Genomic DNA, 143,654 nt, shown 5'->3' with positions numbered 1-143,654 from the left:
CATCCCCAATGCACTTGGCGGCACCCATGTATCTGTACACAAGGAGCCTAACAAAGGAAGAATTAATAGTAACATGGGTCAGTGGCTGAAGTGCAGTTATTACAATCGCCGAGTCATTCTAGAGATAGGACAGATATTTAGGAAACTCTTCCAGAAAGATCTTACCCAGTGTAAACATGGGGGCACATTTACTTACCCGGTCCTGTTACAATTCCCGAAGTGCGTTGTCCGACGAGGATGAAGTCCGGCGCGATTCACTAAGATCGTGTGCCCGATATCCCGCGCTCACTCCGAATCAGTCGGGTTGTCCACCGGCCATGCCCCCTGATTTGTGTCACATAAAAATCCACTGTTAAATGCGCCTCAAATCGGACATAGTCGGGAAACCCGACGGAAATGAGGTGTGCGGTCCCTTAGTAAATGTGCCCCACGGTGTTCATTGTACGTGAGAAAAGCACTGATCCGGGTAAAAGATTCTCCTTCCTCTTAGTTGGAGACACATTCAATCAGATAACAAAGTTGTTCGCAGTGAAGGAGCCAAGACCATGAGCTACAGGATAATAAATCTGTGCCCCTGGTAAGGTGGATGCTCAAGTGATTATCCCTTCCAATAGAACGGCCTATTCATGGCGGTAATGAGAGTGACAAGTGCCGGTGGGTTTCATTTAGAAGACTTTACCCACAGAATGAGATCTCTGGGCCAAAAATCTCAAGATGTAAAATGCGAAGCCTTGAGGCCACGCCAAGCTCAGGAGATGGGGATCAGAAGGACAAGCAAGCTCCACGACTCAAGGAGAACCGGGCAATCACGTTATTATTCTACTATATATTAATTCCCTGGTTTGTACAATTTAAGCTAAAACATTCTAGTTCTTTTTGGCTCGTGATTTTAGCTTAGACTATATTGTGGTACATGACCTTAATGTATTTGGAGCACCGTAAGAACAGATGAACATCAGAAATGTCAAACCACATTCATGACAGGGTTTAGAAGATGGTAGATTTGTTTTTTGTTGGTCTCGTTTCGGCAATAAGAAGTGTCAGGAAACTTGAAGTGCATGAAAATTGTCAGGATCCAAAAGCTGAGCCTAAATCGAGCTACAAAAAAAAAAGGCATGAGTGTCAGAAAAGAAGCTAAATTGTGCTGGCGACATATAATAAATATGGCGCACATGGCGCAATGCCAAACAAAATCAAGAGTTATTTGTACAGGGACCTGGGCTTCACAGTGATAGCTCATTGTGGCCAGTTTTAATGGATCGGTTCCAAACGAGCCGGCACTAAGAGCCCGCTCTTTCAGAAGAACAGGAAGAGTCGGCTCTGCCCTGAAAGCTGACGGCTCACTTAGACCTGCCCCGATTCAGACAGCCTTACCCTGATTCAGTAACCACGCCCCCTTTAGCCAAAAATTTCGGACTAAAAGTGGAGTGGCAGTGAGTGGGTGGCAGCCTGGAAACAATTCCCTATGTAATTACATAGGGAGCTGTTTAGGAGCCAGAACAGCCGCTCTTTATAGTGAGTGGATCCTAATGATCCAGCTCACTATAAAGAGCCGGATTTCCCATCACTAATCACCAGTCAGAAGATACCAGTGCAAAGCACAAGGGGATAAGCAGAGAACAGTCAATGACAGCCAGGGTTCAGGGCAGACAGCAAACAGTCAAATTACAAGGTATACAGTCCAGGGTCACAGCAGATCCTCGATCAGGGTCAAGTGAAGGCAAGGCCATCATTGAAAACAGAATACAGAATCCCCGAGCCGAGTCGTAGAACACATGTCAGGAATGAAGGAATCAGATTACAGCAGATACTTACAGCTTTGCAGAGGACTAACAAGCTTGGAAAGTCCCATTGATAGAAGATGACTCTTATCACCGGTGGAGCACATGGATGAAATCTAAGAATTCTGGGACGAGCCATGTGGCAGGAGTCGGAGGACAGCGGGACACTGGTGGCTGTGTCCACCAGAGAAGGTGTTATGCCAGCAGGCACAGGCCACCAATGCTACAGTCATTGGGGCACATTTACTAAGGGTCCGCGGACAGCATTTTCGTCGGGTTTCCCGACTTTTTCCATTTTGCGCTGCATTTATCTGGGGTTTTTGGCGCACGCAATCGTGCCGACTTTCATGCGACAAAAATCGGGGTGCGTGGCTGTCGGACAACCTGACTGATTCGGACTAAGCGCGTTATTTAACTTTCAAAATTGGGTCGCACCGAGAAGAAGATGGTGAACTTCGGGGACCTGAGCGGGGAAGTGACACATGCAGGAAATTGGATGCACGATCTTAGTGAATCGCGGCAGCTCCGAATCCTCGTCGGACAACGCACCTCGGGGATCACGACGGGACGGGTAAGTAAATGTGCCCCAGTGTGTATTTGTGATTATTGGATCCTAAAGCAAGAGATTGGCTTTAAAGTCACGCACCTAAGGTAGTCTTCTGCTGAATTTTTGGAAGATGTTATTTGGATTTTGGACCTTCTAAAGACGTGAACTGGTAAAATCAGCTCCGGACCTGCATTAGGAGTTTTGCGTTCCACCATAGGAGCATACAACCAATAGGAAAAACGCTGACTGACCCCATGGGCTCATAATGGAGTCCTTTGGGTTTGTTATGGTAAAAAATAGCACCACATGCTGCAATATTTTCTCTGGCGACTGTGATGGAATCTGTAACAGAGGCTTCATGAAGCATGTGAAAAACGTCTAAACCGGTATTAGTGAAGGACCTTCTCATGTTGACGTCTCCTTGACTGTTTTCTATTATTTTAGGTCAGTTTGCTGTCATGTCTGGCTCCGGGGCCACATTAGCGTATTATGGGGCTGGACCAGACAGAGAAGCGAGTGTGAGGCCATTGTTGGGACTCGAGAAAATGTCAGCCAAACAGCGTCAAACAGTGGTTCTTGTTCACACAAGTACAACACATCTCTTTGCTTTTCTTCTCGTGTTCAGGTCTCTTTTTTTTTTTTTTCGACATGAAATGAAAATATGGGCAATTTGAGAAGGAGGTTTTTCCTAGATGGCCAAGAAAATCATTTATATTGGCTTCATAAATCAGAGTTGTGTTCATCTAAAACACACAGGCAGCCATTTGGAAGATATTTCCCATGATGTATAGTGGCCCAGTGTGCTATACTCCCCTCCCCGGTGCGGCCTCGTTGCCAGTCACAGCCGGATTGAATGCACCATACCCACAGATTTCACAACTTCATTCTTATGAAATTTGTATGGCCACCATAATGAATGGCTGATGGTAATTAATTATTCAGATATACTGTTATTTGCCTGTGGATGAATGAGCTGTCAGAGCCCCGGGGCCCATCCCCCTCTTCTTCTATCCTTGCCGAATTCTATAACTGTTTATACTTTGGCTTCATTTAGATATTAAAACAAATGCAGAATTACTAGAAGGAACAGTCGGGATCTTGTGTGTTACAACCAAAGCTATTTGCTCGGTAAAGGTAGGTCCAGCCACAAGCCCTGCTAACATTATGGCTGTTATCTCTATGTTTTACCTCGTTATTATACTGTACAGTAGCACAAGAACTTCCGGGGGAAATGGACAAATCGTCTGGAGGAAGGTTCTTCAGAACTGATATTTTGAAGGTGATTTAGGAACTTCATATGTAGACAGGTAACAGAGACGTATCTCACTATAAATCTTCATGCACAATGAATGCCTGGTGTGCCTCGTATGGGGCATCGCTAGACCTACAAGTAATCCTTAATTTGGGATCTTTGACCCGTGCCAGAAAGTAGGTCCTGAATTCAACTCTATTCCCATCCTCAGCATGCAGATAGAGTTGAACACAATGGTGGAGCAGGAAACTATCAGCTTCCCGCTGCTATAGGGGAACAAATATACCGTAAGTAGGTGGGCACTAAGGGGGGGATTATGGTAGTTTTTTTATTTTTTTTAACTTGGGTATGGGGTTAGTAAGAGTCTTGGCTTAAGAGACATAATCCTGCTGCTGGCTTCTTCCCTAATCCAGGGAGCACAGAGCTGACATGAATGGATATAGGTACAAAAATGAAAAGAATTGAAGTGTTGGAGCCACGCTGGAGAGATCCTTGGATCGAGACTTGTATAAAATCTTCATTTTTATTTAATGCTCAAAACAACACATTTCGGGAGAAGAATTCTCTTTTTGTCAGATCACAGTTTTTTTTATGGCATCAAAAATTACCAAAACTGTGACTTGATACAAATTACTTACTGAGAAATGTATTAGAAATATTACAAATGAAATATTACTATAAGGAAAGGTAGGGTGAATGTTAGAAGGGACAACCAAAAATGGACCACCCCTTTCAGTGCCACAGTAAACATGAGGTTGTAGCTCATCACACAAGCCACCGAGTCTATGGACACTCTCTTAAATTGGTCAGGGGTACCTTGCGGACAGGGGGATAGCTCAACCAAAATTTTAATAAGTCAGCTCATGCCTAGTAGGACTCTAGTTTGGCAAGTTATCCATCTCAAATCACCTCACTCCACCTTCAACTAGGAGCTGCCATACACCCATACCTATAAGACCTATGTCTTTTCTGATGGGGTGTCTCATGGAAGGCTCCATTGGGGTGTCTCATGGAAGGAAGACCACTTCAGGTCTGATCGTATAAGAATGAGCATTTCGACAACACGGAGGAAAAAGATGACATTACCCCCATCAGGTAACACAAGAACAGGAGCAGTGGTATTATGCCTGCTTCGCACTCCTCCACAAGAACCTGAACCCACTTGAGTCCCTGAATTCAATGGCAGAAGAGTAACATCTCCTGTTAGGGTGCATTGAGCCCTCTTTGGTGTCCATAAAAGAGATGAATTCCCGAGGATTGCCCCATCCGCAGAGTTTGTAGGAAGGTCTGAGAGACGCATTGACAGGCATCTTTTCTCCAGCTTTTTAAGAACTTCATCTCTCTGACTTACTGACTTGTACTTGTTGTACCGGAAGTCTGTCCTCTTACACATTTTGAGTGCTGCTTCTGCCCGTATCCCCGCATGAGGTCCACCAGTCATTGGATTCATAGGGTTTAGCATATACAGAGTATCAAGGCCATAACCGCTATTCTTCCTGACCACAGGAATCCATTCTTGCCGTCTGGACACCTTGGGTTATGTTTAAAGGAACAACCTACCCCGCTTTCTTAGGTCTCTCTGCTTTGGCCTTCCACATGAGGCTCTGCCCTGGGGACCCGTGGCTCCTCTTCTGCTTCCCCCTTTTTTGACTCTGTAACCTACTTAGACCTATGATGTCACAATCTCTCTGTCTCAACTCTCCACTGCTCACTCCTTCTCTAGCACTCCTCGCAACCACTAAATGGAAGCCCAGAAGAAGACGCTAGAACCGGGGCAGAATTCCTTTTATAAACTATGGGATTCTCCCTCTAGAAAGTTCTGGGCAGCCAGCCAAAAGAATAGCCTGCTTACCATCAGGTGACGTTAACAGTAAACAAAAATAGTAAATACTAAAATAATACATATATAATATATATATATATATAATAGTAAATATGTAAAAGAAAATATGTAAATTTACAGATATTACATGTAGATACAGGCCTGTAGATGGCAGTGATGTTATCCCTCTCAGGCAAGGATACCTAAGAAAGCTGGGTTAACCCAGAGGAAAAGACAGTGGTAGGGTGATCAGGCCTTCAACATCAAAACCACAGGGATTACCTGGGCAGAAATGAGTAGGGATCCCACATACATCTTTTTTTTTTACTTCTTTGGATACCGACCTACTTTCTGTATACATTTTCTTTAAGCAGACTACTCCGTGTGCAAATCAAAGCTCTCACTCCAATATTGATAGTATTATCTGAATGGCAGATATGTGATTAATATTATAATTATCATTGAGCTATATGGTGGTGTCATACTTACTACTATGTCCATAAGAGGATCTTCTAGTGGAATCTATATTCTGTATACTCTGTGTAGGTCTAGAAAAAGCCCTTGACAAATGTCTGCAGCCGAGGTTTCATGTTCTTTGTACTTCTCCGTATGCTGCTGACAGCAGGAGATGGCACGTCGGAGCACGCTAGCCGTTTAAGGATCCTGAGGATTTGGATATTATTATATTGTGTTATGCGCAGCATAAAATCCCATTTTTAGGATAGAATTATATTTATTTTTCTGATGTTCATAAAACTCTTTAGGAGGTAACGTTGTAAAAAATGGGGGGAGGGGGAGGGGGGGATATACATTCCCCTATGGATTTTTCCTCCATTTCAGAACTGATGGCCCAGTCCTCAGGGTTTCTAGTCAAACCAGAATTGGGAAAATCAAGTTCTCAGCCTTTGTGACCATTCACTGGCACCTGAGTTAGGGGCTCCTAGAGGGGGGAATATAACCCTTTAGGTTTTTTCTAATGTCAGAGAAGGGTGAGAAGAACTACCAATAAAGCTGTGAATGAAAAGTGATAAAACTGGGGCCACTGCTTAGGAAAATTGGAAGCTGCCAATGGTGTATGACCTTGGCGTATGACCTAGTGCTATCTGACAGTAGTATAATGGTTTGGGTGGTAACCTTAGGGTCATCTTACAGGATGGACATGGTAAAATCCTATCTATGCTCCACTGTGCGACAATCTTAAAGCTAGTGAACGCCAATGCCAATTTTGAAACATGGCCGTCAACTTCCCATACTCTGAGGGTGTTAAAGCCCAAGTGGCCGGCACTGGGTGAAACTGTTACCTTTTCAACCCTTATGACTCCCCGGAATATGGTGGTGACCTATAATTGTCTTTTCTACACAATAAGGCTCTGCAAAAAGTACATGAATCCCTAGAAAAAGTTCAAACCTCAGGAGAGACCTTAAGGGTGCATTCACACACGGTATGCCCACCCCGCTCTATCTTTTTGCGGTGTACGGCGGGGATCGTGGCACACATGTGTGGCACTATACCGCCGCCGGGCCGCCATTGCTGTCTATGGGGATGTATATGCATGTACGTCCGCATGAACGGCCATGTGAATGAGCCCTAAGGTGGTATTTTTCCTGCATTAATGTGCTGCAGAAATAGTTTTCCTGAATAACTCATCCATCTTCATTATGTTGACAACCCATGCAATGAAAAAGTCCTCAGCGGGCATGAGAAATCTCAGGAACCTCCTCATGATCTAGACTTATGGAGTCAACAGATTCTCATCAAAAGAATCAGTGATAATACAAGTTCAAGAATGTCCACTGATCCCTGACATGGGAAATACATACACCACCACAGCATACTGGGCAGGGGGGCGAAGACCGAAAGTTCTGGAAACATTTGAATGACTCTTTGAAAGATCACCTTCACTGTAGAAAATAGTCGATCAGGACTAGACAAACTGAGGCTTAGTATAGTTTGGGAAAAGTAGGTTCCTCAAAAGACTTCCTTGACCTGTTCAAGATGTTGTTAAAGATATCTACCTATGAATACCTAAGGACCAAGAACCATATCATAGGTGCTGCTGTGACCCATGTCTTGGGTGGCTGGTGCCCCCGTGTGCCCCCGTGTAGCGGCACCCCACAAGTCTTACCTCTCCTCTCTACAGCGGCGTCTACTGGGGCACACACGTGCCGGCTCTGTGAGATATTGAGTGCCAGCTCCCCGCTAATTGGCCCTGGGAGGCCGCTGTCCTATTAAATAGCTTGCCTCTTTCTGTAACCCCTGCTGGATCTTTGTGCCTCATAGGGGTTCATTTACTAAGGGTCCACCATCCGCACTATCGTCGGATTAGAAAGGGGTTTTGGCACATGCGATCCGAATTTGACGCATCGGGGCCAGCTTTGACGCGACACAAATTGGGGAGCGGGCCGTCGGACGATCCGATGGATTCGGACTGCGCGTGGGATTTAACAGAGCAATTAGTGTCGCAAGCCACGCACTTACATGCACGGGGAGGAAGATGGTGAACCTTGACGGACCTGATCAGAAAGCGACACATCCAGGAACTCGGGCGCGCGATCTTCATGAATCGCGGCAAATGTGGATTCCAGCGGACAACACTATGTCCCCGACTCCGTTCCTGTGCCGCCTGTCCTGACCTTCTGTCTGTCCACGACTCTGATTCTTTCTGCCGACTCTGTACCTCGCCTTGGCCACTACCACAAGCAAAGTCGTGTCTGTGGAGCGGCCTGGTGGTATCATGCCGCAGCAAGTCCAACCCCCTTTTTGGGGGAGTCTGGTGAATACTGGGTACCACTTAGACTCCACTCCCATGTTTTGACTTACGCCATTGCTGGCGGTGGTTCGGTGGGTCTACCACCTCCAACCCTGACAACCCATACTTCATGTAACATTATTGCTATGAGAAAGGGGTCCATCAATGAAGGTTTCCTGCATTAAGTGAATGTGCCTTGATATCCAAGTGATGGTGTGCTAGACAGGTAGGTGACCTTTTCCACAAGCCCTGCGCCCATTCTAGTGGTCAAACACATTATAAATCTACGTTTTTCTGGTGAAATTCAACAACAAATTTTTGTCATCTTCTGGATAAGGTCGGCCAGGACTACTTTTTGGGGGTCATTTACTAAGGGCCCGATTCGCGTTTTCCCGACGTGTTACCCGAATATTTCCAATTTGTGCCAATTTTCCCTGAATTGCCCCGGGATTTTGGCCCAAGCGATCGGATTGTGGCGCATCGGCGCTGGCATGCACCAGCCATAGAAATCGGTGGGAAATCGGGGGGGGCGTGGTCGAACAAAAACCCAACGGATTCGGAAAAACCGCCGCATTTAAAAGAAAAAATTGGTCGCACGCGGCATACTTACATGCACCAGGAAGAGATCAGTGAACCCCGGGGCACCTCGGCGGACCTCGGCGCAGCAGCGACACCTGGTGGACATTGGGCGCAGGACCTTCATGAATCGCTGGAAGACCCAAATGCTCGTCGGAGAAGCCGCCGCTGGAATGCGAATGGACCGGGTAAGTAAATGTGCCCCATTGTGTCTGATCCATGAGCCGTTATCCCTTAAAAGAACATTCCTTGTGAAAGATCATTCATCCTCATCATGTGAGAGATTGTAATAGGGATATGGACTGAGACATGTATGGCTACATCTAATGTGTAGGCAGGGACAGTGTGTGCAGCCACGACCGGGCCCGTTGGAAGGGAAAGGCCTGTGGCTGTCACATATCCGTGCCAGCTGTTGGCCCCTGGAGTAGCGCATAAGCCAGATGCAAGACACCGAGCCGGTTCACTGCTAGAGCTAACCAGCTGCTGGGGAGCTCCGGGCCTCTTTGCCAGTGCCGATGGAGGAACAGGGAGTAATATGCTCCCTGTTCTGCCGCTATGCAGGAGACCGCTCTCAGCACCGGTGGCACAATGACGTCATCACATCAGCACGGTAGCCAGCAGAAGAGGAGAGCCACTCGTTGGGACGCATCGGGGAAAGGAGGTGAGTATAATTTTTTTTTACATTTTTAAACTTGCAATGAGCTGGGGCATAATGAGAGAAAGATAAATGACCAGGGGGCATAATGAAAAAGGGTATAATGACCATGGGGGGATAATAACCTAGAGGCATAATGAAAAGGGGTACAATGACCAGGGAGCATAATCACTGTTGGGCATAATGGCCGCGGGATATAATAACCAAGAGGCATGATAAAAAGGGGTATGATGACCAAGGGACATAACAACTGGGGGTAGAATGACAAGGGGCATAATTACTAACGGGGCAGAATGAGAAGGGGTAGAATAACCAGAGGTCAGAATGAGAAGGTGGCAAATTGACCTGGGGACATAATGAAAAGGGGTATAATGACCCCAGGGCAGAATGACAAGGGGCATAATTACTGGGGGGCAGAATGAAAAGGGGTAGAATAACCAGTCGTCAGAATGAAAAGAGGCATTATAACTGGGGAACAGAATGACAAGGGGCATAATTATTGTGGGGCAGAAAAGGGGTAGAATGGCGAGGGGGCATAATAAAAAGGGGCATAATGACCAGGAAGCATAATGACCGGGGGCATAATGAAAAGGGGCATAATAACTGGGGGCATAATGAGCAGGGGGCAAAATGAAAAGGGACATAATGACCAGGGGGCATAATGAAAAAGGGGATAATGACCAGGGGGTAGAGTGACTGGGGGCAGAATGAAAAGAGGCATAATTACTGGGGGACGAATGAAAAGGGGTAGAATAAGTGGAGTCAGAATAAGAAAGTGGCTTAATGACCAAGGGTCATAATAAAAAAGGGGCATAAAGACCCTGGGGTAGAAACACTAGGCCCATAATTACTGGGGGGGCAGAATGAAAAGGGGTAGCATGTCCACAGGGCATAATGACCAGGGGCAGAATGACAAGGGGCATATTTACTGTGGGAAGAATTACAAGGGGCATAATTACTGGGGGGCAATTGAAAAGAGGTTGAATTACCAGGGGCAGAATGAATAGAGGCATAATGACCAAAGGGCATAATGACAGGGGGCAGAATGAAAATGGGATGATTTGTGGGGGACAGAATTAAAAGGGGTAGAATGGCCAGGGACAGAATGATAAAGGGCAGAGGGTATAATGAGAGGGGGGGGGGCAGAATAAGATGGGGATATAATGAGAGGGGGCAAAATAACTGAGGACATAAGGGGAAAAATAGAGGGCATAAATAAAGACTGGGAGTAAATACGGAGCATTAATTAAGAATTAAGACAAAAGAAGGAATTTTTAAACCCCTTAACAGCTTGTGATGTATTAGTATGTCACAAGTGGGTTAAGGGAGTAAGGAAAGCCGGGGGTTTGCTGCACGTTGCAGAAAACAACCACAGGCAACACCCGCGTGTTTACACCTGTTTCACCGCATTTGAAATGGTTTTCCCTGCGTCCCTGGACACAGCATGGAATATGAAACGCTGTCAAGATAAAAACTGGAAACACAAAAAAGTCGTTATGGGGTTAAGAATGTGGGCAATTAAAAAGTGCGCTTACTAAGAAAGGAGGCAATAACAATGGGATGAGATGGAAGTGAGAAGTAAATAATTCCAACCCAATAAAATGAATGGTGAAAGGAGGATCCTAACCTGATGGGGGAAATAGATAAGTGGCCATTTAGCTTAAAAGGTAGGTGGGCACTAAAGTAACAAGAGGGCAATGGGTGCAGGGCTGGCCCCAGCACTGGGTATACCTGGGCAAGTGCTAGGCCCAGAGCTGCTGGGGGGCCCACATAAGGCTGTACATAAGGAATCTGTGGGGTGAGGGGCTGTATCTAATGAATCCATATAGGGAGAGGGGAGCTTTTTTATAAAATAACCATGAGGGGGCTGTTTGGTATAATAAACTAGGGAGTATTTTGGGGAAGAGGAGACTGTTTTAATTTTCTGAATTTTTAATGCCGCTGCTGGAGTTCACTGCAAAGGGGGGAGCTGTCGCCCAGGGGCCTACTGAAACCTGAAGCGGACCCTGACTGGGTGCACTGGATGTATGCAGCGTGGCTAAACGAACATGGCATAATTATTCTGTAGGGGGCATATAGGGGTATGATAGGGGTGACCCCCTCTGTGGTGCACAGTTCACAGAGATGAGTTGTGGCTGGAAGACGCCTTGAAGATCTGACTGAAATGGACAAAGACCATGAAGGTCCCAGCGGTAGGTCAGTGCATTTAGTTGTATCCTCGGCAACGAGCGGCTATCATGTTACTGTATTTGCTGTATACTGGTCTCTGGATATACTGCAGGTATTTGCTGGTGCTAATAGTAAGTCGTTTTATAGGAGCAGCCATGGTGTAGAGGTATTATTTGGGCCTTATCATTGGTAAATTGTCAATACCCTTAATCTATTTGAGGTGATCCTAAGCATAGTACTGGGGTAATATTTGTTCCTGTCACTGGATACATCTGATTATTGATGGTAGTTTTTTGTATTATTTTTGTTAAATTACTGGTGGTCAAAGTTAAGGGGGGTCCATTACGCCACAATGGGGCAGATTTACTTACCCGATCCATTCGCGATCCAGCGGCGTATTCTCTGCAGTGGATTCGGGTCTCCTGGCGATTCACTAATGCAGTTCCTCCGACGTCCACCAGGTGTCGCTGCTGCGCTGAAGTTCCTCGGAATGCACTGAACTTCACCAAGCCAGGCCCGGGTGAAGGTAAGTGCGTGTCCAGCGACACTTTTTTTTTAAATGCAGCGGTTTTTCCGAATCCGACAGATTTCCGTACGGCCACGCCCCACCGATTTCTGTCGCGTGCATGCTGGCGCCAATGCGCCACAATCCGATCGCGTGCGCCAAAATCCCGGGGCATTACAGGGGAAATCGGCATGTAACTGCATTGTCCGTGTATAACGCGCTATACGGGGAGTCACTAAGATCGTGCGCCCGATATCCTGCATGTGTCGCTTCCCCGCTCAGGTCCCTGGAGTTCACCTTCTTCTTCCTGGTGCATGTAAGTGCATTGTCCGTGTATAATGTGCTGTGCGGGGAGTCACTAAGATCGTGCGCCCGATATCCTGCATGTGTCGCTTCCCCGCTCAGGTCCCTGGAGTTCACCTTCTTCTTCCTGGTGCATGTAAGTGCATTGGTTGCGACACAATTTGAATATTAAATCCCACGCTCAGTCCGAATCAGTCGCATCGCCCAGCGGCCACGCCCCCCATTTCTGTCGCATGAAATCCTCATGCCGCACAATCCTCATGCAATCCCTGAAATGTGGAAATGCGCTCCGCGGACCCATAGTAAATAAGCCCCAATGTCTGTGCTCGTCTCCTAAGTGTCTCCTACACTGGAGGTACAGGGTGGAGAGATTAGGATGCAGACATTCCTTGGGGGGTCTGGCGCTCACACTTGGGGGATAGGAGATATTTGTTTAACCCTTTTTCTCACTGGGAAAAAAAAATCACAATGAAGACATTAACGTTGCAAAGTAAACAATAGATTGTGAGATCTTATCGGGATAAAGAAGAACACATGGAGGATGTAGACCAATCCAGTTAATGATTCATGTCTTAGTATTTGCATATATTTGCATTCATATGTTACTGATCCCACCCCAGGAGCATTCATGGATCTTGCAGAAGAGTAAGATCAAACGCTGGTGGATAACCTGATAATAAGCCTGGGGGTCTCCAGCACAGTGGGGATCGGACCCTCTGTCTCCACCATCATTGTTTGTCAGTAGGTTACGACTGGTGAATACGACGGCGAGAGCAGCGGCTGCTCCCACCCAAAGACAAATATTACACTGTGCGAGACAAAGTAGCTATTGTGGGCCGGGAATCGGTCAGCAAGAACCTATGCTCTATTTTAATCGTTAACCCACGCACCGCTGCGCTTCCCTCTTATTTGGATTTGGGTTTTTTCCGAAGAGATTAACCGTTTCAAGACCATTTCGGACTAAGGAAAATTTTATTCATTTATACATAACGTAGAAATAATTATGATAGGAATTGTGCACATGATGAACGATTGACACATTACATTCTATTCTTTCCTCTCTTAAGGATTATTCCTTTACTTATTTGTTTTTTACGTTTATTTATATATTTATTTCTACGCAAAATAAGAATATCCCCCATCGCTAAAGCAGCCTGTGATGTCATCTTATATGACGCCTTTATCTCCCCCGCACTGGTCAGTTATAGAAGCAACAAAAGGGTCCTGGGGTACCCTTCATCAGGGAGAGTGACTTGTCCTGGGGTACCCTTCATCAGGGAGAGTGACTTGTCCTGGGGTACCCTTCCTCAGGGAGAGTGACTTGTCCTGGGGTACCCTTCCTCAGGCAGAGTGACTTGTCCTGGGGTACCCTTCCTCAGGCAGAGTGACTTGTCCTGGGGTACCCTTCCTCAGGCAGAGTGGCTTGTCCTGGGGTACCCTTCCTCAGGCTGAGTGACTTGTCCTGGGGTACCCTTCCTCAGGCAGAGTGACTTGTCCTGGGGTACCCTTCCTCAGGGAGAGTGACTTGTCCTGGGGTACCCTTCCTCAGGCAGAGTGACTTGTCCTGGGGTACCCTTCCTCAGGCAGAGTGACTTGTCCTGGGGTACCCTTCCTCAGGCAGAGTGACTTGTCCTGGGGTACCCTTCCTCAGGCAGAGTGACTTGTCCTGGGGTACCCTTCCTCAGGGAGAGTGACTTGTCCTGGGGTACCCTTCCTCAGGCAGAGTGACTTGTCCTGGGGTATCCTTCCTCAGGCAGAGTGACTTGTCCTGGGGTACCCTTCCTCAGGGAGAGTGACTTGTCCTGGGGTACCCTTCCTCAGGCAAAGTGACTTGTCCTGGGGTACCCTTCCTCAGGGAGAGTGGCTTGTCCTGGGGTACCCTTCCTCAGGCAGAGTGACTTGTCCTGGGGTACCCTTCCTCAGGGAGAGTGACTTGTCCTGGGGTACCCTTCCTCAGGGAGAGTGACTTGTCCTGGGGTACCCTTCCTCAGGCAGAGTGACTTGTCCTGGAGTACCCTTCCTCAGGGAGAGTGACTTGTCCTGGGGTACCCTTCCTCAGGCAGAGTGACTTGTCCTGGGGTACCCTTCCTCAGGGAGAGTGGCTTGTCCTGGGGTACCCTTCCTCCGGCAGAGTGACTTGTCCTGGGGTACCCTTCATCAGGCAGAGTGACTTGTCCTGGGGTATCCTTCCTCAGGCAGAGTGACTTGTCCTGGGGTACCCTTCCTCAGGCACAGTGACTTGTCCTGGGGTACCCTTCCTCAGGCAGAGTGACTTGTCCTGGGGTACCCTTCCTCAGGCAGAGTGACTTGTCCTGGGGTACCCTTCCTCAGGGAGAGTGACTTGTCCTGGGGTACCCTTCCTCAGGCAGAGTGACTTGTCCTGGGGTACCCTTCCTCAGGCAGAGTGACTTGTCCTGGGGTATCCTTCCTCAGGGAGAGTGACTTGTCCTGGGGTACCCTTCCTCAGGGAGAGTGACTTGTCCTGGGGTACCCTTCCTCAGGCAGAGTGACTTGTCCTGGGGTACCCTTCCTCAGGCAGAGTGACTTGTCCTGGGGTACCCTTCCTCAGGGAGAGTGACTTGTCCTGGGGTACCCTTCCTCAGGCAGAGTGACTTGTCCTGGGGTATCCTTCCTCAGGCAGAGTGACTTGTCCTGGGGGTACCCTTCCTCAGAAAGATCGACTGGGTTACCCCTCCTGAGACAGAGCAACTTGTCTTGGGGTACCCCTCCTCAGGAAAAGTGACTAACCTCGGTGTACCCTTCCTCAGACAGAGTGACTAGTTTCAAGGTACTCTTCCTCAGGTAGAGTAACTAATCCCAGAATACCCTTTTTTTAGGAAGACCGACTAGCCACGGGTACCCTTCTTCAGGCACAGCAACTAGAGAGAATAGTCCCTGGGTAGCTTTCCTCTGGCAGAGTGTTTAGTACTGAGTGAGCTTTCTTCAGGAAGTGTAAAAAACATGTTGGTGGTATTTAAGTAACATGGACTAAAAAAACGAATACTCCCGGGATACTCCTCAGGAAGAGCGACTAATCCCAGAATTAATCCCACAGAGATTTTTTTGTAAACTTAAAAGCATCTTCCTTTATTTCAAAAAAGATAAAAACAGAAGGGATCCATGAAAAAACACTGACACGTTTCGAATCGTAAGAATCTTTACGATTCAAAACGTGTCAGACTTTTTACTCCTGATTACTCTTCCTCAGACAGGATGACTAGTTCAGTGGTACCTTCCTCAAGCGAAAGCTGCTAGTCCCTTGCGTCCCCTTCCACAGGCAGCGCTACCAGCCCCCTGGTACTTTTCCTCAGGCAGAGCTACTAGACCCCTGGAACCCTTCCTCAGCCAGACCTACTAGCCCATGGGTACCCTTCCTTAGACAGAGCTACTAGCCCCAAGATACCCTTCCTCTGGCAGAATGACTAGTCCTGGGTACCCTTCTTCAGACATATCTACTAGCCCTAGGATACCCTTCCTCAGGCAGAACTACTAGTCCCTGAGTACCATTCTTCAAGGAGAGTGAATAGCCCTAGATTTTTCTTCTTCAGGCACAGCTACTAGCCCCCAGGATAACTTTCCTCAGACAGAGCTACTAGCCCCAGGGTACCCTTCTTCAGGCAGAGTGACTAGTCCCAGGGTACCCTTCTTCAGGCAGAGTGACGGGCCCCAGGGTACCTTTCTTCAGGCAGAGTTACTAGCCCCAGGGTACCTTTCTTCAGGCAGAGTTACTAGCCCCATGGTACCTTCTTCAGACAGAGTGACTAGTCCCAGGATACCTTCTTCAGGCAGAGTGACTAGTGCCAGGATACCTTTCTTCAGGCAGAGTTACTAGCCCCAGGGTACCTTTCTTCAGGCAGAGTGACTAGTCCCATGGTACCCTTCTTCAGGCAGTGTTACTAGCCCCAGGGTACCCTTCTTCACTCAGAGTGACTAGTCTCATGGTACCCTTCTTCAGGCAGAGTGACTAGCCCCAGGATACCCTTCTTCAGGCAGTGTTACTAGCCCCAGGGTACATTTCTTCAGGCAGATTGACTAGTCCCAGGATACCCTTCTTCAGGCAGAGTGACTGGCCCCAGGATACCCTTCTTCAGGCAGAGTGACTGGCCCCAGGATACCCTTCTTCAGGCAGAGTGACTGGCCCCAGGATACCCTTCTTCAGGCAGTGTTACTAGCCCCCGGGTACCCTTCTTCAGGCAGAGCTACTAGCCCCGGGTACCCTTCCTCAAGTCAAACATTTAATGAATGACTGTAATGGCACTGAATGGTGATATGCGTTTGGGATGGGGAGATGGGGGGGTCCTGTGAGGTCACAATTACCTATAGAACCTCATGAACACAGCTAATTTTGACATGAAATAAGCCTCCAGACGCTGTCTAGCAAGCGCTCATATTCTCTGGCACATATCGTCTATTTCAACAAGAAAATCGTTTTCACACGTCCCTCTCTGCAGGAAACAATTTGTCCGGCAGCTTCTAGTAAAAGAACTGACTTGTCCTATAGGCGTCCATGGCTGGTTGGTTTCTATCCGTAATGTAAACATCCAGTTTGGGACAGAGGAGGGACGGGGGAGTTGTGTGGTCGGCTTTTGTTCCTGCTGTTCCTTCCTGCCATGCATCACAGGCATCAAGTATTCAGATCATGAAATAAAAGTCCTTCAGTGTATGAAATAAATGCCCCGGCCCAGAGCTTATTGCCCTCACTGAAAAATTATAATAATATAAAGTATATGGCTGCTCAGATAGTATAGGACAAATGGCTTATTCTTAAAGGGGTTGGCCACTTCACCTCATGTTTTGTGTAATGTGTGTGTAAGTATAGGGGGGACCTGCCAGGACTTTAATCTTATATTCATAAATATTATCATAAGGTCCTGGCAGGGCAATTGTTAACCCCTTAACGACTTGGCCTTTTTTAGTTTTTTCACTTCCATTTTTCACTCCCCACCTTCAAAAATCTATAACTTTTTTATTTTTCCACATAAAGAGCTCTGTTATGGCTTATTTTCTGCGTAACAAATTGCACTTCGTAGTGACGGTATTTAATGTTCCATGGCGCGTACTGGGAAGCGGGAAAAAAATTCCAAATACAGTGAAAATGGTGAAAAAACACATTTGCGACGTTTTCTTGTGGGCTTGGATTTTACAGCTTTCACTGTGTGCCCCAAATGACAGGTCTACTTTATTCTTTGGGTTGCTACGATCACAGGGATACCACATTTGTACATTTATAATGTTTTCATACATTTAAAAAAATTAAAACCTCCTGTACAAAAAATTTTTTTTTGATTTTGTCATCTTCTGGCGCTAATAACTTTTTCATACTTTGGTGTACGGAGCTGTGGGTGGTGTCATTTTTTGCGACTTTTGATGGCGTTTTCATTGCTATCATTGTTAGGAATGTGCTACCTTTTGATCACTTTTTATTAATTTTTTTATATTTTCCAAAATGGCAAAAAAATGTCATTTTTGACTTTGGACGCTATTTTCCGTTACGGGGTTAAACGCAGTGAAAAACCGTTATTATATTTTGATAGATCGGACATTTTCGGACGCGGTGATACCTAATGTGTTTATGATTTTTACTGTTTATTGATATTAATATCAGTTCTAGGGAAAGGGGGGTGATTTGAATTTTTAGGTTTTTTTAATATAATTTTTTTTTTTTAAACTTTTTTTTACTTTTACTTTAACTATTTTTCAGACTCCCTAGGGTACTTTAACCCTAGGTTGTCTGATCGATCCTACCATATACTGCCATACTGCAATATGGCAGTATATGGGGATTTTACTCCTCATTCATTACAATGTGCTCATAGCACATTGTAATGAATAGGTTAAAACGAGACAGCTTCGGGCCTTCGTGAGGCCCGATGCTGTCATGGCAACGGATCACCGCTCCCCGTGACGTCATCGGGGAGCGAAGATCCGCGCCAAGATGGCGGCGCCCATGCGGCGCCATCTTTTTGAAGCCTCCGGCAGCATTGCCGGAGGTGATCGAGGTGAAAGCACCCGCGATCGGTGCTAGCACCGATCGCGGGTGTTACCGGTAAGCCTTTGCTGCAATATGCAGCAAAGACTTACCGGCTATGGAGAGGGCTCGGCCCGCGAGCCCTCTCCATGCACCGGGACCCGGCGCGCGCCGTACTAGTACGGCGCGCGTCGGGAAGGGGTTAAAGGACAGATAAGATCACATGACCCTCCATCTACATCCATTTTATGGACAGGAATGTCCGGCTGATGAGGTAAACGACAGGAGGTTTCAAGAAAGCGAAACAGAACTAGTAATAGATGTATTGGTAAATTATCTAATATCCTGCCCCCAACACAGTACAAAGAACATGAGGTAAAGTGGCCAACCCCATTAAAGGAAATCTAACATTTATTTTCATGCATTATGAAGCAAACATATATTCAGAATGCTGTAGCTACACTGATGCAGAAACATATCTTGTTTAATCCCTGTGCCGAGTGGTTTTAAAGAAAAAACAATTATAAAATTATGATAACGAGTCTCTGTCGCTCCTGTGCCTGGGCTCGGTGCTTTTCCTTTTACATTAGTAATGCACTGCACCAGAGGATGATGTAATCACTGTGTTGCGCCTGACAGGCAGAAGTAATCAATCCCTGCACCTTAACCCAGCTGTTGAGAATGAGTCATCCAGCTCAGGTTGATTAGTCCTGTCTGAACAGTTCAGAAAGCTCCTTGGAATGTGTTTATCAATCCAGCTTTCCCAAGGTCCTGAATGTTATAACTGTTTTTTCAGCAAACAAATGATTGCTTCATAATGTATCAAATCAAATGGTAGATTTCCTTTAAAGGGAACCTGTCAGCACATTTGCACATATACAGCCACTGACAGGTTCCTATAGAGCTCTAATAACTGACTGACCCTCTTCTTTTAGCTAAAATTTGTTTCGCTTACATCCACAGAAATCACCTTTTATCTTATATTCCCTGGCATCAGAGGGGGCATGTCCTGCTCGGCCGGCCCCTCCCATCTAATCCTCCCCATGCCTTATGCCTCCTTACTGGTCACAGTTCATGTCATGTGACCAGAGTGACATCATCTCGGGTCCTTTAGCCTCGTAATAATAGCAAACTGTACCCCATGCATGTATCTGACCACATGAAGTCACAGCAGCCTCCATGGACTTCTACTCCTCTCCATCCTCCTTGGAGGCTGCTGTGATTTCATGGCATCACATACATGGTGTACAGTAGTGGTGTGTCTTTCGCATGAATGACTGGAGTCGGCTCCTCTCAGTGAGCCAAGGGCTCATGTAACCCTGCCCCAAACTGGCTCACCTCATCCCCTTTAACCTGATACAATCTGGTTAAAAGTGGAGTGGTGTGGGGTGATTGACTGGCCTGCGGCTCCCTATTATATATTTAATAGGGAGTTGTTCAGGAGCCAGAAGAGTCTTAGTGAGCGGAGCCTAAAAATCCAGCTCCCTAAGAAGAGCCGGAATTCCCATCACTAGTCTACAGTTTGCTATTATTAGAAGGCTGAAGGACCTGCGATGATGTCACATGTCATGAATGTAACACAAGGCAGTGTGTAAAAAGATTGACACAATGAGGCACATTTACTTACCCGGTCTTGTTGCGGTCCCCGATGTGAGTTGTTCGACGATCATGCACTCCGGCGCGATTCACCAAGATCGTGCGCCCGAGTTCCTGCATGTGTCGCTTCCCCGCTCAGGTCCCCGGAGTTCACCTTCTTCTTCCTGGTGCATGTAAGCGCATTGTCTTGCAAAACAATTTAAATGTTAAATCCCGCGCTCAGTCTGAATTAGTCGGATCGTCCGACGGCCCACCCCCTGTCACATGAAATCTGGCGTGATTGCGCCACAATACCCTTTTAAATGCGGCACAAAACGGTATTCGCCAGAACATCCAACTTTTGTGCGGTCCGCGGACCCTTAGTAAATGAGCCCCACTATTTCCCTTCTGTACATAGAGCTTTATATGTCTGTAGTTGAATATCAGCAAACGGTTCCTAAGTACAAGGAGGCAGAGCAGTGATTTGAAGAGACACAGAGCTGTCAGTCAGAATAATGGGGCGTGGCTTACTGCCAGCCTGAGAGAGAGAAGAGTCACAAAGACCAAACATGAGTCACAAATAGTGATGGGAATTACGTAGCTTCTTAGTGATCTGACTCATTAGACTCCGCTCACTAAGAAGACCCGGCTCTTCTGGCTCCTCAACGGCTCCCTATTACATATATAATAAGGAGCAGCAGGCCAGTCAGTCACCCCACTCCACTTTTAACCCGATTGTATCGGGTTAAAGGGAGCATGGTGCGCCTGTCAGGGGGCAGGGTTCAGTGAGTCACCGGCTCACTGAGGAGAGCTGGTTCCCGACGTTCACGAACAAGAGCCGACTCTTACAGCCATCTCTTTCGCGAATGACACATCACTAGTCACCAAAGCTAATTTGCATAACATAAAAACAGCTGTAATTAAGGTACAGAGCACCGCTGGCAGCTAATTTTAGGTGATATGAGGAGGACTTGTAACACTTTATCAGCAGGCATTGTTACACAGGGTGGCCAAAAATCTGGTGACAGGTCCTCTTTGAGTTCCTCTCTGTCAGGTAACTACCTTGTACTTTACTAATGGAATGGATTCCAGTCTAAAAGTTTCAATATTTGATGATATTGGGTTTAGTTTAGCCTCACCAAAACCTCCTACTACACAACTTACAGTCAGATCTAACTTGACAAAGGTCAGGAAGACCGAAACGTCGTAATTTTGATCTGTTTCTTGTGAAAAATCCTCACTGATTTGTTGCTTTATGGTGAAGGCTTTATCATGTGAAAAAGTTGTTGAAAAATTAAAAAGAGAAAAAAAAAAAAAAGAGAAATAAGAATATAGACTCTTGGTTGAGTCGGCACCGAAGTGGCCCACCCACCATCCCTCCCTGTGTTGTGTGTTTTTGTTTTACTATGTTAATTCATGTTGTTTTTCTTGTTTATCTCTAACTTGCAGCTGGTGGAAAGTGAAAGATGTGATGGAGAATGCTCGGTTGGCCGACTTGCCAGTTGGGAGTACAGTTGGCTTACAGTGGCCAGCAAGAGATTGAATATATGGTGCAAAGGAGAGGTCAGAGCCCAGCACAACCCGAGACAGATTTGGGAAGGGTCAGAGAGTATGTAAGGGGGGAATTGTCATCTTTTTAGACATAATATGGATTATTCTAATCTGAACTGATACGTTTCTACCTCGCATGTTCCCATCATATGTGTACATCGCCTCTGTGTACCTTTGTGTTGATTTTGTTCATCTTTGTATACTGTTTAGTGGATTGTATTGGAGAACATCACAACCAACCATAGCTAGGAGGACCGCCACTCTTATTAGGCCATGCTCACTACTCCTCCCTCTGTAATAACAGATAAATTAGAAGAGAAGTGAGAAAAGGAGGGGAATCCGAGGGACATGGTGAGACATGGGAAAAAGGTTTCAGCCAACATTACTGTAGAAATCGGGGAGATAATTTCCTTTACCGGATGACATATCTGCTGAGTGATACAGATGTGTGACTGTGAGGTCACCATTTCTGGCTATATACGTGTTCAAAGAAATATTTATTCATTTCAATAGTTCATTTATGGCTCCGATGACCGAAGTTGTTGGAATCACTTACAGTGACCAACCAGAGGTCTACAAGTATCTCTACAATGGGACATATAGGGGGTCATTTACTAACGGCCCGATTCGCGTTTTCCCGACGTGTTACCCAAATATTTCCGATTTGCGCCGATTGTACCTGAATTGCCCCGGGATTTTGGCGCACGCGATCGGATTGTGGCGCATCGGCGCTGGCATGCGCGCGACGGAAATCGGGGGGCGTGGCCGAACGAAAACCCGACGTATTCGGAAAAAACGCCGCATTTAAGAACGGAAAATGTGTCGCTCGGGACGCGCTTACCTGCACTCAGCCGGCATCGGTGAATTCCGGCGCGTTCAGATGCTTTTCAGCGCAGCAGCGCCACCTGGTGGACGGCGGAGGAACTACCTTATTAAATCCCGGCCGGAGCCGAATCCAGCGCAGAGAACGCGCCGCTGGATCGCAAATGGACCGGGTAAGTAAATCTGCCCCATATTCTTGTCTTGGGTATGAATGTGACAGTGGGATACAGAGTCAGCGCTGGTGATGGTTATACTGGTACCTAACAGAGTAACATCTGCCCAGGACATGAGCAGAGAGGAGGCCTTTTACCTGCTGCCAAGGCCAAAGGCCGAGTGTAATGGGACTGCAGAGGTCAAGCTCCCCGAGACCTATAGGAACTACCCAGTATGCGTGTGTGTGGGCCAAGAAGACAACCAGGGAGCTGGTCTGTGGGTGAGCCATAAGCCGGGTCTTTGCCAGCTCCTCCTGCCAGTCGAGAAGGTACAAATTTTACCAAGTAATCTTATGTGGCAAAGTTGGAGTTGTAAAAAAGAACTGCAGTGTCCGTGCCAAGCTCAAGTGAAGTGAAGTTTCTGTTATGTTGCAATTCAACGTTCTCAGTTCTCGAGGTCTGACCCTCACAGGAAGAACCTAAGAGTGTGAACAATTTCTCTCCAGTAGGCCCTTTTCCGCAATTATCTCCTGGATATAGGTACGATAGTGACCTCAGAAGAACAGAGCAAGGAGTAATTCTCCAAAAATAGGAAGAACCTTTCTTACTAGTAATTTGGAAGAGCTGCGGAACGTTGCCTGATTAGCATATTACAATCCTATACTACTGATTGCTCAGGAACAGTGAAGTTTAGGGTAAAAATTCCATCTGCGCTAGAATCAGTGGAGCCGAGGATCCAAAGAGGTGGAGAAAGTTCCTCTTTAAACTTTTCATGTTTGTAATAAATGTCATCCTGAAAGGAGCAATGAAGTGAATGCAATGTAACGCAATAGCGGCATGACAAGGGGTTAAATTGGAGCTATCTAAGGGGTTAGGTGAAGGTCAGAGATGGGAGGGGGAGATGTTTACAGTAAGTCTGGATCAGTCACGTACAGGGGAGGGTTTGGGAATATTTGTAAATATACTGACACAGGTAGTGTCAGTCTGTCACTGGAATCTGGGGAGAAAAGAACAATTTTTTCTCACCTGCAGCTATGGCTGATGTTCAGGATATTATGAGGCGAGTTCAAGCAGCGATCCAGCAGCATGGGCCAGGGTGGATCGAGCAGAACCTGGCGGGGGTTACAGCGGTTCCGGCGGCGCCAGTGGCCGGTGAGGAGCCGCTACGGAGGAGCAAAAGATCTCGCCCTCCCAACAGGCTGAGTCCGGAGGTATCTCCCCGTCCCCCGCGTCGCCGTAGGAGCCCCAGCAGGGACCCTCCGTCCTCCTCCTCGAGACGGGCCTCCTGGGCTGGAGGGAGGACGCCGAGGAATCCAGCAGTGCGGCAGGGGACAGGGACACGGGGGGCCCAGCCAATACCTCCCCCCCCCCCCCCCCCCCGGCGGCATGATCGTGGCACCCAGGAGACGGCCGGCTTCCCTGCTGATGACCCGAGCAGCAGCCGTGCTCAGCGCAGCGGATCGAGATTTGGTGGAGAAGAGGCTCCCGTGGTCCAGAGTAAGGTGAGAGCGATATCGCCCTCGGTACCAGCCGATGGGCAGGGCCGGCAGACAGGGAGCAGGAGTCTCGGGAACCCTGCCGGGGTCACCGGAAGTGGGGCTCCGGCGGCCATCTTGGGAGAGGCAACAAGCGATGGAACTTCCGGTTTCGGGGGCGGGTACCGGAAGTCCCACCCCTAGGTCCATCGATGATGACGCGGACGCCGAGTCCGACAGCGGAGCAGAGGAGGCCTGAGCTCCAGCTCCTGTACAACAACAGAGCAACAGCAGAAGGGGAGAGCGGCGATCTGGAGCGGATCGCTGGGGCGGCGACCGGCAACAGGAGGCGGGCCAGCTTCAGGCGGCCCTGTGCGCCGAGAACCAGGAGCAGGAATGGCCATGCCGATGCACGCTACGCCCGCAGCCGCAGGAGCGGCTGCGCGGTCAGGTGAGGTCACCACCGGTGCATCCACAGGATCTACCTCACAGGCATCTTATCTCTGATTTATATGAGGGTGTACTTATCTCACACACTGTACATATCACTGATATATATGAGGGTGTAGTTACCTCATACACTGTACATACCACTGATATATATGAGGGTGTAGTTACCTCATACATTGTACATATCACTGATATATATGAGGATGTAGTTACCTCATACACTGTACATATCACGGATATATATGAGGGTGTAGTTACCTCATACACTGTACATATCACTGGTATATATGAGGATGTATTTACCTCATACTCTGTACATATCACTGGTATATATGAGGGTGTAGTTACCTCATACACTGTACATATAACTGATATATATGAGGGTCTAGTTACCTCATACACTGTACATATCACTGATATATATGAGGGTGTAGTTACCTCATACACTGTACATATCACTGATATATATGAGGGTGTAGTTACCTCATACACTGTACATATCACTGATTATATATGAGGATGTAGTTACCTCACACACTGTACATATCACTTATATATATGAGGATGTAGTTACCTCATACACTGTACATATCACTGATTATATAGGAGGATGTAGTTACCTCATACGCTGTACATATTACTGATATATATGAGGATGTAGTTACCTCATACACTGTACATATCACTGATATATATGAGGATGTAGTTACCTCATACACTGTACATATCACTGATATATATGGGGATGTAGTTACCTCATACACTGTACATATCACTGGTATATATGAGGATGTAGTTACCTCATACTCTGTACATATCACTGGTATATATGAGGGTGTAGTTACCTCATACGCTGTACATATTACTGGTATATATGAGAAGGGAAGTTACCTCATACACTGTACATATCACTGATATATATGAGGAGGTAGTTACCTCATACACTGTACATATCACTGATATATATGAGGATGTATTTACTTCATACACTGTACATATCACTGGTATATATGAGGATGTATTTACCTCATACACTGTACATATCACTGGTATATATGAGGATGTATTTACCTCATACATTGTACATATCACTGATATATATGAGGGTGTAGTTACCCCATACACTGTACATATCACTGATATATATGAGGATGTAGTTACCTCATACATTGTACATATCACTGATATATATGAGGGTGTAGTTACCTCATACACTGTACATATCACTGATGTATATGAGGATGTAGTTACCTCATACACTGTACATATCACTGATATATATGAGGGTGTAGTTACCTCATGCACTGTACATATCACTGATGTGTATGAGGAGGTGGTTGCCTCATACACTGTACATGTCACTGATATATATGAGGGTGTAGTTACCTCATACACTGTACATATAACTGATATATATGAGGGTCTAGTTACCTCATACACTGTACATATCACTGGTATATATGAGGATGTAGTTACCTCATACACTGTACATATCACTGATATATATGAGGATGTAGTTACCTCATACACTGTAAATATCACTGATATATATGAGGGTGTAGTTACCTCATACACTGTACATATCACTGATGTATATGAGGATGTAGTTACCTCATACACTGTACATATCACTGATATATATGAGGATGTAGTTACCTCATGCACTGTACATATGACTGATGTATATGAGGATGTAGTTACCTCATACACTGTACATATCGCTGATGTATATGAGGATGTAGTTACCTCATACACTGTACATATCACTGATGTATATGAGGATGTATTTACCTCATACACTGTACATATCACTGATGTATATGAAGATGTAGTTACCTCATACCCTGTACATATCACTGGTATATATGAGGGTGTAGTTACCTCACACACTGTACATATCACTGATATATATGAGGATGCATTTACCTCATACACTGTACATATCACTGGTATATAGGAGGATGTAGTTACCTCACACGCTGTACATATCACTGATTTATATGAGGATGTAGTTACCTCATACATTGTACATATCACTGATATATATGAGGGGTAGGTACCTCCTACACTGTACATATCACTGATTTATATGAGGGTGTACTTACCTCACACACTTTACATATCACTGATAGATATGAGGGTGTACTTACCTCATACACTGTACATATCACTGATATATATGAGGATGTAGTTACCTCACACACTTTACAGATCACTGATAGATATGAGGGTGTACTTACCTCACACACTTCTTCAGGAGTCCAGTCCTTTTAGATAGAGACTGAGGGCAGATGTCCGCCATTACTCTGCTTGTCTGCCCAGAGAGAGCACATGTACAGGATCAAAGATGGAGGCTGCACTATTACTAGTTTCTTATAAGCTCGGTTCTCTATAGTCTTGGTGCCTTACACCGTCCTGCGAGTTACTGACCATGATAGGTGCGGGTCCCCCACATTCCTGGTCTATAGGGCCCAGCATTGACCTGTACAGAGTAATTGTAGTGGCTGGATATAAGGAGTTTAGCTATCTGAATAAAACCTCCATGTCACTGATATACAAACGGATTCTATAGTAGCCCATCCCAGGTCATTGCTTTATAACCACCACATGCTGCATTCAGATGCTTATGTGCCTGGATCAGTGTACATGGCTAGCCTTTGGTTGTGGCTTCTATATTATGGACTGTCCATGTAGACCTTATGTGCACTCATATATATATATACTCTAGATTACATGAGTGGTACATGGTACAATACTGAGGGGGCTACATACCACCTCAGACTATAATGGTGAATTAGCATTGTAATATTATATTACATTTATCCCCATGAAATGGCTGGAGAATTAGCCAGACACATGGTCAGTGTTACTGCTGCACCTAATTCTGTAAGATAAATGGATCCTATATATCCAGGCCCTTGGTACATTTATATAATATCTTATGGGTGGTTGATTTTAATGTCTCCAATGGTTGGTTTGGGGTCACATCTTCTTTAGCCACTTAGCTAGGAGGTTAGCGGCTATGTGGAGCTTGGGATGTGGCTCTCGCACGCTGTGCGCGTAATTATGGTTTATGGGAGACGAGTTTTTCACACCTGGTTACACCACTAGCTTGGAGGTTGGCGGCTAGTGGATTATATGTGGAGACATATATACACTTCTTTAAGGGGCGGTCCCTGAGAAGATGGTTCTGGTTCGGTTATCCACACCTAGTTACGCCACTAGCTAAGAGGATAGCGGCTGGTTGATCACTAGGGTGTTGGTTTGGTAAGCAGTGCGTGCATTGTATATCACCACTTGCCAGAGGTTGCGGCTTGTGGATATGGAAGGTGTGGTTTCACTACACGCTGAGCGTGTTTTTTGAGCAAAGTTACATTTCTTTAGTATTATACCGGGTTAAGTTGGTTGTCGGCTCAGTCAGTGAGGAGTTTAAATAGAGCAAGGATTAAGGTTAACAAAACAATAGGGCGGTTTATAGCACGAAAGGGGGCATTGTGATAAGGCACCCGGAGTGGGAAGAAGGGCAAGGGGTGAGGATGGGGTACACCTGACAGATGTGGGCCTGGATGTATGGTTACTGGCTATACAGGAAGGAGCGGAGAAGGCGTTGAGGATGTTGCGGGACAGCCGTGTGTGAGGTCATCCCACACGGTGTCGTGGCGGATTTAGGAGGGGTTCTCGGGGGCAAAAAGGAGGTGTTGAGACGGGGGAGCTGGCAACACGGGGGGTGTCCAGTCCCCCGAATAGTTGTTTAACAGAGATATGGTGAATTCCTGGGAGCAAGGATCTCAGGAGGTGGGGAAGTCTCCATTTTGGGTCCCTGGTCAGGCGCATATACGGCTGGGGACAAGTGAGACTTCGTGACAACGGATTTGATGGCAATTTAGATGCCCCCCGGAACCCCTTTGCTAGCTGAGTTTAATGTAAATTGTAATGTTATGCAATGTTATTGATTAATGATGATGTTTTGTTATAATAAATGCGGCCGCTGTGGCCTTGACACCCAACAACTGTGTACGCCCATTAATGAGTGAAGGGGGGCATGGGGTTGGGTTTTCACAGCGGTAATTTTAAGTCCCAAAGTCAAGGAGCAATGAAGTGAATGCAATGTAACGCAATAGCGGCATGACAAGGGGTTAAATTGGAGCTATCTAAGGGGTTAGGTGAAGGTCAGAGATGGGAGGGGGAGATGTTTACAGTAAGTCTGGATCAGTCACATACATGGGAGGGTTTGGGAATATTTGTAAATATACTGACACAGGTAGTGTCAGTCTGTCACTGGAATCTGGGGAGAAAAGAACAATTTTTCCCGCCCACCCGCCCCCTTTGTAAAAATTGGGGATGCAGATGGGGGGCCAAAACTAATGTCGCAGCGGCGGATTTAGGAGGGGTTCTCGGGGGCAAAAAGGAGGTGTTGAGACGGGGGAGCTGGCAACACGGGGGGTGTCCAGTCCCCCGAATAGTTGTTTAACAGAGATATGGTGAATTCCTGGGAGCAAGGATCTCAGGAGGTGGGGAAGTCTCCATTTTGGGTCCCTGGTCAGGCGCATATACGGCTGGGGACAAGTGAGACTTCGTGACAACGGATTTGATGGCAATTTAGATGCCCCCCGGAACCCCTTTGCTAGCTGAGTTTAATGTAAATTGTAATGTTATGCAATGTTATTGATTAATGATGATGTTTTGTTATAATAAATGCGGCCGCTGTGGCCTTGACACCCAACAACTGTGTACGCCCATTAATGAGTGAAGGGGGGCATGGGGTTGGGTTTTCACAGCGGTAATTTTAAGTCCCAAAGTCATGTTTAGGATCACAGAGGTCATAAATCTGATGGGAATTAGTGGTGCGCACCAATGCAACTAAAGGGGGTATAACAGGGCCCTGAAAATGACGGGAAGGTGCACATGTCCTGCAGAAGGACACCAGTACTATACATGATGGGACCAGGAGCTTCAGGTTTCATCTCTGGTCGTGTGTGTACATTCCTACTTAGTCTATCCAGGAGTCATGAGGTTATGAAAACAGTCACCCCGCAGTGTGTTATGGGAGGTCTTCTCTACGGCTATGGGGGAGCTGAGATCCGAGAAGCGTTGCATTGTATTGGTTGTTTATATTGATAGATTCAATCTCTTCTGTTGAAATAAATAATGGAGAAATGACAACAAAACACAAGTTCTTCAGAGTTCACGGTGAAGGCCCCCAACAATAGCTGGTTGTCCTGGAGCAGAGTCTCGGGAGCCAGGCACTACTGCACCATCCTTGTTAGACTTCTCCATCCTGCTGGGTTATGTTTCAGAGACAACAGAAGAACAGAGAACTGAGAAAGGCATTTATGTAATCCCGGGGAACATTCCTCTCCTTCAGACCTTCTATCCAGGTGGCAAACCCACAAATACATACAAATACAGACGCTTGTCCAGAGGCCGTCTAGCATGGTGCCAAAAGCCAAGTACATCTACCAGGGGAATATGTGTCAGGAAAGACTAGGTCCTAAATCTGTGATAAATCTACCCCTCTCCGAGTTAATGAGAAGGCCTCATGGAGAGACAGGGAAATGCATATATACAACTGTATTAACAGGTCACCAGGTTTAGTACAGGGTCATTCCGGCACCTACAATAACCGTTGGGAAAGATTTTTTTTTGAGGGTAGAATTACACAGTGTCCCCAGTCTCCTCAAGGCATGCACTATATGGAGTATAATCCATGAATATCCAGATATTGCATGGACAACTTGTTCAAACCATAGACAATGGAATATTTACTGATGGCTTTAGGGGTCCCTCTCTACATAGAGGGTAACCACTGAAGAGGACTGAAATTGGGGGAGATACAAAGTTGACTTTACACACAACCCCTAAAAAATGTTGCCTGAAAATATAGTTTTAACTGGTGATACTTACATCCATTGGAGATCTGGAATTATGTCGCTATTATGGATGGACATCTGTTGATGTTTCCACTGGACAGCCATAGACCTCATGAAGGCTGCTCCACCCAGTTCCGCATATAACATTAGATAACGGTGGTGAGTCCCGGGCACAGCTGCACATTTGCATCTTGTAGGGTTGTAGGAGATAAGGAACCACATTTACTAAGGGTTCGCGGATCGCATTTCCGTCGGGTTTCCCGACTATTTCCGTTTTGCGCTGCATTTAACAGGGGTTTTTGTCGCACACGATCGGATTTTGGCGCAATCGCACTTACATGCACCGGGAAGAAGAAGGTGAACTCCAGCGGACCTGAGCGGGGAAGCGACACATGCAGGATATCGGGCGCACGATCTTACTGACTCCCCGCACATCGCATTATACACGGACAATGCACTTACATGCACCAGGAAGAAGAAGGTGAACTCCAGCGGACCTGAGTGGGGAAGCGACACATGCAGGATATCGGGCGCACGATCTTGTTGAATCGCGGTAGACTTCATCCTCGTTGGGGAACGCACCCCGGGATCACGCAGGGACCGTGTAAGTAAATGTCCCCCATTATATATAAGAATAATGATGCACAGAGGACATGTACCCATCTTATCATGATGAAGAACATCTTTTATAACAACATATGTTGCTCAGGGAAATGTCTTACCACTAGAACCTCCAGCAATCATGAAAACATGATACCAAAAGTCTTTCCAGTGATTAAAGTGTCAGTTCCCGTGTGGCTATAAGTGCACTGGATCCCCACCGACATGTCCACCACCAGTTTTACTTCCAAATAGTTATTGATGGCCATTACAGCCGGCGGTTACATCCTTGCCATTGCTGTGCTATATGTCACCTCAGGTTATGGGACAATCAATTCAGAGTGTGAAGCGAGTCCAGTGGAGAGACAAGTCTCCAAGCTACAAGCATGGGCAGTCACCTATACAATGAAGCCTTTTAGCAGCAGGTTCCGATCCCTTTAAAGCTGATACTTCCAGTTATGTGTGGGGTTGGGCTATCAAATCACAAGCTTCTGACCCCTTTGCCTGAAGTTATCTGACCTCCCCTCTCATCCCTCTTGTCTCTGATCACAACTAAGTGATGCAAACGTGAAGATGTCAGCCACTGACCTAGGCCGGGATCTGCATCTCCCCTCACCCGTGGAGACAATCCAAAGCCATTCACGGCTACACAGGGCATCTGTGCTCACATTTCTAAGAGTCCATTTTGCTGTCTAATCTGTGTAACCTCAGGGTCAGACACTCAAAGCTTCATGTAATCTTCCAGAACTTTCATCTTCAGTAATACCAATTTCACTTAACACTGCCTTAATTGAACGCACCACCTTCTCTCATTTCACACATTTGCTTCCTGTGGTTTAACCATTTGCCTTCCCTCAATCCCACAATGCCGGCCTCCACTATATTTGTTATAAAACCAGTATATGCTACCAAAAGTTATGGCACAGCAGCCTGGCTCTTCTGTCCGGGAGGTCCGACCTGGCACCATGGTTGGTTTCATTCTGATCTTCTCTACAAGGCCCACTATCGTCTTTGTGTATCACTGCTTAGAGGAACATGTTAGTATGTGTTTGCAGAGTCTTAAACTTTTGGGATCTGTGCCCAACTGCCATAGATAGAAAGAGATAGACCTCAGAGTCAAAGAACAGTTCATAGGTCTCAAAGAGGACCTAAAATCACAAACCATGACCTAGATCCCTGAGGGAGAGGAGGCATCTTCCCAATGTTGCCTTGTGTTGGACCTTCCATAAAGCTTTTCTGTTGTATATTTAGGTTTCAGTGGTTGACTGCAGAAAACCATCCACCTACCAAACATCTGCCTTTGAAGGTCTGTTTATGGGGTCCTGGAAATCTGATCCAGCTCTGTCCACTTACCCCTTGCGGGATCCTCATGGCTACCAATAAAAGATACAGTATATGAGGGGTGGGGGGATTTTTCAAGTGCTGGCCCATCCTGCAGGATCTTCTTGAATTGCAGGTTCTTCCGGATATATTAAGAGTCTCTGGCCCCACAGATGGGCATAGAAATGTGCTATAACATGCACTAGGAACAGGCCTGGCATGGCCGGCTCCACTTGGTGTGGAGGTGATGTAAGGGGGGAAATGGCCATGCATAGAGGTCATGGACTCCCAGTCGTATATTCTTCCCCACTAAACAGTAACGCTGAATTATGTGAAACAGGACATGGCACAATCCATCAGCCGTTCTTGGTGAAATGAATTCATCTTTAAGAGAAAATTCACTGTTTGTCATATAATTACCGAGTATGAAGGTAGGGTGACGAAAGCGCCGGTTTGTTGTAGGACGCGCTTCCCAAGAAAAGGATCCGATATCAACTGCTTGGTTTTGATGAGAGTTTTATTCAGTTTATAAAATTGGACTACACGATTCGGGGGTGGTCTAACCCCTTCATCAGGTCCGTAAGATTGACTAAACAGAAATAAAATGGGACGTATATATACACATGTGGATAAAAATAGTGATAAAGTAATAAAGTAGGTGTCAGTACATGGTTAAGCGAATCAATAGATACATAAATGGATAAAATGAATATAAAATATATATAAACATATATGTAAATATTATGTAAATATTATGTAAACATTGCATGGAGAATAGATGTTTAATTTGTATGGATTGAGGGATATGGGGAGTATAGCTGTGCGAAAAAATTGTCGATCTGGTGGAGGTATAAATGATTGGAGGCAGATGTGCTTGTTATGGGGATAGATGGATATGAACAGATATGAATGAGTGGACTGATAGATGGACAGATATGGGATAGATATAAAAACATGGGGAATTACCTGTAGGGTAAAGTTGTTAGGAAAAGCTGATGGGATAATTAGTGGTCCAACAGGGGTAAGCTATTAAGGGAAATGGAGGGGAAAGGGTTAGAGTCTGAGACAAATAATGGCAGAGTGGGGGATTGCTGGGGAACTTACTTGGTCCAGAGTACGCTGGCTGCTTGGTCCAGTGTGGATGGGCTGCCTGGCGTGGGGAATCTGTGTGGTGGAGGAGGCTTTTTAAGCGTGTATGGGCACAATAAAGAGAAAAAAAAAGGGTGTGTATGGGCACAATAAAGAGGAAAAAAAAAAAAAAGGTATGTATGGGCACAATAAAAGCAGAGGGTCTGATAGGTTGCTGTATGGGTTAGCAGGGAGAGGAAGATTGAAGTGATAGAATAATGATCTAAGCTGAAAATCATCTGTAGAGGGTAAGTATAGTGACATTATTGTGTTAGTCCTTTAGTACATCCGGACAGGGTGAGTATAATAACAATACGTATAGTGACATTGAAACATTGATCCATAAGTACATCTGGAGAGGGTGATTTGGTAACGTTAATACATTAATCCATTGGTACATAGATAAATACATTAGTACATTGATAATTAAATACAAGGGGTGTTACATGGGTTGCTAACAGGGTTAATATAAAATAGAATAACATGAATTAAAATAAAATGAAATAAAGTAAAATCAGACATTGGTAACAATACAGAGACATAGTTGGTACTTTCCATGGTATATAGTGTGACCAAGTTGGGGTGGAAGTTGGATGTCCGGAATTAATGGGAGAGCTGGTAATTTCCAGAGTCGGTTAGAGAGCTAGTGGATCTTAAGTCCGTTCTATCAATTCATTTAAGCCACTTGGAGTGAGGGTATTTAGTTTAAAAATCCAGAAAATTTTCCCGGCGGACTAGTTGATTAAATCTGTCAGGGTGGGATGATGGGATTTGTTCTATGGGGATTAGCTTAAGTAAGGATGGGTCCTTATTGTGATGGGTTGCGAAATGACGAGACACGCTATGTAGGGGAAAGCCGGAGGTAATCTTACTACGGTGGGTGTATACCGAGGTATAATTACCGAGGTATTTGGTGGTGCCCACCTCCACCAGTCTCTTCCTGTTTCTATAATAATAAACTCTACCACAAGTCGCCAGTCTAGAGGATTATTCTGTAATTGAACAATGGATGACGCACAACGGGATGAGCCGATGTGTGACCTGCTCCATTCCACCAGAGTCTTCAGACTGGTAACTTCAAGTTCACTAATCAAGTGTCATTTATTCCTCCTAACAACTACACTCAGCCTTCCTGCTCCAAACTCTCATGCAGGCCAAGCATGTATGTGTACTGAACAGGGGCAGTAATATAAGCCCCGATAGACTTCTCTGTCCTCTCCAGGACTCTTTGTCCTCCTCCAAACAATTCTGTTCTTCTGATTACACTTTTGTTCTCTCCAGACTCCTCGGTCCTCCTCCTTGGTCATCCTCTAGACTCCTAGGTCCCCTCTGTCCTCCTCCAAACACCTCTGTTCTTCTGATGACACTTTTGTTCTCTCCAGACTCCCGTTTCCTCCTCCAAGGGCCGTGGTCATCCTCCAGACTCCTATGTCCCCTACAGACCTCTATGCCTTCTCCCTCTGTTCTTTTCATGACACTTTTGCGCCATCCAGAATTGTCTTTCCTCCTTCATGCGCCTATGTTTCCCTCCAGACCCATCTGTGTCCTTAAGAAATCATCGGTGGATGCTTATCTTCCCTGTGAATAAAAGGATTGGGCATTGAATTTCACATCAGAGAAAGTTGAGAAGGACCTCATACTCATTAGATTGTCCAGTCCCATCAAAATGGTGAGTTAGGCTATATTCACACTGCCGTTGCCCGCCCGTACCGTACCGTAGCGGGCAACGGCAGTGTACGGGGAGAGGAGCAGGAGGTGAGCGCAGCTCACCCCCGCCCCTCTCCATAGGAATTAATGGCGCACGGCCCCGTATTACGGGAAAAGATAGGACAGGTCCTATCTTTTTCCCGGGTACGGAACGGTACGGTGCCGCACGTGTGCTGCACCGTACCGCTCCCGTAGGGTGCCGTGCGCCCATAGGAGTGTATGGGGGACGTATATCGGCCGTATATACGTCGGCCGTATATACGTCCCCCATACGTTCGTGTGAATGTAGCCTTATAGTTTTTATAGTTTACATTTATAGAAAAGTCCATCAAACAAGAAGACAAGGGTCCATCAAGAAGACAAGGGCAGACAAGAATGATGCCCTCTTGTCTACCCTCCATCTGGCTATAGATGTCTCCTAAATCTATGTCCCTCAGAAAAGGTGATGTTTTCGGAGATCTGGCTCATATATAGGGGGTACCATAAATAGTAAGACATTGAAAAGGAATCTAGAAGATAATACAAAACCAACCGGTTGAACTCCATGTAGATTCCTGGAGGAGTTGACCATTAAACATGTCACCGCTGCTCCCATGATGAACTGTCACGTTAAACATGTCACTGGTTACCCCCAGGCCTTAATATAAATCAAACATCTCTCTCTCCGAGGCCGATCATTACGCTGAGTGCTTCAGTGTTTTACTTTCTTGTCCACATAGATGTTCTGTTTTGTATGTTTAAGAACTGGCTGGAAAGAAAAGCAGCCGACTTCCCCCCTGACGCCCCTTCTCCCTTTGCCCCCTCGCTCCATTCCTCTCTGCTGTCCCTGGTGCTACCTGTTACAGTATGAATAGCGGCCTTCTCTCCACCACGCAGGAAAACAAACCTGCAGCCAGCATTAATAGGGGCAGCTGCCGCCAGCCAGGAGTTGATTTTGGAGAGAGCTGATATTTTTACACTCCGTCCGTCTGCAGCACCGAGACTTTTCCCTTCTCCTCGACTACATTTCCAGTGACTTTCCCGATAGTTAGTAACCATTACTGTGCCAGAGAGAAGAACGAGCATTGCTGTTAAGGGTCTCTATCTCCTGGACTATATATATCTAGGTCAGTGATGGAGAACCTTTTGGAGATGGAGTGCCCAAGCTAAAACCAAACCCACTTGTATATCGTATAGTGCCAGCATGACAATTTAAGCAGTAACTTATTGATTCCTGATTTATCCAAGTTTCTAATCGTATTGGCGTCCTGAGTTCACCAATACAATTGAAAGATGATGGAGAAATTTGGATTGTAGCTTCACTCCAGGGTCTCCTGAAGAGGAAGAATGAGGGGACCCAGAGCAGGAGCTCCAATTACAATCCATCTCTGTCCATATCTTTTCGCTCCTCCTGTAGTCCTGGCAGCCAAATAGCGCTGAGCATGGCACGTCCTGGGCTGTATTGGATCACAGGAGAAAGCCTTTAGTCCTAGCTGGCAAACTCTGTGTTGGGGTGAAGGCCTGGGTGCCCACAGAAAGGGCTCTGAGTGCCACCTCTGGCACCCGTGCCATAGGTTCGCCACCACTTATCTAGGCCATTCATACTGATGTCTCCAAAACCAGATGTAACTGGGCCCATCAGCCAGGTACCTTACAGCCACAACCAGTGTCGGACTGGCCCACCAGGGAATCGGAGGATCCTCTGGTGGCCCAACGGTCTAACCCAGTCCCGGATCCTAAAGGTACAGCAGAAGAAATGCTACTAGGGTCTGTTTACACAGTGAGTGTGATCTTAATTTGGTGATAATTTCTATCCAGTGGGCTCAAGGAAACCCAAGTCCATCCCTGGCCACAAATATACCTCATACACCATCTCATCGCTCCATGGGAAACATTGTCCTGATCATATATTCCTGCCGCTCTTATACTACCAACATATTTTGCTTTGCTGTTCTGAAGTATTTTATACACGATCATCCGGAATTTCTATTCAGAAGCCAGGGAAAGGTGGGTGACATAATATGTCTCTCCGGCTGGTTGCAGGACGCATAGTCCGTGCCTCTGGGTGAGGTAGACGGCTTCGCTCAGCACAGTAGCACTGTGTGTGTAGCATGCGGCATATGTTGTGCATTATGTTAAGCAGCGGACAGGCGACTGGAAAGAAATATTTTATTTTAATGTAGCTTCTAAGTGGTGAGTTTCACACACAGGGAACATAAGGAGCTGGTTAAGGAGGCGGCTGCAGCGTCAGAGCGGCTTAGTAGGAGCCAGGCAGGGGCAGCGCCTCACAGCGGGGCGCTCTGTAGGAGCACACCTCACACACACTGAGACACGCCGTGTGTAGTCCTGCGGGGAGCCATACTGCTGGCACCCAGATTATTTTCACTGGACTTCCACAAACACCAAATATCCGCCCTGTAGTAGAGACAAGGGTTCTGGTTACTGGCACCCCCCTCCAGCCGCAGGAGCTTCATTAACCTATTACCACCTGAAAGGGCAGCCATTGTTCTCTCACATTTACTACTACTGTCTATTTAAGACAAAGTCATGAAACCCTCAGTGTTGCCCTATCTGCCCTATCATAGGGCAGATTTCTTTTTTTGATACTGCTCTTAGAAAATTAAGCTGCATTGTGATTGGTGGCTATTTCCTAAATATGCCCAATTACATTTATTGTGGTGACATGGCAGACGTCGACGTTTCATCGGTAGATATATGCAGAGCGCCCTGTTACCGGTCCTTTAGAAGATGAAATCCAGGAAGCCGGATTTACAAACTGTTTTTGGATTGGATTGTGAGGCAGTCGTCCATCTCAAAGTCAGAGCCAAAACCCTTCACCATGTATGTGAGCTTCCCAGGGATTAGTACAACGTTACCCCACCAGGGCCTGACCACCTGTGGGGGCAGCTGGATTCCCAGGGACTGGAGAGGCTGGCTTTAGCACGGCCTATCACCAGAATATGTCACGGTGGCTTGATCCAAGAGAACAGACTTTCTCCACACCGGTCAGGACCAGCAGGGGGATTCAAGAAGAAGAGAAGGCCACAATATAGAGAAGGGACCCCCCTGGTGCACTCCTGGTGTATGTGTGGTAATAGATGGTAGATGGTGAAGTGGCAGGGATCACACTGCACAACAGGAATCTTTGCAAAACTTAAAGCATATCCCCCAACCGTCCCGGATTCAGCGACAGTCCTGTTTTTGGGGCACTGTCCCGATGTCACAGGCAGCTGGGAGAATGTCCCGCTTCCTCCTGGCCTTGTACATTAGAACTACAAAGCAGTTGAAGCATCGGGGCAAGGAGGAGGCCGGACCAGACCCTGCTACCTCCTCAGATAATGTCTGCACAAATCATGTGAGGAGGTAGCTCCGCCTCCAGCTCGCCCCGCCCCCTCTGTGAGTCAGTCAGAACCCGGGAGAAGAGAGAGTGACTGCGGGGGAACGAGGTAAGGTTTTTTATAATAATAATTTTATTTATATAACGCTATCAAATTCTGTAAATACCAGGGGACAGGGGGCCACAGGAGGAGGATATAGGAACAGGGGGCTGCTGGACAACATGAGGAGGCTACAGAAGGAGGCTGGAGGACTAGAGGCTACAGGAGGAGGCTGGATGACTAGAGGCTACAGGAGGAGGCTGGAAGATTAGAGGCAACAGGAGGAGGCTGGAGGACTAGAGGCCACAGGAGGAGGCTGGAGGACTAGAGGCCACAGGAGGAGGCTGGAAGATTAGAGGCAACAGGAGGAGGCTGGAGGACTAGAGGCCACAGGAGGAGGCTGGAGGACTCTTCTAGTCCTCCAGCCTCCGCCTGTGGCCTCCTGTGAGGAGGGGTAGGGGCAGTTCAGATAGTGTTCAGATTATGTGTTATGTTTGGGGAGATAAAAAAAATAAATGTAAAGGGAGGATAAAATTAAAGAGGGGTTTTATATGTTGCATAGTTGCATTAGGGCGTATTTTACGGGTCCATGTGGGGGCTGGCCGAAGTAAGGGGGCCTTATACTATGTAGGGGCTGTCATGGGTGCTCCTGCGACCCATGTCCCTGTCCGCGTTCCACCAGCGGTCTCCTCACTCCAGTGAGGGTCCCCACCTCGTAGGGCGTGCGTATGCCGGCATTCTGAGATTTAAAGGGCCAGCGCACGGATAATTGCCACTGGCCGGCCACTTTCCCCTTCCTGTGTCCCCTATCGGATCTTTGCACCTCGTGCCTTTGAGAAAGCTTCCTTGCGTTATTCCTGCGATTATTGTGATTTCCCATTGTGAAGTGAATGCCATTAAATAATTTGACTTGTAATGGGCCACAGTTTTTATACAGCCGAGGGCTGATGGCTGTTAGATGGCGGTTTTATATCCTCACGCCAACCAGAGACAGAGGGGCCATCAGGTGGGGGTCTTGCTGAAGTGTACAAGAGGCCAGTTTTCCGGTCACTGTACCTAATTTTGCTCTTCCATTAGAGAGCTGCAATCCCAAAAGTAGATTCCATTTTCTAATCCCAGATAAACCCTTTACCTCTGCCCAAAAACGGACTCTAACAGTTTAATATTATGTCCGGAGTAAAACCTGGTGAAGACTAGATTTACGGCCCCATCCCAGGAGGAGAGATCACCAGAGCTTTGTTTTTGTTTGGGAAGCCAAAATTGCAAAGTCCCATAAATTCTTCTTCTCTCGATGACAAGAAAATAAAGCTGCCCGCGAATATTTGTGTTTCTTTTCGGTAAAGCTGGTGAGTACAGCCAGGAGTGACCAGGCCTTGGCTAAAAGCAGAAGTCAATATCTATTTCCCGCTTATTATTTGACTGCTCGTCATGCACCACATTTATTATGTGTTTTACAGACATTTTGTGCCTCTCTTGACAAGGAGTAAGGGAAAGGCTAACCTCGGCGACACAGGATGAGTTCGCTGGTAAGGACTAACATACCGGTGATCACGCAGGTATTGCCAGTGTACACGCTCCATCAGAAGCAGGAAACCAGCAGAAATATATAAACTTGCTTCATCGGTGGGGAGGGCAGGCTTACCTCCTAAAGGGAGACCGTCACAAACTAACCCATACTAACATATCTTTGAAAACTTCTTCCTGCCGGAAAAGTTGGCTCACCATCTATGCAAATTATTTATTCCCTGAGCTGTGTCCGGCTTATTCATGTCCTTCCTGCTCAGCCACGCCTCCTCATTAACCATGCTGAAGAGAAGTCCTGTGGGAGGGGTGAGCCAATGTCTCTTGGGGTGAGCCAACCACATACAGCCAGTGGGGGGGAATTTATCATTAGGCGGCTCCTTGGGACACTTCTATGGTGGTTATTTATCATTGGTTTTCCTGGGCTGTTTCGGTGTTAAAAAAAAAAGAGGTTTTTTCAGACTTTTCACTGCTAAAAAGTCTCACAGGACTATTTCCGACTATAACGGGTCACACAGACAACAGAACTAAAAGTATCTATGGGAAGAGTCTGGAGGGAGGAGTCTGTGGACCAGTGGACCCTCTGGACCACCGCGGGAGATGGTATGAGGCCCGCGGTGGCAGCCAAGGTACAGGGATGTGCAGGAAACAGTCCAAGCCTGGGATGACAGCAGCAACACAGAGGAACACTGGTAACACTGGCATGGATCGGAGACACCACTGGACTGGAACCCTGGGAGGCACAGCAGGAAGCACTGAGGCAGACTGAAGACTTGACACAGGATGGCAGGAGCACACGGAGGTACCCTGGTAACGCTGGAGATAGGAACACGGAGGAACACTGGTAACGCTGGAGTCAGGAACACCAGGAGCGTATGGGAACGCAGTGAAACACACAGGAACACAGGAAAGCGTCTGGAAACGCTAATGGGCTTTCTCTTCAACAGGAACGGCTTAGGGAAGCCTGGCATGGAAACCATAGGAGATCCTAGGAGAAGATCCGGCGGGGAGTGAAGGGTGGTGCCGGATTATAAGGGCGAGCCGGATTAGCGAACTCCAATCACACGCCGGGAGCTGGAGCACAGTCAGGAGCCAGGAGAGGTAAGTGAGGGCAGGGGGACAGGCAGCGGAGCACGGGTGCACCCGTGACACCGACTTTTCATTACTCTGGCATAAACATAGAACTACTGCTGGTGCAGCCACATTCATGAATTCAGCCCCCGCTGGTGGATGTGATGGGTCTTTTTATGCATTTTGAGACTTTTTTGGGACTTTTTGAAAAAAAATCCCAGACAGCAATTAGAGCTAATAAACATTTATTAAAGGACCAAAGCCACTTTAATGGAGCTGATGAGTAGAGGAGCTCCAAAGATAGACATAGAACTGTACGAAGGAGTCGCCTAATGATAAATAACCCCCAGTGTCTCTCTTAACTCCCTCATTCATCCCCCCTCAGGATTTCTCTTCAGCAGTCACATAGCCAGTGTGTGAATGATGTAGCAGAGCCGAGTTGACTGAGCTAAAGAGAAAGCTGGAGGTGCAGCTGAGCTAGAGGAACATGACTCTGCATAGATGGTGTGCGAACTTAATAAACGGAATGAGGAACTTTAAAATGGCAAAGGAAAATAATAATATTGTTGTCCTGCTGAATAATAGAAGTTTTCAAAGATATGTTTAGTTGGAGTGTGTTAGGTTAACTGACAGAGCATAGTACATACACTGCCAAAGTGCTTTTGTATAAAAAATAGGTTTTACAGAAAAAAAGATATGTTACATTGTACCTTTCATTAGCATCTGCTGTGTGACTAGGCACTCGTCCCCTGGGAGTGGCTGGAAAGGAGCAGTTCCCCCCCACCCTTGGGAAACTGCTCCTCCATGTGTCCTTTTCAAATATATGAATAACTCCCCACACTCGGGATTGGCTGTAGTGGAGCAGGGGGCGTTGCCAAGCCTAGTAATGGATGTTTTCATATATTTGAAAAGGACACATGGAGGAGCAGTTTCCCAAGGGTAAGGGGGGGGGGGAACTGCTCCTTTCCAGCCACTCCCAGGGGACGAGTATCTAGTCACACAGCACATGGTATTGAAAGGTGCTATATAACACATTTTTTTCTGTAAAAACTATTTTTTATACAAAAACACTTTGCCAGTGTATGTACTATGCTCTGTGGGGACTGGGGGAGTGCTAAAAATGGCTCTCCTGGTGACAGGTTCCCTTTAAAGTGGTTGTCAAGGAACTAAAGAAAAGCTATATATGACCTAAAAATAAAGAACGTGCCTAAAAAAAACAGGTGTACCAGTCATGATTTAGTTGCAATACCAGACGCAAAGCCGGGAAGTGCGATGACTCCCTCCGCCCAAGTTGGGAGGAAAGGTGGTGGTGCCAAACCATACAGCGGGGCGGCAGGGGGTGTTCCTGCCCCACACCTATGCACTGCCTTTGTCATTGGTGGCATCGTGGGTGTGGTGGGGTGGATTATCTTCAATACTGTTAATGATTCAAGGCAAATCTAACCATGTCTAGCAAAGGTGACAGACAGACTCTGTACTGCATCATTAGTAAGTTCAGTGGATGTACAGTAGGCATTAAACTCTTCAGCTCCCCCCAGTGGTGGCTACAGAAAGCCAAAATGTATCAATGTCTATGCAGCAGAAAAAGAGCTTCTGTACCATGAAAACATGTCAGAGAATCATCAGTGAATGTTGGGCACAATGACATGGGCTTTAAGGTCATGACACTTTAACCCCGTGGCCGTTGACTATGGATTTATCTGACCACATATCAGTGACACCATTGATGCCATGTTCATAAATAACAAGTTGAGTCGTCTTCATAGGTGGGGAAGTTAAGTTGCGATTAAGCTACACTTGCAATTTCCTGTGTTTATTAGTCTTGGCCCGGAGACACGCTCAGCTTCAGAAAGACTTCACATGGAACTTCTCTCCTGACCCAACATGTCTCGGTCAATCTTTTTCAGAGCAAACAGAAAAGTGAAAGCTCCAACCGGTTCTAACCATTTGCACAGATCCGAGCTGTCTGCACTAATCGCCTCGAGGCCTAAGGTACACGGTGGAGCCACAGAGGACATAGGGTGACAATGGGTGCCGACACATAGTGCACCTATAGGACATCATACATTACATTCACCCAAAAGTATCATCCCTGATAAAAAAAGATTCCTGTACTATTGCACATCCGACAGATTCACATAGAAGGGCTTGTAGCCTCCTGCCCGCCATATGTACCCATCACACTGGATTGCCCGGCCCCCACTAAGTTACCTTAGGACAATAGTTACTGCCACCTAATGGGGTCTTTATAAGGATGCAAGGAATGTAACAAAGAATTTTAGAGGGGTTTGCCACTAACCTCATGTTTTGTGTAATGTGTGTAAGTGTGGGGGGGTAGGATATTGGGGAATTTACCCATATACATCTATTAATAGTTCTGCTTCTGAGGGTCATGTGATCTCTAACTGTCCGTGAACAATCGCCCTGCCAGGATCTTGATCTTATATAAATTCATGAACACCATCATGAGGTCCTGGCAGGGCGATTGCTCAGGATGACAGAATGGGGAGAGAGGCTAATTTCGGCTCTCCACTTTGAGAGCAAATGCATACTCGGCCTGGCACAGAGGAAATTGCTATAAAGCCTCATTCACATTAGTGTTTTTAATTTGTGAAAGGGCAAATTTGGCCACATTGCATACAATCCAATTGTGCCGGATCTGGTGGGACGGTGCACTGAAGAAGCAGGGGCCCATCAGCATCTGGATGCCAGGATCCCCCTCTGTGCAGTCGGGCACCACGTGGTCAAGTCTTTGCGTCTGCCGGTCTCGGACCTGCTGGGGGGGATGGGGGGAACAGCACAAGTAAGAACTGCTGCACAACTTCACAATGGCTGGAAATTTGGAGGCACAGGAACAAGTGAAAGGGTCACTAACCTAAGCGACTATGACACAGGGCAAGTCTACTGCTCCCTACTAAAGGGATACTGGGCCAACAAGGACAGTAGGCATTCGGATGAACCGGTTTTATTTCTGCTGTTCCACAGGTGGGGATTAAAGCAGCGGCCACATGGACCACGGACCTGAACCACACTGGACCATCTCAATTCAGCCTAAGAGGCAGTTACAGTGTAACAAATTTTAATGGAATGACATAAAAATGAGCAAAACAACGTGTTCTGTGTAGCCGGGTCACTATGTGGCTGCTGCATTGTGGGTCCCACTTCAGACAGTGACCATCCGCTTGTAGTGTAGATCAGACCCTCGCACTGCGCTCCCGGGTCTTTGGCACACGGTGTGGAGGAGCCTGCAGCAGGTTCTGTCGCCACCTAGTGTCCAGTCCAGGTATTGAGGCTCTGTTTTTGTTCTTGCTCATTAGCGAGGTCATCGCTCCAGCCTAATGAGATGTTTACCCTCCTGTCACTGCTCGCATTAAGCATTGGCCAGGGGTTAGAAGCGGCCGTTACACTGCACACATGAACTTCCTGTCAGCCTGTAGGAAACGGCTATAATTAGCCGCAGCAGATAGGCCGGGTGGCAGGGGTGAAGCCGCAGGCCCGGCTCGAGGATAATAAGGAGATGACTAACTTTCCACTTCTCAGCATCAAAGTGAGAATGTAGAGTGCAAGGCTCTCCACAAGTCACGTCATCCGTATTATGTCCCGGTACCGTCTTATATTTAGCTCCACGTCCCCTCCCCAATGGTTATAAATACAAACATAAACACCGCCGTCACCAGGAATATCGGACATTAACCCCTTATGGGGAACATGGTGGCTGCTTCCTTTTCCGCCTTCCAAAACAGTGTAATCAGACCTCTGTGTAAGTTGTTAGTAGCAGCAGGACTATGAAATGTAGCCCAGGATTGCAGCTTCTCCAAAACTTTTACACTTTAAAGGGGTTTTCCCATGAAGAAAAGTTAGGCCCTATCCATGGGATCTCGGTCTCCGATCTCCGTCAGCTCCATAGAGATTAATGGAGCAGAACGCTCATGCACGGCCGTCTGCTCCATTACTCTGATGGAGCAACAAGGGGTCCGACGGAGGTACGTGGGACCCCTAGTTTTCATGATCTGTGGGGGTCCCAACACTGAGACCCCTACTGATCAGCAAGTTAGGGCCTATCCCGTGGATAGGCCCTAACTTTTCATCGTGGGAAAACCCCTTTAAGGACTGGGCCTCATAGGACACCGTGCATGGCAGACCTACAGCTGCCATGGAAAGTAGGGGCCAGACTGTATGGAGCAGCCGGTCTCCTGCTGCGCATGGCACTGACATAGTGCCAGCGCGATCCAGAAGACGATATAGATCATCCTTTTGCAGCAATGGCCCGCTAGTGACGTCAAGCAGTTTAAACAAAGTTGTTGTTTTCCTTTAACTAAATATACTCGCCTCCAGTCCTCTTGATGTTGACCCTGGCGCTGGTCTTCTAGGTGATTCCCACGTGTCAAGATCAAAGAAAATTATAATTAACAGCCGGCAGTGCAAGGACAAGATGTCCGGGGCTCCAGGCTGCTAATTATATGTCTCTTTTCTAGGTGATCCCAGTGGGTCAAGATCCAAGAAGACCAGCGCCAGGATCATCATCAAGAGGACTGGAGGTGAGTATATTTAGTTTAAACAAAGTGGTTGCTTTCCTTTAATCACGGATACATAGGGCGCTGTCCTCCAAGTTTAAGTCTTCTTAAATGATAAAATCTTACACCATGGTCTCTCTCTGGAAATTAAGCGCATGCGCGAGAATACCATTTCTTGTGCTGCCAATAGAGGAGATGAGCGAGGTTTCCAAGCGATTCTGTGACTCTTCCAGCCTCTGTATCTCCGCTACAACCTGCCGCTGTCCCTCTGCGTCTCCGCTACAACCTGCCGATGTCCCTCTGCGTCTCCGCTACAACCTGCCGATGTCCCTCTGCGTCTCCGCTACAACCTGCCGATGTCCCTCTGCGTCTCCGCTACAACCTGCCGATGTCTCTCTGCATCTCCGCTACAACCTGCCAATGTCCCTCTGTATCTCCGCTACAACCTGCCAATGTCCCTCTGTATCTCCGCTACAACCTGCCGATGTCCCTCTGTATCTCCGCTACAACCTGCCGATGTCCCTCTGTATCTCTGGTACAACCCGCCGATGTCTCTCTGCATCTCTGGTACAACCTGCCGATGTCCCTCTGTATCTCTGCTACAACCTGCCGATGTCTCTCTATGACTCTCTCTGTCCTTTATGAGCTTCTTAGTGAAATACACAGGTGAAGCTGATGCTCTGCCCGTCACCCTCCAGTGATGAGGAGGGAGCACCCGGGATACTTCCTCCATTGCTTCTTCTAGTACATTTGTAATTTCAATTTATATCTTTATTTATGTAATAAAATAAAACCAGTCTGCAGAACAGAAAGACATGAACAATCATCAAAACCAGCACAGAAAGTCCACACAACACTGCGGCAAGAATGTTCTGGACAAATAAAAGAAGAGAAAGCAATAAAAGCTTATGGGGTCCTGTCAGCATGGAGGGAGATGCCATCAAGACCAGGGAGGTAAGTGATGGACAACTGAGCACAACGTAACAGGATGAAGTGATAATACTAACTCAGGCCCAGCTCACAATCCATAATGAAACCCCTTCTGCAGCGCTGACATTTCATTTCCAGTCCAACACTATTTACAGGGAATGTCACCCCCTGACACCTGTAGATCCAATCTTCTATGATCTTCAGTTTATCACTAACTCTAGGGTGGGAAGGTGGCGAAATCTTAATGGAAAGGCTACCATGATGTCACAACACGGCTGAGCCAATCACAAGCCTCAGCAGCTAGTGACAAAATGTTTCATCTTTCACGGCTTGCAGCCACCACTAGAGGGAGCTCACTGCATACCCAATACTAAAATATGCAGTAAGTGCCCCCTATAGGTTGTTGAAGGCAGCCGCGATTGCATCATACCTTAGCACAGAGTTGGATAGTAGCCAAGGTTGTCCATTCACTTCAAGTCAAAGGATCTACAAAGAGTAATTCTTCATATATTATGTATGGGATCCATCATCAGATCCTAGGTGTGACATGATCATTGTCCTCCCATACCCTGGAGTGCCATACATATCAAGGGATTAGGACCCAGGTGCCCCGTGTGAAGGTCTCCCACAGTCCAAGGTCCTTGCAGCTGGTCAGAGTTCGTCACTAGGTCTGCTTTGAGGCATCTGTGTCTCCAGAGCTTCCAGTTTCCCGGGCGTCGCTCCATTATTGCGCTTACCACTCGGGTCTTTGGCTCCCTTCTTGGATTTCTTCTTCTCACCTTTCTTGGGTTTCTTCTTCGCAGACGAGGGGCCGAGGTCTCCTTTCTTACCAGCCCACTTCTCAGAGAGGCAGCCTGATCAGAAGAAAAGCATTACAACCTCCTCAGGTACAAATACTCTAGAATCACAGTGGTGTAAAAAAGTATCTGCCCCCTACATGACGTCTTAATCTTTCAGATGTTTGTGATACTTAAAGGGAACCTACCACCACGAATCTACCTATAAAGGTAGATCGGGTGGTAGGTGGATGTATGGGACGTGAGGATAGCCCTTTTTAGAGCTAATCCTCACGTCCCCGCTAGCCTAGCATAAACTTTATTGACCGAATATGTTAATTTAATTAAGCGGCTACCGGGGCGTGGAGTAGCCGGACACGAGGCTACACGGCGCGGCTACTCCACGCCCCAGTAGCTGCTTTCCCCCGCCTACCCTGTGATCTTCGGCGCGCAGCTCCTGGCAGCTGCGTGCCCTCGTCCGAGAAGCCGGAGTTCTGCGCATGCGCAGTAACTCCGGCCTCGTTCCCGAGATCGCGCATCTTGGCCGGAGTTACTGCGCATGCGCAGGACTCCGGCTTCTTGGACGAGGGAGCGCAGCTACCAGGAGGTGCGCGCCGAAGATCACAGGGTAGGCGGGGGAAAGCAGCTACTGGGGCGTGGAGTAGCCGCGCCGTGTAGCCTCGTGTCCGGCTACTCCACGCCCCGGTAGCCACTTAATTAAATTAACATATTAGGGCAATAAAGTTTATGCTAGGCTAGCGGGGACGTGAGGATTAGCTCTAAAAAGGTCTCTCCTCACGTCCCATACATCCACCTACCACCCGATCTACCTTTATAGGTAGATTCGTGGTGGTAGGTTCCCTTTAAATATTTCAGCTATCAAACAAATAAAATAAATATTATACAAACATAACACATGTAACACAACATCCAATTTATAAATGAAGACCTTTATTATTATTGGAAAAACTCAAAAATCTACAGGGCCCTGTGTGACAAAGTAGGTGCCCCTCCCCTAAAAACAGGAATTGACTTTGTTTTGTTGCATTTTCAGGAAGTTGAGTTCAATTGTCCTCGCCGCGCCCTGACCTGAGCACTGCGACAACTGTTCTCCAGCAAAGAAGCACTAACAGGCCCTGCCTGACAAAGGGAAGTGGTCCAAAAGATCCTCCGGAGCTCAACATCATAGGCAGATCCAAAGACATTCAAGAATAAATGAGATCCATCAGTCTGGAAACAGTTATAGAGCCCATATTTCCTTAAGGCCTCTTGTAGGTCAAGCTTGATTTCAAGGGAGCTGCCTTACAAGGAGCTAAATGAGGCCGGGTACTCTGACTCCTCCTTTCCCACCCAAACCCCCACCCCGGCAAGAATGGGCAATTCTTTTGTAACCTTGGCCTAGATCTTGCCATAATTCTGTTTCTGAGCTCCTTGGGCAGTTCCTTAGACCTCATGATTCTCATGTGCTCCGACATGCACTGTGAGCTCTTATATAGACAGCTGTGAGCCTTTGCTAATCAAGTCCAATCAGTTTAATTAAACACAGCTGGGCTGTAATGAAGGAGTAGAACCTCCTCAAGGAGGATCAGAAGGAAATGGACAGTATCTGAGCCACAGCAAAGGGTCCGAATACTTATGACCTTGTGATATTTCTATTTTCTTGTTTAATAAATTAGAAAAAATATCTACATTTCTGGGTGCACTGTGCACTTTAATGAGCAAAAAAAAAAAAAAAAACAACAATCTTACCAATTGGCTGCAATGAAATAAAGTCATTAAACCTCTGATGTTGCCAGTTGTTGCCACTAAGAGCCCAGTTGGTCATTAGGTTTAGGGGCCACTTTTTCACATGTAGGCCTCGCTTACTTTTTTTCGCATAATAATAAAGACCTTCCTTTAACTTCATAAACTACATTTTGTGTTATTTTTTTCTTAGGTTTGTATATTATTACATTTGCTTAGTATAGAAAACATTTAAGAGTCACAAACATCCGAAAGATAAAGTAAAGTGATCAGGATGTGACCCCAGGCCTAGTGCGTCCGGGTCAGGGTCCTGCGACGTACTAGAAGGATTCTATATTATGTACCATATTCTTTAGGCTAGAAGTCGCACTTTTAGCAAAAAAATTTTTAAAAAAAAGCTTTATAAAAAGTGTCTGCCTCTTATAGTCTGAAGGTCAGGAGGATCCAGCACCACCAGAACCTCCAGACCCATGTCCTGGAGATCAGGTGAAGCGCTGGTAAAGAGAGCAGAGCCCTGTCCAGGCCGTCCCACCATGATTAATACTGCAGGACCTAGAACTAGGTCAGAAGCATGTGAACGGGCGCAAGCAAACCCGGCGCCCCAGAGCTGCGGGCGCAAGCAAACGGGCGCCTCAGAGCTGCGGGCGCAAGCAAACGGGCGCCCCAGAGTTGCGGGCGCCCCAGAGCAATTTTTGGATGATTAAATCTGGGGTGCATCTCATAGTCGGAAAATACGGTACATTCCCATAATATTGCCCACACTGACCAGTGAATGGTCTTATTCACAAGATATTGTTTGTCTCCTCTAATGAACGCTTTATACATTGTATACACAGAAAGGGAATGTAATGGGGAAGAAGGGGAAAAAAGTGGCCAGTGTCTCACAAACAACGTAACCTTTATTTATTAAACAGATTTTACAATCTGTTTAATAAATAAAGGTTACATTGTATGTGAGACACTCTCCACTTTTTTCCCCTTCTTCCCCGTTCTATTCCCTTTCTGTGTATTGATGCTACATTATAGGTCAGTGGTGGCACCCAGAGCCCTTTCTGTGGGCACCCAGGCCATCACCAGAGAGGACTCCAGGTATCTTCCTGCAGTCCCAGACAGTCCAGGACTTGCTGTGCACAGAGCTATATTAAAGTGACAGCTCTACCTAGGACTACTGGAGGAGAGGGAAGGTGCGGACAGATCTGGATTATCGCTGGAGGCGGCTTCTAATCACTCACTTTGATCGTTCCCCTTCAGCACGTGTTTCGCACATAGGAAGTCAGTAAGGTCTTCTTGCTGGTGATGCCGATACCAATCCTCAATGACATCTTCATACTCCTCAATCATGACATCACACTAGGGGAAACGGCAAGAAGTGTGTAAGCGGCAGGGGCACAGCAGTGACTCCGGAGTCTCTATGCATCTCCCAATTTACCTGCTTCTTCATATCCGCCACCTCAGCAGACGTCTCATTCCACAGCTCGTACGGGATGTCCATGACGACTTTCACGCCCTTGTGCACCAGATGATGCAGAGTCTGGAAGGTCTCGGACATGCCCTGAGGAAAACACAAGTTACATGAAAAAGTGCTTGCAGTCACCGGGGCCGCCCTCCGGCCCCTAACAAGCCTCACACAGGAGGCGGGGAGCCGCAGGATAGGGCCACCGAGGAGGCGGGGAGCCGCAGGATAGGGCCACCGAGGAGGCGGGGAGCCGCAGGATAGGGCCACCGAGGAGGCGGGGAGCCGCAGGATAGGGCCACCGAGGAGGCGGGGAGCCGCAGGATAGGGCCACCGAGGAGGCGGGGAGCCGCAGGATAGGGCCACCGAGGAGGCGGGGAGCCGCAGGATAGGGCCACCGAGGAGGCGGGGAGCCGCAGGATAGGGCCACCGAGGAGGCGGGGAGCCGCAGGATAGGGCCACCGAGGAGGCGGGGAGCTGCAGTATACAGTCATGGAGGAGGGGAGCTGCAGTATACAGTCATGGAGGAGGGGAGCTGCAGTATACAGTCATGGAGGAGGGGAGCTGCAGTATACAGTCATGGAGCCTCCTGGATCTGTATCCAGCCCTCCATACCAACACTGACACTGCTAATCCTGCCCTCCTCACCAACTCCACTAATGGCTGAAAACAATCCTGTAGGGAGCGGTAAGGAGCAGTATTTCTCTTCAGATAACCAGTGTCCCTTTTTCCTGTGGGATTGGTTACTGATGTAGCAGAGCTGAGTCACATACATCCAGTGTCCCTCCTGTTCCACCCACCCTCAGGAATTCTCTTCAGCAATTCATATCTGTCTCTTTCTCTCCATGTTCCAGGAAGGCGCTGTGTAGCATTCCCTACTGATAAGTAAAGAGCTTTATTTGTCTGTATTTGAAACGGTCCCGGTACTAGCTCCCTACAGCAGCATGTCCCAGCAGTGTGGCCCATCAATCAGGCACAGGGAGGCAGTGCATGGACTTCAGAAATGGAGAACTCTTTGGGATTGTGATTGGGTTACTAATTGCATCCATGGAAAGGAACCACTTATAGATAAGGGCAGCGTGTGCCGTGTCATTTACCTTGGCAAAGCGATTGCTGCCGGTGCGTTCCTTGTGCAGGTTGTAGTCCAGCAGTCTCTGGCAGAGGCCTTCTGTCACTTCTATCAGCCGGATATCCCTGGAATAGAGAGCAGTGACTTGTCTTACTCTATGTGGGAGCCACCATGTGCAGCGCCACTGCAGCCAGGACACGAGGAATGATGCTGACTACACACAGGTGAACGGTAAGTACTCACGAGTTTGTGTACTTGATCTTGTTTGGCTTTTTGTCACCGTCTAGAAAGCCGTAGCGGGTATCGATGACTTCACGTGTCCGAGAAGTCTCATCAAATGAGGATTTCAGCTCCACTGCCACGTACTTACAGACTGCAAGAGAGAATCGCCAGGCACACATGGGGGTCAGAGGGGCACCGCGGGCACAGAATCACCCAAGACTCACCACTACTGTGCCACTAAGAGGTCCACACTACTGTCCCCTTACTGCTGCCACAGGACCCTCAGTACAGGGATTATAATCGTGGGTCTTTCTCCTTCTCCCCAAATATACAAGGATTAAATGGTGTTTTCGTTAAAGAAGTGCCCTGAGCGCACGGCCCACCCGCCGCCCATCACGAGGGGTGTTTTACTGAGCATCTAGCTGATATCCAGGGCCTAGGGGACATTTGCTTGTTATAGGACATACCTTCACATTTATTGGGAAGATGCACCCACTCATTGTCCGCAGCCTCTGCCAGGCTGATGCCAAGCAGAACGACAATCTGGAACCACATGGCGACACCTAAAAGGAAAAGGTCACAGATCAGACTTTATGATACACCGGGAACAGCCCAGGAAGAGCCATGGAACCCGGCGCAGGGTCAGACGCCATAACACCCGGCGCGGGGCAGGGTCAGACGCCATAACACCCGGCACGGGGCAGGGTCAGACGCCATAACACCCGGCACAGGGCAGGTTCAGACACTATAACACCCGGCGCAGGGCAGGTTCAGACACTATAACACCCGGCGCAGGGCAGGGTCAGACACTATAACACCCGGCGCAGGGCAGGGTCAGACACTATAACACCCGGCGCAGGGCAGGGTCAGACACTATAACACCCGGCGCAGGGCAGGGTCAGACACTATAACACCCGGCACAGGGCAGGTTCAGACACTATAACACCCGGCGCAGGGCAGGTTCAGACACTATAACACCCGGCGCAGGGCAGGGTCAGACACCATAACGCCCGGCACAGGGCAGGGTCAGACACCATAACGCCCGGCACAGGTCAGGGTCAGACACCATAACGCCCGGCACAGGGCAGGGTCAGGCACATAACACCCGGCACAGGGCAGGGTCAGGCACCATAACGCCCGGCACAGGGCAGGGTCAGGCACATAACACCCGGCACAGGGCAGGGTCAGGCACATAACACCCGGCACAGGGCAGGGTCAGGCACATAACACCCGGCACAGGGCAGGGTCAGACACCATAACGCCCGGCACAGGGCAGGGTCAGACACCATAACGCCCGGCACAGGGCAGGGTCAGACACCATAACGCCCGGCACAGGGCAGGGTCAGGCACATAACACCCGGTACAGGGCAGGGTCAGACACTATAACACCCGGCACAGGGCAAGATCAGGCACATAACACCCGGCACAGGGCAGGATCAGGCACATAACACCCGGCACAGGGCAGGATCAGGCACATAACACCCGGCACAGGGCTAGTCACCCGGCATCTATATGTCAGGAAGGTGATAACAGAGCAGAAGCGATGATCCGCCTCACTGTCCTCGCCGCTCCCCGGCTCCGCTCATACACAGTACAGTCACGGTGCACTTTACCTCCGCCGAGCTGCTCCGGTGACTTCCGCTTTTCACCGTCACGTGACAGAGCAGCCAATGGCAGCGCGCGCCGTGTTTCACTGTCACGTGACCTCCGCTTGTATTTTCCCTTCTGCCAGAAGAGCGCGCAAGCGGGAGGAGCTCTGTATGGAGGCGGAGACATAGGGGAGGAGCTCTGTATGGAGGCGGAGACGTAGGGGAGGAGCTCTGTAGGGAGTGGAGGACATGGGGGAGGAGCTCTGTATGGAGGCGGGGACATGGGGAGGAGCTCTGTATGGAGGCGGGGACATAGGGAGGAGCTCTGTATGGAGGTGGGGACATGGGGGAGGAGCTCTGTATGGAGGCGGAGACGTAGGGGAGGAGCTCTGTATGGAGGCGGAGACGTAGGGGAGGAGCTCTGTAGGGAGTAGAGGACATGGGGGAGGAGCTCTGTATGGAGGCGGGGACATGGGGAGGAGCTCTGTATGGAGGCGGGGACATAGGGAGGAGCTCTGTATGGAGGTGGGGACATGGGGGAGGAGCTCTGTATGGAGGGAGACATGGGGAGGAGCTCTGTATGGAGGGGGGGCATTGGGGAGGAGCTCTGTATGGAGGGGGGGCATGGGGGAGGAGCTCTGTATGGAGGAGGGACATGAGGGAGGAGCTCTGTATGGAGGGGGTACATGGGGGAGGAGCTCTGTATGGAGGAGGGACATGAGGGAGGAGCTCTGTATGGAGGCGGGGACATGGGGAGGAGCTCTGTATGGAGGAGGGACATGAGGGAGGAGCTCTGTATGGAGGCGGGGACATGGGGAGGAGCTCTGTATGGAGGGGGACATGGGTGAGGAGCTCTGTATGGAGGGGAGGAGCTCTGTATGGAGGGGGGACATGGGGGAGGAGCTCTGTATGGAGGGGGGCATGGAGGAGGAGCTCTGTATGGGGGGCACATGGGAGAGGAGCTCTGTATGGAGGGGGGACATGGGTGAGGAGCTCTGTATGGAGGGGAGGACATAGGGGAGGAGCTCTGTGTGGAGGGGGGACATGGGGGAGGAGCTCTGTATGGAGGGGAGGAGCTCTGTGTGGAGGGGGGACATGGGGGAGGAGCTCTGTATGGAGGGGGGCATGGAGGAGGAGCTCTGTATGGGGGGCACATGGGAGAGGAGCTCTGTATGGAGGGGGGGACATAGGGGAGGAGCTCTGTGTGGAGGGGGGACATGGGGGAGGAGCTCTGTATGGAGGGGAGGAGCTCTGTGTGGAGGGGGGACATGGGGGAGGAGCTCTGTATGGAGAGGGGCATGGAGGAGGAGCTCTGTATGGGGGGCACATGGGAGAGGAGCTCTGTATGGAGGGGGGGCATGGGTGAGGAGCTCTGTATGGAGGGGAGGACATAGGGGAGGAGCTCTGTGTGGAGGGGGGACATGGGGGAGTAGCTCTGTATGGAGGGGGGACATGAGGGAGGAGCTCTGTATGGAGGGGAGGGCATAGGGGAGGAGCTCTGTATGGAGGGGGGGCATGGGGGAGGAGCTCTGTATGGAGGGGAGGGCATAGGGGAGGAGCTCTGTATGGAGGGGGGACATGGGGGAGTAGCTCTGTATGGAGGGGGGACATGAGGGAGGAGCTCTGTATGGAGGGGAGGGCATAGGGGAGGAGCTCTGTATGGAGGGGGGGGGGCATGGGGGAGGAGCTCTGTATGGAGGGGAGGGCATAGGGGAGGAGCTCTGTATGGAGGGGGGCATGAGGGAGGAGCTCTGTATGGAGGGGATGACATGGGGAAGAGCCCTGTATGGAGGGGAGGACATGAGGAGGAGCTCTGTATGGAGGGGAAGGCATGGGGGAGGAGCTCTGTATGGAGGGGAGGACATGGAGGAGGAGCTCTGTATGGAGGGGGAAGATGGGGGAGGAGCTCTGTATGGAGGGGGGGCAAGGGGGAGGAGCTCTGTATGGAGGGGAGGACATAGGGGAGGAGCTCTGTTTCGAGGGGAGGACATAGGGGAGGAGCTCTGTATGGAGGGGTGGACATGGAGGAGGAGCTCTGTATGGAGGGGAAGACATAGGGGAGGAGCTCTGTATGGAGGGGAGGGCATGGAGGGGAGGACATCGAGGAGGAGATCTATGGAGGGGAGGGCATGGAGGAGGAGCTCTGTATGGAGGGGAGGACATCGAGGAGGAGATCTATGGAGGGGAGGGCATGGAGGAGGAGCTCTGTATGGAGGGGAGGACATCGAGGAGGAGATCTATGGAGGGGAGGGCATGGGGGAGGAGATCTTTATGGAGGGGGGGCATGGGGAGGAGCTCTGTATGGAGGAGGGACATGAGGGAGGAGCTCTGTATGGAGGCGGGGACATGGGGAGGAGCTCTGTATGGAGGGGGACATGGGTGAGGAGCTCTGTATGGAGGGGAGGAGCTCTGTGTGGAGGGGGGACATGGGGGAGGAGCTCTGTATGGAGGGGGGCATGGAGGAGGAGCTCTGTATGGGGGGCACATGGGAGAGGAGCTCTGTATGGAGGGGGGACATGGGTGAGGAGCTCTGTATGGAGGGGAGGACATAGGGGAGGAGCTCTGTGTGGAGGGGGGACATGGGGGAGGAGCTCTGTATGGAGGCGAGGAGCTCTGTGTGGAGGGGGGACATGGGGGAGGAGCTCTGTATGGAGGGGGGCATGGAGGAGGAGCTCTGTATGGGGGGCACATGGGAGAGGAGCTCTGTATGGAGGGGGGGACATAGGGGAGGAGCTCTGTGTGGAGGGGGGACATGGGGGAGGAGCTCTGTATGGAGGGGAGGAGCTCTGTGTGGAGGGGGGACATGGTGGAGGAGCTCTGTATGGAGAGGGGCATGGAGGAGGAGCTCTGTATGGGGGGCACATGGGAGAGGAGCTCTGTATGGAGGGGGGGCATGGGTGAGGAGCTCTGTATGGAGGGGAGGACATAGGGGAGGAGCTCTGTGTGGAGGGGGGACATGGGGGAGTAGCTCTGTATGGAGGGGGGACATGAGGGAGGAGCTCTGTATGGAGGGGAGGGCATAGGGGAGGAGCTCTGTATGGAGGGGGGGCATGGGGGAGGAGCTCTGTATGGAGGGGAGGGCATAGGGGAGGAGCTCTGTATGGAGGGGGGACATGGGGGAGTAGCTCTGTATGGAGGGGGGACATGAGGGAGGAGCTCTGTATGGAGGGGAGGGCATAGGGGAGGAGCTCTGTATGGAGGGGGGGGCATGGGGGAGGAGCTCTGTATGGAGGGGAGGGCATAGGGGAGGAGCTCTGTATGGAGGGGGGCATGAGGGAGGAGCTCTGTATGGAGGGGATGACATGGGGAAGAGCTCTGTATGGAGGGGAGGACATGAGGAGGAGCTCTGTATGGAGGGGAAGGCATGGGGGAGGAGCTCTGTATGGAGGGGAGGACATGGAGGAGGAGCTCTGTATGGAGGGGGAAGATGGGGGAGGAGCTCTGTATGGAGGGGGGGCAAGGGGGAGGAGCTCTGTATGGAGGGGAGGACATAGGGGAGGAGCTCTGTTTCGAGGGGAGGACATAGGGGAGGAGCTCTGTATGGAGGGGTGGACATGGAGGAGGAGCTCTGTATGGAGGGGAAGACATAGGGGAGGAGCTCTGTATGGAGGGGAGGGCATGGAGGAGGAGCTCTGTATGGAGGGGAGGACATCGAGGAGGAGATCTATGGAGGGGAGGGCATGGAGGAGGAGCTCTGTATGGAGGGGAGGACATCGAGGAGGAGATCTATGGAGGGGAGGGCATGGAGGAGGAGCTCTGTATGGAGGGGAGGACATCGAGGAGGAGATCTATGGAGGGGAGGGCATGGGGGAGGAGATCTTTATGGAGGGAGGGCATGAGAGAAGGAGCTCTGTATGGAGGGGAGGACATAGGGGAGGAGCTCTGTAGGGAGGGGTGGACATAGAGGAGGAACTCTGTATGGAGGGGAGGGCATGGAGAGGAGCTCTGTATGGAGGGGAGGGCATGGAGGAGGAGCTCTGTATGGAGGGAAGGACATGGAGGAGGAGCTCTGTATGGAGGGGAGGACATGGAGGAGGAGCTCTGTATGAAGGGGAGGAAATGGAGGAGGAGCCTTGTATGGAGGGGAGGACATGGAGGAGGAGCTCTGTATGGAGGGGAGGACATGGAGGAGGAGCCTTGTATGGAGGGGAGGACATGGAGGAGGAGCCCTTTATCGATCTTTATCGAGGAGGTCCCCGGAGCCGACTTCTGCTCACTTGAGCACCACACCGTAAGGGCCGAGAAGCTGAGGGACCGGGAGGCACAGGGTCCCTTGGGGCCCCAGTGGTGTTGACCACTTGCAGGAGGGTAGCCCAGGGTGGACAACCTTGAAATGTTAGTTCTGTGACAAGTTGAAGGTTCGATGTCTGATACGCCACCCGTAACCGGGTTTGTCTGCCCGCTTTTGTGTTGGTTCTGGATTCAGGGCCTGGGCACAATTGGATGCATCACCCTTGGACTCTGTGTGGGGCACTCTTGGCCCCGCATGGAATCTGAGGCATAAAACCAAACATGTATCTTTTAGATTTGTGATCTTCATGTTAATTTTACTGTTGAATGTTTATTTTGTTGATGTCACTATAACTGTTCACAAGTACAGGCGGTCCCCTACTTATGAACACCCGATTTACAGACGACATTTAGATATTGGTAATTTACTGTAGTTTAGCCTAATCAGCTATAACAGTTATCACAGCTGTCTGTAATGAAGCTTTAGTGTTACTCCTGGTTCTTATGACAATCCAACATTTTTAAAATCCAATAGTCACAGAGACCAAAAAAGTTCTGGCTGGGATTACAATGATAAAATATACAGTTCCGACTTACATACAAATTCAACTTAAGAACAAACCTACAGAACCTATCTTGTATGTAACCCGGGGACTGCCTGTATCATATGATGTCATCGGAGCATAGGAAACAACCTGGCACTGTCTGCAATACACACCTGGCCTCCTATAAGAGATGCTGAAAATTATAACTTTAAATGTCAAGGGGTTGAACTCTAACTCTAGGGGGCTTATTTACTAAGGGTCGCAGATCGCTCTTTTGTCGGACTGTGTACTGTTTTCGGGGATTTCATGGCTTTGACAGGTATTTAACAGGTGTCTGCGCTAATATAGTGTCGCCTGCGATCAGACTTTGGTGCAGCAGTGCCGGCTTCCATGTGTGTCGTCGGACGATCCGACTGATTCGGACTGAGCGCGGGATTTAACTTTCAAATTGTGTCGCAAGACATGCACTTACATGCACCAGGAAGAAGAAGGTGAACTCCGGGACCTGAGCGGGGAAGCGACACATGCAGGATATTGGGCGCACGATCTTAGTGACTCCCCGCACAGCGCATTATACACGGACAATGCACTTACATGCACCAGGAAGAAGAAGGTGAACTCCGGGACCTGAGCGGGGAAGTGACACATGCAGGATATCGGGCGCACGATCTTAGTGACTCCCCACACAGCGCATTATACACGGACAATGCACTTACATGCACCAGGAAGAAGAAGGTGAACTCCGGGGACCTGAGCGGGGAAGCCACACATGCAGGATATCGGGTGCAGGTTCTTAGTGACTCCCCGCACAGCCCATTATACACGGACAATGCACTTACATGCACCAGGAAGAAGAAGGTGAACTCCAGGGACCTGAGCGGGGAAGTGACACATGCAGGATATCGGGCACACGATCTCAGTGACTCCCCGCACAGCACATTATACACGGACAATGCACTTACATGCACCAGGAAGAAGAAGGTGAACTCCGGGGACCTGAGCGGGGAAGCGACACATGCAGGATATCGGGCGCACGATCTTAGTGACTCCCTGCACAGCACATTATACACGGACAATGCACTTACATGCACCAGGAAGAAGAAGGTGAACTCCGGGGACCTGAGCGGGGAAGTGACACATGCAGGATATCGGGCGCACGATCTTAGTGACTCCCCGCACAGCACATTATACACAGGCAATGCACTTACATGCACCAGGAAGAAGAAGGTGAACTCTGGGGACCTGAGCGGGGAAGTGACACATGCAGGATATCGGGTGCAGGATCTTAGTGACTCCCCGCACAGCGCATTATACACGGACAATGCACTTACATGCACCAGGAAGAAGAAGGTGAACTCCAGGGACCTGAGCGGGGAAGCGACACATGCAGGATATCGGATGCACGATCTTAGTGACTCCCCGCACAGCGCATATCATCAGACAATGCACTTTTGGTGAACTCCGCAGACGGGTAAGTAAAAGTGCCCCTAAGTGTCAATTGCTACTGCAGGAGTTAAAACGGCTTAAGCCAGATATAGCAACAAAGACGGCAGGAGTGGCGATCCTAATAGTCCGCTCTTGCCCCTTTCAGGTACTGGACTTTTACTCAGACCCAGATGGTTGGTTCCTTATTCTGAGGGGGCAACTTGGGGGGCGCCAGCTTGTCTTATGTAATGTGTATTCCCCGAACTCTGGGCAATTGGGATTCCTATCAAGGGTTCTGTCACAGTTAGCTCAATATAGGCCGACGCCATTGTAAATAGGATGGGGGTCAATGTTATATTCTCTGAAACCCAGGATCGTATGTCCATACAGGGCACCCCCACCCCTTTCCTGTCACAACAACTCAGTAAGCTTTCAATGGGGTTTAGGAAATTGATACTCAGATATGATCTTTTTGATTTATGGCGGACAGATAACCCCATCATAAATGTAGTCATATGGTCCCTTAGAAACAAGACTGTGTCCTTGGATTCAACCACCTCTGCTCGAGGGATTGCACAAAGAAACAAAAGGTTTGTGTATATGAAATGTCCGGGAGTTACTGCAGGTCCCGCAGCCGTCCTGTGGTAATGATCGCTGAATCCAGGAGGTCAGGCAGGACTCAATAGTGCATGTCTGGCCATTGCTGCCAAAATGTGAGGTGGTCGTATCCGAGGAAGCCATCTCATTTCTAAGGGACAACATGGCTACATTTATGAGAAATTATCTTCACACAGGCCGGACTAAAGTTTAAAAATAAATAGCGGTACATGTGACTGCATCCATAATACACTGGCACCCCCCTCAATTAATTATTTAATATACCGCACCCCCTTGTGAACTATTTTATATATTGGCCCAGTTAATTAATTAATTGGGTCAGTTAATTGTTAAATATACTGGCACCCCTCTCCATTAATTATTTCCTATGCTGCCCCCCCCACCACTAATTACTAGACTGCTCCTCCTAATTAATTATTTCCTATACCCCCACCATTAATTATTTCCTATGCTGCCCCCCCACCATTAATTATTTCCTATGCTGCCCCCCCACCATTAATTATTTCCCATGGTGCCCCCCACCATTAATTATTTCCTATGGTGCCCCCCCACCATTAATTATTTCCTATGGTGCCCCCCCACCATTAATTATTTCCTATGCTGCCCCCACCATTAATTATTTCCTATGGTGCCCCCCCCACCATTAATTATTTCCTTTGTTGCCCCCACCATTAATTATTTCCTATGTTGCCCCCCACCATTAATTATTTCCTATGCTGCCCCCACCATTAATTATTTCCTATGTTGCCCCTCATAATTATTTCCTATGCTGCCCTCCCCCCCACTAATTACTAGACTGCTCCTCATAATTAATTATTTCCTATGCTGCCCCCCCCCCACCATTAATTATTTCCTATGCTGCCCCCCACCATTAATTATTTCCTATGTTGTCCCTCATAATTAATTATTTCCTATGCTGCCCTTCCCCCTCCCCCACTAATTAATAGACTGCTCCTCATAATTCATTATTTCCTATACCCCCACCATTAATTATTTCTTATGCTGCCCCCCACCATTAATTATTTCCTATGTTGCCCCCCACCATTAATTATTTCCTTTGCTGCCCCCCACCATTAATTATTTCCTATGTTGCCCCCACCATTAATTATTTCTTATGCTGCCCCCCCACCATTAATTATTTCCTATGTTGCCCCCACCTTTAATTATTTCATATGTTGCCCCCACCTTTAATTATTTCCTATGCTGCCCCCCACCATTAATTATTTCCTATGCTGCCCCCAGCATTAATTATTTCCCATGTTGCCCCTCACCATTAATTATTTCCTAAGGTGCCCCCAAACATTAATTATTTCCTATGTTGCCCCCCCATGTTTTGAGAAGTGGATACAGATACAGACTCAGATATATCATTGTGTCTTCACCAGTTTTTGTCTATCTTTTCCCTAAAAAGAAAGTCTTTGGAGCTTCCACGTGTATTTATTAAGTGTTTGCGCCACTTTTGTGTTTTGGCTTCACTTTGTCCGACGCTTTAGAAATCTGCGCAGCCAAAGGACTGTTTTATGTCCTTGGTTTGCACCACATTTATTACTGCGCCCTGCACAGAATGGCGGAGGCAATTCCAATAAAGACGGAATTTAACTTAAATTTCTGCATAAAATAGATAAGACAACTCCACCCAGCGGATGATCCGTGCCCGGCCATTCCAAGAAATGAAGAAATATGAGAGGCTATCGGAAGCCCACATGCATGGAGGGATCCGTAATAATACAAGACCTCCATGACGTCACCTCAGAACCAACAGCGGACCAGACCGCAGGTGTGAGGTATGTGTATATACCAGGGATGATGGGAGTTGTACTGTGGCATGAGGTGTGAGGTACAGTACATGTATATATACCAGGGATGATGGGAGTTGTACTGTGGCATGAGGTGTGAGGTATGTGTATATACCAGGGATGATGGGAGTTGTACTGTGATATGAGGTTTGAGGTGCAGTACATGTACATATACCAGGGATGATGGGAGTTGTACTGTGATATGAGGTACAGTACATGTGTATATACCAGGAATGATGGGAGTTGTACTGTGATATGAGGTGCAGTACATGTACATATACCAGGGATGATGGGAGTTGTACTGTGATATGAGGTACAGTACATGTGTATATACCAGGGATGATGGGAGTTGTACTGTGATATGAGGTATGAGGTGCAGTACATGTACATATACCAGGGATGATGGGAGTTGTACTGTGATATGAGGTGCAGTACATGTACATATACCAGGGATGATGGGAGTTGTATTGTGACATAAGGTGTGAGGTACAGTACATGTATATATACCAGGGATGATGGGAGTTGTACTGTGATATGAGGTATGAGGTGCAGTACATGTACATATACCAGGGATGATGGGAGTTGTACTGTGATATGAGGTATGAGGTACAGTACATGTATATACACCAGGGATGATGGGAGTTAGATGCCTCTGCACCTCTCTCAGGAGATGTAATGTCTTCTACAAACCTTCCAGTGATGATAGTAAACCCGAAGCATCACAGTCTTACGCTTTACGCTGCTACTTTGGAGAAAAATGTGACAAAAAACATGTTGTGTGAATATCCGCTTACATCTCCGACTATTTTATCCGCTTACATCTCCGACTATTTTATCCGCTTATATCTCCGACTATTTTATCCGCTTACATCTCCGACTATTTTATCCGCTTACATCTCCGACTATTTTATCCGCTTACATCTCCGACTATTTTATCCGCTTACATCTCCGACTATTTTATCCGCTTACATCTCCGACTATTTTATCCGCTTACATCTCCGACTATTTTATCCGCTTACATCTACGACTATTTTATCCGCTTACATCTCCGACTATTTTATCCGCTTACATCTCCGACTATTTTATCCGCTTACATCTACGACTATTTTATCCGCTTACATCTACGACTATTTTATCCGCTTACATCTCCGACTATTTTATCCGCTTACATCTCCGACTATTTTATCCGCTTACATCTACGACTATTTTATCCGCTTACATCTATGACTATTTTATCCGCTTACATCTACGACTATTTTATCCGCTTACATCTACGACTATTTTATCCGCTTATATCTACGACTATTTTATCCGCTTACATCTACGACTATTTTATCCGCTTACATCTATGACTATTTTATCCGCTTACATCTATGACTATTTTATCCGCTTACATCTATGACTATTTTATCCGCTTACATCTATGACTATTTTATCCGCTTACATCTATGACTATTTTATCCGCTTACATCTATGACTATTTTATCCGCTTACATCTACGACTATTTTATCCGCTTACATCTACGACTATTTTATCCGCTTACATCTACGACTATTTTATCCGCTTACATCTTTGACTATTTTATCCGCTTACATCTATGACTATTTTATCCGCTTATATCTACGACTATTTTATCCGCTTACATCCATGACTATTTCTACTTGAGATGAAGCAGGTGAGGCTGTGGTTATGTCTGAGGTTTAACGGGTCAGTTGTCCTCTGGGGAGCGAGATTGTGAATAATGAATGTTTTCTGGGGATCCTTTCATCATTACTTGTTCTCTCCTCTGATTACTATTTGTAGGATTCCTTTGATTTCAGATCTAATCTGAGGATAAGCTCAGGATGTCTGGCAGCTTCTTAACCCGTCTCTCCCAAGAGATCAATAACCACACAACCTTCATATGGAAGCTGTGGCTGACAGTCCTCGTCATGTTCAGAATAGTCCTGACCGCAGTAGGCGGAGACTCCATCCATAACAATGAACAGCGCCATTTTGTTTGCCTCACCGAACAGCGCGGATGTGAGAATGTTTGCTATAACGCCCTTGCCCCATTGTCACAGGCCCGGTTCTGGCTCTTCCAGATCATTCTCGTTAGTACCCCAGCCATCATGTATTTGGGGTTTTCCACACATAAAATGATTTATCACCCAGAAGACCCCATAGTCTGTAATGTCCTGGAATCGGAGAGAGATGGAGACAGATATAAACATGGCCGCCAAAGAATTAAGCAGGACGGCCTGATGAAGGCCTACGTTGTACAGCTGCTGGCCTGCTCCGCTCTGGAAGTTGGAGGCCTCCTGGGACAGTATGCGCTGTATGGTTTTAAGGTTCTTCCACTTCACCCCTGCAGTCTTCGTCCTTGTCCTTTCAGTGTTGACTGCTTTGTGTCCAGTTCAACTGAAAAGACGATATTCCTGCTTATCGCGTACGCCGGCAGCGGTCTGTGTCTCCTACTTAACACGTGTGACCTGTTATATTTAGGTGTCAGTGGTATTCAAGACTTCCTCAGGCAGAGGAGCGAAGAGGCCAAAGAAGAGGAAAGTCCCAAATGTGCTCCTAGTGCCCCCGCTAACCGGCTTAGCAGCAGGCGCCTCTGTGCTAAGAATGCGGGTGCAGGGGTTCACGAGCCGCCCACAACTTATCCCAGGAAGCTGGACCTCTAAATGACCACGGACCTCCGTCAGAGCCCTCGTCGCTCCATCAGACTGTTCTGCTTCATTAATCTCTGCGGAGCTGATGGAGATCGGTGAGCGCTGTGCTCGGCAATTTCCGTCACCTCCATAGAGATTAATGGAGCAGAACAGTCATGAGCGGCCGTCTGCTCCATTACTCTGACGGAGCAACGAGGGGTCCAACAGAGGTACATGGGACGCCACCGGACCCCTCGTATTCGTGATCCGTGGGGGTCTCATCACTGAGACCCCCACTGATCAGCAAGATAGGCCCTATCCCGTGGAAACAGCCTGCCTTTTGTTTGTGCGGAAAACCCCTTTAATCATGGCATAACAAGCTTACAATGGGTTAAACATTTAAAACACAAGTTACCAATCCTGTAAAGAGGGTGTGACCCCATGAGGTGTGTGACATCACCTGAGGGAAACCCCAATTCTATTTAGAGGACGTGACATCACACATATGAAGTTATTTGGATTTGTGCTCTCTGCATTTTTGCTATAAGATATTTGTGTAGGTTATTTTGGTGTACAATACAAATATCAACACTTTTTTGTGTAAGATGTATGCACCGAGAGGAAGATGGTGAACTCTGGTGGACCTGAGCGGGGAAGCGACACATGCAGGATATCGGGCGCACAATGTTAGTGAATCGCGGCACAGTGCACTTTCAGACAGACAATGCACTTTCAGGAACTCCGAGTAAGTAAATGTGCCCCATAGTTTTCTAAAGACGCCATTTTGTCCAACCGGAGGCCATCTTGTCTTAGCCGGGGGTCATGTTGTCCACTGTTCAGAAATAACTGTGTCCTCGCTCCTCTCTGCAGCTTCTCTGCGTCAAGGCCATGTTGTGACTTATACAAAGCTAACACAAGCACAATTAGTGTAAACATTGGGGCAAATTTACTTACCTGTCCGGGTCGCGATCCCTGATGCGGACTCTCCGACGATGATGCACTGTGCCGCGATCCACGTAGATCGTGCGCCAGATATCCTGCATGTGTCGCTTCCCCGCTCAGGTCCCCGGAGTTCACCTTCTTCCCGGTGCATGTAGGTGCTTGGGCTTGCGACACAAATTTAAATGTAAAATCCTGCGCTTAGTCCGAATCCGTCAGATCGTCCGGCGGCCCGCCCCCTGACCTGTCGAAAATGCGCCCGCGGGACCCTTCTGTTTATTTGAGAACAAGGTCTCTGGAAGAAACGGTGCATAGTTCATAAACATTTTGGAAGAATGTCTTAAAGGGGATGTTCTGGTATATTTCAGCTGACCTATAGCCTGAAATGATTGATAATGCTGACAAATCAGCATAGCATATGCTACAGGACCCTGTCACCAGCTAAAAACGACATTCCTGGTGACAGATGTAGGCAAGTAGAATGACGTCCTGTGGCTTTCCCCAAATATCTTATTTTGGATGGACTGGTTGCTTCTCCCCAGATTTATTTGGGGAGTGAGGAAAGACGGCATGTGTGGGGCACCATGAAAGATTACTGCGAGGGAGGGCAGAGGCGTGTACAGATTTGTGTACAGCTTTAGAACCTGATGGCTTTTGTATGGGGCAGCTTCATCTGTGACATCGCTTTGTATCTGTTATTTTCCATTGTTTTTTTATCATATTACACAATAAAGTATTTTTCACATGTGATTTTTACATTTTCTATGTGACATATTGGGGCAGATTACCTACCCGGTCCTGTCGCGATCCCGCGGTGCGTTGTCCGACGAGGATTCGGAGCTGCCGTGAATCACTAAGATCGTGCGTCCAATTTCCTGCATGTGTCACTTCCCCGCTCAGGTCCGCCAGAGTTCACCTTCTTCTTCCTGGTGCATGTGAGTGCTGATCTTGGGACACAATTTGCGTTTTAAATTCCGCGGTTTGTCCGAATCAGTTAGATTGTCCGATGTCCACGGCCCCCGATTTGTGTTGCATGCAAGCCGGCGCCTATGTGACACAATACGATCGTGTGCGCCAAAAACCCAGGGCAATTCAGCGCAAAACGGAAAAAAATCGTGAAACCCAACGAAAATGCGGCGTTCGGCCCCTGAGTAAATGTGCCCCGATGTGTGTGATTTTTGCGGGTTATCGGGCAGTCATCCATCTTCTCCATCCACCACATTACTGTGATATCAGCATCCCCCTGCAGCAGTGTTACACATGGCAGTCACAGAGAGTGCTGAGCCTCATTCACGTAAGCCAAGATCAGAATTTTTTATTTTTCTCAAGTCCACGTAAAAATAGTGATAGACAATAATCTGTGAGTCGCCAGGTTTTACCCCATTATACTTGGTCGGGGATGAAATCTCACCCATTATAAAAAAAAAAGCCAAAGTCATGTGACAATGAGCAGAGAAGAGTCATATTCTGCCTGAGATGAGTCAAGTTTAGAGGCTGCAGGAGGAGAGGGAGATAAGAAAGATAAGAATCTCATCTCATACATCAAGAGATAAGGTAAGAAACGGGAAATACAGGATGGGGGTTATTTATCACCAGCTCCGCCGCCCATCAAATTCATTAAAGCGGCTTTGACCCTTTAATAAATGTTCTGATGGTTTATTTTCTGTCTGGGATTTTTTTTTTCAAAAAGTCCCCAAAAAAGTCTCAAAATGCATAAAAAGTCTCAGCATGAAAACCAGCAGGGACTTGAGTAAGATTGAGACTTTTTATGAGACTTTTTGACCGTGGCTTTGCACGGTGCTGCACTAGCAGTAGTTTTATGTTTACACGAGATAACTGAAGAGATGTATTGAGTCCTGTGAGAATTTTTAGCAGTTAAAGTCTCAAAAACCCTCAATGTGACAACTGTGAGACTTTTTTATGTAAAAAAAAAAGCACAGAAAAACCAATGATAAATAACCCCCCCATGTGTCTATTGGATAAGTCACAGCGTAGGGCTCATTTACACACATTGGGGTTCATTTACTTATCTGGTCCAGTCGTGATGCAGTGCGTTGTCCGACGAGGATTCGGGTTCTGCCGGGATTCACTAAGGTCCGTGCGCCCGATATCCTGCATGTGTCGCTGCTGCGCCGAGGTCCGCCGGAGTTCACCTTCTTCTTCCCGGTGCATGTGCATGCTGATCTTGCGGCACAATTCTTTGTTTTAATTCCGCGGTTTGTCCGAACCCGTCGGGTTGTCCGACGTCCACGGCCCCCGATTTCTGTTGCATGCAAGCTGACGCCGATGCACCACAATCCGATCGTGTGCGCCACAATCCGGTGGCAATTCAGCGCAAAACAGCGCTATTCGGAAATATTCGGGCAAACCCGATGGATTCGCGGCCGCATTGGGGCACATTTACTTATCCGGAATGTCCGACTGGAAATCATTGTGCCACTTCCCCGCTCAGGTCCGCCGGAGTTCACCTTCTTCTTCCCGGGGCATGTAAGTGCATTGTATGCGACCTAATTTTAAAGTTAAATCCTGCGCTCAGTCCGAATCATCCGACAGCACGTCCCCCAATTTCTGTCGCATGAAAACCGGCGCCGAAATCCGATCGCGTGCAACACAATGCCCTTCCTAATAGCTGTCACAACGGCCCTAATCCGGAAAATTTCCAAAATCCGACAAAAGTGCGTTCTGCGGACCCTTCGTAAATAAGCCCCAATACTGTGAAGCCAAGCAGAGAGGTAGAGGAGGAGAGATCAGAATTACAGATGGGAAATCAGAACCGAAATTTAAGTGATTAAGAAGGAATTTCTAGACTATTATCAAGAAATATACTCATCCCAATCTCATGTTACCGAGGCCGAAATTGTTGAGTACTTTATAGGGGCTGAGATCTTCTCTAAAAGACAGGGTTCTTATCTTACTCCCCACTGCAGCCTTAAAATTTGACTCATCTCAGGTAAAATATGACTCTTCTCTGCCATTAGAGGTGATTTTTTATTGGTAAATGGATAAGATTTCACCTAAAAGAAGGAAATCTAGTGAGGACATTTCTTCCCTGACCTGGGAGATTAATGAGGTAAAATCTGGTTCTCATTACAGTATGAACTGCAGAATAGATGAGCTGCCATACCAGAGACCGCCTGTGGTGGAGGGTGGCGCTGTTGTTAGAAGAAAGCAGCTATGTGTTTGTAATGTTATGAACTATGTTGAAAAGTGTTTGTGCTCCCATGAGATTAGATCCCGGTCTCAAAATGTAGTGTGAAGAAATTCCTGATAGGTTTCCATCATGGCGGCCCCTGTCATCAGCAGGTCAAAGATTATCAGCTTCAAGGTGATGGTCTTCATGGCCATAAGGAGGAGGGCGTCCTGCATCATATGGTGACCTAGGGTCAGACAATACATACAGTCAGTCCTCCGCAGCAGCGGATATCACACGGCACTGGTTGTGTATATGACAGGAGGGACACCGGGGGGGGGGGGTTGGGGTTGGACATATATCTAACGAACTGTGCAACAATTTTTGGCAGCAGTTTTACTGGCCTTATCATTTTCATACAAGTGGGCGTGGCTTATTGCATCGGCTGTTTTTAGCCATATTTATCTCTAGAGCCTTTTCAAAACTGCCAAAAAATCACTCACAAAGCAAGAAGCCCATAAACAAGTGTGAGACGTCGCTGCACCTCTTCATAGTATCATAGTTTATACGGTTGAAAAAAGACACTTGTCCATCAAGTTCAACCAAGGAAGGGAAGGGATTGGATGAGGAAGGAATTTAGGGGAAACAATTCTATATAACATAACCAGCAATGTTATTTAGGTGTAAAAATGCATTCAGACCCTTCTTGAAGCTCTCTGCTGTCCCTGCTGTGACCAGCGCCTGAGCTCTCTGCTGTCCCTGCTGTGACCAGCCCCTGAGCTCTCTGCTGTCCCTGCTGTGACCAGCGCCTGAGCTCTCCGCTGTCCCTGCTGTGACCAGCGCCTGAGCTCTCTGCTGTCCCTGCTGTGACCAGCGCCTGAGCTCTCTGCTGTCCCTGCTGTGACCGGCGCCTGAGCTCTCTGCTGTCCCTGCTGTGACCGGCGCCCGAGCTCTCTGCTGTCCCTGCTGTGACCGGCGCCCGAGCTCTCTGCTGTCCCTGCTGTGACCAGCGCCTGAGCTCTCTGCTGTCTCTGCTGTGACCAGCGCCTGAGCTCTCTGCTGTCCCTGCTGTGACCAGCGCCTGAGCTCTCTGCTGTCCCTGCTGTGACCAGCGCCTGAGCTCTCTGCTGTCCCTGCTGTGACCAGCGCCTGAGCTCTCTGCTGTCCCTGCTGTGACCAGCGCCTGAGCTCTCTGCTGTCCCTGCTGTGACCAGCGCCTGAGCTCTCTGCTGTCCCTGCTGTGACCAGCGCCTGAGCCCTCTGCTGTCCCTGCTGTGACCAGCGCCTGAGCCCTCTGCTGTCCCTGCTGTGACCAGCGCCTGAGCTCTCTGCTGTCCCTGCTGTGACCAGCGCCTGAGCTCTCTGCTGTCCCTGCTGTGACCAGCGCCTGAGCTCTCGGCTCTCCCTGCTGTGACCAGCGCCTGAGCTCTCGGCTCTCCCTGCTGTGACCAGCGCCTGAGCTCTCGGCTCTCCCTGCTGTGACCAGCGCCTGAGCTCTCGGCTCTCCCTGCTGTGACCAGCGCCTGAGCTCTCGGCTCTCCCTGCTGTGACCAGCGCCTGAGCTCTCTGCTGTCTCTGCTGGTACCAGCGGCTGAGCTCTCTGCTGTCTCTGCTGTGACCAGCGCCTGAGCTCTCTGCTGTCCCTGCTGTGACCAGCGCCTGAGCTCTCTGCTGTCCCTGCTGTGACCAGCGCCTGAGCTCTCGGCTCTCCCTGCTGTGACCAGCGCCTGAGCTCTCTGCTGTCTCTGCTGTGACCAGCGCCTGAGCTCTCTGCTGTCTCTGCTGTGACCAGCGCCTGAGCTCTCTGCTGTCTCTGCTGTGACCAGCGCCTGAGCTCTCTGCTGTCTCTGCTGTGACCAGCGCCTGAGCTCTCTGCTGTCTCTGCTGTGACCAGCGCCTGAGCTCTCTGCTGTCTCTGCTGTGACCAGCGCCTGAGCTCTCTGCTGTCTCTGCTGTGACCAGCGCCTGAGCTCTCTGCTGTCCCTGCTGTGACCAGCGCCTGAGCTCTCTGCTGTCCCTGCTGTGACCAGCGCCTGAGCTCTCTGCTGTCCCTGCTGTGACCAGCGCCTGAGCTCTCTGCTGTCCCTGCTGTGACCAGCGCCTGAGCTCTCTGCTGTCCCTGCTGTGACCAGCGCCTGAGCTCTCTGCTGTCCCTGCTGTGACCAGCGCCTGAGCTCTCTGCTGTCCCTGCTGTGACCAGCGCCTGAGCTCTCTGCTGTCCCTGCTGTGACCAGCGCCTGAGCTCTCTGCTGTCCCTGCTGTGACCAGCGCCTGAGCTCTCTGCTGTCCCTGCTGTGACCAGCGCCTGAGCTCTCTGCTGTCCCTGCTGTGACCAGCGCCTGAGCTCTCTGCTGTCCCTCCTGTGACCAGCGCCTGAGCTCTCTGCTGTCCCTGCTGTGACCAGCGCCTGAGCTCTCTGCGGTCCCTGCTGTGACCAGTGCCTGAGGCAGGCTATTCCACAGATTGACAGTTCTCATAGTAAAGAAGCCCTATGAGAACTGTCAATCTGTTGAATAGCCTGCCTCAGGCGCTGGTCACAGCATGGACAGCAGAGAGCTCAGGCGCTGGTCACAGCAGGGACAGCAGAGAGCTTCAGGGAGGGTTTTCTTTTGAATTGTGCAAAATACAGTACAGTTACACACATTTTTACAAAACCCTTGAGCCTAAAAAATAGTATATGTAAAGTTCAGAAATTAGAAACCAATAATAAATGAATAAAAAAAGGTAATTTCACCAGCAAAGGAAAGAAAAAAGACCCTCAAAAACCACCTGAAGAAGCAACAAGACACAGACAGGCTGGAAAGAAGCTTGTAGATACCCTGCACCCGCCTGTGCTGCTAGCGCCACCAAGTAGCTCTGCTGCTGTGACCAATACACAGGGAATAATTCCCGGCAGAGGTCATCTGGCAGGGGAACAATTATAGAGAAATAGCAGCAGAGCAATGTGTATAGATAGACGGAGTTGAATTAATAGATCGATACTTGCAGAAAATCCAAGCAACACAATAGCATAGCTCCCAACTTTGGGCGAGAGAAAGAGTGACAAAAGCCACTCCCCCTAAACCACGCCCATTGCCCCACCCGCACGCAAAGTTTAATATCAACCTTGATGGCCCCCACATAGTATAATGTCCCTTAATGTGACCAACCCCCCTATGGACCCGTATAATACCCCCTAATGCAACTCCTCCTGTCCTCCAGCCTACTCCTGTAGCCCCCGGTCTTCCAGCCTCCCCATGTCCTTCAGCCTCATTCTGTGGCCTACTGTCCTCTATCCCCCTCCTGTGGCCTCCTGTCCTCCAGCCTCCTCCTGTATCCCCCTGTCCTCCAGCCTCCTCCTGTATCCCCCTGTCCTCCAGCCTCCTCCTGTCCTCCATCCTCCTCCCGTGGCCTCCTGTCCTCCAGCCTCCTCCTGTATCCCCCTGTCCTCCAGCCTCCTCCTGTATCCCCCTGTCCTCCAGCCGCCTCCTGTATCCCCCTGTCCTCCAGCCGCCTCCTGTATCCCCCTGTCCTCCAGCCGCCTCCTGTATCCCCCTGTCCTCCAGCCGCCTCCCGTATCCCCCTGTCCTCCAGCCTCCTCCCGTATCCCCCTGTCCTCCAGCCTCCTCCCGTGGCCTCCTGTCCTCCAGCCTGCTCCCGTGGCCTCCTGTCCTCCAGCCTCCTCCCGTGGCCTCCTGTCCTCCAGCCTCCTCCCGTGGCCTCCTGTCCTCCAGCCTCCTCCCGTGGCCTCCTGTCCTCCAGCCTCCTCCCGTGGCCTCCTGTCCTCCAGCCTCCTCCCGTGGCCTCCTGTCCTCCAGCCTCCTCCCGTGGCCTCCTGTCCTCCAGCCTCCTCCCGTGGCCTCCTGTCCTCCAGCCTCCTCCCGTGGCCTCCTGTCCTCCAGCCTCCTCCCGTGGCCTCCTGTCCTCCAGCCTCCTCCCGTGGCCTCCTGTCCTCCAGCCTCCTCCCGTGGCCTCCTGTCCTCCTATAACATACAGCCTCCTCCTGAGGCCCCCAGTCCTCTATCCTCCTTTTCCTGAGGCCCCCTGTCTTCCAGCCTCCTCCTGTCCTCTATTCTCCTTTTTCTGTGTCTCCCTGTGGGTATAAAATTAAAAACAACCTCTGTTTTTTACCTTCTCTCATTCCCCCGCAGCAGTCGCTTCTTCTCCTGGGCTCTGACTGACTTAGAGGAGGGGGCAGGGCCAATGGAGGGGCGGAGCTACCTCCTCACATGACTCCTTCAGACATCATATAAGGAGGTAGCAGGGGTGGATCCAGCCTCCACCGGGACAATGCGGGTGAGAGAGGGGCAGCACATGACATTCTCCCAACTGCCCGTGACGGTGGGACAGTGCCCAAATATCAAATCCGGGACAATTGAGAGTTATGCAATAGAAAGGTGGCTGCTCGCCAATTGGGCCGGGCCAAAGGACCAACAATTAATAAATATAGAAAATGGAAGCACTCCAGATGAGCCCATAGAAAGTGATCCATTTTATTCCATATTCAAATGTGACGCCCATCACATTACATCACATGGAATAAAAAGTATCACTTTCCATGGACTCATCCGGAGAGCTTCCATTTTCGATAGATAGATAGAGACATAGCTAATGTACTTACCCAGCTCTGCAGCAGGTTTCTCTTCATTACAGACAGGTTGATAATTTCCCCCTGCAATAAATACATCAGAGTGCTCAGCTCTGCATGGATTTTATCATGACAACAATTGTGTTTGTAAGAGGCGTCCAAGATACAAGGGTCCATGAGTCCTGTGATAGTGGGAGAAGTCATCAGGAAGGAGGATAGCAGGAGCATAACCATTGTTGCCACAGTGGGTGTGACCAGAGGTGGAGGTGGGGGGGGGGGGGGGGGGCTGCATCTTCTAGGCGTCAGATCGTGGCTTCATGATGGGGTAAAGAAAATTAATTGTACATGTGCCTTTACAACACCCACAGGGGCACATTTAGGTTTACTAAAGTTTACTAGAAGTTTCCATAGTCTCTTTAGATCTATTAGGGTGCGTTTGCACGTGGCAGTAACACATACGTTTTCAAATGCTGTTAACAATGCGGTTTACAAAACGTTAACGCAGCATTAACAAACGCAAACATGCAAATATCTGAAAGAGGACACTGGGACGTGGAGTAGCCAGAGCTGAAGCTACACAGAGCGGCTACTCCACACCCTAGTAGCCTCTTTGGATCCTCCTACTACGAGATCTATAGGGCTGATTCTAGCATTTTTGCTGCCTGAGGTGAAAAGTGAAAATGCTGCCCCCCCCCCTTAGCCAATACCTACACCTACAACACTAGTATCAGTCAATAACACAGACATTATTGACATCTAGTACATTTATGTGTTCATTATATTCACTGCTGTCATATATATATGTGTGTACATTATATTCACTGCTGTCATATATATATATGTGTACATTATATTCACTGCTGTCATATATATATATGTGTACATTATATTCACTGCTGTCATATATATATATGTGTACATTATATTCACTGCTGTCATATATATATATGTGTACATTATATTCACTGCTGTCATATATATATATGTGTACATTATATTCACTGCTGTCATATATATATATGTGTACATTATATTCACTGCTGTCATATATATATATGTGTACATTATATTCACTGCTGTCATATATATATATGTGTACATTATATTCACTGCTGTCATATATATATATATGTGTACATTATATTCACTGCTGTCATATATATATATATGTGTACATTATATTCACTGCTGTCATATATATATATGTGTTCATTATATTCACTGCTGTCATATATATATGTGTTCATTATATTCACTGCTGTCATATATATATATGTGTACATTATATTCACTGCTGTCATATATATATATGTGTACATTATATTCACTGCTGTCATATATATATATATGTGTACATTATATTCACTGCTGTCATATATATATATATGTGTACATTATATTCACTGCTGTCATATATATATATGTGTACATTATATTCACTGCTGTCATATATATATATATATGTGTACATTATATTCACTGCTGTCATATATATATATATATGTGTACATTATATTCACTGCTGTCATATATATATATATATATATATGTGTACATTATATTCACTGCTGTCATATATATATATGTGTACATTATATTCACTGCTGTCATATATATATATATCTGTACATTATATTCACTGCTGTCATATATATATATGTGTACATTATATTCACTGCTGTCATATATATATATATCTGTACATTATATTCACTGCTGTCATATATATATATGTGTACATTATATTCACTGCTGTCATATATATATATATATATATATATATGTGTACATTATATTCACTGCTGTCATATATATATATGTGTACATTATATTCACTGCTGTCATATATATATATATCTGTACATTATATTCACTGCTGTCATATATATATATGTGTACATTATATTCACTGCTGTCATATATATATATATATATATATATATGTGTACATTATATTCACTGCTGTCATATATATATATGTGTACATTATATTCACTGCTGTCATATATATATATATCTGTACATTATATTCACTGCTGTCATATATATATATGTGTACATTATATTCACTGCTGTCATATATATATATATCTGTACATTATATTCACTGCTGTCATATATATATATGTGTACATTATATTCACTGCTGTCATATATATATATGTACATTATATTCACTGCTGTCATATATATATGTGTACATTATATTCACTCCTGGTATATATTTGTGTGTGTGATATAATTAGTGCTCCTCATTTTTTCTGTGGTATATTCATTGTTGGTATATTTGCTAACACACACAATCCTCTCAATGAATGGACCCCAATTGTAGTACCTGAAAGTACTTCATGATTTTCCCGCTCTTCATCGTGTTCAGCCTGGGCTACAGAGCACATTACAGGGTCGGGTAATTCGAAGAGAGAAGATAAAGCAGACAATTGTAGAGTCTCTGGAGATACAATATGACTGGTTGATGCGCCAAGATCCTGTAAGTGTGATGAAGGCTTAAGCAGAGGATTGACGTCCTTATCCATGAATGAACCCAGATGATCTAGTGAAGGAACAAATGCTGGATCCAAACGTGAAGGACTAGAGAACTCCCAAGACATGAGAAGTGAATATGGTGGAGAAGACCAGAAAATAGCTGGAGAACTTTCCCTCCTGTCACTGGGACTCAGAGGAGCAAGGAGATGAGGCCTAAGATCTCCATACTGCAGAAGGTACTGCCGCTTACTGGTTATCCTCACAGTTGCTGCATTTAGTCTGGATATAAAGACATTTCTGGACTGACTGTGATTACCACCTTGGGACCACATTGTTGTGGCCATGTCATATACTTCTGGCATCAGACATAGAAAACTGGTCTGGTTGTGGCCGTCATCCTGAAGACTCCAGAGCAAGGTGACTGAAGATGGAAGAGGTAGTGACCAACACCCTAGAAGAGAAGAGGCAGTGTCATCCGTCACACTAATCCCAGGAGTGTAACTAGAGGGGGTGCATAGGGCTCCAGAAGCCTTAGGGCCCAGGAGGTTACTCTTACCCATAAAGTGCAGATCCATGAAAAAGGTACATGTAGTGCCCCAAGGTACAGGTATTGTAATCAAGCCCGACGATCGTGTTCTTGTTTTATAGTGATCTGATACCTCGTGGAGTACGGTGATGCTCAACCCAGGACAGGACGCGCCACCGCCCGGGGCCCAGCATCTCCCAACCCTTCACCTACTCCAAATTATACTGAAATGAATGGTATCCGGCTGGGTCTCTAATAATATCGTGGGAAGCCGGAAGAGGTAAATGATTATATTATTTTATAATAGGGCACAGTATATACTAGAGGGGATACAGTAATTAAAAGACAGTATTTAGCAAGGGTGGGGGGGGGGGGTACAGCATTCATCCAATAGAAGGGGGCGCAGTGTCTGATAGAAGAGGACACAGCATATAATAGATGGGGCCCAGCAATTAAAAGAGGGAAACACAGTAAAAGGGGGGCGCAGTATTTAATAGAAGGGCACAATATCTAATAGAAGATGACATTATATTATAAAGGGGGGGAATTATATAATAGAGGGGGGCACAGTATATAAAACAGGGAGCACAGTATTTAATAGAGGGGACATAGCGCTGATCTAATAGACGGGGGTGAGGGTACAATATATAATAGAAGAGGACACAGCATATAAAAGAGGGGGCACAGAATTTAGCAGAGGGGGTACAGCGTTGCTCTAATAGAAGGGGGCACAGTATCCAATAGAAGATGACACAGCAATTAATAGAAGAGGACACAGGGGCTCATTTACTAAGGGCCCCACGGACCGCACTTTCATTGGACATACCGGCAATTTCCGTTTTACGCCGCTGGGACAGGGGTTTAAAAGGGGCCGGCTTTCATGCGACACAATTCGGGGGGGGGGGTCCATCTGATGATCCAACGGATTCGGACAAACCATAGGATTTAACTTCAAAATTGTGCCGCAAGCCATGCACTTACATGCACCGGGAAGAAGAAGGTGAACTCTGGCGGACCGGAGCCACGCGACACATGCAGGAAATTGGATGCACAATCTTAGTGAATCGCGGCAGAGTTCATCCTCGTTGGACAGTCCAGATCAGGAATCGTGCAGGGACCCGGTAAGTAATTGTGCCCCACAGTATAGGATAGAGGGGAGGCACAGTATATAAAAGAGGGGACACAATCATTGCTATACATGGTGGGACTTCAGCTCCCTTGTGGGTTGCACTGGTATCTTCACTATTGAATCCTTTGTCCACACAGAAGTGCCTTTTGGGATCCAGGCCCCCTACCACCTAAACTATCAATCATAGGCCATATTACGTCCCACTCACTTAGGTTGTGGTGTAGGTTGTGCAGATCCTTCTCTCTGGTGAACAGTCCCTGAATACTCCTGATACTGCCATATAGGGGGTTTGAAATAGGGACCCACAATCCTTTAATTGGTGGAGATAGAGGGGCCTGACACAACTTCACCATTTGCTGGATGGAGATAAGGTGTCCACAAAGTCTACCTATGTTGTGAAACATGACCTCCCTCAAACTTCTAGGTCTGAACTGGGGCAGCTGCTTCATTTTGTTAGCTTTCTGTGTCCTCAAACCCTCCTCCCAGATATGATGTATTTCGAGATTATTTGCAAAAAAAGACTCGATGTCCAAAGGTGTTTTGTCCTCTTTATATTCGATATGGAATCATCCACCTAAAGATCAGAAATTGCCCATTGTAGAATCTTCGGATATATTCATAAACCTGTTCCATCGGCCTCACCCTTGTGCTTTAGAGGATTGCGCCCAGGTTGGAAGGATGGCCCACATTTGGTGGAAGTGTCTGGGGGTGACTGCATTCTGCCCCTGGTCATGGATTTCATACCCCCTGCCTCCCTTCTCTCATCTCTCTATCTGTCTATCGCCCTTCCTGTGCTCTTCGATCTGCCAGTGACATTAGATTAATCTCTACCTTAATTTGAACCTCCCTTGCACGTATCCAGGACTTCTCCTGAGTTGCTCAAATTCTCTGGAAAGCCCTTCCTCGGACTCTCAACTAATACTCACCCTCCAAAGCGTCAAACGTGCTCTTATAACCCCTCTCTTTAGGCAGATCTATCAAACCGCTAACTGCATGAAACCCCCAACTCTCTCTTTACTAATCCATCCTATGTCCTCCTCCCGTCCAGCAAACACCAGATATACACCAAGCTCCAGACTTATCTGCAGTCACATTCACCTTGGACTCTGTATATTAGATCGCGGCTGAGGGCTGGTTCAAGCAGCAGAATTTTTATGTATTAAATTATTTATTAAATTATTTTATATTGTTCCCTTATAAAGAATGGCTGGACCATTATACAACCTCTTGTGTCACCCCCTCATCCTCATAGACTGTAAGCTCTTGTGTCACCCCCATCATCCTCATAGACTGTAAGCTCTTGTGTCACTCCCTCATCCTCATAGACTGTAAGCTCTTGTGTCACCCCCTCATCCTCATAGACTGTAAGCTCTTGTGTCACCCCCTCATCCTCATAGACTGTAAGCTCTTGTGTCACCCCCTCATCCTCATAGACTGTAAGCTCTTGTGTCACCCTATGTCCCCTATGATTTGTAAAGCTACGGAATATGATGGCGCTATAGAAATAAAGATTATTATATATATCAATCTACTGGAGGGGGACACAATATACATAATAGAGGGAGCATAGTATATAAAAGAGGGAACACTGTATATATCTAATAGATGGGGGCATAGTGCATAACTAATAGAGAGGGCAGAGTATATGTAATAGAGGGGGAAGTAGCTAATAAAAGGGGACACAGTATATAATAGAGGGAGCACAGCATATATCTTATAGAGTGAAAACAGTATATATAGCTAATGGGGGGGGGGCACTGAATATAATAGAGGGAGCACAGCATATATCTAATTAATTGGGGCCACCGTATATTAGGCAATAGAGGGGGGCACAGTATATAATAGAGGTGTTACAGCATACATCTAATAGAGTGAGGCGCAGTATATACTGTATATCTAAGAGTGAGAACAGCATATATATCTAATAGAGGAGGCACTGAATATTATGTAATTGGGGGGGGGGACCGTATCTAATAGAAGGGGACACAGTTTATAAAAGAGGGGGCACAGTAAACATATACATATTTGAGGGACACACTATAGATCTATATTTGTAACAGGTTGCACAATATACTCTATAATCCATACCTTTAATATTTTATTGTGGAGGACGCACACATAACTCACCACATCTTGTACTTACCGCCTATTCCAACAATCAGGATGGGATAGAGAGAAGCCATGGTCTAGAGAAGATCTCTCCGGCATGTGATCTCATGGGGATCAGCCACATTGTGTCTGCACCTTGTCTCTGCCGTTAACCCGCACGCATCTGGAGAGGAGCCTGCCCCCAAACCACAAGAGAGACTGGCGATGGGAGACAAGCAGCTTATACTCTGATGGATAGAACATAGAAGGACACATGAATATGATCCCCCCCACACACACCATGGTGGCCGGGTGTCTCCTCACAAAAGGGGTATGTGTGTTTAACTAGTCTAAGCAAAAAATTCTTCTTTCTGGTTTTTGCCATTCCCTGTCAATAAAACATAACTCCCAACCTCTGGGTTGAAGAAAGAATGGCTTAAAGGGGTTAAAAAATTTCTTATGGCCGGGCTGGGGAGGGCTAGTTAAACATAATAAGCATGTACTTACCTCCTCCGGCGCCGCCAATGTCACGCGCCGCGGTACCTTCGATCCGTGCCCCTGTTTGTTTACAGGGGCACAGAAGCCGCGCACAGGGAACTTCCGGTCCGCGATGTGGACGGCTCCTCCCATCCGTCCCTATCTCTCAGCATTGTAAGCGCTGGGAGATGGGGGCTTCCGGCGCACGGAGAAGACGGGCCGCGGCGCGGGACATCGGCAGCACCGGAGGAGGTAAGTACATGTTTATTGTGTTTAAATAGCCCTCCCCAGCCCGGCCATAAGAAATTTGTTAAACCCGGATAACCCCTTTAATGTGGCCCCCCTGCCCTCCATGCTCAGTTATATCGTGGCCCCCCCTGCCCTCCATGCTCAGTCATATCGTGGCCCCCCCTGCCCTCCATGCTCAGTCATATCGTGGCCCCCCCTGCCCTCCATGCTCAGTCATATCGTGGCCCCCCCTGCCCTCCATGCTCAGTCATATCGTGGCCCCCCCTGCCCTCCATGCTCAGTCATATCGTGGCCCCCCCTGCCCTCCATGCTCAGTCATATCGTGGCCCCCCCTGCCCTCCATGCTCAGTCATATCGTGGCCCCCCCTGCCCTCCATGCTCAGTCATATCGTGGCCCTCCATGCTCAGTCATATCGTGGCCCTCCATGCTCAGTCATATCGTGGCCCCCCTGCTCAGTCATATCGTGGCCCCCCTGCTCAGTCATATCGTGGCCCCCCTGCTCAGTCATATCGTGGCCCCCCTGCTCAGTCATATCGTGGCCCCCCTGCTCAGTCATATCGTGGCCCCCCTGCTCAGTCATATCGTGGCCCCCCTGCTCAGTCATATCGTGGCCCCCCTGCTCAGTCATATCGTGGCCCCCCTGCTCAGTCATATCGTGGCCCCCCTGCTCAGTCATATCGTGGCCCCCCTGCTCAGTCATATCGTGGCCCCCCTGCCCTCCATGCTCAGTTATATCGTGGCCCCCCTGCCCTCCATGCTCAGTTATATCGTGGCCCCCCTGCCCTCCATGCTCAGTTATATCGTGGCCCCCCTGCTCAGTTATATCGTGGCCCCCCTGCCCACCATGCTCAGTTATATCGTGGTCTCTCTCCTCTGGTTATTAAATACCTTTCCCCGGGGCTCCAAGATTACATGACATGACAGTATTCCCACCTCTGGACTCCCAGGTAGGAGTCACTGCCTCCATGTGAAAATACTGTACTAAACATATTTCATACTACTGAGAAGTCACCCCTCTAATGGCCCTTATGGAGTTTCTATGGTCTTAAGTGAATCCCATCAGTAGGTGTAGGACCCCTAAACCACAAACATAACGTCTCGAATCTCAGGATTAGACCCCTTGCACATGAACACTTGCTCTGGTCATGACCCGGGCCAGCACACAGCCGGGTGGGCGAGCGCTCCTCACCCCTACCCTCTCCAGTGGCTGCCAACAGAAAATGTCAAAATATAGAACATGTCCCATAGTTGCACAGTGGAAAGGTTAAGGTTAAAAGAGAAATATTTAATACCTCTGAGTGACCAGGAAAAAAAATTGGTCTGGAGCAGGGAAAGCATTGGAGGGGGGGGGGGATTAGACAAACATTCAGAGATTTGGATTTTGACCAACAAGAAACCCAAACAACTCAATAATCAAAGAAGAGGAATTGGGGTCAGTAATGTAGATCTATAGCTCGTCCGTAAAGGAAGAGGATTGTACTTGGAGCCAGTGATGGCTTTTCCATGGATAAGATAAGATAATCCTTTATTAGTCCCACAGTGGGGAAATTCACAGCGTTACAGCAGCAGAGAGGGGACAGAGAGTGAAGTACAAACTATGACAACAACAATATTAGGGATAAATGAACAAAAAGGGGGATAAAAAGACAAAAAAAAAAAAGAGACAAGCAATGATCGGCAGTTTGATGTTTAGTCTGTGGATGGGACCTGCAGGGACTGGTTAGGTGGGGGGGGGGGGGGCGCAGGTTACTTCTGTTTGGGCCTGATGGCAGCGGGGAGGAATGACTTACGATATCGCTCCCTTTCACATTTGGGGTGAAGCAGTTGGTCACTGAATGTGCTCCCCAACGCCACCACAGTCTCATGCAAGGGATGGGAGCTATTCTCCAGGATGTAGATGGCAGCATGGAGAGAACAGGGTAAGGAAGCAGAGACACAAGTACATATAAATGTAGAGAGTTATTGAAAAGTGCTCAACCCCTTTAAGGAGATTTTCATATTATTAACCTAAACTTAAAGCAGGTCACGGATATAAGAGCAGTGGGGGTGCAATGTCTATACACCAATAACATGTTCATGCTGTGCACCGGCCACATGAGGGCCTCATCCACCGCAGAGAACATCCTATTGTTGCTCTATAGACTCACACTGATCCAATATTATGAGTGTACTAGGGATTGGGTCATCAATATCAAGTGTCCCCACCACCCAGAACAACCCCTTGAAATGACCGAAACTTAATTATTGGAGTTTAGTCTGAAACATTCACTCTTCTGTATAAACGTTACTTTATTTAAACAAACTCGTCCAAAAATTTGTACATATAAACTTTAAATTAAAGGGGGCAGATTGAAAAAAAAAACACTTGATCAATCCCATCACACGTATATACATGGGCCGTGCAGATGAACCATTCCCATGGGAAGAGATCGGCAGGAGCCAGCGCTACAGTCAATTCCCAGCCTGTACAAGGTGTCAGGTCAGAGGCTGAGGGGGGCAGTAGTCAGGGGTCCCGCAGTCTATGTACATTATGCTCTACAAGCGTCTGAAGTAAAAGTCACGTTCCAAAGGGAGCTCCTCCAAAAATAGAGACCACCTGAAGGAGAAGCACAAGATACACAGTCAGTACATGGGATCCTCACCAGTTATTACAAAAGGCAGGACAAACATTGGGGTCATGAGTAGGAATGGTTCCATCTCAGCCAAACCTGAAGGTCGGGGGTTAAGGTACTTGAATGCTCACCCCCCCTTCCCCCACTAACAGTGCTGACACCAAAATGTGGGCGTTGCCTTTTTCTAGAGGTTAAAGGGCGACTCTCACTTAATAGAACCTGTCACCACATTTTTCACTAATACAACGAGTGGCAGGTTCACAAAGAGCTCCAGGCAAGGGGGGTATCTAGAAGGAGACCCAAACACTGCAGATCCGAATCTGATCACTTCATGACTGCATCGGCCTCTTATAGGAAATGTACCACATGGATGCAGTATTGTACACCAAGCACACTGATACGCTGCTGTGTGTCCCCTGAAACAGGATTTGTTCCTCCCTTATCTTCTAATAGGCTTGTTATGGAGAAGCTTGTCATTTTAAACTATGCAAATGAGCCCCAGGGGCTCCTTTCTACGTCAGACAAGCTCCTTCTAGCTTGGTCATCTGCTAATAGTCACTGACTCTCTGGCTGATGGAGGGAGGATGTTGGAAGTACTCTGTACTGGGCTGTGAATAATTATCAGATGAGGGAGCCAGAAGGGACCCCTGAGCCTCATTTGCACAATTTTAGAAGATGATTTTTCTCCAAAACGAAGATATTAGGAGATGAAGGAAGAACGGATCCCGTGTCATGGGACACAAACATGGTTAGTGTGCCTGGACAATACTGCATTCATATGGATCATTTCCTTTAACAGGATATGCTGGATGCAGCCCCCCATGGGGTCAAGGTGAGAGTGTCCAAGGTGGATTTACAGCCAAAATGCGGTAAATACCTCTAACATGCATCTACAGCTCTGGATAATATGCTGGTATAAGAGGGATATTCCCTCCTGCTCCCTGCATTCCCAGCAGTCTCCTCACCTCTAGTTGAGCTGTCGTATGAGCTGGTTAATGCCCGCGCCTCTGTTTCCGGGATCGCCAACTTCCGTGAGATAACCTTTCCTGTTAATGCCAGCGTGCCGGGATATTGACAGCTGGAAGGGGCACAAGAACTTATTGACGGGTATGAAGTGGTCTCCAGCTGAGTGCAGTTCATGGATGATATCTTCCAGGCAGATAATTCCATATTTCCCTAAGATGGAAGGGAAAAAAAAAAAAAAAAAAGTGTCAGGATAACAGGAGCCACAAACATTCAGACCATAGCGGTACCAGCTCCCCAAAATATCTATACACTTTGTAGTAACATTTATCATCACTCCCAAATTTAAAAAGCATTTGAAAACAAGGAGGCGTGGCCAAATGATTTGTAAAAATGTGATTGATGCTGCTAGTATCAGCCAATCAGCTTTCTACGTATCCAGTATCTAGTCAGTGGGGTGAGACACAAGGGACGCTGATGTATAATATAGTGTGACCCTCACCGAGATGCTCTTCTATCATCATGTTGTCCGTCAGGGGCTTCTTCTTGCCGTTCACTACGGCTTCTCCGCGCTTCAGGATGAGTTCTCGTACAGATTTCAAGTTTGGAATTCTGCAAAGTAAAAGCTGGGTCAAATGCTATAAAATCTCTGCATTGCTATAATAATACCAATGTACAGTATTCAGCCACAGCAGGACACCCCTTCAACAGCAGGACAATATATGCTGCTCATGCAAGGCAGGCGCTGGTGTCATGTTAAAGGGGTTGTCCGCGAGCGTAAAAAAAAAAAAAACAAAAACAGCTGGCTGGTAAAAAAACAAAAAACAAACATTTACTTACCTCCGCGGTTCCTCCGGCTTCCTGCTGACGTCTATCAGGTCTCATGCAAACAGAGGCGCAGAAGTCGCGCTGAGTTCAGCTTCCGGCTGGCCACGCCCACCTGTCCCTATTCCCAGCGCTGTATAATGCAGGACTAGTGCGCATGGCTGGCTACCTCGGCCAGATGGAAGCTGAACACAGCGCAGATTCTGTGCCCGTTTGCTTGCACTGGGAGGGACCGCAGAGGTAAGTAAATGTTTTTTTTTTTTTTAACCAACTCCCTCCCGGCCTCCAATTTTTTTTTCTTTAAAGAACTGGAGATGCAGGCAGTTGGATACAAAGTTTTGTGTGAGCTTCAGATAAAGATCCAGTTCCTGACTATTTCTTCAATTGCCGATATTGACATCTTTAATGTGACACCAGCAGAATATCTCTACATACTTAAGTACCAAAGATCGTGGCGTCTGAAGAGACACTCCCACTGCAGCCTCTAAACTTGACTCGTCTCAGGAAAAAATTACCTTGCATTTTTGGCAAAAGGATGAGATATCTCATAAGAGGATGAATACTACTCCATCATGTTAGGTATAAAATGCTCTTTCTAGAATTCCTGGCCCAGGAGTTTAATGGGGTAAACTCTGGTGACTCCCTTTTGAATACACTTTATAGAAAGAGCTGACATTTTGCGTGATAGATTTTTACCTCTCCCAGTACAGAAAGATTTTGCTTGCTCATTGCATCAGTACAATTATAGCTGTGCCACACAATGCTTTTATGGCATTGTATTCATACGTTGTGCCTACTTCCTATGTGATTTAACTTGTTTCCTGCTTTTTTTTTTTTTTTTGCAGGATTATTTGAACTTTTCCTGAAGCCAATCAGTGGTACACACACAGCCTTTATATTACTATACCAGCAATAGACATAAGAACAGACCACCAATGATCACAAGCCCTGGGATCTCGTTCTCACCAATTGGTCGAGTCTCCAACCCGCCACTATATTAAATACTATTGGACATTGCTTGGCAGAGCGCCCAAGTATCTCTGCTGCTCCCATAGTGTCGGCTCATTGGCGTTACACATCATCCTGAACCTTGGGGGTCCACACACAATACAACTTACCCCCATGCCACGTAGGGCTCAATCACTTGTATCATCTGCAGTGTTTCTGGCGTCAGCTTCAAAAATACTCCCGAGAAAATCTTCGTCAGTCTGAAGAATTTCAGGATTTTCATAACGGGCCGGTTCACACCCCGAATACTGAGAGGGGAGAGAGAGAAGATGAAGCTACATGAGGAGTCACCAGTGAGGGTAGGAGAAGGCCTCTAACACAGCCGCTACGTACTCTGTAATTCTGACGACAAAGGCAAGCTTCTCATTGGAGATGTTGGGGATTTTCTTCCTGTAGATCTTCATTCGACGTATCCTGCAGTCATCTCTCAGCTTTCTTCTGGAGTCACGGACAAAACTTTCTAAACGTTTGAACTTTATCTGTTTTCCAGGCTGGAGCTGTGGGAGGGCGGGTGAAAAAGTATAAATCCGGAATCAGTACATTATACTCTATCCATAGGAAAAGGAACAACATGGAAACTTTGCATCAGTCCATTCAGTCCCGACAGTCGCTTCCAAATGTGCAATTTGTGTCCATTCTTTTTACAATTATGCAAAAGGCGGCCCCAGAGTAGCCGATAACCATCTCTCACTGAGATACCTGGTCCTAGATCACCAACACCGGACCTACAACAGAACTCTGTGCCGATACAAGGATGAATACTAATACATGCACAACGTCCATAGTTAGAGATTTGTAGCAACGCCTCGGAACACCTGATAAGTCACCTCCAGGACACACGAGCAGAACACCAAGTCCACAACAGATCAGCGGTCCCCTATACGCCGGCATGTACGCGCCCATTCACATCTCATTGTGGGCGAGACATTTCTCCAAGGCGGCCACCTCCGATTTGATCCTCAATTACAAGCAAGTCCTACATAATTCTGAGCTTGTACTAATCACAGTGACAAAGGAGATACAGTGTGTGAACCACGGCAAACTAAGTGGGAATCACTGCCAGCTGTTGTATAACGTGAACTATTGCAAGACACACTGCTCTTCATTTACCCATACGAGCAGCCCATTACATATATGTATCCGAATTGTTGTAAATATGGAATCTAATGGAGTATATTACTGTGTACAAGGCGAACATGTCAAAAAGTGAATACTCATTCACTGTACCATATTTTCAGGACTATAAGGCACACCAGATTATAAGGATGAATGACCAGCAGGTGGCAGACCTGTGCACAGTACAAGGCAACTGTAAGTACGGTTCATATATAAGGCGCACTGGACTATAAGGCGCACCTTTGATTTCTGAGAAAATCAAAGGATTTTTTGTGCGCCTTATAATCTAAAAAATACGGTATGTCCATAGGATAAAGCTTCCCCAACATATGTACTTTTACCCCATTACTATTCATTTTAGCCTTTGGAATGTACAAATAAAGCTTGCCGCTACCAACGTGTCTTCCATCACCAGCTTCATGACTACGGAGGAAGAAGACTGCAGATATTTTGCTCACAGATTTCTATATCTAGCTGATCGTATAACCACATGATCAACAGGCCCAAACCGTAAGTGCGTACACTTATTCGCATCTCATCTTAAAGGGAACCTGCCAGCAGAAAATGGACCAAATAAACCACTACCAGTATGTTGTCAAGCAGCTGAACACATTGGGGCACATTTACCAAGAATGTGTTAAACTTTGCTAAAGGTTCTCTTTCCATGTATAATGCCGGGTGCGCCAGATTCATCAAGAACGTGAAATCATGAATCTGTCTCTTCCCTGCACTGGCCGACAGACTTCACCAACTTTTTGCATGTTAAATGTGGCGCATGGTCCGACTGAGCACCGGACGCCCCCTAATCTGAAGATTAGCGGAACTGTGCCACAAAAGGGTCACGTGCGGCACAGACACTTCTTATATACCTGTGCAAAGAGTTTACACCTAAAAGAATGTGCAAAGTCAGTCAGAAAACTGGTGCAAAGTCAGTCAGAAAACTGGTGCAAAGTCAGTCAGAAAACTGGTGCAAAGTCAGTCAGAAAACTGGTGCAAAGTCAGTCAGAAAACTGGTGCAAAGTCAGTCAGAAAACTGGTGCAAAGCCCTTAGTAGATGTGCCTCAGTTTGTTACATATGGTTGGTGGTTGCTGAGGTCTATTACTGCTGACAGGTGCCCCCTGGCATTCACCCCCCCCCCCCCCACGGGGGGTCAGGGTCAGACAGGCATAAAGGGGATGTAATCAGCTCCACAAGATGGAGACCAGTGATAAGAGCAGAACAGAAGCGACACCTCCTAAACATGGGGAGCAGTAGCGACCTTCTGGGGTCTCATAATAATAACAGCCATATCATGCAGCTGATACATTCCTCAGGGGTCGTGCTGAGGTTTGCTGATGAGTGGTGGTCCAACACCTAGAAGCGCCCCTTAGACCGGGGGTCCCAAATGCCCCGTGCACAGGTCACTCACCTTCCTCTTCTCTTCTAGCGCCCTCTTGGCCTCCGCAGCTTTAAGTCCCTGGTATTTCTTCCTCCTCTTCAGAAGATTCTCTGGGACACGAGGAAGTTTCCGAGATCTAAGAAGAGAATGAGACTTTAGTAATCCAGAAATAAAAACCCTTCCCACGTAGAACATGTGGCGCCCACTGCAAAAGAAGTTTTATGGTGACAGCCGGGACTTATCATATTGGGCAGCACGGTGGCTTAGTGGTTAGTATTACAGCCTTGCAGCGCTGGGGATCGGGGTTAAAGTCCCAGGGTCAACATTCGTTTGTATATTCTCTCGTTATTGCGTTGGTTTCCTCCGGGTCCTCCGGTTTCCTCCCACACTCCGAAACATACTGGTAGGTGATTAGTTTGTGAGCCCCTTCACATCGAGATGAAACAATGTAACAAACCCTCAGTTTAGATGCGGCGTAGCAGGCGCCCAGACAGGACCAGCCGCTCCCTGTGTATAAGGGGACTCTCCACATTCACTACCCCTATATAAACACTGGGTATCAGTAAGGATAGCACCCACTGTCTCCTTACACCCTATAAACACCCGCAGACAGGTGCCACCCCCCAACAGGGGACGATACAGAAAGGTGGCGATTACCTTGGGCCCGCAGCTCACACACACCAATCAGGAGAGACTTCTCAGGCGCAACTTTAAGTGCAGAAGCTGAGTCGCGCTGTCCTATTGGCTGTCGGAGCCTCTCACACCACAGGCTGACATGTCACTCCTCCACCTCCCTCACTAACATTCCCGGCATGCCCCCTCCCGCCACGGCCGCCTCACTGCACTTGATCATCGCCAGAATGTGACGCGGGCGCTGATGGCGGCGGATTGTACTCACTCTGTGCCGTCCATGGCTTCTCCACAACTGAGCAGAGCAAACCGGAAAGAGGTAGCACGCACTTCCGCCCATAAGCACGTGTAGTCTGCCATGTTGACGCCGGGCGGCGCATGCGTAGTAGGAAGGTAATGCGCTGCTGTCAGGCTCATAGTCACCACAGGCAATGATTACAGCGTTATCATATACACTACATATACACTAGAGCTGATAAAGGGTCTCATAGACAGGACGCAGAGCCGTACGTGTAGTTTCCTCTGCTCCAGACACTGAGCTTGACCCTTTTATACCGGATTATTATCATCACTTACAATGATAGTGATGTTTGGTCAGTATTAATAAAGGAGATGAATGATATATTCAATAATTACCAGTTGTGATACTCAGACAACGTTGACACGTTGCGATTTTTGTTGCGTTTTTGACTAATTGGGAAAGACTCCCCCCAGTTACTCTTCCATTTAAATGTATTTCTTTTTGGCCCTTCTAGGCGCCTTCTCACATTTTTAAACGCATCCAAAACGCAAGTGGGAGGGGTTTTGGCAAACCCCCTCCTACTTGCGTTCTGGATGCATTTAAAAACCTCTTGTGGCCCTCTGTTTCTATGTTGCTAATTGCGTTGCGTTTTGACATTTTTTGTTTGGCTAGGAAGCGGTTTGGAGCACATTTTTGGCCATCAAAGTCAAATTTTAAAGGGCACCTACCACCACAAATCTACCTATAAAGGTAGATCGGGTGGTAGGTGGATCAATGGAACGTGAGGATAGACCTTTTAAGGGCTAATCCTCACGTCCCTGCACTTTTTTGTTAACTTTAATTAGACTTGTATGGAAATTTTCTTATGCGGCTACTGGGGCATGGAGTAGCCGCATCTGAGGTTACACGAGGCGGCTACTCCACGCCCCAGTAGCCTCTTTTCCCCTCCTACTCAACATCTTCAGCGTAGCTCCTCGTAGCTGCGCGCCCTCCTCCGATGATCCTGCCGTCTGCGCATGCGCAGAACAGCAGGCCCACGCCTGTGCAACCCCGACTTCGGAGCAGTGACCGCTGTTCTGCGCATGCGCAGACGGCAGGATCGTCAGACGAGGGCGCGCAGCTACGAAGAGCTGCGCGCCGAACATGGTGAGTAGGAGGGGGAAAAGAGGCTACCGGGGCCGCAACTGAGGTTACATGGCGCGGCTACTCCACGCCCCAGTAGCCGCATAACAAAATTTCCATACTAGTCTAATAAAAGTTAACAAAAAAGTGCAGGGACGTGAGGATTAGCCCTTAAAAGGTCTATCCTCACATCCCATTGATCCACCTACCAACCCATCTACCTTTATAGGTAGATTTGTGGTGGTAGGTTCTCTTTGAGTATTTTTTATAAAACGTTTCAGTTTAACTCAAAATTGCATGAAGGCGCCTAAGTCTATAAACTCTTTAGCACACTTTTGAAAACGGGGCAAGTGTCTGCTTTCAGAAAATCTGTGGTTTGTTGGGGTTTACTTTAATTCTTTTTGCTGTAATTTCGATTTTATTTGTAAACGTCAAAATTGTATAAAAAAAAATACTCTGGCCAATAACGCGACAAAATATCCAGAAATGCCCATTGAAAGGGTTAATACCCCTTGGTTGAATTCCTGGGTGAAGATGCTTCTAATCCATTTCCTGTCTATGGGGGATATTTATCATACGCTGGTGCTCGTGCGCCAGCGTATGATAGCCCCGCCGCTGCAAATTCGCAGCCAGATACATGAAGAGGCTTCTGCCTCTTGATGTATCAGGCTGCCAGTTGCGCAGCAGGGCCTGGCGCAGAAAAAAACGCAACCGGCGACTTTTCACGTATGAAAAGTCGCCGGCAGCAGCGAGTGCGCAGGCGCGGGGACAGTAACGCCCCGCGCTGGCCCACTCCCGTCCGGCCGCGCCGCCCCCCCCCCCTCGGCCGGCCGCGCCCCCCCTTCACGCCCCACTGGCGTGAAGGTGGCGGATTGGGGAAAATAATCGCAAAAGCTAGCATTTGCGATTATTTCAGGGCCTCTGTGCCACTGGCGGTGCGCAGAGATCCTGATAAATATCCCCCTATACATCTATGTGTCTAGCTATCTATCTCCTATAATCCGACCATTTATATATCTCGCTTTTTCTCTTCTTTGCAATCAATCGTCTATTTCTCTTCTCCTGTATTTAGCTCTCATATCCATCTACTGTATACATCAATCATCTACTCTATAGTTCTAGAAATCTCTATCATCTTTCATATTTATCTTCTTTCATAATAATAATTATTCTTTATTTATATATTGCACACAGATTACACAGCGCTGCACAGAGCTTGTCAGATCAGTCCCTGTCCCCATGGAGCTCACAATCTAATCACCTACCAGTATGTTTTTGGAGTGTGGGAGGAAACCGGAGGACCCGGAGGAAACCCACGCAAACACAGAGAGAACATACAAACTCTTTGTAGATGTTGACCAGCGCTGCAAGGCTGTAGTGTTAACCACTGATCCACCATGCTGCCCATCATTCTCCCTATCATCTATCTATCTCCTATAAAATTCTCCCATATTACAGTTTGTTTTACCATACTAAAGGCATCCTCTTACTGACTGTGACTGGTCATAAAATAGTTTTATTTTGGGTCCTCACTTTGTCTAGAACCGGCCCTGGCGGTGGTGCCATGTACTGCCCAGATGCTATCCAGTGTACTGAGGAGTTCCTTCATCCTCAGTATAACTCTAGCGACACCAGAGCACCCATCATCAGGGTCGCTAATGTTACCAAATTGTTGCAGAACATGAAACATGGTAATAAAATAGCGCTCTGGCGGCAGCTGCTGCTCCGTGTGTGTGGAGAGAAACAGCGACACCTGCTGCCTCCGGGGTGGTACTGCTGCACGCTCCACTTTTGCTGGAAATTGATAGACCAGAGCGTTCTGGGTTCTGCAGTGTGAAGCGGAGCGCATTGGGCAAATATCGTGTTGGTGGCGATTACATCCATCTAAAACCTTCTGCATACTTACAGACGCACTGGGGCACATTTGCTCAGAATGGCGCAGCCATTGTACTGCGTGCAGTTTGCTTGTGTGGTGTGCAGGGGGCGCCAGATTCAGGATTTTAGCCGCCAATGCTCCGACAGGGGGCACCAAATTTTTTTTTTGTTGCTCCTTTAACTTGGGACGTGTGACACCATTCTGTCGGACTTTGCATGTTGAATCTGGCGCACAGTTCGACGGAGCGCCCCCCTAATCCCTGACGCATGATGACAAGTGCGACCGTGCCTCAAAAGTGTTGCGTGCGTCACAAATGTGGCGCAGACGCTTCTCTAATACCCGTGCAAGGAGTCTGCACCTAAAAGAACGTGCAATGTCCGTCAGAAAACCGGGGCGCGGTCTTTAGTAAATGAGCCCCACATGGCGCGAGAGCGGAGCGGCTCCTTGTATGAGCTGATAGCACGACCTCCCTGCGCTCTCCTGACCGCTCTAGGCCCTCTCCATTGGAAGCCATTCTCCAAGTTGGCGGCCGTGCGACTGTAACCAACAGAAATAACGGACAATGACCGTCGGGTTTCAGTGAGGTCATCGTAGACCTTATAAATGTAAGACATGTCATGTATGTACACTATGGCCGCACCTGCAGCAGCAGAATAGTGAGTGCAGCTGCGGAGTGTAATACAGGATCAGGGATGTGACGTGTCCTGTGTGTGTATGGAGAGCAGTATCAGTATAGCAGAGCTGTGTGTGTGTATGGAGAGCAGTATCAGTATAGCAGAGCTGTGTGTGTGTATGGAGAGCAGTATCAGTATAGCAGAGCTGTGTGTGTATGGAGAGCAGTATCAGTATAGCAGAGCTGTGTGTGTATGGAGAGCAGTATCAGTATAGCAGAGCTGTGTGTGTGTATGGAGAGCAGTATCAGTATAGCAGAGCTGTGTGTGTGTATGGAGAGCAGTATCAGTATAGCAGAGCTGTGTGTGTGTATGGAGAGCAGTATCAGTATAGCAGAGCTGTGTGTGTATGGAGAGCAGTATCAGTATAGCAGAGCTGTGTGTGTGGAGAGCAGTATCAGTATAGCAGAGCTGTGTGTGTGTGTGGAGAGCAGTATCAGTATAGCAGAGCTGTGTGTGTGTGTGGAGAGCAGTATCAGTATAGCAGAGCTGTGTGTGTGTGTGGAGAGCAGTATCAGTATAGCAGAGCTGTGTGTGTATGGAGAGCAGTATCAGTATAGCAGTGCTGTGTGTGTATGGAGAGCAGTATCAGTATAGCAGTGCTGTGTGTGTATGGAGAGCAGTATCAGTATAGCAGAGCTGTGTGTGTATGGAGAGCAGTATCAGTATAGCAGAGCTGTGTGTGTATGGAGAGCAGTATCAGTATAGCAGTGCTGTGTGTGTATGGAGAGCAGTATCAGTATAGCAGAGCTGTGTGTGTATGGAGAGCAGTATCAGTATAGCAGAGCTGTGTGTGTATGGAGAGCAGTATCAGTATAGCAGAGCTGTGTGTGTATAGAGAGCAGTATCAGTATAGCAGAGCTGTGTGTGTATAGAGAGCAGTATCAGTATAGCAGAGCTGTGTGTGTATAGAGAGCAGTATCAGTATAGCAGAGCTGTGTGTGTATAGAGAGCAGTATCAGTATAGCAGAGCTGTGTGTGTATGGAGAGGAGTATCAGTATAGCAGAGCTGTGTGTGTATGGAGAGCAGTATCAGTATAGCAGAGCTGTGTGTGTATGGAGAGCAGTATCTGTATAGCAGAGCTGTGTGTGTATGGAGAGCAGTATCAGTATAGCAAAGCTGTGTGTGTGTGTATGGAGAGCAGTATCAGTATAGCAGAGCTGTGTGTGTATGGAGAGCAGTATCAGTATAGCAGTGCTGTGTGTGTATGGAGAGCAGTATCAGTATAGCAGTGCTGTGTGTGTATGGAGAGCAGTATCAGTATAGCAGAGCTGTGTGTGTATGGAGAGCAGTATCAGTATAGCAGTGCTGTGTGTGTATGGAGAGCAGTATCAGTATAGCAGAGCTGTGTGTGTATGGAGAGCAGTATCAGTATAGCAGAGCTGTGTGTGTATGGAGAGCAGTATCAGTATAGCAGTGCTGTGTGTGTATGGAGAGCAGTATCAGTATAGCAGAGCTGTGTGTGTATGGAGAGCAGTATCAGTATAGCAGAGCTGTGTGTGTATAGAGAGCAGTATCAGTATAGCAGAGCTGTGTGTGTGTGTGGAGAGCAGTATCAGTATAGCAGAGCTGTGTGTGTGTGTGGAGAGCAGTATCAGTATAGCAGAGCTGTGTGTGTATGGAGAGCAGTATCAGTATAGCAGTGCTGTGTGTGTATGGAGAGCAGTATCAGTATAGCAGAGCTGTGTGTGTATGGAGAGCAGTATCAGTATAGCAGAGCTGTGTGTGTGTGGAGAGCAGTATCAGTATAGCAGAGCTGTGTGTGTATGGAGAGCTGTGTGTGTGTGTGTGTGGAGAGCAGTATCAGTATAGCAGAGCTGTGTGTGTGTGGAGAGCAGTATCAGTATAGCAGAGCTGTGTGTGTGTGTGGAGAGCAGTATCAGTATAGCAGAGCTGTGTGTGTATGGAGAGCAGTATCAGTATAGCAGTGCTGTGTGTGTATGGAGAGCAGTATCAGTATAGCAGAGCTGTGTGTGTATGGAGAGCAGTATCAGTATAGCAGAGCTGTGTGTGTGTGTGTGTATGGAGAGCAGTATCAGTATAGCAGAGCTGTGTGTGTGTGGAGAGCAGTATCAGTATAGCAGAGCTGTGTGTGTATGGAGAGCAGTATCAGTATAGCAGAGCTGTGTGTGTATGGAGAGCTGTGTGTGTGTGTGTGGAGAGCAGTATCAGTATAGCAGAGCTGTGTGTGTGTGGAGAGCAGTATCAGTATAGCAGAGCTGTGTGTGTATGGAGAGCAGTATCAGTATAGCAGACCTGTGTGTGTATGGAGAGCAGTATCAGTATAGCAGAGCGGTGTGTGTGTGGAGAGCAGTATCAGTATAGCAGAGCTGTGTGTGTATGGAGAGCAGTATCAGTATAGCAGAGCTGTGTGTATGGAGAGCAGTATCAGTATAGCAGAGCTGTGTGTGTATGGAGAGCAGTATCAGTATAGTAGTGCTGTGTGTGTATGGAGAGCAGTATCAGTATAGCAGAGCTGTGTGTGTGTATGGAGAGCAGTATCAGTATAGCAGAGCTGTGTGTATATAGAGAGCAGTATCAGTATAGCAGAGCTGTGTGTGTGTGGAGAGCAGTATCAGTATAGCAGAGCTGTGTGTGTGTGGAGAGCAGTATCAGTATAGCAGTGCTGTGTGTGTATGGAGAGCTGTGTGTGTGTGGAGAGCAGTATCAGTATAACAGGGCTGTGTGTGTGGAGAGCAGTATCAGTATAGCAGAGCTGTGTGTGTATGGAGAGCAGTATCAGTATAGCAGAGCTGTGTGTGTATGGAGAGCAGTATCAGTATAGCAGAGCGGTGTGTGTATGGAGAGCAGTATCAGTATAGCAGAGCGGTGTGTGTGGAGAGCAGTATCAGTATAGCAGAGCTGTGTGTGTATGGAGAGCAGTATCAGTATAGCAGAGCTGTGTGTGTATAGAGAGCAGTATCAGTATAGCAGAGCTGTGTGTGTATAGAGAGCAGTATCTGTATAGCAGAGCTGTGTGTGTATGGAGAGCAGTATCAGTATAGCAGAGCTGTGTGTGTATGGAGAGCAGTACCAGTATAGCAGAGCTGTGTGTGTATGGAGAGCTGTGTGTGTATGGAGAGCAGTATCAGTATAGCAGAGCTGTGTGTGTATGGAGAGCAGTATCAGTATAGCAGAGCTGTGTGTGTATGGAGAGCAGTACCAGTATAGCAGAGCTGTGTGTGTATAGAGAGCAGTACCAGTATAGCAGAGCTGTGTGTGTATGGAGAGCAGTATCAGTATAGCAGAGCTGTGTGTGTATGGAGAGCAGTATCTGTATAGCAGAGCTGTGTGTGTATGGAGAGCAGTATCAGTATAGCAGAGCTGTGTGTGTATGGAGAGCAGTATCTGTATAGCAGAGCTGTGTGTGTATGGAGAGCAGTATCTGTATAGCAGAGCTGTGTGTGTATGGAGAGCAGTATCAGTATAGCAGAGCTGTGTGTGTGGAGAGCAGTATCAGTATAGCAGAGCTGTGTGTGTATGGAGAGCAGTATCAGTATAGCAGAGCTGTGTGTGTATGGAGAGCAGTACCAGTATAGCAGAGCTGTGTGTGTATGGAGAGCTGTGTGTGTGTGTGTGGAGAGCAGTATCAGTATAGCAGAGCTGTGTGTGTATGGATAGCAGTATCAGTATAGCAGAGCTGTGTGTGTATAGAGAGCAGTACCAGTATAGCAGAGCTGTGTGTGTATGGAGAGCAGTATCAGTATAGCAGAGCTGTGTGTGTATGGAGAGCAGTATCTGTATAGCAGAGCTGTGTGTGCATGGAGAGCAGTATCAGTATAGCAGTGCTGTGTGTGTATGGAGAGCAGTATCTGTATAGCAGTGCTGTGTGTGTATGGAGAGCAGTATCAGTATAGCAGAGCTGTGTGTGTATGGAGAGCAGTATCAGTATAGCAGAGCTGTGTGTGTATGGAGAGCAGTATCAGTATAGCAGCGCTCTAAAGAGCGACTTACACACTGCAATAACCTGTGGTACGATCCTGTCCAATGAGAACTCTGCCCCGCTGTCTCTGGGCAGATTAGTGAACAGGAATCAACCACTGTGCAGGCAGTGAGCTGTCCACAGCTCTGAGGTACCGTTATTCATGAGCCCCTCCCACCTGCATAGCTGTTGCCAAGGGAGGAGATACCGCCTCTCAGCACAGAACAATAAAGATGTCACAGCAATGACAGCCTCCTCACCTCTGACCCGGAAGTTATCAGTACAGATTTTTCTCCTTGCTCATTTCTGTTGGTTTCTAATTCTGAATTGGTCGGCAGACAACAAGAAAACGATATAAATGTAGCTACCCAGGATCCTAACCTGAGCCGCCGTGATATGGATGGCCATAAATAGCTGAGTGACGTCATCTGCTCTGAAAGAACACCAGAGAGGGAACCTCGCGTGGGAAGTCAACGGAATGACTTGTCCTTCGAATAGGCGGCAGCCATTTTGTTGAGGACCAACCTAGCTCTTCCATTCTATGAAGCAGTTATTTATACTTCAGTTTCCCAAATCTCTCGACTGTATGGAGGATAACTCCCAGAATCCTTTTCTGTCCTTGGATGACTACAATCCCCAGAATGCTTTAGTTTTGCTGTTTTCCTATGTCAGATTGTGATGGTGCGGTGTGTCACTCCTCTCATAGTCTCCAGACAGGTAATGGTTCTGTATTTTTGTATAATATTTCACTTCCTATGTTATAGTATAGAAATATATATATAATATAAATGGCATAATATCATTATGAATATCCTAATATCAATATCCCCCTTTTTATTCATAACCATTTCTTGATCATTTACAGACTTTGACATTTGGTATTGACTCTTTGATTGTAATAATTGCCGAACCACTTATTGTGAATGAAAGAATCTTTATATGTTTATTATCTTTAGTATTTTGCCATCTTTACAAGTGATGTGATACAAATTGACCATAGTAACCCGTTATGGTCTCCAAGTCTGATCCTCTATCACTTGGTAAAGGTAGATGCCGCGTAGTAACATGGAATAAATGTAGATGTGTCCACAAAATTGGGTAGTATGCCAGGAAGCGGTCATGGGTATATAATTACCTGTACAGGTGGTCCCCCACCTAAAGAGGACCTGTCACCCTGAAATACGGCACTAGGAGCTGTTTACTAAAGTGCAGCTAGTGCTAAAACAATCCGCAAACCTCTGATAACACTAACTGACCCCGCTGCGCTCTCTAAGCGGTCAAGTATTCATGAGGGGGGTGGTCAGAGGCGCTGCCTCTTTCCCGGACAGCCCATAGGACAGTGGTAACTGCCTTGCCTCATGCGACAGTCTCCACCCCCTAATCCCGCCCCCTCATGAATACGTCGGACCGCTTTGAGATCGGTCCGGCGTTTGTAGTGTAGAGCGCAGCAGTGTTTGTTAGCGTTATCAGAGCTTTCCGATTACGCTAACTTTGTAACACTGCTGCGTTTGTTTTAGCAGTAGGAGCTGATTACTTTAGTAACACCTCCTAGTGCCATATTTCTGGATGACAGGTCCTCTTAAAGGACACCTGACTTACAGACCACCCCTAGTTAAAGACGGACCCTAAGGGGACTAATGCTGAGGGTGATGCCACACATGGGTTTTTGAACCCGTTTTCGGTCCGTTTTTAAGCAGTCCGTCCAAAAACGCAAAAGTTTTTTGAAAATGCAGCCGTTTTTTAATTAAGATTATTAGTAAAACCTGTCAAAAACGGGTTAAAAACGCCACGTGTGGCATCACCCTAAGTAGTAAGGAACTATTCATTCAGTCTGTTTTTGATTCTATGGGTGAAAGACAGGGGTTGTCCTGTGAAAATCATGTATATCCTATTGGATAAGTCATAAATTTTACATGTAAGTGGCCGACTGATAGGGCCCCCTGAGTCCTCCATGTGACCAGGCCTCGTAAATATAGCCAGTTGTCTGAAGATGGAATATACGTTACTTCCAGATTCCTTATGGGTGTAAGACATTGGGGCACATTTACTAAGGGACTGCATTTCCGTCGGGTTTCCCGACTATTTCCGTTTTGCGCTGCATTTAACAGGGGTTTTTGGCTCACGTGATCGGATTTTGGCACAATCGCGCCGACTTTCAAGTGGCACAAATCAGGGGTGTGGCCGTCGGACAAACCCGACTGATTCAGACTAAGCGCGGGATTTAAAATTCAAATTGTGTCGCAAGACAATGCACTCACATGCATCGGGAAAAAGAAGGTGAACTCCTTGGACCTGAGCGGGGAAGCGACACATGCAGGAAATTGGGCGAACGATGTTAGTGAGTTGCACTGGACTTCATCCGCGTCAGACAACGCACCTCGGAGATCGCGACAGGACCGGGTGAGTAAATGTGCCCCATTATTTGGAGTTTTCTTCATGGTATTTTATTTTGCCTTTTTTTTGCAGAGGTCGTCTTCTGTTTGATCACATCAATGAACTTCTCATATAGGACATGAATCATGGAGGACAAGAGTTTCATGACTGAGAGAATATTAAATCTTACATTGGAGATCATCTACCTACTGACTGGAGAGGTGAGGGGTTCTGGAATTGACCTCATGTGACACTAAATTTTGTTTTACTGCTTCATGCAGGATCATGTTCCTGTATGATACGGAGGGTATATAACTAATTTGCGTCTCTTCAGTACAGTGTAGGGAACTGGTTTAATGAGAAGTTTTTGAGGGGGCGGTCCAAGGCGCTGCTTCTTCCCCGGACCGCCCCTCCCACTCCATAGGTCGACGGTGACTGCCTGGCTTCATGCGGCGTTCCTATTGTACGGTAGTGTCTGCTAGCTTTATCAGAGCAGTTTATCGGAACTGTTAAAAATGGGGCAGCGCTAAGAGCCGGTGCTTTTTTATGGGTGACAGGTCCTCTTTAACCTAAACCTCTTCTCCGAATTCCTGTCAAAATCTCCAGACACCCGTTCTTTACCTGTTCTCCTATTCTGGCAGCCTATGTCTGATGTGCAGACATCTGTCTTATACTCCTATTCTGGCGGCCCCTATGACTGATGTGCAGACACCCGTCCTTTTTTCCCCTAATTCTAATGGCCCCTATGTCTGATCTTCACTGCAGTTTCGCTGTACTCCTCTCAGTATCTTGTCTGAACTTCGAACGTCCTCCCCCTCTCTTTCTGTTCTGGCTCAGCAAAGCGCTTACACACAGCAGCCAAGGCACTTGTTTCTATTTCACACAGAGATGTCTAACAATTCAGACCCCGCGCAGGACACCAGGTGGCTATACATAGTTGCCCTCCAATCCCAGCTGTCTACAGGGGTATCACCACCCCCCAAGTCACAGGCAAGTAACAGGTTAACATATGTAATCTGAAACTTACCGTGATCGTGGGTTGATCACTCTAGGTCGGGAAGCAGGCGGTGCCGGAATGAAGGGACGTCCTGGTCCTGCTCACGGGGATCTCAGCCGTGCCTGCAACTGTTAGGGTAGGATCCTCTTTTAGTGTGCGTTGGCTGTTTTTCCAATTATTAAATTATTGCATGTGTTCACAGTCGCAAGGAAATTAATCAGACCACCGCTGATACAGGACATGCTCATGCCATTGCCCGGGGCAGATCAGCACTGCGCAAGCTTTATTTGTTCTATCAGTCTATATAGAAAAATAGGAAAGAAGCAGAAGAGGAGGAGAATACTAATCATAACAAATCAGGTTCCCAGATCTTGACTGGAGAGTTCACGTCACGTCCACATTCCTTTAGCTTCAATGTTTTGGGAACGATCCACGATGCCGGCGCCATCTTAGAATGTATTCTCTGTTACAATACTTTTAGGAAAATAAGTAGAAAATGACAGGATCTGATCTATCAGCTAGATTTACCTTAACAGTATTAAACTCAAGGAACGGAAGGGGAAGAAAAATTTCACCCCGATCTAATGTCCATATTCTTAACAGCATCAACAATCAAAAAGAGAGAGGAAAGACAACAAAAAGCAAAACCATATTATTGTGTGATGTCACATGTAAATATTACAATAACATCAAACTCAGTGATACACATTATTATTATACACATGTTCTTATTGTAGGTGTACATTTAATTAAATTCTCTTTATATGCAATCCAGCTGTAATGGGCTTCTGCCGCCTGTCTTTAGTGAAAATGAGGTTCCTGGTGACAGGTTCCCTTTAAGTACAGAAGAACAGAATTAATGACATGCATACTGTATATATATGTACTGTAAGAACAATGAGGGCAACGACCCTGAAAACCCTTGCCCCAAAAGACACATAGAACCGTAGCAATTCTGGTTGAGTGGAGCAGAGAAAACAAGAAAATTAAAATGAAAAAATGGCGGAAGTAGACCAAGACGTTAACAAGAATCCAGCGCCAGCATATTTAGGAATCCCCCCCCGAGATCAACATATATAAGAATACAATTTGGGTACCCACCATAGACTATAGAATATTCCATGAACACGTTCATGGAAAACAAGGAAGATCCGCTAGCCCCTTCCAAAGGCTGCTAACATTAAACATGATGTCCCGGGAGGAGCACCGGGGGCCCCATACCTTCTGGAATCTGTCTGAGCAGCCATAACATTTGTAAACTATATATATGCATATGTAAACTCAGCTGCTGCCGCATTAGGACGATCTATATCCTCCTGCTGATCGCACTGGCACTATCAATGTGCCAGCGCAAACCGCAACAGGAGACCAGCAGTTACTAACATCCTGGTACCTGCTGCGGCAGTTAAAGGGAACCTACCACCACGATTCTACCTATAAAGGGTGGTAGGTGGATGAATGGGACGTAAGGATAGCTCTTTTTTGGGCTAATTCTCACGTCCCGGCTATGCTTTAGTAAACTTTATTGCTTGTATATGCAAATTTTGTTAAGTGGCTACTGGGTCGTGGAGTAGCCGGACAGGAGGCTACTAGTCGCGGCTACTCCACGCCCCAGTAGCCTCGTTCCTCCGCCTACCATGTAATCTTCGGCGCGCAGCTCCTCGCGGCTGTGCGCCCTCGCCCAAGTACCCGGCGTTCTGCACATGCGCAGAACGCAGGCCTAAGGCTACATTCACACGGACGTATGAAAACGGCTGTATCCGTACTGTACCGTACCGTTTTTTTACGGATTACATACGGCCACATTCATTTCGATGGACAATACGTCTGACCATTTATATTGCCGTTGTTAATTCCGTTCCGTACCATACCGTATACTGGCCGTATAAAAATATAGAGCATGTCCTATATTCTCCCGTATTAGTTCCGTATGCCCTAGAAGTCTATGGGGACGTTTAAAATACGGGTTACATAAGTGCTGCATACGGATGAAAAACGTCACGTATATACGGCCCGTAAATACAGGACTGGAGAAATCATACGGTCGTGTGAATGTAGCCTAAGGGTGCGCGGCCGTAGCTCCGAGGCCGGCGCTACTGCGCATGCGCAGATCGCCGTGTACTCGGACGAGGGTGCGCAGCCACGAAGATTACATGGTAGGCGGAGGAACGAGGCTCCTGTAGTGTATCAGCAGGACAGCACAACTCAACTACTAATGAACTATCTTGTTGTCAAACTTCCTGGAAACCCTTATGAGCTAACAGACAAAACAAGTTACAATATACATAGTTAGGGATAGTTGGCTAGTCAGTGAAATATGCACTCTAATTTAATGTGACCTTCTCTAAAGTTTTAAATGTACTTGTCCGGCTGTTCAGGGTTTCATTACTTTTTGCACAACTTGCTGTTCTCGAGGAGCTCAACAGCAACATTCACATCAGGAATGATGCATTAATTACCCAATCCGTTTTCTGGTTCCTCATGTTCCTAGCATTTGATATTTGAACAGTCTTCCTTATCATGCTGCTCACATTTTGACATCATAAGACCAAGATCAACAGGCTTCAAGCAAAATGTTCTCAGATGGAAATGGCCACTGAGATTCAATTCATTGTGCCTCGGCATGTTCAATACAATCCTTATTTCATCTAATAGGGAACCTGTCATCAGGAGCCCTGTTTTTGGCTTCCCCGTGTCCCCACAGAAAATAGTCTATAAATTGCCAAAGAGTTTTTGTAGTAAAAATAGCATTTACCGGAAAAAAAAAGATAACTCGGATCAAACTTTATCTATACTGTGAGCAGAGACTAGTCACTTGTCCCCTGGGCGTGGCTAGAGAAGAGCAGTCCCCACCCCCCACCCTCAGGAAACCGCTCTATCATGCGTACTTTTCACCTCGTCTCCAGCGTAGCTCCGCCCCAATCGCTTCCCCCCTGCGGGCGTTATACATACAATGCCCAACCTGTTTGAGAGGACAAAATTGTCATTGCGTGCTCCCACTTAATTGTCATAATTTTGATGATAACTGCAAAGAAAACTTTTTAAGTTCTCCATATTACTGTATTGCTGTACCGCTGGCTAAAATCTTCAGGGATTCCGTAATGTCTGGTGTGGTGCCAAGTGACTGGCGCAAGGCAAATGTGGTGCCAGTATATAAACAGGGCTCTAGAACTTCGCCAGGCAATTACAGGCCTGTAAGCTTAACTTCCATTGTGGGGAAAGTATTGGAAGGGTTAGTAAAAGACTACATACTGGAGTATGTGACATCAAATAGTATAATAAGTGACAGCCAGCGAGGGGTTACTAAGAGACTACACACAGGAGTATGTGACATCACATGGTATAATAAGTGACAGCCAGCATGGGTTTACTAAGAATAGAAGTTGTCAAACTAACCTTATCTGCTTCTATGAAGAGGTGAGCAGGTGTCTGGATAGAGGAGCAGCTGTGGATATTGTGTTCTTGGACTTTGCAAAGGCATTTGACACTGTCCCTCATAGACGCCTGATGGGTAAAATTAGGGCTATTGGTTTGGCAGAAATCATTTGCAATTGGATTGAAAACTGGCTGAAGGATCGTATCCAGAGAGTTGTGGTCAATGATTCATACTCTGAATGGTCACCAGTTATGAGTGGTGTACCTCAGGGTTCTGTGCTTGGCCCACTACTATTTAATATATTTATTAATGATATAGAGGTGGGAATTAATAGCACTGTGTCTATTTTTGCAGATGACACCAAACTGTGTAGTGTAATACAGTCTATGGAGGATGTTCACAGGCTGCAGGGTGACTTGGACAAACTGAATGTTTGGTCATCCACTTGGCAAATGAGGTTTAATGTGGATAAATGTAAGGTTATGCACCTGGGGGCCAATAATCCAAAGGCAAAATATGTCCTTGGGGGAGTAAATCTGGGAGAGTCCCTTGTTGAGAAGGACCTGGGGGTACTAGTAGATCATAAATTGAATAACAGCATGCAATGTCAGTCAGCTGCCTCTAAAGCCAGTAGGATCATGTCATGTATCAAAAGTGGTATGGACTCTCGTGATAGGGATGTAATATTACCCCTGTACAAGGCACTGGTTCGGCCTCACCTGGAATATGCTGTCCAGTTCTGGGCACCGGTCCATAAAAAGGATGCCCTGGAGCTGGAGAGGGTACAACGTAGAGCCACAAAAATGATAAGGGGTATGGAGGGTCTTAGTTATGAGGAAAGATTAAAACAACTAGATTTATTTAGTCTGGAAAAGAGACGACTATGAGGGGACATGATTAATTTATATAAATATATGAATGGTCCATACAAAAAATATGGTGGTAAGTTGTTTCAGATTAGATCAAATCAAAAGACGAGGGGCACTGTCTCCGTCTGGAGAAAACAAGGTTTAATCACCGGAGGCGACAGGGCTTTTTTACTATGAGAACTGTCAATCTGTGGAATAGCCTGCCTCAGGCGCTGGTCACAGCAGGTACAGCAGAGAGCTCAGGCGCTGGTCACAGCAGGGACAGCAGAGAGCTCAGGCGCTGGTCACAGCAGGGACAGCAGAGAGCTCAGGCGCTGGTCACAGCAGGGACAGCAGAGAGCTCAGGCGCTGGTCACAGCAGGGACAGCAGAGAGCTCAGGCGCTGGTCACAGCAGGGACAGCAGAGAGCTCAGGTGCTGGTCACAGCAGGGACAGCAGAGAGCTCAGGCGCTGGTCACAGCAGAGACAGCAGAGAGCTCAGGCGCTGGTCACAGCAGGGACAGCAGAGAGCTCAGGCGCTGATCACAGCAGGGACAGCAGAGAGCTCAGGCGCTGGTCACAGCAGGAACAGCAGAGAGCTCAGGCGCTGGTCACAGCAGGGACAGCAGAGAGCTCAGGCGCTGGTCACAGCAGGGACAGCAGAGAGCTCAGGAGCAGGTCACAGCAGGGACAGCAGAGAGCTCAGGCGCTGGTCACAGCAGGGACAGCAGAGAGCTCAGGCGCTGGTCACAGCAGGGACAGCAGAGAGCTCAGGCGCTGGTCACAGCAGGGACAGCAGAGAGCTCAGGCGCTGGTCACAGCAGGGACAGCAGAGAGCTCAGGCGCTGGTCACAGCAGGGACAGCAGAGAGCTTTAAGAAGGGTCTAGATGCCTTTTTACACCTAAATAACATTGCTGGTTATGTTATATAGAATTGTTTCCCCTAAATCCCTTCCTCATCCAATCCCTTCCCTTCCTTGGTTGAACTTGATGGACAAGTGTCTTTTTTCAACCGTATAAACTATGAAACTATGAATATATTTTACCCAAAAGTCAAATATCGCTAACATTGTGTCAGCAGTGAATTTGGTTATCATTTTAATTCATTTTAATCCCTGCTTTTCGTAAAAAGGGAAGTATCAAGGTCTTCAGTGATATTTATGCTCTTCAATCAGGATTCCACAGTGGTCAAAAAGTTATCAGGAGAGCCCGTCCTTCCTAGGAGCAGTCCATGTGTGCCAGGAGGATGGAGCCAGACACTTCGTTCTCATCCATCACTGCTAAATGAAAGGAAAAATGAGGAGAAGATCCTGGAGATCACACACAAGATCCTGGAGCTGCTGAGCGGAGAGGTGAGCGCTGCAGGGAATGCTGGGACATTATACACTATTATATACAATGGGGCACATTTACTTACCCGGTCCATTTGCGATCCAGGGGCGGGTTCTCCGACGAGGATTTGGGTCTGCCGGGATTTACTAAGGTTGTGCGCCCGATATCCACCAGGTGTCGCTGCTGCGCCGAGGTCTGCCCGAGTTCACTATCTTCTTCCTGGTGCATGTAAGTGCGTGTCAAGGGACACAATTTTTTTTTTTAAACACCACGGAATTTCCGAATCCGTCGGGTTTTGCCGACGGGTGCGCCCCCAATTTCCGTCGCATTCCAATTTGCGCCACAATCCGCTCGCATGCGAATCCCAGGGCAATTTGCCGCGAAACAGTAAAATTCTGAAAACCCGACGGAAATGCGCGATTCGGACCCTTAGTAAATGTGCCCCAATGGGTGATGTGTCTGGGTGATGACTGTGTTATTGTGGGTGTCAGGTTCCTGTAAGGTGTCAGGATGTCACCGTCCATTTCTCCATGGAGGAGTGGGACTACATAGAAGAGCACAAGGACCTCTACAAGGACCTCATGATGGAGGAGCACCAGCCCCTCACACCACCAGGTAAGATATGAGTGTGTAGATACAGCCCCATCCAGTCATCACATCTAAACAGTGACCTACAAACCATTTCTAGGTCCTACCAGGGCCCTCATTCATATTGTTTCAGCTGACAATGTTCTTTCTCTGTAATTTCCTATTTTGTCTATCTACCTTCCCCATGACCTGTTAAAGGAAATCTACCATCAGGATAAAGAATTGTAAACTAAGCACACTGACATACTGGTAAGTGCCCCCTCTGGTAGGTTCTGCTCTTCTTTTTGCTTCTTAGGACCTTGTTTTTACAATAAAAAGGTTTCACTGATTATGCAAATGAGCCTGAGGGGCTCCAGACTGTATAGATGTCAATGGTGCTTGGAGCCCCAAAGGCTCATCTGCATAATTTTTAAAAACTCTTTATCTTAAAAACAAAGGCTAACGAAGCTACAAGAAGAGCCGATCCTGCCAGAGGGGGCGCACACCAGTATGTCAGTGTGCTTGGTTTACAATCCTTCATCCTGGTGGTAGATTTTCTTTAAGCACTGCTGGATTTGGCGCTATGTAAATATATAAAGAATTGTTACTATTTGGATTATTTGTGTTCTATAGATGATTCCTGTAAGAGTAATCCTCCAAGGCAATGCCCCACCCCTCTGAGGTCCCAGTCTGCTCCATATAGAGATAACAATGAACCTCGGGAATGTCAGGTAGATAGAACAGATTTTTTTTGTCATATAGCAAAACCTGTTTCTTGAGAAGAAACCCAGTGTAATTTATGATCTGCTAACATTCATTGTTATTCTGTGGAATATCTTAGGGGAAAGGTTTGGTTGATATTAAGGTGGAAGCTACAGAAGAGGTGGAAGAGACTTATGTGGGACGTGATCTGCAGCGTATAAAGCCGGAGATATCTACAGATTGCAGCATAGGTAGGTTGCAAAGGTGCAGACATAAAATCAAACTTCAATCACTACATGAGTTCTAAAAGCTACCTTCGCTATACCTTCCTCCATCCATACATGTCTAAAAAAAAATTTCTTTTTTTGCTCATTAATATGCCCCCTGCCCCCATCTTGAGAGAAAAAAACTAAAATGTAGATGTAATTTATTAAACAAGAAAAACTGAAATCTGTCTGCCCTCCCGGGGATAAGTATTCAGCCCCCGATGATAAGTATTCGGCCCCCGATGATAAGTATTCGGCCCCTTTGCTCAGTGTTGAGTAGAAGCTTTGGAGCTGGTGCAGCCAGGAGTCTTCTTGGGAAGATGCTACCACTTTCTCACCCCTGGATTTGGGGATCCTCTGCCTTTTCCTTGCAGATCCTCTCCAGGTCCCTCAAGTTGGATGGTGAACATTGGTGGAGGCCATTTTCCAGTCTCTCCAGAGATGCTCCATTGGGTTTAGGTCGGGGCTCTGGCTGGGCCAGTCAGGAATGGTCACAGAGATGTTCTGAAGCCTCTGCTGTGTTATTTTAGCTTGTGCTTAGGGTCATTGTCTTTTTGGAAGGTTCGGCCCAGTCTGAGGTCCAGAGCATCTGGAAGAGGTTTTCATCCAGGCAGTGATCTTGGGTTCTTCTTTACCTCTTTGACCAAGTCTTCTACCACGATTGCTAAGTTTCGCTGGACGGCCAAGTCGAGGAAGATTTGTGGTTGTCCCAAACTTCTTCTATTAAAGGATTATGGAGGCCATTGTGCCTTAACCCCTTCCCGACTTGCGCCGTTCTTGCACAGCGTGCGCCGGGTCCTGGTGCATAGACCAAGCCCTCTCCATAGCCGGTAAGTCTTTGCTGCATATTGCAGCAAAGGCTTGCTGTTAAGACCCGCGATCGGTGCCGGCACCAATCACAGGTGTTTTGCCGGCGGCTTCAAAAAGATGGCGGCGCATGGGTGCCGCCATCTTGCCGCGGATTGCCGATCCTCGTGACGTCATCAGGGAGCAGCGATCTGTCGCCATGACAGCCTCGGGTCTTACGAAGACCCGTAGCTGTCTCGTTTTAACCCATTCATTACAATGTGCTATCAGCACGTTGTAATGAATGAGGAGGTAAATCCATATACTGCCATACTACATTAGGATAGGATCGATTAGACAACCTAGAGTTAAAGTACCCTAGGAGTCTGAAACTAGCCTAGCTACACCTTCCTCTGTCCATTCTGGCTTACACTACACCTTTCTCTGTCCACCTTTTGTACAAGCCTACGTTACACCATCTTCTCTCCCCACTAGTCTATGCTGGTCCCCCCGTCGGTACTATCTGTACTAACCTAGCTACACCTTCCATACTAGCCTACGCTACACCTTCTTCACGCTTACACCTTCCTGCACTAGCATAAGCTATATATCTTTCCCCGGCAGTCAGGATGAAAGCTGCTGTGATTGATGGTAAAACCATAACTGAAAATGCTGATATTGATGTCTTTTTCTTGTAAAAATTGTTAATAAAAAAATATTTGATTTCAATCGAAAATGCTGATATTGACAAAATATCCATTTCATTACAGCAGACAGTCCAACCATCCAGAACACGTTGGATGCACATCTTATTTTCGCTTCTGATTATGGCCTAGAAGATAAAAACATCAATCACGTTTCCCCAGAACATAACATCTCTATTTTCTACCCAGACTTTCACAGCCCGGAGTTGTCATCTGACGCCTTTTTTCCGGACAACTTGAATATACTTCTACCCGGCGCACCCAACCAAGACAATCAGACGTTCTCCTGTCCGGAATGCGGCAAGTGTTTTAGCAAAAAAGTGAACTTGGCGTCACATCTGAAGATCCACTTGGCAGAGAAACCATATTCATGTTCCGAATGTGGTAAAAGTTTTGCTCATAAATCCGTGCTGGTTAGACATCAAAAAATTCACTCCGGGGAGAAGCCATTTGTGTGTTTGGAATGCTGGAAGTGTTTTGTCCAGAAATCTGATCTAGTTTATCATCAGAGACTTCATACTGGCGAGAGACCCTATCCATGCCCCGACTGCGGCAAATGCTTCAGTCACAGATCAGTTCTCGTCCGCCATCAGAAAATTCATACCGGGGAGAAGCCGTATGCTTGTCCTCGTTGTGGAAAGTCTTTCATACAAAAAACTCACATGAAGAGACATCAGAAAATCCACGCTCGCGAAAAGCCATATCATTGTGATGATTATGGGAAAAAGTTCAGCAAAAAAGCCAACTTCACGCCCCATCCGCAGAACCACGCGGTCGACTGCCACTTCCCCTATTGTGGATGTGAAAAATGTTTCATCCAGAGATCTGAACTTCTTTATCAGCAGAGACTTCACACCGGATAAGACTCTGTCTCCAGGTTCTTGGAGTGAAACGTGACTACACAAGAAGATTGTACGTAGGCGAAACTACTTACAGCTTCTTCATCTTAGAAATGTTCTAGATTCCGCATCTTCATTTACGCTGACATTTTCTTCCAGCTTAGATTTACACATGAGATGAAGAAGAGATGTAATAAAGGCTGATCTCTGCTTGTAGCTTTTTTCACTAACAAAAGATGTTTTATTTATAAAGGCTTAATGTACTTCAAGGATCTTACAGGAAGCTGAACTTTTCCCATTCTATTCAGACTAATAGTTTTACAAATTCATAATATTGTTCTGAAAGGATACCCCCTGTCTATGGTGATGGTAGAACCTCCTCTCCTCTAGGTGTAGAGGATGCCCCTGTCTATGGTGATGGTAGAATCTCCTCTCCTCTAGGTGTAGAGGATGCCCCCTGTCTATGGTGATGGTAGAACCTCCTCTCCTCTAGGTGTAGAGGATGCCCCCTGTCTATGGTGATGGTAGGACCTCGTCTCCTCTAGGTGTAGAGGATGTCCTCTGTCTATGGTGATGGTAGAACCTCCTCTCCTCTAGGTGTAGAGGATGCCTCCTGTCTATGGTGATGGTAGAACCTCCTCTCCTCTAGGTGTAGAGAATGCCTCCTGTCTATGGTGATGGTAGAACCTTCTCTCCTCTAGGTGTAGAGGATGCCCCCTGTCTATGGTGATGGTAGAACCTCCTCTCCTCTAGGTGTAGAGGATGCCCCCTGTCTATGGTGATGGTAGAACCTCCTCTCCTCTAGGTGTAGAGGATGCCCCCTGTCTATGGTGATGGTAGAACCACCTCTCCTCTAGGTGTAGAGGATGCCCCCTGTCTATGGTGATGGTAGAACCTCCTCTCCTCTAGGTGTAGAGGATGCCCCCTGTCTATGGTGATGGTAGAACCTCCTCTCCTCTAGGTGTAGAGGATGCCCCCTGTCTATGGTGATGGTAGAACCTCCTCTCCTCTAGGTGTAGAGGATACCCCCTGTCTATGGTGATGGTAGAACCTCCTCTCCTCTAGGTGTAGAGGATGCCCCCTGTCTATGGTGATGGTAGAACCTCCTCTCCTCTAGGTGTAGAGGATGCCCCCAGTCTATGGTGATGGTAAAACTGCCTCTCCTCTGGGTGTAGAGGATGCCCCCTGTCTATGGTGATGGTAGAACCTCCTCTCCTCTAGGTGTAGAGGATGCCCCCTGTCTATGGTGATGGTAGAACCGCCTCTCCTCTAGGTGTAGAGGATGCCCCCTGTCTATGGTGATGGTAGAGCCTCCTCTCCTCTAGGTGTAGAGGATGCCCCCCTGTCTATGGTGATGGTAGAACCTCCTCTCCTCTAGGTGTAGAGGATGCCCCCTGTCTATGGTGATGGTAGAGCCTCCTCTCCTCTAGGTGTAGAGGATGCCCCCTGTCTATGGTGATGGTAGAACCTCCTCTCCTCTAGGTGTAGAGGATGCCCCCTGTCTATGGTGATGGTAGAGCCTCCTCTCCTCTAGGTGTAGAGGATGCCCCCTGTCTATGGTGATGGTAAAACTGCCTCTCCTCTGGGTGTAGAGGATGCCCCCTCTCTGTGGTGATGGTAGAACCTCCTCTCCTCTAGGTGTAGAGGATGCCCCCTGTCTATGGTGATGGTAGAACCTCCTCTCCTCTAGGTGTAGAGGATGCCCCCTGTCTATGGTGATGGTAGAACCTCCTCTCCTCTAGGTGTAGAGGATGACCCTTGTCTATGGTGATGGTAGAACCTTCTCTCCTCTAGATGTAGAGGATGCCCCTGTCTATGGTGATGGTAGAACCTCCTCCCCTCTAGGTGTAGAGGATGCCCCCTGTCTATGGTGATGGTAGAACCTCCTCTCCTCTAGGTGTAGAGGATGCCTCCTGTCTATGGTGATGGTAGAACCTCCTCTCCTCTAGGTGTAGAGGATGTCCCCTGTCTATGGTGATGGTAGAACCTCCTCTCCTCTAGGTGTAGAGGATGCCCCCTGTCTATGGTGATGGTAGAACGTCCTCTCCTCTAGGTGTAGAGGATGCCCCCTGTCTATGGTGATGGTAGAACGTCCTCTCCTCTAGGTGTAGAGGATGCCCCCTGTCTATGGTGATGGTAGAACGTCCTCTCCTCTAGGTGTAGAGGATGCCCCCTGTCTATGGTGATGGTAGAACGTCCTCTCCTCTAGGTGTAGAGGATGCCCCCTGTCTATGGTGATGGTAGAACGTCCTCTCCTCTAGGTGTAGAGGATGCCCCCTGTCTATGGTGATGGTAGAACGTCCTCTCCTCTAGGTGTAGAGGATGCTCCCTGTCTATGGTGATGGTAGAGCCTCCTCTCCTCTAGGTGTAGAGGATGCCTCCTGTCTATGGTGATGGTAGCGCCTCCTCTCCTCTAGGTGTAGAGGATACCCCCTGTCTATGGTGATGGTAGAACCTCCTCTCCTCTAGGTGTAGAGGATGCCCCCTGTCTATGGTGATGGTAGAACCTCCTCTCCTCTAGGTGTAGAGGATGCCCCCTGTCTATGGTGATGGTAGATCCTCCTCTCCTCTAGGTGTAGAGGATGCCCCCTGTCTATGGTGATGGTAGAACCTCCTCTCCTCTAGGTGTAGAGGATGCCCCCTGTCTATGGTGATGGTAGAACCACCTCTCCTCTAGGTGTAGAGGATGCCTCCTGTCTATGGTGATGGTAGAACCGCCTCTCCTCTAGGTGTAGAGGATGCCCCCTGTCTATGGTGATGGTAGAACCTCCTCTCCTCTAGGTGTAGAGGATGCCCCCTGTCTATGGTAATGGTAGAACCTCCTCTCCTCTAGGTGTAGAGGATGTCCCCTGTCTATGATGATGGTAGAACCTCCACTCCTCTAGGTGTAGAGGATGCCCCCTGTCTATGATGATGGTGGAACCTCCACTCCTCTAGGAGTAGAGGATGCCCCCTGTCTATGGTGATGGTAGAACCTCCTCTCCTCTAGGTGTAGAGGATGTCCCCTGTCTATGGGGATGGTAGAACCTCCTCTCCTCTAGGTGTAGCGGATGCCCCCTGTCTATGGTGATGGTAGAACCTCCACTCCTCTAGGTGTAGAGGATGTCCCCTGTCTATGGTGATGGTAGAACCTCCTCTCCTCTAGGTGTAGAGGATGCCCCCTGTCTATGGTGATGGTAGAACCTCCTCTCCTCTAGGTGTAGAGGATGTCCCCTGTCTATGGTGATGGTAGAACCTCCTCTCCTCTAGGTGTAGAGGATGCCCCCTGTCTATGGTGATGGTAGAACCTCCTCTCCTCTAGGTGTAGAGGATGCCCCTGTCTATGGTGATGGTAGAACCTCCTCTCCTCTAGGTGTAGAGGATGCCCCCTGTCTATGGTGATGGTAGAACCGCCTCCCCTCTAGGTGTAGAGGATGCCCCCTGTCTATGGTGATGGTAGAACCTCCTCTCCTCTAGGTGTAGAGGATGCCCCCTGTCTATGGTGATGGTAGGACCTCGTCTCCTCTAGGTGTAGAGGATGTCCTCTGTCTATGGTGATGGTAGAACCTCCTCTCCTCTAGGTGTAGAGGATGCCCCCTGTCTATGGTGATGGTAGAACCTCCTCTCCTCTAGGTGTAGAGGATGCCCCCTGTCTATGGTGATGGTAGGACCTCGTCTCCTCTAGGTGTAGAGGATGTCCTCTGTCTATGGTGATGGTAGAACCTCCTCTCCTCTAGGTGTAGAGGATGCCCCCTGTCTATGGTGATGGTAGAACCGCCTCTCCTCTAGGTGTAGAGGATGCCCCCTGTCTATGGTGATGGTAGAACCTCCTCTCCTCTAGGTGTAGAGGATGTCTCCTGTCTATGGTGATGGTAGAACCTCCTCTCCTCTAGGTGTAGAGGATGCCTCCTGTCTATGGTGATGGTAGAACCTCCTCTCCTCTAGGTGTAGAGGATGCCCCCTGTCTATGGTGATGGTAGAACCTCCTCTCCTCTAGGTGTAGAGGATGTCCCCTGCCTATGGTGATGGTAGAACCTCCTCTCCTCTAGGTGTAGAGGATGCCTCCTGTCTATGGTGATGGTAGAACCTCCTCTCCTCTAGGTGTAGAGGATGCCCCTGTCTATGGTGATGGTAGAACCTCCTCTCCTCTAGGTGTAGAGGATGCCCCCTGTCTATGGTGATGGTAGAACCTCCTCTCCTCTAGGTGTAGAGGATGCCCCCTGTCTATGGTGATGGTAGAGCCTCCTCTCCTCTAGGTGTAGAGGATACCCCCTGTCTATGGTGGGTATGGAGTCGTATCTGGCAAACTATGTGTTGGTGTAAAGGACTGAGTGCCCACAGAAAGGGCTCCGAGTGCCACCTCTGCCATCCATGCCATAGGTTCGCCACCACTGCTCTAAGGAAAAAGCTTATTTATTGCACTTCATGCCTTCCCTTATAGGAAAGGGACATTTTGTGGTGCTTATCGATTGCCTTCTCTTTCAGGTTATAACAGAGCGGCAGGCCTTCCGTGCATTTTCTGTTACAGGAAATGGACATTTCTTTCTGCCATGCTGTTTACCGAAACGTTATGTCACGTTTCAAGCACTATACCCATTGGGCTATTTAAGCCAGTGTGAATCTTGTTTGCCTGGGGCCCCTTCTCTTCCTCACAGACTGCTCCCTGGGGCCCCTTCTCTTCCTCACAGACTGCTCCCTGGGGCCCCTTCTCTTCCTCACATACTGCTCCCCATGGCCCCTTCTCTTCCTCACAGACTGCTCCCCATGGCCCCTTCTCTTCCTCACAGACTGCTCCCCGTGTCCCCTTCTCTTCCTCACAGACTGCTCCCCGTGGTCCCTTCTCTTCCTCACAGACTGCTCCCTGGGGCCCCTCTCTCTTCCTCACAGACTGCTCCCTGGGGCCCCTCTCTCTTCCTCACAGACTGCTCCCTGGGGCCCCTCTCTCTTCCTCACAGGCTGCTCCCTGGGGCCCCTCTCTCTTCCTCACAGGCTGCTCCCTGGGGCCCCTCTCTCTTCCTCACAGGCTGCTCCCTGTGGCCCCTTCTCTTCCTCACAGGCTGCTCCCTGGGGCCCCTCTCTCTTCCTCACAGACTGCTCCCTGTGGCCCCTCTCTTCTCCTCACAGACTGCTCCCTGTGGCCCCTCTCTTCTCCTCACAGACTGCTCCCTGGGGCCCCTCTCTCCTCCTCACAGACTGCTCCCTGGGGCCCTTCTCCTCCTCACAGACTGCTCCCTGGGGCCCCTCTCTCTTCCTCACAGGCTGCTCCCTGGGGCCCCTTCTCTTCCTCACAGACTGCTCCCTGTGGCCCCTTCTCCTCCTCACAGACTGCTCCCCGGGGCCCCTCTCTCTTCCTCACAGACTGCTCCCCGGGGCCCCTTCTCCTCTTCACAGACTGCTCCCTGGGGCCCCTTCTCCTCCTCACAGACTGCTCCCTGGGGCCCCTCTCTCTTCCTCACAGACTGCTCCCTGGGGCCCCTCTCTCTTCCTCACAGACTGCTCCCTGGGGCCCCTTCTCTTCCTCACAGGCTGCTCCCTGGGGCCCCTCTCTCTTCCTCACAGACTGCTCCCTGTGGCCCCTTCTCCTCCTCACAGACTGCTCCCCGGGGCCCCTCTCTCTTCCTCACAGACTGCTCCCCGGGGCCCCTTCTCCTCTTCACAGACTGCTCCCTGGGCCCCTTCTCTTCCTCACAGACTGCTCCCTGGGGCCCCTTCTCTTCCTCACAGGCTGCTCCCTGGGGCCCCTCTCTCTTCCTCACAGACTGCTCCCTGGGGCCCCTTCTCCTCCTCACAGACTGCTCCCTGGGGCCCCTTCTCCTCCTCACAGACTGCTCCCTGGGGCCCCTCTCTCCTCCTCACAGACTGCTCCCTGGGGCCCCTCTCTCCTCCTCACAGACTGCTCCCTGGGGCCCCTCTCTCCTCCTCACAGACTGCTCCCTGGGGCCCTTTCTCCTCCTCACAGACTGCTCCCTGGGGCCCCTCTCTCTTCCTCACAGACTGCTCCCTGGGGCCCCTTCTCCTCCTCACAGACTGCTCCCTGGGGCCCCTTCTCCTCCTCACAGACTGCTCCCTGGGGCCCCTTCTCCTCCTCACAGACTGCTCCCTGGGGCCCCTCTCTCCTCCTCACAGACTGCTCCCTGGGGCCCCTTCTCCTCCTCACAGACTGCTCCCTGGGGCCCCTCTCTCCTCCTCACAGACTGCTCCCTGGGGCCCCTCTCTCCTCCTCACAGACTGCTCCCTGGGGCCCCTTCTCCTCCTCACAGACTGCTCCCTGGGGCCCCTTCTCCTCCTCACAGACTGCTCCCTGGGGCCCCCCTCTCCTCCTCACAGACTGCTCCCTGGGCCCCTCTCTCCTCCTCACAGACTGCTCCCTGGGGCCCCTCTCTCTTCCTCACAGACTGCTCCCTGTGGCCCCTTCTCCTCCTCACAGACTGCTCCCTGGGGCCCCTCTCTCTTCCTCACAGACTCCTCCCTGGGGCCCCTCTCTCTTCCACACAGACTGCTCCCTGGGGCCCCTTCTCTTCCTCACAGACTGCTCCCTGGGGCCCCTCTCTCTTCCTCACAGACTCCTCCCTGGGGCCCCTCTCTCTTCCTCACAGACTGCTCCCTGGGGCCCCTCTCTCTTCCTCACAGACTGCTCCCTGGGGCCCCTTCTCCTCCTCACAGACTGCTCCCTGGGGCCCCTTCTCCTCCTCACAGACTGCTCCCTGGGGCCCCTCTCTCCTCCTCACAGACTGCTCCCTGGGGCCCCTCTCTCCTCCTCACAGACTGCTCCCTGGGGCCCCTTCTCTTCCTCACAGACTGCTCCCTGGGGCCCCTCTCTCTTCCTCACAGACTGCTCCCTGGGGCCCCTCTCTCTTCCTCACAGACTGCTCCCTGGGGCCCCTCTCTCTTCCTCACAGACTGCTCCCTGGGGCCCCTCTCTCCTCCTCACAGACTGCTCCCTGGGGCCCCTTCTCTTCCTCACAGACTGCTCCCTGGGGCCCCTCTCTCTTCCTCACAGACTGCTCCCTGGGGCCCCTCTCTCTTCCTCACAGACTGCTCCCTGGGGCCCCTCTCTCTTCCTCACAGACTGCTCCCTGGGGCCCCTCTCTCTTCCTCACAGACTGCTCCCTGGGGCCCCTCTCTCTTCCTCACAGACTGCTCCCTGGGGCCCCTCTCTCTTCCTCACAGACTGCTCCCTGGGGCCCCTCTCTCTTCCTCACAGACTGCTCCCTGGGGCCCCTCTCTCGGTTATGGCATCTCCTCGTCTCATTCTCTTATCTACAACTGGCAGTCTCTGGGTTACGCCACTCCCCCTGCTCCTCCTCCCCCCTCCTCCTCTAATCCGATCACGTGAGCTTCAGACCATGTGACCGCCGAGCCGTCAGCCTCCGTGCTGGGGATTACCCACAATCCCGTGCAGCGCGATCCTCCTTCCCTAATCCCCGCTAATCCCCGTGCTTCCTGTGAGGCAGATGCGGCGGCTCTTTATTCCGGACCCGCGTCCAGTGAGAGGTAATGAGTGTCCTGTATGATAGTGATATGACCCGGGCTTGTCCTAGGTTATCAGACCTTGTATGTATCAGCGTCACTGCCGTCTCTGATGTTATTCTATGACGTGTTGGCTGACATCAGATGTGAGGAGTGTTATGCTGCGTCTTCTCTTGCGGTGTTGGTCGGTGTTCACATGGTGCGGCTCTGCGGTTATAGAGCACACAGATGTATTTGTGTCTGGGGGGGTAATACACCTACTGCTGTCACTCATCATTGCACACTTCGTTCTGTTTCAAAAAAGTTTTTCTATGTTTTATTTTTAGTGGTATTAAAACATGGACCTAAAGCTGAGTGGGCAGGGTGTAATGTGACTAGCAGTATAGCCCCTACTTACCTGTATGTAGAGCCCCGGGGGTCGCTATGTGTCACCCCCACTATAAATGTGATGTCAGGACTGGAAGCTGCGGTGATCGGTGATATTTTCATTGTGTCCAGGTCATGGAATACACATCTAGAGCCAAGACTGAAACTCACTACAACATACAATGGGATATTTACTACCTACAGACGGAGCCAAGCAGATAGGACACTATGTACAATCTGCTGGCAGCATGTTATAGAGCAGGAGGAGCTGAGCAGGTTGTACATAGTGTCCGAACTGCAGGCAGCATGTTATAGAGCAGGAGCAGCTGTACACATTGTACATAGTGTCCTATCTGCAGGCAGCAGGTTATAGAGCAGGAGCAGCTGTACACATTGTACATAGTGTCCTATCTGCAGGCAGCATGTTATAAAGCAGGAGCAGCTGTACACATTGTACATAGTGTCCTATCTCCAGGCAGCATGATATAGAGCAGGGGGAGCTGAGCAGATTGTACATAGTGTCCTATCTGCAGGCAGCATGGTATAGAGTAGGAGGAGCTAAGCACATTGTACATAGTGTCCTATCTGCAGGCAGCATGGTATAGAGTAGGAGGAGCTAAGCACATTGTACATAGTGTCCTATCTGCAGGCAGCATGTTATAGAGCAGGAGGAGCTGAGCAGATTGTACATAGTGTCCTATCTGCAGGTAGCATGTTATAGAGCAGGAGGAGCTGAGCACATTGTACATAGTGTGCTATCTGCAGGCAGCATATTATAGAGCAGGAGCAGCTGTACACATTGTACATAGTGTCCTATCTGCAGGCAGCATATTATAGAGCAGGAGCAGCTGTACACATTGTACATAGTGTCCTATCTGCAGGCAGCATATTATAGAGCAGGAGCAGCTGTACACATTGTACATAGTGTCCTATCTGCAGGCAGCATGTTATAGAGCAGGGGGAGCTGAGCACATTGTACATAGTGTTTTATCCTCAGGCAGCATGTTATAGAGCAGGAGCAGCTGTACACATTGTACATAGTGTCCTATCTGCAGGCAGCATATTATAGAGGAGGAGCAGCTGTACACATTGTACATAGTGTCCTATCTGCAGGCAGCATGTTATAGAGCAGGAGGAGCTGAGCACATTGTTATAGTGCTGAGAATATGGATAATTTTGCTGCTCAGCTATCGTTAGTCTTTTGTTCCGTTGCTGTTATCCATGGAGGAGGGATAGCGCTACCCTGTTAGTACACGGCTTCTGGGCCTAGAATATATACAAGACATGTTTTGTGTTGTTGGCAGTAACCACTTTGATAACTCCAGTATAATCCCCTCTCACATTATCACTCGGCACATGGGTCTGGATCCTGCGCCTGGTGCCCCATTCACACGGAGACAAAATGTGTGAAGAATAATGACTGCATCACGGGTTATAATCTGCAGCACAGCCATTATCCACGCTCTATAGAAACTCCCTGGAACTAATGTGCCACTAATCCCAGTGTACTGCTCCCTGGCTGCACCGCTTGTACTGGGAACACAGGAAGTCCTACTTAAGGACACCCAATTTACAGACGACCCCTAGTTACAGACAGACCCCTGTGACCTCTGGTGACCTCTCTGGATGTTACTATAGTCCCAGACTGCAATGATCAGCTGTAAGGTGTCTGTAATGAAGCTTTATTCATAATCCTTGGTCCCATTACAGCAAAAAAAATTTCAAACTCCAATTGTCACTGGAGCAAAAAAAATTTGGGGCTGGATCTACAATGATATAATATACAGTTTCGACTTACATACAAATTCGATTTAAGAGCAAACCTATGGAACCTATATCTTGTATGTAACTCAGGAACTGCCTGTTCACTGGAACTATGTGTCGGTAATCCCCGTATACTGCTCGCTGGCTGCACTGGTTGTGCTGGGAATACACTGGATATATGTGTCAGTAATCCCATTATTGGGATGTATCTGGGACTGATTTATTCATTCCTGTCACTATTATTCCCTCTGGAATATTCACATTAGTGTTTTGTGTAATCTCTTTGGATTTCTTGGTGACAATAAAATGTACATAATGTATGGAAGGCCCCTCTCTAGCCCCCGGCCCGGCCGCCATGTCTAGTGAGAGAATCACATTTGGGTAATGTAATGTTAGGCCCCTGGTAGGTAGATTCACAGTTGGTTGGTGGATGACTTGCAGTTCCCAGGCTTTACCACAGGGGGGCGGTCAAACTCGGTGTTTAAAAGGCAAGAAAAATGGGAACTACAGGGGCACAAACACCACAGTCACCGACTGATGTGACAAGTTCTGTGCAGCGCTGCGGAATCTGTGTGCGCTATATCAATAAAGAATTATTAGTATTATTATTCATAAATATAATTAAAGAAAACACAATCTGGATGAAACAGATTAAAACATTTCCATGTAACATGTTTCGTGTATACAGAACCTTCCTCAGCTATGGGACAAGATTATTACAGCTCACAGTGGACTGATCAGGGTGTATATACAGGGGGGGGGTGGGGGGGGGGGGTAAAAGTATTCGGTCAGCCCCCAATTGTACAAGTTCTCCCACTTATAAAGATGAGATTCTGGTAGATCTGTTATGAAAATACATCATATAAAACCTAACAATAACACAAAACATAAACCAAACATGATGTACAATATATACAAAATATTTACAACAACAGATTCCTGCAAGTGACAACTATGAGAGATACAATGTAACAACCAAGCCGGAATATCACATGGTCTATTGTTTCCTCTGTAGTGGGATCTCGTGCTCCGGTTTTCCTGTAGGGACCAGACGTCCGTCTTTACAGAGCACTTGATGGACCAGGACAAGAGCGTCATGGCCGAGAGTATATTAAACATCACCCTGGAGATCATCTACCTGCTGACAGGAGAGGTGAGTGACTTGGGGACTTTAGTTGCAGGACGTTTCTCTTATCTGTAGCGATAAAACGGGCTGGAGAGGTGGACTCTGGGAAATATGTTTATCTCTGAGCCGGCTTTACATATTAGATAGTAGCTGCCCTGAGCTCATCCAGCTGAATGTTATCCTCTCCCGGTGCGTTACCCTTCCCCCTCCGTACATTGCATGCGTCCTGAGTGATTGGAGGGGATTAAGCCGCAGCCAGACACCCCCTGCTGGTGGCTTATCTCTGCTCAGGATAAAAATATTCCCACCCTACTGCTCAGTCCTTCTCTCCCACTGAATTTGCCATCAAAGAATCAGAAAGTCCTCATGTAGATTAGATGGCCACCCGGTCTAATGAAACTGATGGCCTCTGCCTGCATTTTACAAAGTGTGTCAGCAATTTTCACCCTTCTAAACTAGAGCATATGTAAAGAACAGAGAGCTGTACACACACACACACACACACACACACACACATGCGTGTTGTATGACACACTTATTATTTCCCCTATGTAATGCCATGGGAAACCTAAGTCAGCATTAAAGGAAATTCACGGTGGCTCAGTGGTTAGAATTACAATCTTGCAGCGCTGGGGATCTGGGTCCAAGTCCCTGGGTCAACATCTGCAAAGAGTTTGTACGTTCTCTCTGTGTTTGCATGGGTTACCTCCGGGTCCTCCGGTTTCCTCCCTCACTCCAAAACATACTGGGAGGTTGATTAGATTGTGAGCCCCATTGGTACAGGGACTGATTTGGCAAATTCTGTGCAGCGCTGCGTAATCTGTGTGCGCTATATAAATAAAGAATTATTATATAATTATCCACCACCAGGATAAAGGGTTGTAAACCAAGCACACTTCCATGCAGATGTGTGCCGCCTCTGGCAGGGTGTTCTCTTCCTTTATACCGCTGTTTTTACAAAAAAAAAAAAGGCTTAAAAATTGTGCTAATTTGCATAATTATTAAATAATGGTTTGTAAAAACATGAGTATAAGAAGCTAAAAGAAAAGTGGATCCAGCCAGACTGGGCACCCACCAGCAGGTAAGTGTACTTGGTTTACAACTCTTCATCCTGGTGGTAGATTTCCTATAATGGAAGGATTCTTTCCTAACCTACAGGATTACACATTAGTAAAAAAGTCATCCAGTGGTCCTCGTCATGCATCCGGAAGGCGGAGCAGGCCCCAGGACTTCATTCAGATACCAGCAGCTCGATCACTGACCGTAGAGAAAGAAAGTGAGAAGATTTTGGAACTCGCTGAAAAGATCATTGAGCTGCTGACCGGAGAGGTGAGACCCCATTACACTACACATAACCACATGGTTAATGTGCCTGGATGATGACTTTATGACCCTGTGTGTCAGGCTCCTGGGGGACAGTATATAGAGCGGCACAAAGACCAGTACATGGAGGATGAAGAGGATAATGAGGTCCCCTCGTCTCCCGGTAAGTTGGGACTTCATTTTCTGGACTGATGAAAGTTGTTTTCGGGGTCGCTGGGAGACGCTCATCATGAGACTGTGTGTGTGTTCCCCACAGATGGTTCCCATAACAGGAATGATCAACGAAGATCTTCCAGTTCTGTTTATTCAGATTATGAAGAGCAAAGTGATCCACAAGATGTTGAGGTAGGTAGGACTAAAAAAAATGGATGATCCGGTCTGTAAGGGCTGATCTGTGGTAAAGAGCTTGTTATAATTGCTGTAGCTCCTCTGGTGCTGGTGTTATGTCCCGACTAAGGCCGTTTACACCATGGAACTTTGTGGTGATGTATATCGGCCGTCGTATATATACGTCTCCATAGACGGCTATGGCACCAGGCCGTGGCGCTCATCCCTCCACCTCTCCAGCACGCGGCTGTATACTCGGCCCGGCTAGAATACGTCCATGTGAAAGAGGCCTAATGCTGAGCTGGTGTCTCAGAGCACCTCAGAGGTTTTCCCATCGCGTCCATACATGGCGTTTACATTGCGTTTTGCCATACTACAGCCGAGGAGAGGGGATTTGCTCTATGACATTGCTGTTAACATTTGCCTTTACCAAACACAGGCAATGTATGTGTTAACATTGCGTTATCGTTTGTGTTATGTTTACACACTGTTAACCAATTGAATTCTGTAAATGTTAACAGCAATGTAATTGGGCAAATATTCTCTCCTCCACTTAGGCTATATTCACAGTAATGTGTGCCCGCCGTATCATAACACGGGGGGGCACGCGTCCGCGCCGGGTAGAGCAGGGGGTAAGGGGGATATATGCAGCACGGCGCCGTATGCCAAGAAAAGATAGGACATGTCCTATCTTTTCATGGCTACGGTACGGTGCCGCATACGTACCGCTCCTGTATGGCGCCCGTGGCCGGTCTATGGAGAAACATGGCACATGGCTCCGTATTCTAGGGAAAGATAAGACATGTCCTATCTTTCTCCCGGGTAAGGAATGGTACAGTGCTGCTCCCATACGGCCATTGCCGGTCAATGGGGGCGTATACACTCACCGGCCACTTTATTAGGTGCACCATGCTAGTAACGGGTTGGACCCCCTTTTGCCTTCAGAACTGCCTCAATTCTTCGTGGCATAGATACAACAAGGTGCTGGAAGCTCCTCAGAGATTTTGCTCCATAGTGACATGATGGCATCACACAGTTGCCGCAGATTTGTCGGCTGCACATCCATGATGCGAATCTCCCGTTCCACCACATCCCAAAGATGCTCTATTGGATTGAGATCTGGTGACTGTGGAGGCCATTTGTGTCCAGTGACCTCATTGTCATGTTCAAGAAACCAGTCTGAGATGATTCCATCTTTATGACATGGCGCATTATCCTGCTGAAAGTAGCCATCAGATGTTACAGGGTACATTGTGGTCATAAAGGGATGGACATGGTCAGCAGCAATACTCAGGTAGGCTGTGGCGCTGTACCAAGGGGCCCAAAGAGTGCCAAGAAAATATTCCCCACACCATGACACCACCACCACCAGCCTGACCCGCTGATACAAGGCAGGATGGATCCATGCTTTCATGTTGTTGACGCCAAATTCTGACCCTACCATCCGAATGTCGCAGCAGAAATCGAGACTCATCAGACCAGGCAACGTTTTTCCAATCTTCTACTGTCCAATTTCGATGAGCTTGTGCAAATTGTAGCCTCAGTTTCCTGTTCTTAGCTGAAAGGAGTGGCACCCGGTGTGGTCTTCTGCTGCTGTAGCCCATCTGCCTCAAAGTTGGACGTACTGTGCGTTCAGAGATGCTCTTCTGCCTACCTTGGTGTAACGGGTGGCGATTTGAGTCACTGTTGCCTTTCTATCAGCTCGAACCAGTCTGCCCATTCTCCTCTGACCTCTGGCATCAACAAGGCATTTCCGCCCACAGAACTGCCGCTCACTGGATGTTTTTTCTTTTTCGGACCATTCTCTGTAAACCCTAGAGATGGTTGTGCGTGAAAATCCCAGTAGATCAGCAGTTTCTGAAATACTCAGACCAGCCCTTCTGGCACCAACAAACATGCCACGTTCAAAGGTACTCAAATCACCTTTCTTCCCCATACTGATACTCGGATTGAACTGCAGGAGATTGTCTTGACCATGTCTACATGCCTAAATGCACTGAGTTGCCGCCATGTGATTGGCCGATTAGAAATTAAGTGTTAACGAGCAGTTGGACAGGTGTACCTAATAAAGTGGCCGGTGAGTGTATATGACATATATACGGCGGCTGTAAATACGTCCCCCAATGGCCGTGTGAATGAGGCCTTAGGAGAAGAGATGTGACTGAGGCCTTCATGGGCCCTAGACCCCAGACTATAGTAACGCTGACATGCCTCTGCACTATACGGCCGCTATCTGATATCACACCTTTTTTTTGCTCATGGTTCACTAGGGTGAAGACTCCGTTCAGATCAAAGTTGAAGTTGTAGAGGAAGACGAGGACGAGCTGTACAGTAGCGGAGATGTGCTGTGTAAGGAGGAGCCAGTCCCTATAGATATTGCTGCAGGTGAGTAGTAAACCTAAGAGCATTGAATAGATGGGATTTTGTGGATTTTCTGTGCAATTAAAAAGGATCTGCCACCAGGTATTACCCCACTAAACTACTTACCCCCTCAGCTAGGGAATGAAATGTCCTTTTCTCTCTCTCATGTGAAATCTCAGCCAAAATCAAGTGATACAAATATCTAGAGGGAATTCTAGAAAGAACTTTTCATACCCTACCCGCCCACTCCCGGGGATTTTACACTGAGCACCATAGGGTGATAGGAGCTAAAACAGCAATAACACTGAGTAACATTGTAAAGTAAGGGGTTAAAATGAGCTTTATTGTATTAATATCACTAAGGGATTGAGATGTGAGAACTTTCTTTTGTGGAAAAACCCCATTTATGAAAGCAAAGCACTGGGTGCTGGTTATCAAAATGAATCCTGATAAACCAGGGACAATACTCATAGACCCAGGCACCGCGACTGTGGTAATCTTCTTATACTTGTCATCCATGGTGTTGGCGTTACTACAGACCCTCAGTAATTCAGCTTCACTGGCTGTTACAATGAGCAGAACATGTCTCCCCCTTCCCTTTGTTCTCCCACTTCTCCCTCTGCCTGTGTAATCTAACAGCAGCGGAAAATGCAGGGGGAGGGGGAGACCTGCTCTGCTCATTGTAACAGCCTGTGATGCTACAGCACTGAGGGGCTCTGGAAATGCCCTTGAGGCTCATTTGCATAACTATAAATGTTGACTGGGTTTTTCATATGAATGAATGGTTAGTAATGAGCCCAAGTGTCTAGAATTTTTTTATTTTTTAGCATAGATGTTACACTGGGCGTTATTATCCCCCCTTGTGCAGGTGACTGGCGATGCGCAGGGTCTCGGAGGAGTTGAGCGGTGCTTTACTTTCTTTGGCAGTGTCTGGTACAACAGGAGAACAATTTTACTTTTGCATCGATTTTTAACACTTTAGTGGCGAGCATCCTCATTTTTAAGAACTACTATGTTTTTGTTTTTTCTCCCCAGCCAATTCCCACAACATCAGGAATTCGTCTCCAGAATGGGACTTGGAAGATAACACTCTGGACAATTCCCCAGAAGAAAACCCCAGTCTCCAAAACAGTCAGTCAGAACTTCAGGACGACGATGTCCATAATGAGACGTCTAACGACGGGGACGTTGTTTCTGATAAATCCATGTTTCCGCTCTATGGCATCGGGCACAGTGATAACATTTACACGTGCCTGGACTGTGGTAAGTGCTTCACCCAGCAGGGGGCGCTATTGATGCACCAGCGGGATCACATGGAGGAGAAGTCCTTCCCGTGTGCTCATTGTGGCAAGGGCTTCAAGAAGAAGTCGAACCTAATACAGCACCTGAAAATCCACACGGGCGAAAAGCCGTTCCTCTGCTCCGACTGCGGGAAAAGTTTCACCCGGAAAGCGGATCTGATAAAACACCAGAGAATCCACACGGGGGAGAAGCCATTTCCATGCCCTGAGTGCGGCAAATGTTTCACACAGATCTCTGCTCTCATAAGACATCGGAGATTCCACTCAGGTGAGAAACCCTTTCCATGTCCTCATTGTGGGAAATGCTTTACAGATAGACAAGCGCTAACGAGACACCACAAAACCCATGAGCGGGAGAGCGGGGAGCGGCCGCCCCAACACTTGGATGTCTCTGATTGAAGGTTTTACACGGACTTGGATTTGTTTTGTCTTAAACCGGTAAGGTATTTATTATTACAAAACCCTAAATTTATGCGAGAGCCCCGATTACGACACTTTAAACCCCTTTACGGGCACAGCCCCGTTCTTCAAATCTGACATGTGTCGATTTAGATTGTAATTACTTTGAAACGCTTTTAATTTACCAAGCTGATTTTTGAGATCTGACGGATATATTTATGAATTATTTATGGAAAAAATAAATAGTTTTTTTTTTTTAAATTCTGCCTCAATAATTTTTGTGGCTTTTTTTAGTGACGCATAGGACTACAGGCAGTCCCCTATTTAAGGACACCCACGACTTACAGACGACCCCTAGTTACAGACATATCTCTCTGCCCCCTGTGACCTCTGGTGACCTCTCTGGATGTTACTATAGTCCCAGGCTGCAATGATCAGCTGTAAGGTGTCTGTAATGAAGCTTTATTGATAATCCTTGGTCCCATTACAGCGAAACATTTTGAAACTCCAATTGTCACTGGGGCCAAAAAAGATTTTTGGCTGGAACTACGATTATAGAATATACAGTTTTGACTTGCATACAAATTCAACTTGAGAACAAACCTCCGGAACCTATCTTGTATGTGACTCGGGGTCTAGATTTACTAATGGTAGACTGTCCTCCCCTAACTGCTCGTCACCTTGTCCAGGGGAAGACACTGTTTTTCATTTCCGTATTCCTGCAAAAACAACTTTATAAAAATCTGATAATGAGCCTCAGGGGCTCTGGCCGACGTCATTAGAGAGTCTCTTGTAATTTATTTATTGACTCATGCACAATCACTGTTCCCTGCTCGTCCATGCGTGAGAACTCTTTCCTTGCACAGCCGCACAGTGACGTCACTGGCATGTCTGCGTCTCAGGCAGGAGGGACGAGGGGGGGGGTATTAATGGGGAGGCATGAATACAGTGGGTGATGGGGATTCGGCCCTTTGTTTAGGGTTGAGTAGAAGCGGTTTTGGAGCTGGTGCAGCCAGGAGTCTCTACCTCTTCCTTGCAGATCCTCTCCAGTTCCCTCAGGTTGGATGGTGAACGTTGGTGGAGGCCATTTTCCAGTCTCTCCAGAGATGCTCCATTGGGTTTAGGTCCGGGCTCTGGCTGGGCCGGTCAGGAATGGTCACAGAGATGTTCTGAAGCCTCTGCTGTGTTATTTTAGCTCTGAGCTTAGGGTCATTGTTACACATTTATTATTAGTGAGGCAGTGTGCACTACGTGCAGTTTACATCACTAGTGTGCAGCGCGGTGACAGATTCATGCCCCAAAGTGCATGGACTGTGTGCCGGATTTTTTTCTGGTGCACTTAGTTCGAGGAGCGTGCACCACATTTTTTGTCGGACTTGCCAATGTAAATATAGCGCGCGGTATTGAGTCGTGCGTCGCTCAGTGCAGTCTCGACACATTACTGTTAGTAACTCATCATAAATACATGTGCAAGTCCAGGTATTTATGTGCAAAGACTCACAGAAAACTGGCGCAAGACCGTTAATTAATCTGGACCATTGTCTTGTTGGAAGGTTCGGCCCAGTCTGAGGTCCAGAGCCCTTTGGAAGAGGTTCTCATCCAGGATATCTCTGTACTTGGCCGCATTCATCTTTCCTTCCATTACACCCAGTGGTCCTGCCCCCCCCCCCCCCCCATAGCCTGATGCTGCCCCCACCATGTGTCACTGCTGGGATTGTATTTGGCAGGTGATGAGCGGCACCTGGTTTTCTCTACCGCTTAGAACACCAGAAAGTCCAATCTTCATTCATAGGACCAGAGAATCCTATCTCCTTCATGTGTTTTGCATACTGTATGCGGCTTTCATATGTCTTGCACTGAGGAGAAGCTTCCAGACTCTGCCATAAAGCCCCAAATGCTGAAGGCTGCGGTGATAGGTGACTCCCATCTCCCTACTGCAGCTCTGGAGCTCAGAAACAGGGAGCTTGGGGTTCTCCTTTACTTCTCCTAATAAGTCTCTTCTCCCACAATTGCTTCGTTTGGCTGGACAAACTGGCCAGGTCAAGGAAGAGTTGCAGTCATCCCAAACTTCTTCCATTATTATTAAGGCCACTGTGCTCTGCAGAAATTCTTTTGTAACCTTGGCCAGAGCTGTTCCTTGCCACAATTCTGTCTCTGAGCTCCTCGGGCAGTTCCTTAGACCTGATGATTCTCATGTGCTCTAATATGCACTGTGAGCTGTTAGGTCTTGTATAGACACTTGTTCCTTTCCTAATCAAATGCAATCAGTTTAATTAAACAGAACTGGACTCCAATGAAAGAGTAGAACCTTCTCAAGGAGGATCCGAAGGAAATGGACAGTATGCAAGTTAAATATGATTGTCACAGCAAAGGGGCTGAATACTTATGTCCATCTGATATTTTAGCTTGTCATGTTTAATAAATTAGCAAAAATATCCAGGTTTCTGTTTTGGGATGTAGAACTTTTTTTTCTCTTACTAATTGGTTGCAATGAAACCAAGAATGAAAAATTTTAAGGAGTCTGAATACTTTCTCTGTAAATTACAGTAGATGTCTTTTAACAAATGTTCAAGGACTTAATGTTACAAATAGTGGGGAAAAATACTTTTTTTATGTCGAGTATACTCGCAATACTGGCGCCCGGGCTTCCGGCGAGAGCGACTGGCGCCCGGGCTTCCGGCGAGAGCGACTGGCGCCCGGGCTTCCGGCGAGAGCGACTGGCGCCCGGGCTTCCGGCGAGAGCGACTGGCGCCCGGGCTTCCGGCGAGAGCGACTGGCGCCCGGGCTTCCGGCGAGAGCGACTGGCGCCCGGGCTTCCGGCGAGAGCGACTGGCGCCCGGGCTTCCGGCGAGAGCGACTGGCGCCCGGGCTTCCGGCGAGAGCGACTGGCGCCCGGGCTTCCGGCGAGAGCGACTGGCGCCCGGGCTTCCGGCGAGAGCGACTGGCGCCCGGGCTTCCGGCGAGAGCGACTGGCGCCCGGGCTTCCGGCGAGAGCGACTATAAATTGGATGTCAGGATAATAAAACTGGCAGAAGACTGATTATGACTCCTCCTGCTCCCTCCCCCTGCCCCATCACTGTGTCAGTGAGAAGGACTGTGAGAGAAAGGGGCACAGTGGGAGACGCCATTAGGACGGACTGAAGGAAGTGGAAACCGGAAGCTCTGGGTATACGAAGGGCAGCAAGGCTCGGGGGTAACATCAAAAGGGGTTGATCAGAGTTACTGGGTCGGATCAGACCCAGTCCAGGTCTGATCAGCATCCCCAATCACAGGTGGTGGTTTCCCCCTGTAACAGGGGCTCTTATAGATGCCCCATTTACAGGGGGAATACTGGTAAAAAAAACTAAATGAAAATTTCCCCTAGGGGTCTATTATGACCTCATGGGGAACATGTAAAGTAAAAACACACACAAAAAACAGCATAGTCGCCCCATTTGCCCAATACTATATATATTATAGATCAAAACGACCGAAACAAAAGAGAGAATTCACTAATAATGTTCATTTTGAGTCCATTTGAAAATTTATATTATATACACACACTCACCGGCCACTTTTATTAGGTACACCTGTACCTAAAGCTGGAATCATCTCAGACTGGTTTCTTGAACATGACAATGAGGTCACTGTACTTTAGTGGCCTCCACAGTCACCAGATCTCAATCCAATAGAGCATCTTTGGGATGTGGTGGAACGGGAGATTCGCATCATGGATGTGCAGCCGACAAATCTGCGGCAACTGTGTGATGACATCATGTCAATATGGAGCAAAATCTCTGAGGAGCTTCCAGCACCTTGTTGTATCTATGCCACGAAGAATTGAGGCACTGAGAGATACTGAGGCACATTAACTTACCCGGTCCCTGCGCAATCCCTGAAAGGGCACTGTCCGACCGGAATGCACATCTGCCACGATTCACTAAGATCCTGCTCCCGATATCCTGCATGTGTCGCTTCCCCGCTCAGGTCCTCGGAGTTCACCTTCTTCTTCCTGGTGCATGTAAGTGCATTGTCTGTGTATAATGCGCTGTGCGGGGAGTCACTAAGATCCTGCGCCCGATATCCTGCATGTGTCGCTTCCCCGCTCAGGTCCCCGGAGTTCACCTTCTTCTTCCTGGTGCATGTTAGTGCATTGTCCGTGTATAATGCGCTGTGCGGGGAGTCACTAAGATTGTGCGCCCGATATCCTGCATGTGTCGCTTCCCCGCTCAGGTCCCCGGAGTTCACCTTCTTCTTCCTGGTGCATGTAAGTGCATTGTCCGTGTATAATGCGCTGTGCGGGGGAGTCACTAAGATCGTGCGCCTGATATCCTGCATGTGTCGCTTCCCCGCTCAGGTCCATGGAGTTCACCTTCTTCTTCCTGGTGCATGTTAGTGCATTGTCCGTGTATAATGCGCTGTGCGGGGAGTCACTAAGATCCTGCGCCCGATATCCTGCATGTGTCGCTTCCCTGCTCAGGTCCCCGGAGTTCACCTTCTTCCTGGTGCATGTTAGTGCATTGTCCGTGTATAATGCGCTGTGCGGGGAGTCACTAAGATCCTGCGCCCGATATCCTGCATGTGTCACTTCCCCGCTCAGGTCCCCGGAGTTCACCTTCTTCCTGGTGCATGTAGGTGGATTGTCTTGCAACACAATTTGAATGTTAAATCCTGCGCTCATTCGGATCGTCCGACGGCACGCCCCTGGTCATAAGTTACTTTTAACACCCGTATAACCCATTTAAAATTCCTTAATCAAATTTTAAATAATCCTCTTTACACAATTTAAAAAAAAAAACATTTTATTGGCATTTTGAGTTCAATTGAAACCTGAAAAAAAATATACACTGCTCCAAAAAATAAAGGGAACCCTCAAATAACACCTCCTAGATCTGAATGACTGAAATATTCTCATTGAATATTTTGTTCTGTGCAAAGTTGAATTTGTCTCAAAAATATCATCAAAGGAAATAAAATTTATTAACAAATGGAGGCCTGGATTTGGAATCCCCCCACAAAATTAAAGTGGAAAAACGCATTACAGGCTGATCTAACTTTGATGTTATGTCTGTAAAACAAGACAAATTGAGGCTCAGTGTTGTGTGTGGCCTCCACATGCCTGTATGACCTCCCTACAACACCTCGGCATGCTCCTGATGAGGTCTCCACGTGCCTGTATGACCTCCTTACAACACCTCAGCATGCTCCTGATGAGGCTGAGTATTGTGTGATGAGGTCTCCACATGCCTGTATGACCTCCTTACAACACCTCAGCATGCTCCTGATGAGGCTGAGTATTGTGTGATGAGGTCTCCACATGCCTGTATGACCTCCTTACAACACCTCAGCATGCTCCTGATGAGGCTCAGTATTGTGTGTGGCCTCCACGTACCTGTATGACCTCCCTACAACACCTCAGCATGCTCCTGATGAGGTCTCCACGTGCCTGTATGACCTCCTTACAACACCTCAGCATACACCTGATGAGGCTGAGTATTGTGTGTGTGTGTGGTCTCCACGTGCCTGTATGACCTGCCTACAACACCTCAGCATGCTCCTGATGAGGTCTCCACGTGCCTGTATGACCTCCTTACAACACCTCAGCATACTCCTGATGAGGCTGTGTATTGTGTGTGTGGTCTCCACATGCCTGTATGACCTCCTTACAACACCTCGGCATGCTCCTGATGAGGCTGTGTATTGTGTGTGTGGTCTCCACATGCCTGTATGACCTCCTTACAACACCTCGGCATGCTCCTGATGAGGCTGTGTATTGTGTGTGTGGTCTCCACGTGCCCGTATGACCTCAACATCGAAGAGAGCAGTGTCCCGGCACCATCCGACCATCAACAATTCCTTCACCGGTGGCGTCCGGTACGGGTCTTGGCAGGAGTGGTTTTTCCTCGTTGCACGAGTAGAAGTGGTGGTGCTCAGCTCAAGCAGCACACATACATCGATCAATGAAACCAGAAAACAGCGGCACTCACCAGTAACGTGCAGATGAATCTTTATTGCGGTGTGTACATAGGCAGAGCGGGGCCTGGCGTCGGGCTGTTTCGCGCTAGTCTAGCGCATCATCAAGCCAAATGACGTCATCTCACCGCGCCGCGCACAATATCTCCTGAGGTGTCTCCTAAAGGATCTCCTCCTAGACCTGGACTAAATCTGCCAAGTCCTGGACAGTCTGTGGTGCAATGGGACGTTGGTGGATGGAGTGAGACCGGATGTCCGAAATGTATTTCATGGGAATCGCATATGTGTTTTGGCCAAACCCCCTCCCACTTGCATTTTGGATACGTTTAAAAATGTGGCAAAAATGCTGCAATACAGCTGAAAAATGCCCGATCTACCAAAATATAATAACGGTTTTTCCTGCTTCCCAGTACACGCCATGGAATAGTCAATGCCGTCACAGAGCTCTTTGCGTGTAAAAATAAAAAAAAAGTTATAGATTTTTGAAGGTGGGAAGTGAAAAATGAAAAAACAAAAAAAGGGGTTAAATGGTTATCCAGTTTTATTAATGTTTATACTACGGGCTCCAGGGAACTGAAAATAAAGTGATGCTCCCCCCTCCAGGGCTCCGGTCCAGCATGGTTGGTGTACAGAGCCTCGGCTGTCACCCTATGTAGACGTTGCGCTCAGCTATCGATGCTACATCACAGTTAAGCCTCCGCGTATCAGCAGCGATGGTGAGGAGCGGCGCCGTGCTGGTTGGAGCACTAGAGAGGTTATTTTAGAAAGCCCCTGGAGTCCACCGCATAGAATGTAGTGAAACCCGACAACCCCTTTAATAGCTCACAATATCACATCATTGTCGTGTGGCATACAGTGTTTATACCTATAATGCTGGGAACCATTACCCCTGAGGAAGTCGCCAAGCCGTGACGGTATGTGCAGGGTCCGCCCCCCTCCCCATTTTCGTGGTACTCCATGCTGGATTCACTTTTTCGAACTATCCATTGATTCCTATGGGGGCAGTATAGACTATATGCACATTTATGTACATTTTTGTGTATATGTCCTCTTTTTAGGCTTTATACTTCTACGTACAGTTTATCGTTCGCATCAGTTTGCACTTTATGGGAGGGGTTTGCCCTGAGAGTATTTGCACAACCATTACTGTGCGGTTTATGTTTTGGGTTTTTTTGTGTGCCCCTTTGTGTAGATATCATTGTTAATAAAGATTATTGTCTTTCATCATATTTTTTGGGTCTGCTTCTACGCATCCACCTCTTCTCTCTTTTTTTGGATGCGTTGACCAATTTACCTCCGGTAGCGGCCGCCTCTTCTCCTTACATTTCCATTGTTTTACTAGTAGATGACCACAGTTTTTACGGTTGTTAATTTGCATTTAGCAGGAAGCCGGAAGCTCCCTGAGCACAGTTTCCTTGCCCCTGGAAACAAACACGAGCCATTCAAACGCAGCAATAAGGTCCAACATAAAGCAGGACCGCTTATTAAAAGCAATTAGTGACTCCTCCATCTTCTCCTTATATTGTGGTTACTCCTCTCCCGTTTTATATTGGGCCCCCTAAAATTGTGGTGCCCTCATCTATTCTGCATATTGTGCCGTCCCATCTCCCCCTCATATTGTCGACCCCCATCGTTCTTCCTCAAATTCTGGACTCTCATCTCCCCCTGTTAATGTGGACCCCTCATTCCCCTCTTATTTTGTTGCCCCTCTCATCTCCCCCTCATATTGTGGCCCCTCTCATCTACCCTTTTTATTTTTGTTGCTCAGCTCATCTCTCCCTCTTATTGTAGGCCCCACTGATCTTCCCCCACTTATTGTGGGCCCACTGGTACCTACCCATCATACTGTAACCCCCATATGTTGTTATCCCCCCCCCCCTCATTTATAGCTACCTCATCTTCCCCCTCTTAGTGTGAGGCCCCCTGGTATGCCTCCTCATCTCCCCACCTCCGACACAGGCAGAGATAGTCTGGAACAGATTACGCAGGAGGCGGGGTCAGCGGCTGAAGGCGGAGTCATCAGGTTTGAGGGCCACTGGTGGTTTCACCAACACACCGGTGGCCCAGTCCAACCTTGGCCTTGGACAGCAAACTCTGCAACTCTGGCGACCACATACCTCCTTCCCACCATTCAGCACTGCATGTCATGTGACTGGGGTGAAGCCATTAACTTTTGGAAAATCTACCCCATGTATGTACATCAAATCAAATCACAGCATGACTAAATGTAGGATGGAGAGGAGTAGACGTCCGTGGAGGCTGCTGTGATTTCATGTGATCAGATACATACACGGGGTACATTTTCCATATGTTAGTAGGTAAAGGACCTTAGGTGACATCACCCTGGTCACTTGACATGCAGTGCTGAATGGAGAGAAGGAAAAATGGGAAGGAGCCACTGGTTATGACCTAGCAGTACACGCCCCCTAAGACTTCTGATAGATCTAGCTGGTTAGATAACAAAGTTGATTTTATGGGGATGTGAGGAAGACCAGTTTTAGTTAAAAGAAGGGAGGCATTTAGTTAGGGCTAATAGGGCTGGACATAGTGGGGCAGATTTACTTACCCGGTCCATTCGCGATCCAGCGGCGCATTCTCTGCGCTGGATTCGGGTCCGGCCGGGATTTATTAAGGTAGTTCCTCCGCCGTCCACCAGGTGTCGCTGCTGCGCTGAAGAGCAACGGAACACACTGGAATACACCGAGCCGGGCCGAGCGAAGGTAAGTGCGATTTTCGCAACACTTTTTTTTTTTTTTTAAATGCGGCGGTTTTTCCGAATCCGTCGGGTTTTCGTTTGGCCACGCCCCCCGATTTCCATCACGTGCATGCCGGCGCCGATGCGCCACAAGCCGATCGCGTGCGCCAAAATCCCGGGGCAATTCAGGGGAAATCGGCGCAAATCGGAAATATTCGGGTAACGTGTCGGGAAACCGCGAATCGGGCCCTTAGTAAATGACCCCCGGTATGTGATGCTGGGTGATAGCTCTGGCTTGGTTTTAGGCTGTCCAGTGCAGCTTCGCTCGTACAGAACTGTGTTGCCATGTTTGTTACTGTTATGTCACAAACGGACTGAGGACCCATTCTCACAGCTCTTTATATCCTTCCCAGCAGATGGACACAGCACCAGGAATGCCGCAGAAGACCAGGTTATGTCCTCTCTGATTCCTAACATAGAAGATAAACCCGCAAATATTCCCGAAGAAAATCCTATTCCTGCGGATATCCACCCAGTCCTCCAGGACGCAGATACAAACGGTGACCCGTCTTATTGTATGGACAGTCCGCCTAATCCATCCGATTTTGGGGACTGTAGCTCGGCCCCTAAAGGTGATCGAATATTTCCCTGTCTGGATTGTGACAAACTGTTCACTCAGTACACTAAACTTTTGATACATCAGAGAAGCCACACGGGGGAGAAGCCATTTTCATGTTCGTACTGTGGAAAAGGTTTTACCGAAAAGTCGAACCTTATTCAACACGAGAGAATCCACTCTGGGGACAAGCGCTTCATATGTTCGGAGTGCGGGAAAGGCTTCACCCGGAAAGCCGATCTCATTAAACACTTGCGAACTCACACGGGAGAGAAGCCGTTTCAATGTATCGAGTGCGGGAAGTGCTTTACCCAGAATTCTGCTCTCTTACGACATAAGAGATTTCACTCTGGGGAAAAACCTTTTGCATGTCCGGAATGTGGGAAATGCTTTACACACAGACCCGATCTGAATAAACATCTGAAAATCCACGACCGCAAGAGACTGGAACACGAGATACGGGCATCAAGCGTGCCAATTATGTGGCACCGGAACAAGTACTGTGTGTAAACTGGAGATCCTACCCCTGACAACCGCTCCGAAGCATCAGAACTGCCGGGGAAGGTTCTCATAAAAGAATCTACATCGAAATCTACGGTGGTAAATCTGCAGCACTGCGCCTTTACCAGCTGATCTTATATATTTTCTACTCCATTCCTGCTGCAGGATACTACATCACCACCAGAGGTTTGGGTGTACAGGGGTTGGCAGAGAAACATTGGCACGAGGCCCCTTACACACAAGTGAGTGTGATGCGTCCAACTGGCAGCATGCGCTGTCTGGAACATCCAGCACGAACATTCAGCAACCGGAACTTTACCCAGTGCGTTGCTTCAGTCCCATGAACACTCAGCAGCCAGGACTGTATCAAGCGCGTTGCTTCAGTCCCATGAACACTCAGCAGCCGGGACTGTACCTAGCACGTTGCTTCAGTCCCATGAACACTCAGCAACTGGAACTGTACCCAGCACATTGCTTCAGTCCCATGAACACTCAGCAACCGATACTGTACCCAGCACGTTGCTTCAATCCCAAGAACACTCAGCAACTGGAACTGTACACAGCATGTTGCTTCAGTCCCATGACCACTCAGCAACCTATACTGTACCCACACGTTGCTCCAGTCCCATGAACACTCAGCAACCGATACTGTACCCACACGTTGCTCCAGTCCCATGAACACTCAGCAACCGATACTGTACCCAGCACGTTGCTTCAGTCCCACTTGTCAGCGTTCGGCCTTACGCTCCAGCCAGCGCACGCTGCAAGTTGGACGCATCACACTCTCTATTGTGCAAGGGACCAAACAGAGGATGTAAAAATAATGTTTGTTCTTCTGAAATTTTTAGTGTTTTATATGTAGATGTTTTGGTTTAGTTGAATTTGCTGTGTTTTTGCAAGGATTCTGCCGCAAAATGCTACTTTTGCCCATCTGCTGCAGGTTTCCAGCTGATTTCTGTTAAATTTCGGAGGCTATGGGGATAGGGCTGTAAATGTGCAGTGTCCCAAGTGCAGCTATATTAACCCCTTAGTCTTCTCTCACACGTTGGCAAATGCAACGGGGGGAGGGCCTCTGCCAGAATACGTTTCCTTTCCTCTGAAACGCTTGTGTCCTGCAATATTTACATGCACATACTGGACAGTATGACAGGACACGCCCCCTCTTAGTCTCCTCTCACATCTGGCTGTATACCAGGTAAGACGACAAAGTTGATTTATGGGGGTGTGGAGGAAACTATTTCAGCTTAAATAGGGCTGTTATTTAGTTACTAGCGCTTTCTGGGAAGCCGTCGCTAGCCGTATAGGATGATCAAGACGACCTTTGAGTTGTTAATTCCCGATGGTAAACCATCAGATGCTCTTCCAGTGCCAAAGCAGGTTCACTGCATTTACTAATCATCAAAAAAGTTGAAAAAGTTTTTTTTTTTTTTTTTTTTGATAGAATGTGTTATAACTTCATGAACTCGAGTGGTTTTCTTTATGGTACACTAGGTACATCCAGGGTTTTATGCATTGCTCTGTATTTTACTAGAGTCTTTAGAATATTTTATGTGTATTTATATAGTCCACATTCTGTATTTATAGGCGGCTGTAATGAGGCATCCATCATGGCTGCCAGGCAGGTCACATGCAATGCAACCACAACACAACACAAAGTCATAGAAATGACGTGATACTATAGTGGATTTGGTGCATATTGTTCTGCTGTAATTGATTTTATGTATATTTATTAAATAAAATGTGTTTTTTTTTTAATCCTAAGAAAAAATGGACACAACCTATCTGTGAAAAAAAAAAAATCGTACTTACAGACAACAGCTGCCTTGTACTGTGCACAGGTCTGCCCCCTGCTGGTCATTCATCCTTATAATCAGGTGCGCCTTATATATGATCCGTACTTACAGACAACAGCTGCCTTGTACTGTGCACAGGTCTGCCCCCTGCTGGTCACTCATCCTTATAATCAGGTGCGCCTTATAATCCAGTGCGCCTTATATATGAACCGTACTTACAGACAACAGCTGCCTTGTACTGTGCACAGGTCTGCCACCTGCTGGTCATTCATCCTTATAATCAGGTGCGCCTTATAGTCCAGTGCGCCTTATATATGAACCGTACTTACAGACAACAGCTGCCTTGTACTGTGCACAGGTCTGCCACCTGCTGGTCATTCATCCTTATAATCAGGTGCGCCTTATATGTGAAACTAGATGTTTTAGCAAGCATGTATTAACCGGTTAAGGACTGGGCCCTTTCCTGTTTTTTCATGTCCATTTTTCACTCCCCACCTTCAAAAATCGAAACTTTTTTTATTTTTACACATAAAAAGCTGTGTGACGGCTTGTTTTCTGCGTAACAAATTGCACTTCATAGTGATGGTATTAAATATTCCGTGCCATGTACTGGGAAGCGAGAAAAAAATTCCAAATGCAGTGAAAATGGTGAAAAAACGCATTTGCGCCATTTTCTTGTGGGCTTGGATATTACGTCTTTCACTGAGCGCCCCAAATGACATGTCTACTTTATACTTTGGGTCGGTACAATTAAGGGGACACCAAATTTGTATAGGTTTTATAATGTTTTCATACATTTACAAAAATTAAAACCTCCTGTACAAAAATTATTTTTTTGATTTTGCCAACTTCTGGCGCTAATAACTTTTTTATACTTTGTTGTACGGAGCTGTAGGTGGTGTCATTTTTTATGACGTTTTTAATACTATCATTTTTAGGACTGTACAACCTTTTGATCACTTTTTATAGATTTTTTTTATATTTTTCAAAATGGCAAAAAAGTGGCATTTTCGACTTTGGATGCTATTTTCCGTTACAGGGTTAAACGCAGTGAAAAACCGTTATTATATTTTGATAGATCGGGCATTTTCGGACGCAGCGATACCTGATGTGTTTATGATTTTTACTGTTTATTTATATCAGTTCCAGGGAAAGGGGGGTGATTTGAAATTTTAGGTTTTTTTATTATAATTTTTTATTTTTAAAATTTTTTTATTTTTACTATTTTTTTAGACTCCCTGGGGTACTTTAACCCTAGGTTGTCTGATCGATCCTACCATATACTGCCATACTACAGTATGGCAGTATATGGGGATTTTCCTCCTCATTCATTACAATGTGCTATCAGCACATTGCAATGAAGGGGTTAAAACGAAATAGCCTCGGGTCTTCGGAAGACCCGAGGCTACCATGGAGACGGATCGACGCTCCCCGATGACGTCACGGGGAGCGGCGATCCCAGGAAAGATGGCGGCACCCATGCGAAAAATACTTTAAATTGGATAGTGTGGCCTTCTCTTTTTCTTATTTGGATTTTTTGGATCCTGCACTACTAAAGATAACAAAATAACACATTCTCTATATCACTGTTAACAAAATTCAAGCATTTCACAGACATATGTCCAACCTGTCTCTATCAGTCCTGGTGTTTACATTTTGGTTGTCCTTGGATATGACCATAAACTCCAGGCCATGGTCGGGCAGATTCCTCTCATATGAATACTGCAGGGGGAAGGAGCAAAATCTAGACAGCGGAACAGACACAGGCACTTCCTGTCCAGCAGCAGCTCTACAGATAAGATAAGCAGTGCTGACTGTGTGTTTTATAGGTGAGGCAGCTCAATAAAAGTGTAGATAAATCTGTACGCTGATTATCAAAGTACATTGTCAGCACACAGCATCTCACAGCACTAGAGGTTTCATGAAGTGTCTGGTTCGAGAGTCCCTGCTCACAATCTGGAATCTTAAGAGAAAGGAGCTAAAACAGCAATAAAACTGAGTAAAATTGCTCGGTAAAAATAAGGGGTTAAAAATTGTTTTTATTTGTGTAAACCTGTCACCTGGGACCTCATTTTAACTAAAGACATATTGCAGGAGCCCATTACACCTGCAGTGCACATCTGCCTTTCTGCCTTTTATAAGTATTTGCATTACAATATAATTGTGTGGTATAACTTACCTTGTACCCCGACAAAATCCTGGGGTAGTCCCAGGGGTTGGGCTTTGGTTTGGTTGCGTATAAAAAAAAAAAACAACACGTGACTTGTCTGTGTTAGGCTGCATTCACACGGACATGTATTTCTCCAGTCCTGTATCTACAGGCTGTATTTCTGTATAAATACGTGACGTTTTTCATCCGTATGCAGCATGTATTTAACCCGTATTTTATACATGCCCATAGACTTTTAGGGCATACAGAACTGAAATACGGGAGAAAATAGGACATGCTCTATATTTTTATACGGCCAGTATACGGTCCGTACACTCCAGTGTCAAAAACGGCAATATAAATGGTTGGACGTATTGTCCATTGAAATGAATGTGGCCGTATGTAACCCGTAAAAAAACGGTACGTATACGGCCGTTTTTATACGTCCGTGTGAATGTAGCCTTACTCCTCAGATCTTAGCCCCCACCATCGTGCTCCTGTACAGCTCTTCCCTTTCCCAAGGATGTCACCTCACCAGACTTTGCCCTCTGTGAAGGAGCAGGAGGGAGGAGCTGTACAGCAGCACAAAGTTTGGGGCTGAAAGCCCAGACAAGTCACATGTTGGTTTTTTTTTAAATGAATCCAAACCAAAGCCCAACCCTTGGGACTCCACAGAGAATTCTGTCAGGGTGCAAGATAACTTATAACATACAATTATGTATACAAATATAATGCAAATGCTTAAAGAAGGCAGAGCGGTAGATTTGCACTGCAGGTATGATGGACTTCTGCAACCAGTCTTTAGTGAAAATGACGTCCCTGGTGACAGGTTCCCTTTAAGAGTAAAGGAAATGTGAGAGGCATTCCCACTGTCCTGGCTTTGCAGGAACTCAGCATCTGGGCTTTCCCTGTCTTTATAAAATCCCATATTTTTTATGGTTCGATCCTGGGGTAAAAATAAAGGTATGGGCACAGGTACAGTTACCGTCCCCACATGGATTACGGCCTCCTGTCTTTTACCTCATCAGCCGGATATTCCTGAACATAAAATGGCCGCAGATGGAGGGTCATGTGATCACCAGATGGAGGGTCATGTGATCACCAGATGGAGGGTCATGTGATCACCAGATGGAGGGTCATGTGATCACCAGATGGAGGGTCATGTGATCTCCATCTGTCAATGAACAATAGGGGAAAAACCCCAGATGTTTCTCGCAGTGGCTTAATTTTCTTTCCATATTCAGGAGACATGGATTAACAGGCACTGAAAAATAATTTTTTTAAAAAGAACCCAGAAAATACTTTCCTTTACATAGGGTCTCCTTAATTCCTGCTACAAGAAAGGATGAGGCCAAGCCCCTCCCCATTATGGTTGATTTCAAAGGGAATGTGTGAACACGGCCCAAGTGACATCACATTACTATTTACTGTGTCAACAAAGCAAGACAGGTGGCGCTCGTTACCGATTGCTTTCATTTTAGTTGAAACACATGTGCGATTGGGCCAAACCCCTCCCCATGTTGGATGACTTGCGTTTCTAAGCGTAAGTCACCCGGAATGTTTGATCGCTATAAATGTGCAACACCCCTGCCAATACATAGGCAGGCTGGTAGTTGCGAATAGCACCCTCTCCAGGTCAGGAGCTGTTAGGGGGATTGGGAACCCTCTATGAAGGTTCTAGAACCTGGTCATTATGTAATAGCAGCTGTAGTCTCTGCCTGGACAGGCAATTGTTAAGTTGGGTGTAAGATGTAAAACTGGAGTGTGATTGGAGAGGTGCTACCACCTGACCAGGGGGAGTATAAAACCCCTGTGCAGGGGGAGCACATGGTCCAGACCTCATGGTCTTAGTCCAGTCTCAGCTGGTCTCTTAAGCACATGCTCGTCACCACAAGGTCCAGTCTGCAGAGACAGAGTGAACAGAGAGTCAGTGTACAGTACACCTTCAGTACTGATACAGAACCCAATCCCAGGAACTGAGTCAGGAGACTCTAATCCAGAGCTGCAGCTTCCACAGTTTGGACACAGCTATGTCTCAATTATCCCAGCCGGCAGCTACTACCAGGCTGGTGCCTTATCCCGCGGACCACTCTCCATGACCACTCCAATACCAGAATCTGCTGTTGACCGTTTAGGCCGCTGCCTGCTACCTGTTGTTCAAGATACAACACCAAAAAATACCCCTATATTCAGCCTCTCCAACAGTATACTCAAAATACCAAAAAAGAACGAGAGCGGCAGGAAACTTCAATATATACAAGTATGTAATATTCTTTATTGAAAGTACATAAATATAACATATATAACCCTCAAATGAGAAGAAAAGAAATTTATAGATACAGTATGTAGGGGACACAAGTAGCCCCAGATGGAAAAAGGGCAACACAGGAGACCAGTGGCTACCCCTGTCAGTCCAGAGTCCAAATCATATAGTAAAAAATAGACATAATATGGTCAAAGTGTTAGACTCAAATGCATTGGGCACAAAGTGGCAGTAGTGCAGTGAAGAATATATGTAAGCCATACACAACACTGGAGGTACCGTCCAGCGTTAGTAATAGATATATCAAAAAACTATTGTACACTCACCCGACATCATAATGGACAGACACTGGGCAGTTCAGGGGAAAGCCAAAAGATACACCCCAACGCGCGTTTCGCACGAATGCTTCGTCAGGAGGTGATAATATACTGCTGCATCTAACTTTTTATAGTTTCCCACGGCATCCCTGCATGTAGACGCGCCCACCACGTGATGCGCGCGTAGCCCTGGGGTCGCGCACCGGAAATACGTCAACCGGAAACGCCAACCCGCATCACGTGATCGGGGAGACGTTGCCACGGAGACGCATCCCGTAACTGCGACCCCAGGGCTACGCGCGCGTCACGTGGTGGGCGCGTCTACATGCAGGGATGCCGTGGTAAACTATACAAAGTTAGATGCAGCAGTATATTATCACCTCCTGACGAAGCATTCGTGCGAAACGCGCGTTGGGGTGTATCTTTTGGCTTTCCCCTGAACTGCCCAGTGTCTGTCCATTATGATGTCGGGTGAGTGTGCAATAGTTTTTTGATATATCTATTACTAACGCTGGACGGTACCTCCAGTGTTGTGTATGGCTTACATATATTCTTCACTGCACTACTGCCACTTTGTGCCCAATGCATTTGAGTCTAACACTTTGACCATATTATGTCTATTTTTTACTATATGATTTGGACTCTGGACTGACAGGGGTAGCCACTGGTCTCCTGTGTTGCCCTTTTTCCATCTGGGGCTACTTGTGTCCCCTACATACTGTATCTATAAATTTCTTTTCTTCTCATTTGAGGGTTATATATGTTATATTTATGTACTTTCAATAAAGAATATTACATACTTGTATATATTGAAGTTTCCTGCCGCTCTCGTTCTTTTTTGGTACCTGTTGTTCAATAATGAACCGTGAGTTGATTTGCGGAATCGTGTGGTAGCAGGTGGAACGCACGAGGATTACTGTCCTCGGTACCCTGAATCTGCATTTTTATCATTACTTGGTAAACTATGGCTAACCTTATAAAAATGTATTGATTGCACTTATGCCACAAACTTCTATATTATATATGTGACTGATATTGTTCTTTGAATTTGCAATATAGCCTGTTTACAACTATGCCTTGGAGTACTGGGGATATTAGTTTAGTTTAAGCACCGATCAAATAATTATACATAAAGGCGGTCCCTTACTAAAGAACACCCGACTTACAGACGACCCCTAGTTACAAACGGACCTCTGGATGTTGGTAATTTATTGTACTTTAGCTCTAGGCTACAATAAACAGCTTATAACAGTTATCACAGGCGTCTGTAATGAAGATTTAGTGTTAATCCTGATTCTTATGACAACCCAACATTTTTAAAATACAATTGTGACAGAGACCCAAAAAATTTTGACTGGGTTTACAATTATAAAGTATACAGTTCGGACTTACATACAAATTCAACGTAAGAACAAACCTACAGACCCTATCTTGTATGTAACTCGGGTACTGCCTGTAGTTTAAACTATAAATATCACAAAATTATGTTTTTTTCCTCAAGGTGACACACCACCCGAGTTATGCTCGGTTTTTTGGCGAATTTAGACACACCAAGCTCAAAAGGTTGCCCATCACTGCTCTACACCTAGAGGAGAGGAGTTTCTACCATCACCATAGACAGAGGGTATCCTCTACACCTAGAGGAGAGGAGTTTCTACCATCACCATAGACAGGGGGCATCCTCTACACCTAGAGGAGAGGAGGTTCTACCATCACCATAGACAGAGGGTATCCTC

At 47.7% G+C, this 143,654-nt stretch overlaps 6 protein-coding genes across 8 annotated transcripts; 3 read left to right on the top strand and 3 right to left on the bottom strand.

The window, feature by feature from the left end:
* Positions 1–46,189: 46,189 nt before the first annotated feature.
* Positions 46,190–53,406, bottom strand: CNPY3 (canopy FGF signaling regulator 3). 2 transcript variants are annotated; one of them, XM_072130407.1, is made up of 7 exons: positions 53,247–53,406; positions 52,101–52,196; positions 51,655–51,784; positions 51,440–51,536; positions 50,319–50,441; positions 50,122–50,239; positions 46,190–47,224 (listed from the first exon to the last, which is right to left on the bottom strand). In XM_072130407.1, the coding sequence occupies exons 2-7, from the start codon at positions 52,186–52,188 to the stop codon at positions 47,022–47,024; spliced, it is 759 nt and encodes a 252-aa protein (XP_071986508.1). In that variant the 5' UTR covers positions 52,189–52,196; positions 53,247–53,406; the 3' UTR covers positions 46,190–47,021. The 2 variants fall into 2 exon arrangements, with proteins under 2 accessions (XP_071986508.1, XP_071986507.1); XM_072130406.1 differs by lacking the exon at positions 53,247–53,406 and adding an exon at positions 53,135–53,246.
* Positions 53,407–61,704: 8,298 nt separating this feature from the next.
* LOC140106142 (gap junction gamma-1 protein-like) lies at positions 61,705–65,521 on the top strand. Of its 2 annotated transcripts, none has more exons than XM_072130400.1 (2): positions 61,705–61,824; positions 63,658–65,519. In XM_072130400.1, exon 2 carries the CDS (start codon positions 63,682–63,684, stop codon positions 64,501–64,503), a length of 822 nt encoding a protein of 273 aa, XP_071986501.1. In that variant the 5' UTR covers positions 61,705–61,824; positions 63,658–63,681; the 3' UTR covers positions 64,504–65,519. The 2 variants fall into 2 exon arrangements, with proteins under 2 accessions (XP_071986501.1, XP_071986502.1); XM_072130401.1 differs by having other exon boundaries at positions 61,711–61,824; positions 63,641–65,521.
* A 1,156-nt stretch (positions 65,522–66,677) lies between these two features.
* LOC140106141 (uncharacterized) lies at positions 66,678–79,667 on the bottom strand. Its single transcript, XM_072130399.1, has 4 exons — positions 79,389–79,667; positions 75,442–76,041; positions 73,140–73,190; positions 66,678–68,786 (listed from the first exon to the last, which is right to left on the bottom strand). The coding sequence occupies exons 1-4, from the start codon at positions 79,426–79,428 to the stop codon at positions 68,650–68,652; spliced, it is 828 nt and encodes a 275-aa protein (XP_071986500.1). The 5' UTR covers positions 79,429–79,667; the 3' UTR covers positions 66,678–68,649.
* A 2,664-nt stretch (positions 79,668–82,331) lies between these two features.
* On the bottom strand, positions 82,332–89,021 carry RPL7L1 (ribosomal protein L7 like 1). The gene is made up of 7 exons (XM_072130398.1): positions 88,862–89,021; positions 87,994–88,099; positions 85,802–85,965; positions 85,579–85,716; positions 84,138–84,247; positions 83,638–83,848; positions 82,332–82,656 (listed from the first exon to the last, which is right to left on the bottom strand). The coding sequence occupies exons 1-6, from the start codon at positions 89,008–89,010 to the stop codon at positions 83,640–83,642; spliced, it is 876 nt and encodes a 291-aa protein (XP_071986499.1). The 5' UTR covers positions 89,011–89,021; the 3' UTR covers positions 82,332–82,656; positions 83,638–83,639.
* A 7,586-nt stretch (positions 89,022–96,607) lies between these two features.
* On the top strand, positions 96,608–125,887 carry LOC140106450 (uncharacterized). Its single transcript, XM_072130897.1, has 13 exons — positions 96,608–97,143; positions 98,893–99,020; positions 105,196–105,372; positions 105,844–105,967; positions 106,553–106,650; positions 106,761–106,872; positions 108,444–109,237; positions 119,811–119,948; positions 121,080–121,250; positions 121,326–121,407; positions 121,501–121,589; positions 123,842–123,956; positions 124,968–125,887. The coding sequence occupies exons 2-13, from the start codon at positions 98,946–98,948 to the stop codon at positions 125,630–125,632; spliced, it is 2,640 nt and encodes an 879-aa protein (XP_071986998.1). The 5' UTR covers positions 96,608–97,143; positions 98,893–98,945; the 3' UTR covers positions 125,633–125,887.
* On the top strand, positions 125,610–137,150 carry LOC140106151 (uncharacterized). Its single transcript, XM_072130414.1, has 2 exons — positions 125,610–125,671; positions 134,693–137,150. The coding sequence occupies exon 2, from the start codon at positions 134,734–134,736 to the stop codon at positions 135,403–135,405; it is 672 nt and encodes a 223-aa protein (XP_071986515.1). The 5' UTR covers positions 125,610–125,671; positions 134,693–134,733; the 3' UTR covers positions 135,406–137,150.
* The last annotated feature ends 6,504 nt before the right edge of the window (positions 137,151–143,654 follow it).

This window comes from Engystomops pustulosus, chromosome 11 (assembly GCF_040894005.1).
Source record: "Engystomops pustulosus chromosome 11, aEngPut4.maternal, whole genome shotgun sequence".
Taxonomy (NCBI): Eukaryota; Metazoa; Chordata; class Amphibia; order Anura; family Leptodactylidae; genus Engystomops; species Engystomops pustulosus.
Note: the sequence above shows the minus strand (reverse complement) of the source record. Positions and strands in the feature narration are given on the sequence as shown.

What these genes read in the sequence shown, in the direction of transcription:
- LOC140106141 (XM_072130399.1), bottom strand. Translation starts at nt 79,428, where the DNA reads ATGGCTTCTCTCTATCCCATCCTGATTGTTGGAATAGGCG. An exon ending in AAATCATGAAGTACTTTCAG is followed by an intron (nt 73,191 to 75,441) that starts GTACTACAATTG and finishes TATTTATTGCAG; the next exon opens with GGGGAAATTATCAACCTGTC. An exon ending in GAAACCTGCTGCAGAGCTGG is followed by an intron (nt 68,787 to 73,139) that starts GTAAGTACATTA and finishes GTCTGACCCTAG; the next exon opens with GTCACCATATGATGCAGGAC.
- CNPY3 (XM_072130406.1), bottom strand. An exon ending in GCAGCAATCGCTTTGCCAAG is followed by an intron (nt 50,442 to 51,439) that starts GTAAATGACACG and finishes TGTTTTCCTCAG; the next exon opens with GGCATGTCCGAGACCTTCCA. An exon ending in TGGCGGATATGAAGAAGCAG is followed by an intron (nt 50,240 to 50,318) that starts GTAAATTGGGAG and finishes CGTTTCCCCTAG; the next exon opens with TGTGATGTCATGATTGAGGA.
- LOC140106151 (XM_072130414.1), top strand. Translation starts at nt 134,734, where the DNA reads ATGTCCTCTCTGATTCCTAACATAGAAGATAAACCCGCAAATATTCCC.
- LOC140106142 (XM_072130401.1), top strand. Translation starts at nt 63,682, where the DNA reads ATGTCTGGCAGCTTCTTAACCCGTCTCTCCCAAGAGATCAATAACCAC.
- LOC140106450 (XM_072130897.1), top strand. Translation starts at nt 98,946, where the DNA reads ATGGAGGACAAGAGTTTCATGACTGAGAGAATATTAAATCTTACATTG. An exon ending in TCTACCTACTGACTGGAGAG is followed by an intron (nt 99,021 to 105,195) that starts GTGAGGGGTTCT and finishes CTCTTCAATCAG; the next exon opens with GATTCCACAGTGGTCAAAAA. An exon ending in ATGAACCTCGGGAATGTCAG is followed by an intron (nt 106,651 to 106,760) that starts GTAGATAGAACA and finishes GGAATATCTTAG; the next exon opens with GGGAAAGGTTTGGTTGATAT.
- RPL7L1 (XM_072130398.1), bottom strand. Translation starts at nt 89,010, where the DNA reads ATGAGCCTGACAGCAGCGCATTACCTTCCTACTACGCATGCGCCGCCC. An exon ending in TTTGTCGTCAGAATTACAGA is followed by an intron (nt 85,717 to 85,801) that starts GTACGTAGCGGC and finishes CTCCCCTCTCAG; the next exon opens with TATTCGGGGTGTGAACCGGC. An exon ending in GAGCCCTACGTGGCATGGGG is followed by an intron (nt 84,248 to 85,578) that starts GTAAGTTGTATT and finishes TTTACTTTGCAG; the next exon opens with AATTCCAAACTTGAAATCTG.